The 143,771-nt window shown below is 44.4% G+C and overlaps 3 protein-coding genes and 1 pseudogene across 5 annotated transcripts; 2 read left to right on the forward strand and 2 right to left on the reverse strand.

The window, feature by feature from the left end:
• The first annotated feature begins 19,438 nt into the window (after positions 1–19,438).
• OPTN (optineurin) lies at positions 19,439–54,829 on the forward strand. Of its 2 annotated transcripts, none has more exons than XM_045029096.1 (14): positions 19,439–19,785; positions 23,678–23,854; positions 26,854–27,041; positions 29,811–29,981; positions 31,383–31,459; positions 32,543–32,674; positions 34,572–34,662; positions 36,165–36,280; positions 37,118–37,267; positions 40,035–40,128; positions 41,051–41,209; positions 41,981–42,111; positions 53,332–53,414; positions 53,724–54,829. In XM_045029096.1, exons 2-14 carry the CDS (start codon positions 23,689–23,691, stop codon positions 53,846–53,848), a joined length of 1,683 nt encoding a protein of 560 aa, XP_044885031.1. In that variant the 5' UTR covers positions 19,439–19,785; positions 23,678–23,688; the 3' UTR covers positions 53,849–54,829. The 2 variants fall into 2 exon arrangements, with proteins under 2 accessions (XP_044885031.1, XP_044885024.1); XM_045029089.1 differs by having other exon boundaries at positions 19,444–19,785; positions 32,540–32,674; positions 53,724–54,828.
• A 10,283-nt stretch (positions 54,830–65,112) lies between these two features.
• Positions 65,113–94,706, forward strand: MCM10 (minichromosome maintenance 10 replication initiation factor). 2 transcript variants are annotated; one of them, XM_045024927.1, is made up of 20 exons: positions 65,113–65,528; positions 68,711–68,765; positions 70,110–70,442; positions 72,279–72,383; positions 73,070–73,207; positions 73,777–73,951; positions 75,440–75,605; positions 77,025–77,192; positions 78,195–78,311; positions 79,789–79,988; positions 81,237–81,337; positions 82,407–82,517; positions 82,604–82,721; positions 83,194–83,413; positions 84,221–84,362; positions 86,672–86,790; positions 89,996–90,109; positions 91,012–91,157; positions 91,623–91,665; positions 93,505–94,706. In XM_045024927.1, the coding sequence occupies exons 2-20, from the start codon at positions 68,759–68,761 to the stop codon at positions 93,586–93,588; spliced, it is 2,607 nt and encodes an 868-aa protein (XP_044880862.1). In that variant the 5' UTR covers positions 65,113–65,528; positions 68,711–68,758; the 3' UTR covers positions 93,589–94,706. The 2 variants fall into 2 exon arrangements, with proteins under 2 accessions (XP_044880862.1, XP_044881678.1); XM_045025743.1 differs by lacking the exon at positions 65,113–65,528 and adding an exon at positions 66,060–66,135.
• Positions 94,707–105,161: 10,455 nt separating this feature from the next.
• On the reverse strand, positions 105,162–113,533 carry LOC123345340 (annotated as a pseudogene).
• Positions 113,534–119,049: 5,516 nt separating this feature from the next.
• Positions 119,050–129,878, reverse strand: UCMA (upper zone of growth plate and cartilage matrix associated). The gene is made up of 5 exons (XM_045002491.1): positions 129,744–129,878; positions 129,154–129,219; positions 128,937–129,032; positions 122,118–122,216; positions 119,050–119,480 (listed from the first exon to the last, which is right to left on the reverse strand). The coding sequence occupies exons 1-5, from the start codon at positions 129,799–129,801 to the stop codon at positions 119,383–119,385; spliced, it is 417 nt and encodes a 138-aa protein (XP_044858426.1). The 5' UTR covers positions 129,802–129,878; the 3' UTR covers positions 119,050–119,382.
• Positions 129,879–143,771: the final 13,893 nt, after the last annotated feature.

The raw sequence follows: 143,771 nt of genomic DNA on the forward strand, positions 1-143,771 counted from the left end.
CCTGATCAACCACAAAACCTTCAGGTTTAGCACCTCCACACTCTCAAACCATTCGTGAAATATCTACACAAGTTGCAACGGGTAACATGATTAAAATTACCTAACACTCCCTCCGCACTGCACATCTGTCCCATAGTTTGTTTTGGAGAGGACAGCCTGTTCTCAGACTGTTTTGCAGCTTTACAGTGGGATATTAAAGGATTGCTGCATTCCAGTCTAGAGGTGGCTGTGTTTCACCCAATATACACTGTAAAATTCTACTACCCTGATCGTGGTCATATCTGAGAACCTCCAGAAGTGCAGTAAGCAACGTGACTAGATTCTTTTTCCCTTTTTTCCCAATTTCTCTCAAAGTCAAAAATTATGTGAGAGTTGGTTTTGGTTTTCTAATTTACATTATGCGAGCTGTGCTACGTGTGTTTGCTACTGAAGACGAGATCAAAGGAGAGTGTCTGGCACTTGGAACAGAACATGGTGACGTTTGAGATGGTTCTTAAATCCTGTGGGAGATTGTTTCCCCAGCCTAAAGTTCTATGGGATCATTTTAAAGGAAAGGAGCTATATAAATAAATATGAGACTGCATTATTATTCACTTCTGCAGCTCTTTTTGTGAGAGCCATGACATCACAGCATGCTCTGACTGCTTTGCAGGGTTTTATAGGGGGGGTTAGTGTTGTTTATTGCATCTTAAATCTAGACCTCTCACTGCACTTATTTTTCAGCTATGTTAGCTCAAACTATGAGACTGATTAATCTGATTCTGAATTAGGGAAGTTTTGTATTCAGTTGGCTGACTGCTATTATCAATAAATTAATGCAAGAGTACTATTGATTTCTGCTCTCTGTGCCTGGTAACGAAAAACTGAACAGATATGCAAAGGAGCAAAGAAGAAGTAATGTCTAGTATCAAAGCCACTCATTTCAACATAGTCCAAGTTGACACTGAATTATTTTACCTTATTAATCTATGAAGTTTTATTCGGTCTTCACACATCTGTTCAACTTCCTCTGTTGCTTTAACTAAATACATTATTCTTCTTTGCTTCCTGCCCCTAAAATGTGTAGGGTTGCTGTGCCCCGTTATAATGGCCAGTGAGTTAAGGGATGTCTATATGTGTATAGTCTGTAATTCTATAAAGCTCCAGCACTCAGTACACTGGGTAAAAATTTTAAAAGCCTCTGTGTGACTTAGCAGCCTAAGTTCCATTTTCAAAAGTGACTTTTTTACCTATAAATACCATAGCTTTGACAGTGTCATAAAAGACACTGTATATATCAGTCGGTTATTGTTATAACATCTAGAGATGGGCCCAGATACTGTGGTGATGAGCGCTGTAGAAATGCTTATAAATAAAAGAAATCCCTAAATCCAAACCCCTGCTCAGAACTCTGCCAGGCATCAGTGAAGCTCCAATCCAGGTGTGGATTCGAGCTCCAGGACTGGGGCCCCTCTGCATAATGGGTCAAACCAAAATGGCAGATCCAGATCTCCCCAGGCTCTCAGGAAGTTCAGACCTGGTTTGGAACTTGTGATCTGGGCCTGTCTCCAGAATGGTAAGTTCTCTCATTAGGGTTGCCAGGCATCTGTTTCTTGAGCGGAACGCCCAGTTGAAAAGGGACCCTGGTGGCTCTGGTCGGCACTGCTGACCGGGCTGTTAAAAGTCCGGTCCATGGAGCAGTGGGGGTCCGGGGATAAAGGCAGGCTCCCTGCCTGCCCTAGCTCCACATGGCTTTTGGAAGAAGCTGCCAGATCCTTGTGGCCCCTAGATGCATGGGCGGCCAGGGAGGCTCCACACACTGCCCTCATGCCCACAGGCGCTGCCCCTGCAGCTTCCATTGGTCGCGGTTCCTGGCCAATGGGAGCTGTGGGGGCGGTTCCTGTGAGCGCAAAGGCAGCACGTGGAACCTCCCTGGCCTCCCGGGCACCTAAGCACCACAGGGACCTGGCAGCCACTTCTTGGGTATGTGCTGCCGGGACCACGCACTCCAACTCCCTGCCCCAGCCCAGAGCCCCCTCCTACACTCCAAAGCCCTCATTCCCGGTCCTACCCCAGAGCCTGGACCCCCAGCTGGAGCCGCACCCCCCCACACACTCTGAACCCCCTTGGCCCCAACCCAGAGCCCCCTCCTGCTCCCCAAAATCCCTCATCCCTGGCTCCACCCCAGAGCCTGCACCCCCAGCTGGAGCCCTCACCCCCCTCCTGCACCCCAACCCCCTGTCCCAGCCTGGTGAAAGTGAAAGAGGGTGGGACAGAGCAAGTGATGGAGGGAAGGGGATGGAATGAGCAGGGGTGGGGCCTCGGGGAAGGGACTAGACAGGGGGTGGGGCAGAGGTGTTTGGTTTTGTGCCATTAGAAAGTTGACAACCCTATCTCTCATGGGTGGTGAGTGGACCCCCCTTTCAGGGAGGCTAGCCCCCCCAGCCCCATCCCTTCTGCCCAAGGCCCTGTCCCCCGCCCAACAGCTCCAAGCCCCCCACTGCCCCTGCCCCTCCCCCCATGGCTGGAGGAGCCCTGGGTCAGCCTGAGCTGCCCCAGACACAACGGCTGGCCCAAGCCCCAGGCCAGACCCAGCCCCTGATTCCCTGAATGGGAACTGCAACTAGGGTTGCCAACTTTCTAATTCCAGAAAACTTAATGCTCCACCCCTTCCCAAGGCCCTGCCCCTCTGCTCACTCCATTCCCCTCCCTCCGTTAGGACCACACATTATCACAGCTGCAATGAGGCCATTAAAGGCCCACTCCTGAAGCCCAGATACAAATCCACAGTGCCCAACCACAGAAATGCACGCCTGTCCAGATACCTATATAAATAAATCTGTAGAAACTGACTCCCACACCTACATGCAGATACACACGTGTATTCATGTGTACACATCTAGCATGCGCTAACACATACTTCCACATGATTTATTATTACAATTGTTGTTTAGTGCTAGAGACCCCAACGAAGATCAGGGCTCCAGGGTGGTAGGTGCAGGACATACACATGACAAGAGTGAGTCTGCAACAAAGAGTTTATAATGTAGCTAGACAGAGGTGGGGAGAAATGTCTGATACATTGGCTCTTCTGCAATTACTAGTCAACAACATTCACTGTTTAATAATACATTTCTGTTAGAGTTCCCTTCTCTTTTAAAAACTTGTTATGAAATGAAAACACACATATTTTATGTCATCGATGCTTTTGTGGGCAAGCCAGCAAAAGGAGTAAAAACCAGACTTAGGCTGCAAATTTTATTCACACAGGGGCGAGATGGGAGTGCAGGGGGGTGGCATGGGGATGGGAGTGCAGGGGGGTGGCATGGGGAGTGATGCAGTGAGGGGGGTGGGGGTGCAGCCCCATTCCCAGCACTCGGAGACAGGGATACATACCTCCAACTCCTGGGTGCCGGTGATGAGGCAGCAGGGCACGTGGAGTCCGGGTAGATTACTGATGAACCCAGGAAGCTGAGTAGCACATACTGCCTCCTCAGCCACCCCAGAACCTTCCCGGCACACAATTATAAGCAAAAAACGTCTTCCGGCAGAAGCCCAGTCCTCGCAAACAACAAAAACTCACAACCTGGCGTCTGGCAGCGGTGGCTGCACCAGGGGACGCTACCCTCCCGTGGCCTATTACCCACCACCTATGGTTCTAATAAATACACTGTATGATCAGAAACGTGTCATTTCTCAAATCATTATTCCACAATGTAATACCATTAAACCGAAGCCTACATCACCCTGTGGAGCCTGGTCTCTCCCTGCAGGGTATGAGTGCGTCCCATTGAAGTTACTTACCACCTCTCCTTTTTATCTTCTCCCCACTGACTTCAAAGGAGGTGACGTATCCTGCAGGGGAGAACTAGGCACCCAGTGGAGAGAGGTGAAAAGATAGAAAGAGAAGGTGATAAAGAAAATAACAAGCAGAATAAGAATGATGGGGAAGAAGCTGTAAGCAGAGATGGACATCTTGGGTCCAATGCCGCTCGTGGTCACATCTGTGCAGCTCATCTGACTTCAGGTGAGTTTCACAGGTAGATATGACAACACGATTTGGATCCTTGTATAATATCCTCCAACAACCTGCATAAACGAAAGGAGTCAAACGGGGAGGACAAGGGAGTGGGGAAACGAGGAGAAGGAAATAACAAATAGTGTCTAAAGCTGACGGTCACACTTTATATTAAGGTTCATGTCCCAGGGTGGCTGGCCCTTCCAAAGGGAGATAGGTCTCAGTCCACTTATGGCACAGCTGATTTGCCTTGCCGGTGGTCATGTGACTAAATTGGGCTTCTAAGGCAATAGAGAAACAGAGGCCCATGGACAGCCAAAATGGGGAACTGCGGAGAGAAGCTGTCTCCTGCAGTGGTCCCACAGGAAGGGAGCTGTGGCTGAGTAGGAAGACCCAGCCAAAATTTTGTTTTCCTTTTAGGGAGAAGACAAAGAAGGCAGGCCAGACCTTATATCTTCTCCAGCTCTCAAGAGCAGGAAAGGACAGTACCCCAGAAGGAGAGGCAGTGCCCAGCTTAAGGCTGGGTAGAAGACTTTTCATGTTTGTTTTGGACCTTTGTGCTAATAAAACCAGAGCCCAAGAAGGGCTGTTACCAGATTTGTGAAAGCCTCTTTTTGCATTTATTAAAGAACCCAGAGGGGAAAAAGAGGCCTGGCTCTGCAAAGCCACTACTGGTCACAAGAGGGTGCACAAGAGGTGGCTGACTTTATTACAGTTCCATTTTTAAAAATGTTAATAACTGATTAGTAGGTGTTTTAATAAATTGTTAATTGATTTTTATAGAGTCCAACAGATCAATCGGTTGTGCATAACCATAGTTTATAATAATCTTGCTATAAGATTTTCCAGTGATGTTTATAATCATCTATAACACGTAGTACTCATGTCTAACATGGTTATTTCATCTATTAGTTATTTATTAACCTCTCATAAATAATTTATAAATTAAACTTTTATATAACCATGACCACTGTTATCCTCTAAAAGATAGAACTGGCGCAAGCTACTGAAAGAAGAAAACCAAAGTTGCAGAGAGAACTAGGAGGCTAATGGGGATGAGGGAAATAGCCACATACCCCATCTAGCATACTTGCAAACTCTTCCTATACTATATAAGGGCCAAGCTCGCGGGCTGCTGAACTCAGTAGGAGTGTATGGCACTCAACACCTTTCATGTTCAGATCTTTAGAGTGTTAGCAACCAATGAATTCCTCCTAATCCAGAGCCATTCTGAAGCCAAATACAGATTGATGACAGATTAGGAGGAGATATCTAAGAGATACGCCTCACTTCTAAGTGCAGCCACAGCCTATCCAGGGAACTAGTCAACTATGTCTTGAGAATCCTAATCTGAACTGCTCCAGACTATAAACAAGCAGACTGAATAATGTTAAACTTCCTCTTTCCCTACACTATGTAACCAAAGGGTTGATAGTTGGATATTGGCCCTCAGACTCTAAAAATAACTGGATCTACTTTTTATAAGCACCGATATAATTCCCATTAATGTCAAATTTAGTTTCCAAGGCCATAAGGGACTACAGTGATCATCTAGTTTGACCTCATGTATAACACAGAGAACTTCCACAAAATAATTCCTAGAGCAGATCTTCTGAAAAACCTTCAATCTTGATTTTAAAATTGCCAGTGATGGAGAATCCACGATGACCCTTAGTAAATTGTTCCAATGGTTAAATAACCCTCCTTGTTAAAAATGTACACCTTCTTTCTAGTCTGAATTTGTCTAGCTTCAACTTCCAATCTTTGGATAATGTTATACTTTTTCCTTGCTAGATTGAAGAGCCCATTATTAAATATTTGTTCCCCATGTAGGTATTTATAGACTGTAATCAAGTCACCTCTTAACAGTCTCTTTGTTAAGCTAAATAGATCGAGCTCTTTGAGTCTGTCATTATAAGGCATGTTTTCAAATCCTTTAATCACTATTGTGGCTCTTCTCTGAACTCTCTCCAACTTATCATCATCATTCTTGACTTGTGGACACCAGAACTGGATACAGTATTCCAGCAGCAGTTGCACCAGTGCCAAATACAGAGGTAAAATAACCTCTCTAACACCTACTTGAGATATCCCTGTTTAGACTCCCAAAGATTGTATTTGCCCTTTTGGCCACAGTGTTGCACTGGGAGCTCATGATCAGCTGATTATCCACCAGGACTCACAAATCTTTTTCAGAGTCACTGTTTCCCAGGGTAGAGTCCCGCATCATGTAAGTATGACCTATGTTCACATTTACATTTAGCCATATTAAAAAACATAGTGTTTGCTTGCAACCAGCTTATCAAGCGATCCAGATCATTCACCTGCACGTCCACCAATGTAATATACGCCATCATATGCCAGCAATGTCTCTCTGCTATGTACATCGGCCAAACTGGACAGTCCCTACGAAAAAGGATAAATGGACACAAATCAGACATTAGGAATGGCAATATACAAAAACCTGTAGGAGAACACTTCAATCTCCCTGGCCACACAATAGCAGATTTAAAGGTAGCCATCTTGCAGCAAAAAAACTTCAGGACCAGACTTCAAAGAGAAACTGCTGAGCTTCAGTTCATCTGCAAATTTGACACCATCTACATTTTTATATATATTTGAAAATGTAGAAAACATCAAAAAATATATAAATGATATTCTATTATTAACAGTGCAATTAATCACGCAATTAATCACGATTAATTTTTTTAATTGCATGATTAATCACAATTAATTTGTAATCACTTGACAGCCCTAATATATATGTATTTTTCATATATTATATATATATTATTTTTATGGTTGCCTTCACTTCCCCTCTAAATCTGTTTTTTTTTAAACCAATACCACCTCCTTTCCTGATTGTGGAATTATGGCTTTTTGGGCCACAAGTAAAGTGTTCTTAAATAATTTACAAGTATTATTCACTTTTTTAAATTAAATTCATCCTCCCAGCTGATTTGGCTCATTATTTTTTTCAGCTTTGTGAAGCTGGCCCCTTTAAAGCACCAAATTTATATATTACTTGTTTGGACTTTAGTCTGTTTGCTCATTAAATGTGATTGAGTCATGATCACTTGTACCTAAGTGACCATTAATTTTAATTATGTGCCCTGTGTAAAGAGGACAAAAGATCCCATAATGAATGTTTGTCATGGTCCCTAATATACCCTCTGGAACCCCATGTCATTAGAAACATTTAAACATTTTTTCTCTTAAATTAATGCACTGTAATGCTTAAGATTAAGAGCCCTGAAGGCTAAAGTTCTCTATGCACAGAATAGCCCAGGAGTGCTCCATTCTATGTATATGTAAATAGTTAGATAATGCCAGCAGATTTTGCTTAAGAACGTGTAGCATAGTTCCTGGGTTTTGTTGGGCCAATAAAACTTTTTGTTATTGTGCTCTATAAATGGCTACATATGTGCTACTCTTTACATGGAGATCTTAACTTCCAGACAGAAGTGATTTTCAGATCCCAGTTTTCCTACTTGAACCCCTAAATTAAGGTGATTGGTTCTGCATTAAGCACTCAGATTGGTACACAAGTACCTGAAAGAGATAAATGAGTGCCTGTTTGATCATTTGTATTCCAAATATGAAACTGGACAGCATTTGAAAATTAAGCCCATTGTCACAATTGACCCAGACTATATTAGAAATGGGGACTTAAAAATGTATGTCTCCAACATCCATTACTTCATCTCCTAAACTAAGCTGCCCCTTGATGCTTAAACAAGAATAGAAATCATTTCCATTATAATTAGATTAATCCTTCTTCCTGAGGACACAAAAAGAAATGCCCAGCTAGGCAGATATTTTATCTAATCTAATCTAGGCTAATTATTTTACCTTTTTTTTTTTAAAGAAACAAATATAAATTGAACTTTGTTGTTTATACAGGAAACTGGTGGCAATTGTACAAAGAGAAATAAGATTGATAATAATTTGCACCTCTGTAGCACTGAGGATCCCAAAGTGCCTTACAAGGATTAGCTAACTGAGCATTTGCCAAAGAATATCGATGAGTGAAGAAAGATCACAGAGGATTTTTAGCGGTCATAGTAACCTATATAAATGTATGGAAGATAAATTTAGGAGCATTGCATTTGCAATTCAAAAAACAAAAACAAAAAAAACCCCTTAGCTGTGGCCAATGCAAAATGAGTTCGGAAGGTATCAGTCTGGATCCTAATGGTAAGTGTCCATGTCACAAAATCCACCACCAAAGCTGGTACTCCAACTTTGTTGGAGTCCAGTTTGGATCTCCAGGACTGATGTACATAGAATCATAGTAATGTAGGACTGGAGGGGACCTCAGACGGTCATCAAGTGAGACAGGACCAAATAAACCTAGCCCGTCTCTGACAGGTGTTTGTGCAACCTATTCTTAAAAAACTGCAATGATGAGGATTGCACAACCTCCCTTGGAAGCCTATTCCAGATCTTAATTATCCTTATAGTTAGAAAGTGTTTCCTCATAGCTAACCTAAAACTTCTTTGCTGCAGTTTAAACCTATTATTTTTTCTCCAAATTACTTGTCTTCTTCGGTGGACAAGAACAATTAATCACCATGCTCTTTATAACAGCCCTTAACATATTTGAGGACTGTTATCAGGTCTCCCCTCAGTCTTCTTTTCTCAAGACTAAACATGCCCTGATTTTGTAACTATTCCTCATAGGTCAGGTTTTCTAAACCTTTTATCATTTTTGTTGTTTCTCCTTGTGGTGATTCCTATTCCAAGAGTGGGTCCCTACACACTTATGCCTAGAGGTGATCCCTAAAGAAGAGAGTTGAAGCACATTGATAGGACATTACAAATAGACTTACCCTGCCACAGCTCCTGCTACACTTCTTCAGAGTATAAATATCCAGGGGTGTCAATCTGGCAATTTTCTTCAGTGCTAACTTCACACGGAGAGACTCAAAACTGTAAAAAAAAAATTAAAAAGCACTTCTGCTGCCTAAGGGAAGTATGTGATCAAAGAGTTCTTTTAAAATGGTGTTAAAAATTAAAGTGTTAAGTTCACACTGATCCAAGAACGAGATAACAAGCTGGAGGCCTTTTATTTCTTAGCTGTATTTGTTGATAGTGTTAGATTCTAATCCCTGGTAGAGGTTTGTGAACCAAGCAGTGTTATCTTTAATTCAAATCTCAATGTATTTTTCATGGTATGTCTCAGGGGTCCATGCTTTAATGTGCTGAGAACTGCCCAGAAGTACTGAGCCCCCTCACTCCCAGAGAAAGCTTTCATAGAAAAATTCTAACTTCTGTATGGTTTCAGAGTAGCAGCCATGTTAGTCTGTATCCACAAAAAGAACAGAAGTACTTGTGGCACCTTAGAGACTAACAAATTTATCTGAGCATAAGCTAACTTCTGTATGTTTTGCTACCTTGAAGAAATAGTCTGGAAAATCTCCATTTTTCTTTCTTGCAGAGCCTATCGTTTCCAACGTGTGCCGTTCTCCACATGGGAAGGTAAAGGTAGTCTTTGTCCTGGTACTTGAACCTTGGATTTTTGCTCCAAAGGTGGTAGGGATTTAGGAATTTAACTCCAACAAAATTCATTGGGTGCCTAACTCTCTTAGGTTCCCTTTAAACTCCCAGCCATGATGTATAATGGAAGGCTGAAAGAATTGGGTTTGTTTAGTTTGGAAAAGAGAAGACTGAGAGGGGATATGATAGCAGTTTTCAGGTATCTAAAAGGGTGTCATAAAGGAGGAGGGAGAAAACTTGTTCATCTTAGCCTCTAAGAATAGAAGAAGAAGCAATGGGCTTAAACTGCAGCAAGGGAGGTTTAGGTTGGACATTAGGAAAAAGTTCCTAACTGTCAGGATGGTTAAACACTGGAATAAACTGCCTAGGGAGGTTGTGGAAGCTCCATCTCTGGAAATATTTAAGAGTAGGTTAGATAAATGTCTATCAGGGATGGTCTAGACAGTATTTGGTCCTGCCATGAGGGCAGGGGCCTGGACTCGATGACCTCTCGAGGTCCCTTCCAGTCCTAGAATCTATGAATCTAAGAATAATGTTATGCCTTCTAAGATAAGGTTAATCACATATTATGCTTCTGACCATAAATCAATCTCCACGCTGGTCAGGAAGGAATTTCTCCACCACCTGCACGTCAACATGGGCTATGGGAGCAGGGATTCATCTTCCTTTGTGTCATATGATGGTGGTAAAGAATCCCAGAGTTGTTTTCTTCTAACACTGAACAAGGAACATTAATAGCATAAAGGAAAAACTGTATTAGCCCTAAAGCCATGCTCTTACTCTCTCTCTCTCTCTCTCTGTTGCTATCTCTGCTTCACTGCGGTTTCTGCCTATATCTTTTCCCAACCCCACTCTTAGTCTTGCCTGGCTTCCTATTCCTTTTTTAAAGAAACAGTGCATGTATCCTCACACTCTGAAGCATCAACTAGTGGCCACTATCAAAGGCAAAATGCTGGACTTGATGGACAAATGTTCTGATCCAATATGGCAATTTCTTTATTCCTGCCCTTCCCACATTTCTCTGCCTCATGCTCCTGTACAGATGTCTCTTCATGTCTTCTTAATACATCCCTAAAATATCCCAACTTTTACCTGGTGATCTTCCCTAGCAAAAAGCAAACTACCCTCCTTCCCTCTTTAATATTAATTAATATTCATTCATTGATCTGTCTTTATTTTCATTACACCGCAGTATTTGGCAATAGTGCTACATTCCAAAAACTTCATTTTCTCCATCTGTTGCCTTCGGGGTCCAAATTTCACACTTAGACAGAGCAAAGATATGCCCTGATTTGTTTTTAAATATTTCCAGTATTGTCAAGCTGCTCTATTTGACCGATACTGTTGCAACTGACCTGAAAAGATCACTGGCACCATCTACAGGAGACATGCAAACATGAACATATTTTTAGTTTATTTTTAAATTTTATGCCCAACATGAAGTGTGCAGCAATGATGGCTCTTCGAGACATGTGTCCCTATGGGTGCTCCACTGTAGGTGTGCTTGTGTCCCTGCACTGCTGATTGGAGAATTTCAGTAGCAGTGTCCGCTAGCACCATATAAGTGCTGTGTCTCCCCTGCTGCACCACGAGGCTAATCAGTGCACGTGTGCTAAACGCCCTCGGTTCCTTCTCTACTGCAGAGTCATTAACAAGAACGCTGATGTAAAGGGGAGGAGGGTGGGTTGTGGAGCACCCATAGGTACACACATCTCAAAGAACCATCGTTACTGCACAAGGTAACTTCGTCGAGTAACATCCCTATGGGTGCTCCACTCTAGGTGACTCCTGAGCAGTATGCCTTCTGGACGGCTGGAACTTCGGAATCGTGTCAGTTACAGATGACAGCACTGTGGAGGCGAAGATGGCATCAGAGGCGGAGTCCCCAGTGATCGTATAAGGTTCTGCGAAAGGGTGGACTGACGCCCATGTCACCACTCTATAGATCTCTGAGATAGGGACATTCTTGAAGAAGGCGACGGATGAGGAGATTGACCTTGTGAAGTGTGTACAAATAGTATCTGCAAACTTGGTAACAGTGTCTGATGCAGTTCGAGACACACTTGGAGAGGGGGACTTCCTGAAAACCTTTGTTCTCTCCAGGTAGAAGGCTAGGGTTCTCCTGATATCAGTGTATAATACAGCCTCCCTGTTGTCTTTGTGAGGCTTGGGGTAGAAGGTTGGAAGATGCATCAATTGGTTCATGTGACATGGGGAGGTTACTTTAGGAAGGTATTTTGGATGTGGCCTGAGCATAACCTTGTCCCGAAAGAATACCGTGTTAGGGAAGATGTGCCATCAGAGCTGCTATTTATCCTATTCTCCTAGCTTAGGTAATCACTATCACGAAGGGCGTTTTCACTGAGAGGTATGTGAGTGAACAGGTGGCCATGGGTTAGAAGGGAGGCCTGGTCGGTCCAGCACTAGGTTGAGGTCCCATGTGGGAATAGGAAGTCGAGGTTGCGGGAAGAGGTTTACTATACCCTTGAGGAACCTTTGGGTTGTCGGGTGTGACAGCACTGAGTATTCCTCTACTGGTTGGTGGAAGGCTGTTATATCCACCAGGTGGATTCTGAGAGAGCTTAGAGGCAGCCCTGATCTTTTTAGGGCCAGTGCACAGTCTAAGATATGTGGAAGAGTCGCGGACGTAGGGGAAATTTGTTGGGAAGTACACCAAATCCGAAACCTGAAGCAATTTTTCAGGTAAGTATGTCGTGTCAAGGACTTTCTACTGTGTAATTATAATAGTACATCTTTCACCTCCTTCAAACAGGCGCTTTCTAGGTGTTTGAACCAAGGAGGAGCCATGCCTGGAGGTGGAGAAGCCCCAAGTTGGGATGTGGGTATGTCCTCTGTCCTGGGAGAGGAGGTACAGAGTGAGTGGGAGAGGGATCAGCAGGCACATCATGAGTGACACCTAAGGCTACCAGGTCTGTCTCGGCCAAGTAAGAGCGATCAGAACGACGTGTGCTCTGTCTCTTTTTATTTTCAGCGGGACCTTCAATAGTAGGGGAAAAGGAGGAAAGGCGTAAAGAAGGTCTGCGTCCCAGGGGAGGAGGAGAGCATCGTCCAGGGAGTGTTGTCCTATCCCTGTCTGGAGCAGTAGTGTGGACATTTCTTGTTCAGGTAATTGGCAAACAAGTCTGTGATTGGTGTCCCCTACTGCCTGAATAGATCATGAAGTACTGCTGGGTCTAGCTCCCACTTGTGGTCGTGTGGGAATTTGCAACAGATTGCTCACTATGGAGTTTTGTGTGCTGAGAGGTAGGCTGCTGGCAGCATGATGTCATGGGAGATACACCAGTTCCATAGGCACATCATCTCCATGCAGAGGGAGGGTGACCTGGCTCCCCCTTATCGTTTTATATAGTACATGCAGGCTACGTTGTCTGTTAGAACTCTTGTGTGTGATCCTTTGAGCAGTGGGAGGAAGCAGGTGCAAGCATTCCTGACCGCCCTTAGCTCTAGGACAAGGGTAGGCAACCTATGGCACAGGTGGCGAAGGCGGCACGCGAGCTGATTTTCAGTGGCACTCACACTGCCCGGGTCCTGGCCAGGGGACTCTGCATTTTAATTTAATTTTAAATGAAGCTTCTTAAACATTCTGAAACCTTATTTACTTTACATACAACAATACTTTAGTTATATAGTATAGACTTATAGAAAAAGACCTTCTAAAAAAGTTAAAATGTATTATTGGCACGCGAAACCTTAACTTAGAGTGAATAAATGAAGACTCGGCACACCACTTCTGAAAGGTTGCCGACCCCTGCTCTAGGAGGTTGATGTGAAGGAATATTTCCATGGGTGACTATTCGTCTTGTGTTGTAAGGCCATTTAGATGTGCACCCCACCTTATTGTTACCCGCACACTCTAGGGCACCTCATTCCTCAGGCTCAGGGCATAACCTACTGTGGGTTTATGGGGTCTTTTACCAGTGAAAGACCACACAGTAATATCCTTAGTCTCTATGTATTAACAATCATCAAAACAGAATGCATACGCTAAGCATACAATGCTCACCACTCCCAATAAAGCAGATTCACTTTTCCTGGTGGCTAGTCAGGATTGAGTCAACCGGGGATTCCAGCTTCTGCACGATATAGCTGGCAGAGTGTGGAGGTCTGGCAGCTCTGATCTTGTCCTGGAGTTGGTTCCAAAGAACTTCCTTTTGGACTCCAGTTTATATAGTGAAACTTGAGTCCTGCTTAGCTATACCTTAACCAAGCATTTTACTAAAATATTACAAAATAATTCTTTGATCAATCCTAACATATTGTGAAACAAATCTTTACCCAAAAAGACCCCACCACCTTAGTTGATTAAATCAGGGTTTTTCAAACTGGCAGTCGGGACCTCTCAGGGGGTTGTGAGGTTATTACATGGGAGGTCGCGAGCTGTCAGCCTCCACCCCAAATCCCGCTTTGCCTCCAGTATTTATAATGGTGTTAAATATATTTAAAAGTGTTTTTAATTTACAAGGCGGGGGGTGTTGCACTTAGAAGCTTGCTATGTGAACGGGGTCACCAGTACAAAAATTTGAGAACCACTGACCCTCATAGGGCCCTCGGTTGGAACTGAGCTCCCCTACCACTGCCCCTCAGCTGGGGAGGATGCTAACCCCTAGGCCACGTAGCCCACTGAGAAACCTACTAAAGGGGGTTTGGTTATTTGACAAAAAATTGAAAGTTTCCATGGACAGCAGACACTTTTGCTAAATTTCCTTTAGTCAAAAATCCAATTTTCCAACATAAAACAGATTTGACAGAAAATATTTGATCATCCCTAAACTGAGCCTGTCCTGTAAGGGGATTGATTAGTTCCTGCTCTCTATGGAAAGACCCTTATTGACTCTAATGAGCTTTGGATCACACCGTAAGTTCACTAAGTTTGCAATGTTCCTCTTCAACACAATACATCGTCTTGGGGCATTGGTATTCATTGGGGCATTCACCAACAGTTTTTTAGTCCATATCTAGCTTGGGTTTGGTATACATAAAGTTATCATCTGTTGGCTGTTCAGTGGCCTGCATGAAATGACCTCTGTGAAAATTGAAAAGTGCTGGTTCTGATCTATAAAGGAGAGAGAGAGAGAGAGCATGAGTGTGTGAGACCCTGTCATGGTTGGGACATGCAGTGGGGTTTGAGGTGGAGTTCCCTTGGCTTAGATATAAGTTTTGTAGATTTTAAGGCAAGTAGGGACGATTATGATCATATCATTTGACCTCCTGCATAACACTTGCCATAGCACTTCCAGGAATTAATTCTTGCTTCAGGTCCAACAGCTGTGGTTGAATTAGAGCATATCTTTTACAAAAACATCCAATCTTGATTTAAAGATTTCCAGTGATGGGAAATCCACCATGACCCTTGGTAAGTTGATCCAATGGTCAATTATCCTCACTGTTAAACATTTGCACTTTATTTGAATTTGTCTAGCTTCAGCTCCCAGTCATTGGATCTTGTTACACCCTTGTCTGCTAGCTTGAAGAGCCCTTTGTTATCAGATTTTTGTTCCCCATGTAGACAGATTCATAGACTTTAAGGTCAGAAGGGACCATCGTGATCATCTAATCTGACCTCCTGCACATCACAGAACCTCACCCACTCCTGAAATAGACCCCTAGCCTACTGAACTTCCCAAATCATGGTTTAAAGACTTAAAGTTACAGAGAATTCACCATTTATTACACTAGTTGAAATCTGCAAGTGACCTGTGCCCCATGCTGCAGAGGAAGGCGAACCCCCCTCAGCAATTGTTACTTACAGATGGTGATCAAGACACCCCTTAACCTTATCTTTGATAAACTAAATAGATCGAGTGCCTTGAATCTTTCACTATAAGTTGTATGTGCCAGTCCTTTAAGAGAATACAAGAGGGGGCTGGTTGCAAGACTTTCTCCATGATGGTCCCTTGACTTTGCAATTCACTTCCTAACTCAGTCTAAATGACCAAATTTGTTGACCTTTACAACCTGTTGCAAAGACCATCTGTTTGGGGAGGGCTGAGATTTGAATGGGATGGGGAGAATAGAGTTTTGCGGAGGCTGAGGTTGGGAAATTCCACTTTTGTGGACCAATTCCTCTTGTGTGGAGAAAAACTGTTGTCGTTGTAGATTGGATTTTGAATGATCTGCCAAAGGTGTTGTCGCATTGGTCACTGGCCCCTTTAAGAGGTAATACGTCCAGCTCCACCAGTGTCTCACTCAGATCTTCTCCCCAGGTGGGGAAGTTATTCCAGTCACATGACAGATCATATAGCTAAATCAGTCCAAGCCTAGGGATAAACAAGAACCATCCAGAGAGCCAAAGGAAGAAAACAGGCAGACAACTCAAAGAGAATGCCTACCTGGCCTTAGAAGGAGGGCTATGGACCCCTGAACCAAGGGTGGGAAGAGGTGCTCTGTGAAGCAGGGCTGGAAACTGGCTGCTGGGGAAGATGGCTCGAATCACAACACAGGCCCTGAGCAGGAGAGCTGTGGAAGCATTAGGAGTCCTGAACCAACAGGATGAAGGATTGAGATTGAGAGGCCAGAGAGTCTGAATTTTAAAAACATTTAATAAATAAGATCCCACAAGTATTCTGGTATGGAGAAAATTATTGAAAGACCCCTGAGGGAACTGAGGGCTGGGTGCTGGCAGGGCCACACTGTGCCACACGGGATTAGCTCTGGAACAGGCCCCTCTTACAGCCGCCTAGTGCCTGTGTTCCTCTTATATGCTGAAATAAAAATAAATAAGGTGAAGCTAAATTGCGCATGTGCCTTTGAAAATCCCCCTCAGAAAAGAGTGTTAGCAGAATGGGCTTTTACTGGAGTGTTGTTTATTAAATATATGGCCATTTCCCAGCTGCCCCTCTAACTTTTTCATTAGTTAGCAACTTCTTGTGAGTATCATGGCCCAAAGAGGTCTCAAGGATAGAGTTGAATGAGGAGAGTGGGGCCACCTTGGACTGGTATTCCAGGCCCAGGGGCAGCACAAAAGAAATGAAGTAGAAAGGCTGCTATCATTAATAGGGTTGCCAGGCATCCCGGTAGAAAAGGGACTTGGCAGCTCCGGTCAGCACTGCTGACCAGGCCGTTATAAGTCCAGCTGGCAGTGCAGCGGGGCTAAGGCAGGCTCCCTGCCTGCCCTAGTTCTGTGACTCCCAGAAGCAGCATGTCCTTGTGGCCCCTAGGCGCAGGGGCGTCAGGGGGCTCCGCACGCTGCCCCAAGCGCTGTCTCTGCAGCTCCCATTCGCTGGGAACTGCAGCCAATGGGAGCTATAGGGACTGTTGCCTGCGGGCAAGGGCAAGGCGCAGAGTACCCTGGCCGTCCCTGCACCTAGGGGCTGCAGGGACATACCAGCTGCTTCCGGGAGCCTCCTGAGGTAAGCACTGCCCAGCCAGAGCCCGCATCTCAACCCCCTGCCTCAGCCCTGAACCCCCTCCTGGACCCCAATCCCCTGCCCCAGGTCAAAATCCCTTCCTGCACCCCACACCCCTCATCCTTGACCCCACCCCAGAACCCACACCCCCAGGCAGAGCCCTCGCTTCCTTGCACCCCAACACTCTGCCCCAGCCCAGAGCCCCATCCCACACCCTGAAACCCTCATTTTTAGCCCACCCCAGAGCCCGCACTCCCTGCCCCAGCCTGAAGCCCTTCCCACACTCTGACCCCCTCCTGCACCCCCAGCCCAAGTCCTCACCCCTCCTTCACTCCAACCCCCTGCCCCAGCCCAGAGCTCCCTCCCACACTCTGAACCCCTCTGCCCCACCTCCCATCTGAGCCCCCTCCTAGATCCCAAACCCCTCATCCCCAGAGCCCACACCCCCAGCCAGAGCCATCACCCCCTCCCCCAGACTGGTCAAAATGAGGGAGTGAGCAAGAAAGCAAGCAACAGTAGGAGGGGGGATGGAGTGAACAGCGGTAGGGCCTCAGGGAAGGGGCAGAGCAGGGGTGTTCGATTTTCTGCAATTAGAAATTTGGCAACCCTAGTCATTAACATAGTGGATTATGGGTGCATAATTATTTAGTATAGGAGGGAGGGGTAGGGTCTAGATAGCTCTGTTGCAGCAGCCTGAATGCTGGGATCTCCTGACTTCTAATCCTAGTTCTGCTGCAATGTTCTTTGGAGGGGCACAATTACTCTGTTTCCCCAGCCACAAGATAGGGATAAATACACTATGTACCCTAGCTAACCCTTAGTTACTTAGTGCTTCATACCAGGGTTGAGTGGGTTAGTCGTTGCAAGGGGCCTTCCCCTCATTTGTCATGCCCTCACTGAAACCGAACAGAGTTCTGTAACATTGGTGGACTGAGGCCTCAGATGTCCTACAGATTCTGGATTTCAGCTGTTCATGGGAATGGGACTGTGAGTACCCCAAGTGAGGAGACTCTGATCTCCCCATGAAGGTAAACTCTTAGATATATTTGCATCTTCTCCCCCCTAACACATGTTGTAGCTGTTCCATTTTGTATGAATACTTAACTAATCATTAGGTCAGCAAGAGAGAGAGAATGACTCTAGGTTTGTCTACACAGCAACTAGACACCCGTGGCTGGCCCACGAAAGCTGACTTGGGCTCAGGCTATGGGGCTGTTTCATTGCTGTGTTACTCCTAGGGGAATTCTGTGCCAAAAAATTAAAAATTCTACACGCATTTTAAAAATTTGTGTATTTTATTTGTCAAAATAACATTATATAATCACACGTTTCAATTATTTTAGTAATTTATTTCAAAATACCTGTAAGCAACTAAGTCTATAACAATAGACACACAAACTAATTCCACCAGTAGTTAAAGAAACCACTATGATAACCCAGTTCCCGTTTCTCTGCCCCCTCTTCCCCTGAGTCCAGCCATGGGGCACCCCCCAGCCCAGACACCCCTCCCCACCAGAGCCCAGCTGCAGGGTGCCCTCCCCCCAGCCCAGACACCCACACCCCCTACCCCTGAGAGCCCAGGGATCCAGAGGGAAAAACAGACTGATGCTGGATCCAGCACTTGTGTAGAGATTCCTGCATGTCACCTCCTTCCTTCAGGGAATGCTGAGAACTGCAGTTGCCAGGGTACCTCCAGCTCATACACCCCCAGCAGTGTCTTCTATTTGTGAGCTGGGCTCAGCTGGGTCCAACTGCCCCCAGTGGTGGCCAGCAGCTCTGCAGCCCATTTTGAGCAGGGTGGGGGAGAGAAATTCTGCACACACATTAATTTCTGTGCAAATTCTGCATGCACAAAGGGGCACAATTCCCCACAGGGAGTACTGTGTAGACTTGACCAGTGGGACCCTCTCACCTTGTAGAGTCCTAGAGCTGGGCTCTAGCACAAACCAGGAAGCCTACACAGCAATGAAAGCAGCCCTGCAGCCCGAGTCAGTGGGTGTCTAGGTGCTGTGTAGAGATACATGCTGTAGCCTGCTGGCAGGGGTGCTGAGAGCCATTGAACCAGACTCTAAACCCTGTATATGATGGAAACCATTTCAAGCCAGGAGGTGTGGGAGCACCCCCAGCCCCCCTAGTTCCAGCCCCTACACCTGGTGGTTAAGAAACCCACCTGAGATGAGAGACCCAGGGTCCCCTCCCTCTGTTCCAACAGTTAATTATTTATCCAAAGGGGAAGAGCTTCACGAGGGGAGGAGAGCCTGACCCACAGCAAGAGACTGGGGGTGGGACGGAGGTAAAAGGGGTCTCCAATGGGAGCAGCCATTTCAAGGAGAATCAACCCACTCCTGTCTGGGCCATCCCTAGCTATTTTGGTGCCCTAAGCAGATCCCCCCGTGGGGTGGTTGTGTGGGGCCCCAGGCCTCTGTGGGCAGGAGTGGGCTGGCCCCAGGCCTCCGGGGAGGGCGAGAGGGAGTTGACCACTTCCTGTGAGAAAGGAGTGACCCGAGCCGAGGGCCTGGGGAAGAGCCGGAGAAGGGGCGGAGCAGCCTCAGGAGGGCCCCGACCCTTGTCCTTCAGCTGTCCCAGGGCAGGCCGCGGGCGGGGATTTCTCCCCGCGGGGGGGTTGCGAGGCGCCGGTTGGGGAAAGGGGCGGATCACGCCGCAGTTTGGCAGCCCGCAGCCGCCCTCCCCCGGGCCCTGAGCGCCACCTCGGGCTGGGGGCTCGGCGCCAAGGCGGGGCCCGGGAAAGTCCCCGGGAGGCGGCCGGCGTCACGGGAGTCAGCTGAGCGGGGCAGGGCGGCGAGCGAGGCCTTCACAACAAACCCGCCCCCGCAGCGAGGGGCGCCGCGCAGGACGGGCAGCGGGAGCGGAGCAAGGAGGCGGCAGCCGGCCGGGGGAAGCAGGTCGCGGGCTTGAGCTCAGGTGAGCTTCGCCCTCCGGGGCCTGGGGCGAGGGGAAGTAAAACCAAACCCCGCAGCGCGAGGGAGGGGAAAGGGCTGGCGCAGGTGCCGCTTCCAAACACCGACCGGCCGGTGGCACCGTGCCAATGCGGGGAGCCGGCCCCGAGCCCCAGGGAGAGCCCGGCTCTGCCCTCCTTGCCCCTGGGTCCCCCCGGAGGGCGAAGTACTCAGAGCCTGGGACCGTTTAGAGACCCTGCGAGCTGGGGCATGCCCAGCCTCCTCCTTGCTCATGGGTCCCCCCGGGCCAGAAGGGACCGTTGTGATCCTCTCCTCTGACCCCTTGTATACCACAGGCCAGAGAACTCCCCCCAAATATTTCCTGTTAGAATCGGACTATAGTGTGGCGTCTGTTTGTTTTAAACCACAGCCACTGCACAGGTGTTGACTGTCGCACAGTAAATAACCACCGCGACGTACACAATACGCCAAAAATCAAGTTCATCCCATTTCAAAACAAGCCAATCCCTAAGAACCCCAACACTTTATGTGACTAGATCCCTCCGGCGTGCAGTCTGGGACTATGGTGGGCCCGCAGTTCCCCCTGACTCTCTTTCCTGCTTGCCCCTCATTACCCCTGGTTGCCAGGAGCCGATCAAAAAAAAGCTACAAGCCAAAAACTAGTCACAAGCAACTCACAAGCCAATTAAGCCCAAAACAAGCCCAATTTCTGTGTTTATTTTTTTGTAGGTTTGACATGTCTGAGTCATTGTTGTATGTCACCCGTCCCCATCGTGCTTCAAAATAGACATTACTTCAAGAAATGATAGTACTGCAGAGTCATGGCTCAGAGCCCTGCAGGCTTAGAGATAAAAAAGGCACTGGGGGTTGTGGCCTTTCAATGGAGGCACCAGAAGAATCAGCAGTGTGTTTTGTGGGTTGCTCTGTACCTCTGTAAAGAGAACCTGGTAGCAGGTGGCTAGAGCTGGGAGGGGAGACATGAAAAACTGCATAGTTTAAAAGTGAGGCTGAAAGGCTAAATCTCGAAACAAGATCTCTCCCTGCTGTCATAAAGCTGTGACACTTAGGAATGCTGCTAAGAGATTGTTCTCTCCTAGCCTTGACCCATGTCAGGTAACTGGAGCTGTGGAATAAAAGTTAAAGGTCCCATGATAAGAGTCAGTGTCCAGAGATGACTTACATCCATCTCCATGTATTTAAAGAATAAATGATTTTTACCAAACTGAAGGGGTGTGAACTACGGCATTGCTAATTACTAAGGATTACGTTTTAGTCACAGGTATTTTTAGTAAAAGTCATGGACTTTCACAGCCTGTGATCTGTCCATGACTTATATTATATACCCCTAACTAAAACTTTGGCCAAGGGGGCTGTGGGTGCTGGGGGGGGCAGTGGGGTGCAGCCTGAGACCCCCACTGGTGTTGGAGGGGGCAGACAGCAGTGCATGACCTAGGATCCTTGCTGGTGCTGGGCAGGGGGGAGGGTTGGCGGGGCTGGCAGGCTCCCTACCCAGCTCCGCGCATCTCCCCGGAAGAAGCTGGCACGTTCCTGCAGCTCTTGGGTGGAGGGAAGGCCAGGGGGGCCTCCTGCGTGCTGCCTCCACCATGAGCTCTGGCTCCGCAGCTCCCATTGGCCGGGAGCCTCAGCCAGTGAGAGCTGCGGGGGCAGTGCGCAGAGCCCGCTGGCCCTTCTGCCTAGGAGCTGAAGGGATGTGCCAGATGCTTCCGGGGAGCCCCCCCCCCAATCCCCTGCTCCAGCTCCTACCCAAACTGCTGCTACGGGGAGGGGCACAATGGCCTGAGACTGCCCCAGCAGTGGTCGGTGTGACTGGCGCAGGGGCTACTTGATCTGCTCTGGCAGCCCTGGAGCCAGCCACACCAGCCGCTACAGAGGTCACCGTGATCTCCGTAACAGACAGGCAGCCTTACTAATGACATACCTCTTCGTGCCCGCCCCTTTACATGACCTCAAGGTTTTGGTTTCATGGCCACCCTTCCCCTGGATGAGAAGAAATAATTGAGATTCTCACTGGAACCTGTTGGTAGAACTGTTCATGTTACCTGTTGAAACCAGCACTTACAGCTCCTTACAGACCAGGGACAAGAAACTGGAGGCCTGATTTTTCTCTTCCTTTTTGCTTTTGACACCCGTGTCACTCCATTGGAGTGACACCAGTGTGGTGAATTAAAGATTTGGGCCATATGACTCAAACCTGTACCATGACTGTGGAGAGCAGAAACAAATGGTGTTTTTTGCTGAGCAGCTTGCAGCTATTTCTGTTCTGGGGGTTTCCATGTGAACAATTTCTTATAAATGTGTTATTTGCTTATCCCATTTGTTTGTTTGTTTATGTATTATAATTAATAATACACGTTAAATATGGATAGTGCCAAAGCTTTGTATGGGGCTTTACAGAGTTGAAGGCCAGGTCCCTGCACTGAAGAACTTAAAATCTGTATTGGACAAAGCAAATAAAGGTAATCAACAAAGAAAAGAATTAGGAAAGGGAAGGATAAAAGAGCAGATACTATTTATTGTAAACAAATCCTAAGCTGTCACTTTTTAAAATTGAGAATGTTTTGGAGCATCATAAGTTTCATTAATTTTGTTCTGATTATGGAGTTAGCTCTAAAATCCCTCCCTCCCTTACAATTAACTTGTGTAGTGAGAGTGAGTCGTGCACCGGGCTAGGACTTAGACCGAGTTTGGCAGCGCTGGATTCAATACCCTACTCTGATGCTGGTTTGCTGAGTGACCCTGAGCAAGTCCCTTCCCTGGGTCTCCCCCCATCTAAAATTGGGATGATGATACTGGCCTCCTTTGTAAAGAGCTTTGAGTTCTACAGGTGAAAAGTGCTGTATAAGAAAAGGGCAGTATCTGTCCCTGGCAATAGAATTACAGCTACAGGACCACATTCCTTAGTATTTGGTTTTCTGATTTCAATAATTATGTATTGCATGCCAGCACCACTTTCACCGGGCTGTCTGTCTCTTGAGCTTGGCCTCTGTGGCAACCATCAAATGCTTGGTGGTGCTCCTAATGGAATACAAATAAATACACTATAAATTATAACATACCAGCCTCTTAACATCCAAATGCCCAGAAACTTAAGAGAAGGCCTGGTTTAAGAAGGGGTAGAAAGGGACAGGTAGATTAGATAATGTAAGGCCATCTGTGGTTGTTCTAGAAATACCTTTCTGGTGTATGGAGGGAAAGAAAACTTTAAAGTATTTTTCTTAAACATTACATGAATATATTGTCTCATATTATAGAATTAGAATTTATAATCACTATTCCATGATGAGATATCTTTGAGATACATTATATCTTAATTAAAATTATCTTTAGGTTTTTTTCTCAAAAAGGATTTTATCAAAAAATCAGTTTTTGTGTTTTAAAAAAAAAAGATTTTAATTTTTTTTTAAAAAAAAATCATTGATTTTTATCCACCCTGATGTGCTCACAGTAGATTGTGTATTGCTGAGGAGATGTGCTGCAGAGTTCTGTATGAAGGCTCAGCATTGTAGATGAATCTCTTGAACAAAATGTGGATGAAACAGTCAAGTGCTCCCTGGTTTCAAATCAAAGCCATGTGCAACTTGTAGGGGTTTGCCCCAAAGTGATGATACAAGCCCACGTTTGCTGAATGGTTAATGAGTTTCGGCTGAGTGTTATGTGAATAAACTAAATAGCGAAAGGCTCACACAGATCTTTTGGGGTTTTATGGGGTATAGTCTGTTGTGGTAAGCTCAGTAGCAACACTCCTTTGTCATGGCAGGGCAGAACGATCTAGTGGTGTATCCATGGTATGTCTCGGTGGTGGCTAGCTACTGGATTTTCTTGGTATGCAACTTTGCAGCAGGAAATTAAATTTCTCTTTGTTAATCTTATTATAGTCACTGCAGTGATGTCCAGCAAGCCGCTAAGGCGTCCTGCTGAAAATGGTGAATGTCACAAGAGTGAAACGGGAAATGGACCCCACAATCTGGCATCTCCTACGCTTGGCACGTTTACACCAGAAGAGATGGTGCAGCAGATGAAAGAGCTGATTACAGAGAACAATGAATTAAAAGGTGAATGAGAACCTGCCTTGAAATGTAGAGGCTAGATTCTCCATGGTCTTGTACTGTGCCAAGTGGGTTTAAATACACTATCACAGGGGTAGGCAACCTATGGCACGCGTGCCGAAGGCAGCACACAAGCTGATTTTCAGTGGCACTCACAGTGCCCGGGTCCTGGCCGCTGGTCCGGGGGGCTCTGCATTTTAATTTAATTTTAAATGAAGTTTCTTAAACATTTTAAAAACCTTATTTACTTTACTTACAACAATAGTTTAGTTATATATTATAGACTTTTAGAAAGAGATCTTCTAAAAACGTTAAAATGTATTACCGGCACGTGAAACCTTAAATTAGAGTGAATAAATGAAGACTCGGCACACCACTTCTGAAAGGTTGCTGACCCCTGCACTATCAAATACAAATTCCCCACCCAATCACAGTGGCGTGGTAACATTTTACCACACTTGCTTGCACTATGCATAGGTGTAAAGGTGTAAGGCAATACAGAATCTCCCTCGGGCTATATGGTAATATTTAAGATGATCTTATGAAATTGAATCTGTATGGAAGAATAAGGGGAAACAACCAGATTGAAGTATAACTTGGTTTCTTGAGAATTATAGAAATAGTTAGTATAGGTTTGCAAAATTAGTATGAAAACTTACCAGACCGGGCACAAAATCTGTTTGGCTATGATGATTGATACAAAAACAAATAACATTTCCTCATCAAGGAAACAAATGTATTTGCCCTGGTCAAATAAGTGTTTTTTCCCTCCTCAAGGCTGGGTTAGTATGACCATGGCCAGAGAGTTCCATGAGCCATTAGGCTTTTAAAGTTTATTTTTCAAAACATCATTCTGTATTTAAAATGTAGATTATTAATAATTCTTATAGCACTAATCATGCATTACTAATTACATGGGTTACAAAAAGGGATACATTTCAGAGACTTAAATCAATACAATACACAGGAATTATGCTGAGATAAAATAAGAAAGCTCTCTTTGACAGCTCTTAGGGCAAATGGAAAGCTAGAGCAACATATATAATTCATCAGAGGTTAAAAAATGAAGACCTGGTATCTGTACACACATACCATTTGTCTAGCATCTTGTAAGATGCCATCTCTGTAGACGCAACATCACTAATACTGCTCATTAATTGTTAAAACATATATTGATGCTTTTCCCAATTTGAGTACCACCTTTTTAGCTGTAACAGCTCTTATTTCTACAGCCGTCAGAGATTTCTAGAGTCATTAGGTCCTCTAGGATGTAAAGCCAAGGGTATCTTTCATGGTCTGGGAAGCAGTGTGTAAAATAACTTTATTAATATCTTTTCAATACCATGCTTGGCAGTCCAATACCATATGAAGTAAAGTTTCAGGACCAAACTTTCAGCTCATGTAAACTGGTGTAGCTCCATTGTCTTCAGTGGATTTATACCAGAAGAAGAAATAGTCCTCTGTTATATTACAGCTCTGGCACGCTTTACTGTTGGAAGCTAAAGAAAAGTACATTGTGTTTGAAATCCAGTAACCCTGAAAGAAATTAGTCTTTAAAGTGGCTCTGACATGAAATATTTTAATTCAGTGTTCCCCAACCTTTTCGTCTGGCAGGCGCCAGACAAAGGACTGTGGCGGTGGTCGAACATCCGCTGAAATGCTGCCGAATTTTGGCGGCGACGCCTCTCGATGATGTTGCTTGTCGGCGGCAAGCGATGTCATCAAGAGGTGTCGCTGCTGAATTTCAGCGGCATTTCGGCGGATGCTCGACCGATGGCCAGGACGTGGGCACAGTTAGATGCCCCCGCGGGTGCCATGGCACCCGCGTGCATCGCGTTGGGGACCCCTGTTTTAATTGATCTGTTGGAGCCCTTTGTAATTGTGTATCCTCACAAATTCATGACGTTTATAAAAGTCTTCTCGCCAAGGGAAAAAATGACTATATACAGGGCAGCAATGAGGGTGTTTACTTTGTGTGTTTAACAGCACTTTGTGTCTAATCAAACAGGAAAATAATATAGCTAACCACTTTCAGCCATAGTAAGAATCAGTATAATGTGTAACACTTTCAGACAGAGATGTGACTTTCAAATTGACAGCATGTCTTTAAATTCAGTGACTTTTTTTTTTGTGGATGTTAGAATGTATGATCCCTGGATGAGTCTGACATTTTGTGTAATGTCCCTAAAGCTCTTTAATTTCCTTTGGCTAGATCGCTTTTTATTTAAATAAGGATCAGCATTGGCCTCTACATGTTGTTCTCACTGAAGTCAATGGAAATTGCATGGGTATCTGAGCGCATAATTGGATCCTAAAGTATCTTGGGTTTTGAATATTTAGACTGCATTTTTGTAAACATGTAGCCAGGATTTTTCCGGTGAGGCTCAAGAGTATGGTCTGATTCTCCCCTACCTGTACCTTGTATAGTCATTTGACAATCACAAGATGCAAGGTAGTGGAGAAGCAAGTCACGCCTTACTTGTAAATGGTGATCTAATGGTAACCCAAGAGATTCAGAGACCACGGACAGGTAATTTAGTGTTATGGCAATATTATTTCTTTAGAGGGCCCCAAACAAGATCAGCACCTCATTGTACTAGATACAACAAACCTATAGTAAGAGAGTCCTTATCACAGATAGCTGACCATCTAAATAAAAATACTCTGCTCTTCCGTGCAGAACATTGTCACTGGGCTGGCTCACTTTCCTGTTTCTCTGGCAAAGGATTAGTATCTGTTCATATGTTAAGTATCAGAGGGGTAGCCGTGTTAGTCTGGTTCTGTAGAAGCAGCAAAGAATCCTGTGGCACCTTATAGACTAACAGACGTTTTGCAGCATGAGCTTTCGTGGGTGAATACCCACTTCTTCGGATGCAAGCCCTTCTTGCATCCGAAGAAGTGGGTATTCACCCACGAAAGCTCATGCTGCAAAACGTCTGTTAGTCTATAAGGTGCCACAGGATTCTTTGCTGCTTGTTCATATGTTGTTTCTGAACACTCTCTAGAAGCCATGAAGATACATAACCAAGCTATGAAGGATCGGTATGAGGAGCTTTCTGTATGGCGAGAGAAACAGAAGGAAGAGCGGGAGTTTTACGAGTCCAAGTTCAAAGAAGCTAAACATTACTTGCAAGCCAAGTGCCTTGAAAATGAAGAGCTGCAGAAACAACTTCAAAGCTTAAAAGAGAAAGAGGTAGGGTCTGAAATGGTAAATAAAACGTGGCCAATCAACTTTTTATTTTTTAATGGGAGGAGCATTCATATCACTTTGTTACACTGTATTTTTTAACGTTTTTCCATTTTTTGGTTTGTTTTTACTTTAGAGGGATTGTATCATAATGGAAATCATTGGCCTGATTATTTTCCGAAGGTAACCGACTTCCAGGAGACTTGAGAAATCAGGCTACAGCTGAGAGAATTAAAACTGAACTTCGGACATCTCATTCACTTTTCATTCTCTGTTCTGTTTAGTCATGTTTCTCTTTTGGTTTCTCTTTTGGGTTTGTTTCCTAGTTAGTTTTTTCCTTCTCAGGCACTAGTTTAGTGCTCTTCTGTTTGGGCTTCCAGTGTTACAGGGGGAAGTGTAAATGCAAAAAACAAACAAAACAAAAACACCAGAAACCCTTCCCACTATTTCCATCTAACTTTTTTTTAAGTCATAAAAATACTTTTGTTCATGTTGGGCCAAATACATCCCTGGTCTGCAGTACCTATATTTTGAGTCAATCTAAACTGCCTGTCTGCATCCCTCTAAGTAATGGGAAAAGTTGCTTTGTAACTGAGTGGTTTGAAACAGGGTAGGAGGCGCCTTAAGTAGGAATATTTTTGCCCCTTCCCTACATACAACAAATACTAAAAAGCAAATAGGGGGCCCTCTTGAGCTGCTCAGGGCCCTAAGCAATAGCTTGGTCTGCTTATGCTTAGCGCCAGCTCTGCTCCCTGAGGTAGCCATCTAATAGCATGGCAACATTGACCTGCATGTATCCTCATGTAGGAGGCCTATATGAAAGAAACCTGTTTAAGGTTTGTACCTGGGATATGTATGTGGAGATATATTTGCACCTTCAGGTGTAGAACATTTATTTAAAATTCATACTTCAGGGTTTAAACTAACTATTAGGGATTAGGATGAGATCTTCATTGTGGCAGATTATCGCACATCTGCCTATTAAGGGATTTCTTGCACCTTCCTTTGAAGCATCTAGTGCTAGCCAATGTTGCAGGATACTGGTTGTTTATTATTATTATTTATTAGTTTGTATTAGATGAACTACAAATCTGGTAGTTCTCATGTTCATTCAAATTCAAGGCTGTCATCTCACTGGCATTCAAAGTATGATGTCCATAAATTCACTCTGTCGCCTGTTTGCCCCCTGAAATATGCTTTTCTGCATTTGGCTGGTGGGCAGGACTCTCTATCTATCGTCCAACCCCAAAGGAGTGGGGTGTGTGGGAAATGGGGGGGAAGAGAGAAATCACTATAGGTAGAACAGAGGAGAATGATCAAATCAGAAAAGAACAAACATCCTGTAAAAAGAATATGAGCACCTTTTAGACAGAAAACACGGAGCGGGAGTTAGGACTCTGGTCTAACATGGGGTCTAAGATTCTGATCCTGCAATGTTTCAGGGTAGCAGCCGTGTTAGTCTGTATCCACAAAAAGAACAGGAGTACTTGTGGCACCTTGGAGACTAACAAATTTATTTCAGCATAAGCTTTCGTGAGCTACAGCTCACTTCTTTGGATGCATAGAATGGAACATGCAGACAGGAGATATTTATACATACAGAGAACATGAAAAGGTGGAAGTATGCATACCAACAGGAAGAGTCTAATCAATTGAGATGAGCTATCATCAGCAGGAGGAAAAAAAAAACTTTTGAAGTGATAATTGAGATGACCCATAGAAGGTGTGAGGAGAACTTAACATAGGGAAATAGATTCAATTAGTGTAATGATCCTGCAATGAATTCTGCATAGGCAGAAGTTATTGGGGGGCCCTTGGCAGGCCCAGGAGTTTGTCAGTCTAGACCTTGATGAGCTCTAAGGGAGAAAAAACTGTTCATTTTTTAATTCATAGTATGTTAAACTAGTTTCTCAAAAGCTCTCTTTAAAGTGATGCTGTCAGATCAGACTTTGCGCCAAATTAATTTTTTTGCAAAGCCTACCACAGAGAGAGAATGGTGGTGACCTAGGCAAGGACACATATTACTGTTTGTGATTTTTCTCTTCAGAGAGAGAACGTGAAACAGTCCCTTATTTAAGATGAACTTTATTTAATAAACTCCTCAGTGCCACTTTGAATCCTATGTTTTTACTTCAGCCTTCCCGAACTCATAGTAGAAAAAGAAGTGAGGAAGAAGGTTGTACACAGGAGAGGGAATAGTTACAAGTCCAAGGAGAGACTGGTGAGGATTGGGGAACAGGGCCCAGAGTGCTGGAGTCAATGATGGGGAATGAGGAATGAAGAGATAAAGGATTTAGAGTCTACCTATTTACATGGCCCCAACACTGTATTGTCCAAGTATTTAAAATAGTCCTGTCAGCACTATGGAATTTACTGTATTGAAGGACCTGATGAAAGCACATTCTTGCAATGTAGATAGGGGAGAACTGAGTTTGATGAGCTTGAGTCTCCTCTTGCTTACACCAGCAGCTCCGCTGACTTGAGTGGAGTTACTCCTGGTTTACAGCAGTGTTGATGAGGAGAATCAGGTGCATGTTTCTAAACTGGGTTCCAGCCTTTCAGGAGGTGGTTGCATCATTTGATAACTTAGTTTAATGCAGTTTGATCAAAGCAAATTTAAATAGTTTATTCACTGACTTTTTCTAGGCATACCTAACGGTGGTCAGGGTGTTTGGGATGCTGTTGTGTTGTCTTTGCCTCAGCACTTCTGCTTGAGTAGTTTTTTGGATTTCTGTTTGGTTGGCTAATATGGTATGTATTTTGCATCTTTCCCAGGAGAACTGCACAGTTCCTAGGGAGGAAATGACCCAGGAAACAAAGCAGCTGAAGACACAGTTGCTGCGGCTTCAGGCTGAGAAGGCAGATCTGCTTGCCATCGTTTCAGAACTACAGCTCAAACTCAGTGTCCCTTCGACAGAGGACTCTTTTGTTGAGATCAGAATGAGTGTAAGTTATTGGGAACAAACCATTAACAGCACCATATTTTTGCTATCAAGAAGTATTGGCCTATTGCAGGAAGAGTACAGAAAGCACAATCTGAAAAGTCTTTGTGGTTAAGACAGGATATTTTCGAGGGCAAATTTCTGTGTGATCTGTGAGGGATGTAGCAGTGCAGTTTCCTGTAATAGTAATGGTAAATGCACAGCTCAGTCCCTGTGCAATGTGTTGAAAAGACAATATGCCACTTTGAGAGGGGGACTAGCAACCCCAACCATAATAGCAGAAACACAGGTTGCACAGACGATATACCCTAGCATGAGTGAATAACATACTGTTCTTTTGAGTAGTTAACTTTATGCTGGGGATTATTCTTTAAAGGGATTTTTGTCTCCCTTCTCCTATAGTAATGAGGGCCCTTATGCGTGTGTGAGTGAGGGCTGGAGAACTAAATGGCATTTCTGTTCTCCATTCTCTCCTGTTCAGTCTGTTTCCTGCACACTACACTGACTCCACTCCAGGGAGATGCCTGGAGCAGGCATTGCATGCCATAGGTTCGCTTTTGTGCTGTATTTAGTTCAGGGGAAACTTGTATGTGTGGGTTTTTTTTTTTCTCCTAGTGGCAAGGAAAGGGTTCCATTTTCTGTTGACAGAAATCAGAGATGCTGTCAAACTCAGCTTAGCTCAAATTTTAGATATTCAAAAGTTCTGTGCCGTAACTGTGCTAAAGACAGAGAGAACTACTTTTACCATCACCATTGAATCTGTGGAAGCTTCTTCATGGACAAAATCAATCGTTTCTTGATCATTTTTATGGTAATGGATCCATGTCTGGAAGGGCAATCGCTGCATGAGGCTGAAGGGGTTTAATTCACCCTCACTCACTGAGGTTCTAGAGTTGCTGGGGAAGCTTCAAGCTGCGAGCTTCACTTATGCCCCATTATGGCTACAAAATTCAGTCAGGAAGGCATTGGATTCTACATTGGCAGAGAAAAATTATTCCTTATCGGAGGGCAGGTTGTTGGCTTCCCACAAATGAGTGGTTGTTAGACCTATAGTGGAAGTCATCTCTGATATTGATGAGCATGTCAATTGCCTGATCTCTGATTTTTTTGTTGTTGTTGTTAGGGGAAAAAATTAATGGCAAAAGATTGCAGGGGGAAGGTATGGCTTCCCTACTGTCCTTCTCATTTGATCTGTATGACAGGGTGGCCAGAGTACATGTTAAATATTAACTTTTAAAATTTCCAAATGTGAGATTTATTCCCTGGAATCTTGTGTAGTTGTATTGTCATGCTGTGATTCTTCCTGACCTTTCTCTTACTGAAAAAGTAAATGAAATAAAAGCAGATTCCAAGTTGTTGCTAGCCAGTGTAATATCAACGCTAATGTTATTTTTATCCCCAACAGGAGGGAGAATCAAATGCAGCTTTAAAAGAAAATCAGGATGTTAATAGCCAAAGGACCAACAACGCAGCTGCCTACATGTATGTGGAGTCTGGGGCTGTTTCAAGCTTGATATTTTATTATTATTTTTTTTAAACCAAAATCACAGAATGTAGTCCTTAAGACTCCTCTCACAATTCTGTCTTCACATGAACTCTTATCCCTGAGGCTTTTTTCTTTGCTGAACTTCTACTTCTTCATAGGTTTAGGCAGCTGATACTATTAAAGTTTCCATTTTGGATGCTGTCCAATTTAGTAGGAAGGACTGGCTTAGATAATCCCATGTGACATGCTAGCTACATTTCCGTAGCACGTAATATGATACCTATACATCCTATCTCAAAATTTAGGGAGTATGAACATAGTGAATAGCCAGACACACACTCCCCACGCCACAAGGAGTGGAAGGTTGTGTCATATCACAGGAAAGTTAATTTCCCTATTACTTGTATTGAGGTCTCAAATTTGATGTCATGAACTAATGTGTTTTCCACTAGCATAATCTGACATAAAAAAGCACTTTAAGGGGGTGAAATACTACAGGGTTTTTTGGCTCAGAAATAAGGCAATTTTAATGAAAATGTCATTTTTCTGGGATTTTGGGGCAGGGGGAATTGTTTTGTAGAGAGATGTGAAATTTTGCATGTTTAATTGGAAAAGCTATTTTGTGAAGACATCCACCATGAAAAGCAACACTTTGGTTCCACAAAATGACCCATAATATATTTGTGACTATTTTAAATGTCAGATTTCTGTTTTTGCATAGACCTATTCAGTTAAGTGGTTAAATACATCCTCCCTCTTGTTGTTCGCTGTTTTTGAAGTGGTGCTCGAAGCAAGACCTGCACTCATGGTCATGGAGCCAGATCTTGAGGATCATGGGCTGCCACTATTTTAGCCTTTTGGCAAGACTCATTTTCTGGATGTCCAACTTGAGACATCCTAATGGGGCCTGACTTTCAGAGGGCTGGTTCTCAACAATTTCTGATTCCTATAAGGTGTCTTAAGTTGGGCACCCAGAATCACTAGTCACTTCTGAAAATCTTGGCATCCAGCTAGGCGAATGGTGGACTGTAAAATTAATTTGTAATCACCTGTACTAATAGCATGTTTGATCATAGAAGGAGCAGATCTGTGGATGAACCAAAGAATTTGGAATCTGAAGAGCTTACTGTTAGCCAACTTCTTTGTTGCCTTAGAAATGAGACTCAGATGAGGGAGACCCTTGAAAAGGAACTTCAAGAACACAAGGAGAGGTATATAATAGATGGTAACAAATATTTTGAATTGCAACCATTATCCATCAGAGCCATTTTAGCCAAAGCTACCAAACCCGTGGGTAGACCAAGGACAAGCTAAAATGTCAATATGATGTTGACAGTAGTATATGGGCTGTAGTACATGCAGCTGTGCGTTGACCAACATTTATCTCATAATGACTCCTTTATTGTAGCCGTGGAAGGGGTAAATCACAGGTTCTCTTCTTCTATCTCCTGTTCTCTTAATTCTCTTAGCACACAGCAGTTCAGGATCCTTTTCCCATTGCCCCCTCTGGGCTTGCAGCTTCCCAAAATTGAAGTGAAATGGTATGATGGATATTTGAGAACATTTTACCTCCTGAATTGCTCACACACTGTTCTCTGCAGTTTTCCAATGAAATATATAAAATAGAATATCAGTGTTGGAAGGGACCTCAGGCAGTCATCTGGTCCAACCCCCTGCTCAAAGCAGGACCAATCCCCAGACAGATTTTTGCCCCAGATCCCCCTCAAGGACTGAACTCACAACCCTGGGTTTAGTAGATCAATGCTCAAACCACTGAGCTATCCCTCCCCTCATGGTGTGATGTCCTTTCTATTGGACCTTGGGCATGTCAAATTTTATATAGTGGGAATAAAAATAGTTACTTCACAAGACTTTAATTCTTTAATGTTTGGGACTCTGATACTTCCTTTTCGAAAGCTCCCTAGAATGCCTAAAATAAATTTAATTCCAGATACCTAAAATGAATGTCCCAGATGAAATTGCATAAGCTCAATCACATTGGTGTAAATTGGAAGTAACTGTTCAAGTTAATGAAATTTCACTGGTGTGAGTAGAAGCTGCTCCACAATTACCATTTTGCAAGGACAGTGTGAGATCTGTTCAGAGTAGACACTATACCAGTGCAAATCAGTCACATAATTGTTCTAAACAGCCTTCCTAGAAGTGATAACAAGCTTATCATTTGGCTATTGGCCATGTCTACACTGCAATTAAACACTATGCAGTTAAACACCTCCAGCCTGAGCCCAAGTGGCTACACTGCAATTAAACAGCTCCATGGCCAGAGCCCCTCAAGCTGACATGGGCAAGCTGAGGATGTTTAATAGCAGAGTAGACATATCCTCAGGGTATGTCTACACTGCAGTTTAAGTTGTTTTTTGTAGTGTTGGCAGGCGTACCCATGCTGGCTTTAATCTGGCTAGCCAGGTAACAATAGAAGTGAAGACGTAGTCATCACAGGTTTCTGCATAGGCTGACTGCCCCAGTAAAAGCCTGCCTGGGACACTATGTATTCAGGTTGTTAACCCACACTAGAGTCCATGCTGCTATATTAGTATGGATATACCTACCCACAATATAATTGCACCTTAATTTGTAGTGTAGATGTATTCTCAAAAAAGTGTGAAATTCTCTTTACCATTTGAAAACCTCAAAGGAAAAAATGGATTCAGAATTAATATTTCTGATCGTATTCCCAACTTGTAAGAGACGCAAGGGACAGATGCATCCATACCCGTAGAAAAAGATTTTTAGAAAGTAGCTTTCATTTGTACTGTGGCATGATCACTATGAACGATGATCACTACAGCTGAATCCCACTTTATTCCTGTACCATGAAAATAAACTTGTATGTCTTTCTATATAAAATGAAGTAAGGGCAAAGTATGTGGGAGAATCCAAAAAAAAATTAGCTTTTGGACATATCTTCATATTTCAATGTGTGCTTTTTTTTTTTTAATTCTGACTCCTATGGGAAATGTTAATGTTAGAGTAATATATACAGCAATAGCATATGGTATCTGAATGTTCCTACTTTTTTTAAAATGCTCATTATCTCATACTGAATGTGTGTTGAAACTATCATCATTGGCTTCTTACGTTTCTCAGGCTATCAAAGCTGGAGAAGGAAGTGGCTGATTATCTGGAGAGTGGAACTCAAACAGAATGGGCAGAAGAAGAGGATGAAAGTGCAAAGACAGTATGTACCAGTCATCTGGGGGACACGATTTTGAGCAACTACAAAGAACTTGTTGGGGCAGGTAGGATTAGTGTTAATGATACAGGTGTCCAGCCCTTTGGCTGCACCTGAGGACCATTGGGCAAAGCTCAAGAAGAAGATACAAAGGTGAACTCCATGCTCCCCTGATCCTGGCCTGGTTCTCCTGAAGGTTGTTCTAAATTACACAAACTACCAATAGCCCCAAGAGACAGTTATAGCAGCCTGGAATCAGTGGGACATAGTGGAGTCCCACTCATGCCCAACTATCTTGACCATGCTGTCAAGTGGGAGCCAATAAAGAACAAAGTAGTAAGCTCGCAGTAGCTGGCAGTTGTATTTTGCATAAGCTGGTTTCTCTGTTGCTCGAATGTTTAGCCACAAGTACAGTGAATTATAGTAATCAAGTCTGAAGGTGATAAACGCATGGATTATTGGGGCTAGATCTTCAAGGAAGAAGGGGTAGAGGATTGTAGCAGCTGAAGGTGGAAGAAGCTGGTGGTGTGTTTGTGTATGTTGGGGGGGAGGGGTTGCTGCCACAAACCACTTGAAGGGTAGGGGAGTCCCAGCCACTGATACCCACCATCCCCTAAATGACCAGGTAGTATCCCAGCCAAACTACCTCTCCATACCAGTCTGATGAACAGGGTGGGAGATGCCCCAGCAAATTTCTTCAAGTATTTTCCTCTTCTGATCACTTCAGTCTTGCCTGGGTTCAGATTGAGTCAGATACCCTTAATTCAGAGGTAGGCATTGTGACATATTTATGACTGTGTTGGCTGTATCTGTGAAAACATGAAGTGTACAGCTGGGTTTCCTCAATGTATTGTTGGCAGCAGAGCTTATGTTGTTTCACCAACTCTCCAAGCAGCTTCTCACCAATGCAGATGTTGTAGGGGGCCAGGAGAGTAGGGTGGATCTTTTGGAGACCATGCAGGTGAGAGCCCTTGGGGATCAGGAGCAGTTGCCATCACCACTGAGTCTGGGGTGAGAGGGAAGACTTCAGGTGTTGCAGTGCTGTACCATCTACTTCAGCTATGTCATGTAGGCGGGTCAGCAGCTGCTTGGAGATGGTCTTTGTCCATTGTTAGGAGGAGAGTTGTTTTAAGTGCCACTAGGGTTGTGGCTGTGCTGTCCTCTGGTCTTGAAGTTTTCAGGAAGATGAGAGGTCACCTGATGCTGGAGTTTGCCTGTCATTACTTTCCTGTTTGGAGACAGGTGATGGTTGGAGAGGTAGTCTGCAGCCATTTTCCCAACAATTTTAAAGAAGTTTGGGGTGCCCAAAATTGCAGTTCTGCTTTCTTTAGGAATGCTCAGTAATTGCAAGATCTTTATATTAATCTCACAGTGGAGCAGAGTTTTCTGGTGCTGAATGATTTGTGCTGTTCTCTTTAGAAAGAGAATGGTGGTTACCTGATACAGGTGTCTAGTTTGTTTACAATTTTCAAATCTTGAATTGTCTGAGTATAATTTCCTTCTAACAGGTTGGTAGTGAAATAGAAACCCTGAACCTGCAGGTCTCATCCCTCTTCAAAGAGCTTCAGGAGGCCCATGCTAAATTAAAAGAAGCTGAGCTGATCCAGAAGAGGCTTCAAGAAAAGTAAGGCTCAGAAAAGGAAATGTTCTGCTGATGATAATCTTAATGTTCATAACCCCTTCCGTCTGGGGAGTTTAACAAGCTCTACAAACACTAACTGGTGCTTTCAGATCTACTTATGAAAAGCACTATATTAAAGCTAAGTATGGTTATTGATTAAGCCTTGTGGTACTTCTGAGAAATGGGTATGTATTAATCTCATTTTACAGGTCAGGAAACGGGGCCCAGATATCCAAAAGTATTTAGGCACCTGACTACTATTTATTTCTGTGGGAGTTAGGTGCCTAAAGTACCTTTGAGGATCTAGTCCTCAGTGGCTTTCACAAGATTTGAGATGCCACCACGAGTCAAGCAGAGTTAGCAATAGACCTCAGGAATCCTGATTTACAGACTGAGGATTTAATCCTTCCTGATGTGAAAGGGCATTTTAAAATAAATGAAATCCCTTGAAGGAAGAGATTTGCAATCTTAAGAAAAGCAGTTAAGGGCCCAATTTGCACCATTATTCACATGAGTTCTTAGCACACTTGAAAATCAGGCCACTTAATTAGGTGCATTTTAAAAAAAAGTAAGAGCCTCACTTCAGGCACCCATTTTTTTAAAAACTTTTAGCCACGATTCCCATCTTTTTGAGAGCATATAACCTAAGGAAAAGGATATGGTTCAGTCCCTTTATTTTCTTACGGTTATGCATTGGGTTTTTTCTTCAGTCTCATGAACTAAGCTTTGGAGGTAAATATTAATCATAAATATAGGTTCTCTTTGTATGATACCCATCATGATGACTTTGATCAAGAAAGGGAGATAGGAAAGATAACCACTCTCCTTCCTTTTTGTCAGGTGTCAGATACTTGAAAGAAAAAACTCCGCTACTTCAGCAGATTTGGATGAGAGGCAGCAGCTCCTATATACCATTAAAAAGCTAGAGCTTCAGGTGGAGAGCATGCAGTCAGAGCTCAAACTGGAACAAGCCAAAACAAAGGAAGAAAAGTGAGTGTGACAAGATTTTGTACTTTACCATAGAGTCTCCTCACCTGACCTCTACATATCTTTGTAATGCGTCCAAGGAGTAACTGAATCTCAGATGTGACTGTGTGTGCACATTCTCCCCCCCACCACCACCCCCGTTAAATTGAGCTTGTAGAGATTAATCTGAACTGGAACACTGGATCCAGATAGCCTCAGTTTATCAAAGTTGACCATTCAAACCTCTCTCTACAATAGGCCCAAAGTGGATCTTCACATCCAAAGAGCCCCAACCTTTGCGGAAGTCCCAGCTCTAACCTCTGACTTGTGCTGTTCTCTAGCTGTATACAGTTGTACTTTGCCGGCTCAGGGACATGTTGGTGATCTAAACAGATCCCTGCCTTCAGATATTGGGTACATTAACTTACTGTGTCCAGCCTGAGGACAGAAACACAAACTGGCTTCCCATGTTGGCTTTTTCCTTACAAAAGGTGAAGAGATAGATACTTTGCCTAGCCTGTTACTGTATTTTACTAAATTCTTCCTATGGAGCTGCACAGACATACCCACAATGCATTTTTGAAAGACTGCACTTGGTTAGTTACCCATATGCCGTCCCCAGAGTGTAGCATGGGGCCCATCTCCAAGTCAGCAGGAATTTCTGCAGGTTGGTAGTTTTGTCTAGCAGCCAGTTAGTAATTTCACTTGCCTGGACTAAGTTTAACTCCCCAGGTTGCTACACAATAGCATTTTCTTCACTTGGCTTACAAAAGAAAATGGAAACTCAATTGAATTATTTTTAAGGATAAATCTGAGGAACCTTCCCTCTGATGGTTACATCCAAATGATGGCTACATGTGACCAGCCATAGAACTGAACTACTCCAGTCTGACAGACATAGATGCAAATTTTAGGATAGGCTGTGAGGGGCCTTGAAAATCAAGACAAGCAGTTTATGCTCGCAGATACTGAGCAATGTCTACCAGGCATTTCAGTACCAAGGCAGATCAAGTGGATTATAATAGGCTCTTGTGAGCAGTTCCCTAATTTGTCACTTCCTTGGACCCAAGAGCCGCAATCAGTTATATGCAGGGCTTGAACACAGTTATGTTAAGGAAAGGCTTGGGAACTGAGCATTACTCTGGTGGGAACAAGACCGTACCCTGGATACTCTCAAATGTTTGTAGACATGTTCACATTGTTACTGGAAGCTCTCTGGTCATGAGCACAGTGCTCCAGAGCAGTGGTTCTCAACCTGTGGGTTAGAACCCCAAAGTGGGTCACAACCCCATTTTAATGGGGTCACCACAACTGGCATTAGACTTGCTGGGGCCTGGGGCTAAAGCCCAAACCCCATCACCCTGGGGCCAAAGCTGACGACTGAGGGCTTCAGACCTAAGTGGCAGGGCTCCGGTTACAGGCCCCCTGCCTGGGCTGAAGCCCCAGGCTTTGCTCCCTCCCAGCTTGGGCCAGCAGGACGCAGGCTTTGGCATTGCCCTCCCCTCCAGGGTAGCAGGGGCTAGGGCAGGCTCAGGCTTTGGTCCTTTCCTGGGGTCACGTAGTAATTTTTGTTGTCCAAAGGGGGTGCAATAAAGTTTGAGAACCCCTGCTCTAGAGGAAGCAACCCAAATGGCCCAGATGGCATCAGGAGAATGGATGAAGTCTCATACGCTCTAAGGTCAGAAGGGACCATCATGATCATCTAGTCTGACCTCCTGCACATTGCAGGCCACAGAACCTCACCCACCCACTCCTGTAGTAGACCCCTAAACTCTGGCTGAGTTACTGAAGTCCTCAAATCATGGCTTAAAGACTTCAAGTTATAGAGAATCCACCATTTACACTAGTTTAAACCTATGAGTGACCCAGGCCTCATGCTGCAGAGGAAGGCAAAAAAACAAGCTGCTCAGAAAGAGTGAGAAGAGGGCATGGGAAACACAAATGCCTCCAAACTCTGCTGGGGTCAGTGTTTTGGTAAGAAGCGCCACAAATAATAATCATAAAAGAATTAAAAGCTGTTAAGAAGCACTACTTCAAAAGCTTAGCTCAGTCCATTTTATTTAATGAAGAGATGTTAAAGAGGTGACTGGTCCATGGTCTATAAGCACCTACCTGGATAGTATATGGCAATTTTAACAGAAAAAAGCATAATGAGATTGAATGGCTGGAAGCTGAAGATAGACAAAGTCTGACTGGAAATAAGGGACAAATTTTTAACAATGAGGGTAAGTCACCACTGGGGCAGTTTACCTAGGGACATGGTGAATTCTCCTTGACTTGAAATCTTCAAGTCCAGACGAGCTATCTTTTCAAAATATATGCTGTATCTCTCACAGAAGCTATGGGCTTGGTGCTGAAATTATTGGGTGAGATTTTTTGGCCTGTACTGCAGGAGGCCTGATTTAAGTGATTGGAATGGCCCCTTCTGGACTCGAAATCTGTAAAAAGACCAGCACCAGAGACTTTGATAGAGGGTATGGTGAGGGGTAGAAGGCTACATTTTATCATCAGACTGAAACACCATTTGTAAGTTGTTAGAGGGTTTTGTGGTTTTTTTGTTTTGTTTTTATTTTCCTGTAAAAGTAAAAAGTCAGACTGGAGAAAATTCTGATAGTTGATAGTCCTTCAGCTTTCTGGATTCTGGATTGGCGTGTCTTAAACTCTGGGGATTTGCAAGTTTGAAGGGGAGGAGTGATGAAAAATGCTAAAGTAGGAGCCAGAGAAACAATTTAACAAAATGGAAGATGATAGAAGGAGCATTTCAGATGTAATTTTTTTCCCCCTTAAACAGGGCAAAATTTTCTGACTTGCAGCATACGTACAGCAAGCTTCTCCCTGAACTCAGTGATGCAATGAAAACCATTGAAGAACTAAAAAGCAACGAGGTAAACTGGTTATGAAGAGAAATTGCAATGAGTTTTAGGGGAGAGAAATGAATGTGGATTGTAACACTATTGTGGCCAACGACTTCATGATTTTTCAGCTCTACCATACACCATAGCCACATAGATTTCATGGTCATTAGTAAGGACAGACCTTGACATCTCCTGCTCCAAAAACACAAACGCCACCTCAACTAAAGATGAACCACATCTCTGCTGTGTTAGTGCTGATCATAGAATATCAGGATTGGAAGGGACCTCAGGAGGTCATCTAGTCCAACACCCTGCTCAAAGCAGGACCAATCCCCAGACACATTTTTACCCCAGTTCCCTAAATGGCCCCCTCAAGGATTGAACTCTCAACCTTGGGTTTAGCAGGCCAATGCTCAAACCACTGAGCTATCCCTCTGATATCCTCTGTAGGCTGCAAGCTATGGCAATGTGACACAATTGCATACATTTCAGCAATTCTTAGTCTATCCCAATTTAAGAGCCAGAAGTTAAGCATCTAAATGTTAGTGTAATCTTAAGAAAGTAAGTCTTTGGAGCAGGGATCATCTTTTTAGTTGTTTTTTTACAGTGCCTCGCACAGTCAGGTCCCAATATATGACTGGGGCTCCTGGAATACATATAATAAAGTACAATACATGTTGCAGTAGCGGGAAGAATAAGGTTAATTAAGCCTTTGCTTTGAACTTGGTTGCTTTTCCCAGTACTTTTAACAGAGACCTTACTCTTCAGTTTAAAAAAAAAAAAAAGGAAGATCTCCTTCATAGACTGCATAAAGAGATTCCTTTTGGGCTTGACACAGTGGGGACTGGTGGGAACTGTATATCTGGGAGCTGGAAGTAGCCTTGAGCTAACGGATCTTTTTTTGGGGGGTGGGGAGGGAGATCAGGCCATTTAAATGAATTCTTCCTTGCAGTTGGCGAGAGTGGATAAGGCGGTGGTAGAGGACCTGAATAAAAAGCTAGAGCTGGCGGAGAGAGCTTTGGCTACAAAACAGCTACAAATGGATGCAATGAAGCAGACCATTGCTAAGCAGGAGGAAGACCTTGAAACCATGGCTGTCCTCCGAGCTCAGGTACGGGGTGCCCTTCAGAAAAGTCAGGGAGGCTTGGATAGCTCTCCTTCCTTCCCACTGTTCAGAAATTGGAAGAAAAACCCCAATGGCTTGAGCAATTGCTCTGAATAATTTAAAACAGACTTACAAGAGTCCAGATATATAATTATCTTTTTGAGTTTCCCCTACAGATCCTTGTAGACTCTGTACTTCTGTGAATTCCCAGATACCATTGACCTTAATGGATGGGATTTCTGGGAACTAAATGAGTCTGGAACGTGACACAATTTCGCACCACCAATAAAAAGTTTGGTAGCTGATATAGAACAAAAATATTCTATTTTCAATTGGCTCCCTTAATGTTAGAGTGGTGGATTTAGTCAAATTAAATGAGGTAATGGGTGTAAAGTGTGAATAGGAAGAAGGCTGGTCTTGAACTGGAACTCTGGAGTTCTGGGACCAATTTCTGGCTCTGCTAGAGATTTTCTGTTTGACCTTGGACAAATCACCTGCTCACTGTCTTTGCATCAATCCTGCCTGTAAAATGGAGATGATGATGCCTGATTTCTCCCAGCCTTTCTTTGCTATTAGGTCTTGGACTATGTCTTCCCATGTGTATATACATCTTTGAGCACAACGCAGGCACTGATTTTGGTTGGGGCTTATAAGGGTTATTGCAATACAAATAACATACTGGTTGGCTGTGTTGGCAAATGGGATTAATTTGTACACTGATAGTTAGATCTGCTCTAAATAGTAAATGCTGAACATGATTTTATTTTTTCTGGCCAGATGGAGGTTTATTGTTCTGACTTCCATGCTGAGAGAGAAGCAAGAGAGAAGATACATGAGGAAAAAGAACAGTTGGCTGTACAGCTGACATACCTGCTACAAGAGAAACATACTCTTGAAAATCTTGGCAGGTGAGAAACTGATTAAGGGAAATTCCAAACATGTTTCTGACCTAATTGTCTGGATCGTCTTGTTGTCTCTTATGTTGGGGAGCTGGCTAGGGACTCGTTAAAATCAACATTGGCTTTAATGAGTGTTTGAAGCCACAACACACCTGTGCTCATCAATAAGTTAAAAAAACAAACAACAAAAAAGCTCTAGGAGCCAGAGACTTGGCTCTATAGTGAACTAGCTGATTTAAGCAAGAAATTAGCCAGATGACAGAACAGTGAGCATGTGTGCGAGATTGATCCAAAGAACTCAAAGCACCAAAATTATTTAAGCCATATGACACCCCCCTGTGAATTATGAAAGTATTCTACTTACTTGAGAGATACAGTTGATTTCAGTGGGGCCAGAATTTCACCTAAGGACTCTCTCTCTATAAATTGGCTTCATCTGAAACCCCATTTATTCAAATTTTTCAGGTCTCTTCTAAAAACTAAGTCAATAGATATAAACAGAAAGGTCTTCACTGAGTTACATAAGAACGGCCATACTGGGTCAGACCAAAGGTCCATCCAGCCCAGTATCCTATCCTCTGACAGTGGCCAATGCCCCAGAGGGAAAGAATAGGCAATCATCAAGTGATCCATTCCCTGTAGACTCCTGTTCTTCCTCTTAGGTTAACTTCTCTAAGAGGAGAAAGCCAAATTGATATCTAAGCTTTTATTTTATGATGGTAATAATAATTTGTACTTGCATCATAAGATTGAAATTTGGCCCAGACACAGGAATAAACAATTTGGATAAGTAAGCCCAATATAAGTTAAATTCCCCCTGTGCTTTCATTTGAATAGTTTTTTCTTTCATTTCTGTCCTAAACTATAATACTGGTTATTCTGTGATTACTGGTACTGTGCTGCTCCCAAGAGACAGGTGCAGATCAGTCAGGGGTGGAGTGATATCTGGGTATATATAGTCTATGAAGTATAGTTTTTAAATACACCATAATAGAGGCTCAAACTAAATGTATACCCCAAATTAAAAAACAAAAAAACAAAAAAACAGAGGACCAAAAAAATGCCACTATGGCTAAAAAAGCAGAGTGAAAGAGGTGGTTAGAGGCAAAAAGGCATCCTTTAAAAATTGGAAGTTGAATCCTACTGAAGAAATTAGGAAGGAGCATAAACTCTGGCAAGTAGAGTGTAAAAGTATAATTAGGCAAGCCAAAAAAAAGTTTGAAGAGCAATTGGCAAAAGACAAAAAAATAGTATGCTGTTAGTTTTTAGAAGTACATCAGAAGCAGGAAGCCTACCAAACAATCAGTGGGGCCACTGGACAATAGAGGTGCTAGAGGAAGACAGGGCCATTGCAGAAAAGCTAAATACATTCTTTGCATCTGCCTTCACTGCAGGGAATGTGAGGGAGATTCCCATACCTGAGCTATTCTTTTTAGGCCACAAATCTGAGGAACTGTCCTAGGTTGAGGTGTTGATAGAGGAAGTTTTTGAAACAAATTGATAAGTTAAAAAGTAATAAGTCACTAGGACCAGATGGTATTCACCCAAGAGTTCTGAAGGAACTCAAATGTGAAATTGCAAAACTACTAACTGCAATATGTAATTTATCACTTAAATCAGCTTCTGTACCAGATGCCTGGAGGATAGCTAATGTAATGCCGATTATTAAAAAGGCTCCAAAGGGGATCCTGGCAATTACAGGCTGGTAAGCCGAACTTCAATGCCAGGCAAATTGTTCTTTACTGTAGTTTCAATCAGAATGATGACACATAAATGAACACTATTTGGTGGGGGAAGAGTCAATGTGGCATTTGTAAAGGGAAATCATGCCTCACCAATCTACTAAAACTCTTTGAGGGGATCAACAAACGTGGACAAGGGTGATCCAGTGACTGCAGAGTGCTTGGATTTTCAGAAAGCCTTTGACAAGGTGCATTATCAAAGGCTCATAAGCAAAACAGTTGGGGATAAGCAGGAAGGTCCTCTCATGGGACAGTAACTAATTAAGCGATAGGAAGCAAAGACTAGGAGTAAATGGTCAGTTTTCAGAATGGAGAGAGGTAAGTAGTGGTGTCCCCCAAAGATCTGTACTGGGACCATGTAATGGGGTTGCACTTACCTCTTATGAGCACCCCCTGGCCAAGTGCATGTGCCTGGACACACACTCTCTACCTGTTTGTGGTGAGCCTTGGATGACTCAGCCCTCTGGCCAAGTCATACACTGTCTGTGAGATAAAAGCAAAGCAAACCCATTTCAGGGTACAAGTCCAGCTCTGTAATGTGTGTGTCTGTCCCTGCTCTGAAATCGACCAGTGCCCCAGGGCTGCTTCCCTGGAGGCAATGTCTTCGCCCTCCTAGGCCTTTCGAGCCACAACTCTCCAGCTGGGCCGCTGCAGTTCAGTTCCCGTCTTGGGGGTGCCTCAATGTCCAGGCTCCTCCCCCCCTGTGGCTTGCAGGAGGTTGTGGGGGGACCCAGGCCCACCCACTACTGCAGGTTCCAGCCCAGGGACCCTGTAGATAGCAGCTGTCTGCTGTGTCCCTTTATTTAAGTTACGCTGCTGCTCTAATTCCCAGAGCCGCTTCCCCGTGGCCCTGTGTTGTCTTCACCCTTACCTCAGGCCCTTGTCCTGATGGAGTTCTCACAACCAGCTCAGGGCTCCTTCTTGCTCTCCCCGGCTTCTGGCAGCACTATCTCGTCCGAGGTCCTGCAGCTCCCTTAGCCAGCCCACACACCATCCATGCTTCCCAACTCCAAGAAGGAGGGATAGCTCAGTGGTTTGAGCATTGGCCTACTAAACCATGGGTTGTGAGCTCAATCCTTGAGGGGGCCATTTAGGGATCTGGGGCAAAAATGTGTCTGGGGATTGGCCTTGCTTTGAGCAGGAGGTTGGACTAGATGACCTCCTGAGGTCCCTTCCAACCTTGATATCCTGTGACAAGGAACTGAACTCGCTCTTGCTCTGCAGCTCTTCTTGTACTGACCTGCTGGATCCGGATTGGCTGCTTCTCTCACAGCCACCCTAGGTAGCTTGGAGGACCTCTCTGTTGCCCTTTGCTGGGGCAGGCTGTAGCAGGGGGTCTCAGGGCCTAGTCCACCCCCTCACACACCTCCCCTTTCAGACAAGATTGAAGTGGTGCTCTTGCAGGTAATGTCTCTGCTTACCCAGCCTTTTGCCCTAGTTTCATAGGGTATTTACTCTCTCCAACCTTTCTGTCTGAAGAGTTCCTTTGCCTGTACCCCCATTTGTCATGGTTCTCCTTCCCTGGCCTCTCTTATCCAGGGAGCGTTAGTAGTCCTTGCCCTGGTTTCTCAGGGTTTCCCTGCCAGGCCTCTCTGCCTGGAGAGATTTGGCAGTCTCTCACCCCAGTGGATCAGGGTCTTCTCCCTCAATCCTTTCTACTTCTAGAGCTATTTACTTTCTGCCCTGGTTGCTCAAGGTCTTCCCTCCCAGGCCTGTCTACCTGGAGAGCTTTTATAATCTCTGCCCCTTTTGGTCAGGGTTCCCTCCCAGGCCTCTCTGCGTGGAGAGGTTTTCCAGATCAGGCTCCTTCCTTAAGTAGCTCTGTGACACACCTATCAATTATGCCCTGCTTCTTCAGGGTACTTCTCTCCCAGGCCTTTCTCCCTGGAGAGCTAGTAATGGTAATCTCTGCCCTGATGCCTCAGGGTTTCTCTCCTAGGCCTCTCTACCTGGAGAGCTTTTAACAATTCCTTGCCCCAGTTAGTCAGGGTTCCTCTCAGACCTCTTTGGAGAGGTTTTCATTGCTCAGGCTCCCTGGGAGCTCCTTTTATTCTGTGCCAACCTATCTCAAAGGTGGGCTCGACCAAAGTTACCCGTTAGGCATATTCTTTAGCCAAGGGGGAACTTCTTGCTTGGCTGACTCTAGGAAGTTAACCAGGTCCTTAGCAATACCCCTGTCTTCCTCAGATAAATATGAAGTGACCACAGCCTGGGGTCCCTCTTTTTGTAGGTACTCATACGGTGAATATAACCTTTCATATTCAGTGGCATGTCATAATTTACCACATGCAGGGCATTCAAATCGTCAAAGCCTTTTATCGCCTCTGGGGTGGTTAACAGAGCTGGGTTTTCCCCTGAAATAAACTCCCTTACTGTGGCCTCCTGATTTGGAGAGGAGTTCTTCCGGATGCATCTGCTTGTACGTGCTTCTGAGTTAAGGATCTCTCTATTCAGGTTCAGGTTTCCAAAGACCAGGGACTGTACTGTTTTGCCCACTGCTTTCAATACCTGGCTTAGCAACACCCACTTTGTTCTTTCCATACCCACACTATTGTATGAATGACATCCAGCATGTTAGGACCACTTTTACCTTCCTTTTTCCTCTGAGAAGTGCTTCTCTTTTTAGCAGAGATCTGCTTGTGGCCTTGCTCTGCCACCACTTCAAGATTCTGGGGTTTTATAGCCAGAGTCAGGCAGCTCTCCGCTTCAGTGAGAAGCTGTATATCTCTGTCCAAGCCACCTTCCTTCTGTAGTGACCTCAGACTACATAATTCCAGCTCTTTCTCCTTAGCCAAGTTGCACTTTGATCCTGGCTGGACCTTGAGCAGGTTCTGGAGCCTAGTCAGCTCCTTTTGCAGCAGAAAGCACTGCTGTTCCCCCATCTCCTTCTCCACTCTGAGGTGGGTCAGCTCTTGCTCCCATTTTACTGATTAAAACCACCTCCGTTCTGTTCCCTGAATCTGGGTCTCATAAGCCTTCAACCTGTTATTTAGTTCATGTCAGAGAGCATTCATCTGGTTTGGCAGGTTGTAGGGGCGCCTGGTGCCCAACCAAGAGTCCTGGCTATCAGTTGTTCTCTGAGCTCCCAGGTCCTGTGAAACAGGTTTCCCTTTGTCTGACACCTCTCGTCAGGGAACCCCGCTGTCTGCTCACTGGGCTCTTCTCCACCAGAGTAATGTCAGGGCCCTGGTCCTGCCTCAGTTCCTGCGAGACGTTAGGTACATTTCCCCATGTTCTGTTCCCTCATGACAGAGACTGGGTCTTGCCTTCAGCAAAAGGGCTGTTCAAACCCCACGACTGCTTTCTCATTTCTGTCCTGTGGGCCTCAATCCTGCTTCTTTGTCTAGCCCAGCTTTGCCAATTATGGGGAGGCCTGGGTCTATGATAGTGCTAGTACTGCCTTCCTGAGTTAGAGTTTTTCTCGGGGCAGTGCCTTCTTATGTGACCCATTTCCCCGTAATGGAAACCAGTTGTCCCTGGGGTAGCCTTCCAAGCCCTAAACTGAGTCCTGATGATCCTCCTGTTCCGCCTTCACTACAGCCTGAGCCTCAGCCATTTGTGGCCAGGTGTCTTGGTCAGCCTGGCCTTCACTGGTCTCGATGGCTCTCATGGCAACTGGTCTTGTTTTACAAGCCATGGTTGTATCAGGGTAAACCCATCTCACCTTCCCCTACTTGTCCATAGTACCTGCAGCTGCATGGTGGGGTCTTCCCACTCTTTCCTTTGCGGCATCTGCGGTGGCTGGGCCTGGCTGTCATGGCTGCCAAGCTCCCTGCCACGCCTGAGACTGGTGGTCCTGGAGTTGCTGCTATTAAAGTCCCTCCAGGGTTTTGCCATGCTGCTGCTGGGCAGCTTGCTGGGACTTTGCAGTTCCTGCAGTCTGCCGCTGCTGGCCGAGAGCTCTTATCTGCGCTTCCATGATCCCGTTGTGTGCAGGGGCTGGTCTGAATAAATCAGTGTAACAGGGTTGCACTCACCTCTCACGAGAACCCCCTGACCAAGTATGTGTGCCTGCACTCTCTCTCTCTACCTGCTTTTGGTGGGCCCTTGCTGACTCAGCCCTCTATCCAACTCATATACAGTCCATCTGTGAGATAAAAGCAAAGCAAATCCCTTTTGGGGTCCAAGTCCAACAGGGGTCTCTCTGAGTGTCCTCTGTAAAGTCTCTCAGTTTGTCCCCACTCCAGAATAGAGCGCGCCCCAGAGCACCTTCCCAGGAGGCAATGTCTTCACACACACCCCAGGGCCTTTCCAGCCACAAGTCTCCAGCTGGGCCACTGTAGTTCAGTTCCCCCCTTTTGGGAGTGCCTCAGTGTCCAGGCCACTCCCACCTGGGGTCTTATGGGGACTTGGGAGGGACCCAGGGCCCGCCCACTACTCGGGGTCCCAGCCCAGGGACCCTGTAGATAGCAGCTGTCTGCTGTGTCCCTTTATCTAAGTGGCACTGCTGCTCTGATTCCCTGGGCCACTTCCCCACAGCCCTGCGCCATCTTCACCCTTACTTCAGAGTCTTGTCCTGATGGAGTCCCCGCAACCAGCTCAGGACTCCTCGCTCTCCCTGGCTTCTGGCAGCACTACTTCATCCAAGGTTCTGCAGCTCCCTCAGCCAGCCACACACCATCCATGCTTCTCCAGTTCTAGCAAGGAACTGAACTTGCTCTTCCCTGCAGCTCTTCTTATACTGACCTGCTGGGCCCTGATTGGCTGCTCCCCACACAGCCACTCTAGGCAGCTTGGAGGACCTCTCTTCTGCCCTTTTCTCGGGCAGAGTGTGGCAGGGCCACAAGGCCTCCAGCAGAGAGCCTCAGGGCCTAGTCCACCCCGTCACAGACCAGTACTGTCAACATTCACAAATGATCTGGGAAAAGGTGTGTGAACAGTGAGGTGGCAAAGTTTGCAGACGATACAAAATTACTCAAGATAGTTAAGTCCAAAGCAGACTGCAAAGAGTTACAAAGGTATCTCACAAAACTGGTGACTAGGCAACAAAATGGCAAATGAAATTCAATGTTGATCAATGCAAAGTAATGTAGATTGGCAAACATAATCCCAACTATACATACAAAATGATGGGATCTAAATTAGCTGTTACCACTCAAGAAAGAGATCTTGGAATCATTGTGGCTAGCTCTCTGAAAATATCTACTCAATGTGCAGCAGCAGTCAAAAAAGCTAACTGAATGTTAGTAAACATTAGGAAAGGTATAGATGAGAAGACAGTAAATATGATAATGTCACTAAATAAATCCATGCTACGCCCACACCTTGAAGGCTCTGTGCAGTTCTGGTTGCTCCATCTCAAAAAAGATATAGTAAAATTGGAAAAAGTACAGAGAAGGGTCATAAAAATGATTAGGGGTATGGAACAGCTTCCTTATAAGAAGAGATTTAAAAGACTGGGACTGTTCAGCTTGGAAAAGAGATGTCTAAGGGGGGGATATGATAGAAGTCTATAAAATCATGAATGGTGTGGAGAAAATGAATAGAGAAGTGTTATTTACTCTTTCACATAGCACAAGAACCAGGGATCACCTGATGAAATTAATAGGCAGGTTTAAACAAAAGGAAGTACTGCTTCATACAACACACAATCAACCTATGGAATTTGTTTCCAGGGGATGTTGTGAAGGCCACACTATAATTGGATTAAAAAAAGAATTAGATAAATTAATGGAGGATGGGTCATCAATGGCTATTAGCCAAGATGGTCAGAGACACAACCCCATGCTCTGGATGTCCCTAAATCTCTGATTGCCAGAATCTGGGAGTGGACGATGGGATGGATCACTCGATAAATTGCCCCGTTCTGTTCATTTTCTTCTGAGGTATCTGGCATTAGCCTCTGTCAGAAGACCGGATATTGGGCTAGATGAACCCTTGATCTGACCCATTGAGGCCATTCTTATGTTTTTATGCAGTGAGATCTTTGGGATTCCAGTTTTTATTCAAATCTAACAATAAAAAAATGTAAAACATTGTTATTGATAAGTTGGGTTGTCGAGTAATCGCAGGTAACTCATGTGATTAACAAAAAAATTAATTACGATGTTAAAAAATCACAATTAATCGCAGTTTTAATCGCACCTTTAAGCAAAAGAATACCAATTGAAATGTATTAAATATTTTTGGATGTTTTTCTACATTTTTATATATATCGTATTCTGTGTTGTAATTGAAATCAAAGTGTATATTATTTTTATTACAAATATTTGCACTGTAAAAATGATAAAAGAAATAGTATTTTTCAGTTCACCTCGTACAAGTACTGTAGTGCAATCTCTTTGTCCTCAAATTGCAACTTATAAATGTAGGTTGGTTGGTTTTTTTGCTACGTAACAGCACTCAAAAACAAAACAATGTAAAACTTCAGAGCCTACAAGTCCACTCAGTCCTACTTCTTGTTCAGCCAATCGCTAAGACAAACAAGTTTGTTTACATTTACAGGGGATAATGCAGCCGCCTTCTTATTTACAATGTCGCCAGAAAGTGAGAACAGGCATTTGCATGGCACTTTTGTAGCTGGCATTGTAAGGTATTTACGTGCCAGATATGCTAAACATTCATATCTCTCTTCATCCTTCGGCCACCATTCCAGAGCACATGCTTCCATGTTGATGATGCTCGTTAAAAACGTGTTAATTAAATTTGTGATTGAACTCTGTGGGATAGAATTGTATGTCCCCTGCTCTGTTTTACCCACCTTCTGCCATATATTTCATGTTGTAACATTCTTGGATGATGACCCAGCACATGTTGTTCATTTGAAGAATACTTCCAATGCAGATTTCACAAAACACAAAGAAGGTGCCAATGTGAGTTTTCTAAAGATAGCTACAGCACTCGACCCAAGGTTTAAGAATCTGAAGTGCCTTCCAAAATCTGAGCGGGACGAGGTGTGGAGCATGCTTTCAGAAGTCTTAAAAGAGCAACACTCCGCTGCAGAAACTACAGAACCCGAACCACCGAAAAAGAAAATCAACCTTCTGCTGGTGGCATCTGACTCAGATAATGAAAATGAACATGTCGGGCCAGATTGCTTTGGATGGTTATTGAGCAGAACCCGTCACCAGCATGGACGCAAGTCCCCTGGAATAGTGGTTGAAGCATGAAGGGACATATGAATCTTTAGTGCATCTGGCACGTAAATATCTTGCGATGCCGGCTACAACAGTGCCATGAGAACGCTTGTTCTCACTTTCAGGTGACATTGTAAACAAGAAGCATTATCTCCTGCAAATGTAAACAAACTTGTTTGTCTGAGCGATGGACTGAACAAGAAGTAGGACTGTGTGGACTTACAGGCTCTACAATTTTACATTGTTTTATTTTTGAATGCAGTTTTTTTTACATAATTCTACATTTGTAAGTTCAACTTTCACGATAAAAAGATTGCACTACAGTACTTGTATCAGGTGAATTGAAAAATATTATTTCTTTTGGTTTTTACAGTGCAAATACTTGTAATAAAAATATAAAGCGAGCACTGTACATTTTGTATTCTGTGATGTAATTGAAATCAGTATATTTGAAAATGTAGAAAATATCCAAAAATATTTAAATAAATGGTATTATATTATTGTTTAACAGTGCAATTAATCGCAATCAATTTTTTAATCGCTTGATAGCCCTGTTGATAAGTTATACATGCATTTGACAGTATCTGTGTTGGCAATACAATCAAAGAGAGATGAAAATTTGAAACCAAATTCTCTCTGCAAACATTTCATGTAATTGCAGTCTGCTGTGTTCAGAACACTGAAGACAAATAGACATAAGAATGTTTTAGACATTAAGGCCAGAAGGAACCATCATCATCTAGTTTGACCTCCTGTACATCATAGGACACAGAACCTCACCCCCACTCCCTACTTCAGTAATTCAGCCAGAGACTACAGGCCTATTTCAGAAGTCCTCAAATCTTGATTTAAAGACTTCAAGTTAGAGAATCCACCATTTACTCTAGTTCAAACCAGCAAGTGACCTGTGACCAACGCTGCAGAGGAAGGCAAAAAAACCCAGAGTTTCTGCCAATCCGACCTTGGGGGAATTCCTTCCTGACCCCAAATATGGCAATTATTTAGACACTGAGCATATGGGCATATGGTGGGCAAGCTTCACCATCCAGACACCTAGGAAAGAATTCTCTGTAGTAACTCAGTCCTCCCCATGTAGTGTCCCATCTCTGGCTATTGGAGATATTTGCTAATAGCAGTCATGGATTGGTCATGTGACATTGTAAGCAATCTCATCATAGCAGCCCCTCCATAAACTAAGTCTTTTTGCCCCCACTGTTCCCCTTGGAAGGCTGTTCCAGAACTTCAGTCCTCTGAGAGATAGAAACCTTTGTCTAATATCAAGCCTAAACTTATTGCTGGCCAATTTATATCCATTTATTCTTGTGCCAAGATTGGACCTTAACTTAAACAACTCCTCTCCCTCCCTGGTGTTTATCCCTCATATGTATTTAGAGAGCAGTCGTATCTTGTCTCATCCTTTGGTTAGGCTGAACAAGTCAAGGTCCATAAGTCTTCTCTCATAAGATTCCCCTGATCATGCTAGTAGCCCTTCTGCACCTGTTCCAGTTTGAATTCATCTTTCTTCAACATGAGACCAGAATTTTACATAGTATTTCAGATGAGGTATCACCAGTGGCCAGGTCCAATGTTACTAATGCTTCCCTATCACTACTGGAAATACCTCACCTGAGGCATCCTAGGATTGCATGAGCCTTTTTCATGGCCACATCACATTAGTGGCTCATAGTCATCCTGTGATAGACCTTGGTGCATTGGTTGTTTTCTTCCTCTGTTGTTTACAATTTATAAGTCCCCAATTTATAGCAGAAATGCGTGTTAGTCCCTAAGTGAATGACCTTGCACTTTTCACTGTTGCATTTCACCCTATTTCTATTACTCCTGTTTTCAAAGTCATCCAAATCTCCTTATATGATGATCTGGTCCTCTCCCTATTGACGCTACCTCCCAGCTTTGTTCCCCTGCAGACTTTACTAGTACACTTCCACTTTTTGTGCCAGGCCATTAATTAAAATATAAAATAAGATTTGTCCCAAGACAGATCCTTCACTGGTAACCTCCCTCCAGCCTGGCAGTTCATCTTTCAGCATAACCGATTGTAGTCTCCCCATTTCCTTACCCACCTTTCAATTCACATATTAATCCCCATCTTCTCCAAGACATGTAGCCCAAAATATTTTCCTGTATAACTTTGTCTTTTAACACTTACAATTGTGCATTAAATGATTTGAGTCCTTAGAATGTTCCAAAGGACAGAGTTCTCAGCACTCGTCCCAGGGCAGAAGCTTCTGTGTTGATGCCATACTACTTTAAAATTCTTCCCTTCAGCAGTTCGTATCAAACAATCCTTCTGCTTTCCCTATTGTTTGAGGTTAGACTAGATTTCTCTTCCTACCAGGCTTTGTGCGTGTGCTTGAAAATGAGCACCCTCTTAACTTCTTTAATCTCTGCAGAAGCTCTTTGGTGGAAATGCAGAGTCGTCACGGAGCCAGAGCATCAGTGGATCAAGATCATTCACCTCATCTTGTACAAAGAGGTAAATTAATAGACGATAATTGTTATGGGATCAAATCCTGGGCCTGGCCCTGCTGTCCCCAGTATAAGCCAGCTTCGCATTGCTGCCAGGCCAGTCAAGTGGCACAATACTGAGCACTCTCAGGACTGCTCTGTCTTAGCCCAGCAGCCTGCAGGGCCTTTTTGTAACTGAAGATAGGCCAGCAATTGCAACCCCCTAGCTACAGTCCACAGAGCTATCAATCTGGCATCTTTTGCCAGCACTAAATTCACATTTTCACAGAAGAGTGACAATCTAGTTTAACATAGTTTTAATTCTCTTTCTCTGCAGGAAGTGATCCTCAGGACTGGCGACAGCAGCAGAGGAATATTCCAGTACATTCCTGTCCCAAATGTGGAGAAATTCTACCTGACATGGACACGCTTCAGATCCACGTTATGGACTGTATCATCTGAATGCTGATCTCCAACTCTTCATAAATGGAAATTTTCACCTGCCAAGCAAATGCATTCTTTCCCTCTAGAATAGGACCTGATCCTACTCACTGTGAAGTTTTACAGGGTTATTTTCCACTGATTTCATTGACAACAGAGCAACACCACTTTTTTTTTTTTTTAAGCATTTCCACTTGCTTTAGGGAAGAGAGAATTTTCATCTTGTAAAATGAGTTGCTAATTTACGGAACTCCACATATATCTGCTGCAGTGGAATCTTTAATCATCCTCTAACAAGAAGCTCTACTTCTCATAGTTTATGATCACTCAGCAGAGAATGATTCACTGTATCTGGCTGAATTAATGCAGTCAAAGGAGAAAAGATAGATACAGCTGATCAGTTTATATATGAGAGATGAAGTAGGTACAGGCTTAATCAGGAAGCTAACTCATGTTTGAGAAGCTTTTAATAAAATGGAATAGTTTTGTATTCATTACACACTTGAAAAGAATCCTGCTCTTGCGCTGAATAGCAGTTTTATTGAATTCCCTGCAACCAGGCTAATCTCATGTTAGATTCTTGATACAGTAGTTTGTGTACTCTCTGCTTTAACCAGATGTGGGCAAAGTGTAAGATTAAACTGGTTGGGTCTGAAATATGTAGCTGCTGCTATATTAAAGTCATTTGGTTTTATAGAACAATTCACAATTTAAAGAAGCTGTCTTTACTCCTCTCAATTGTAATAAATTCACCTGAACTTGTACAGTAGATCTCAAAATATTTTGCTGGAAACGGGTATGGTGGATGTAACTTAATCATTTAGGAGAGTTAATTGAGTTTCATGTTTACGAGACAAAAATAAATCTGTTGCAAAACACAAGAACCGACTTTGCAACTTGTGCATATTTTAGATCGGGGTCGGTAGCCTTTCAGAAGTGGTGTGTTGTCTTAATTTATTCACTCTAATTTAAGGTTTTGTGTGCTAGTAATGCATTTTAAAGTGTTTAGAAGGTCTCTTTCTATAAGTCTATAATATATAACTAAACTATTGTATGTAAAGTAAATATGGTTTATAAAATGTTTAAGAAGCTTCATTTAAAATTAAATTAAAATGCAGAGCCCCTCTGGACTGGTGGCCAGGACCCGGTGTGAGTGCCACTGAAAATCAGCTCATGTGCCGCCTTTGGCACTCCTGTAATAGGTTGCCTACCCATTTTAGATCTTCATTATATTCTGGATTGGCTTTTCGTCCATATGTATTTCCAGTAGGAAACTGTGTTGGATTAGGTCTTTTGATGCTTTCAGAGATGCGTGCATGTATTCTTTGCTTGTATAATACCAAATCTAAAAACAATCACCATCTTCCTCGGCATTGTGGTGGGATTCCAGCTCAGCTCCTCAGTCGGCTGCTTTTGTTGAATTACCATTGAAATCTAGAATGCAAAATCTACTGTGACAGCAAAAAAAGAAAGGAAAAAAAGCAGCAGGATCATACATCAAATAATGTGAAGGACTACTGGAATGAGGATTGTAATCGGGGAAAAAATGGAAATTATATTGAGCTTGATCCTGTACTCATTATTCAGATGAAAGTCCCACTGACTTCAAATGGGATTTCTCCCCAAGTAAGAACTGCAGGATTAGAGCCCTGTCTGGACAGCTGATCGAATTGTTAAATCTATTGCTATAAACTACCAGTCCCCAAACTTGGACCATATTTGGTAAATGAGCACCAATGATAAACATGCATGCAATGCAAAAGGAATGTAATTTGTTTGCAAACAGTTGATATCCCATAGTTTTGAATTTTGGGTATGAGGAATTGGCAGAGATGGGAGGCCAAAAGATTGTTGCGGAATCGATGCAGGTACATGGAAAAACTTTGAACACCCACAGTGAGGTCTGCCACGCCCCATCCTCTTGCTATTTATGTAAAAGAGGTGTTAATTTATTGCTTGCATTCAGCCACTATGAATGACAGATCCCTAGCCCCTATTGGAATGGCTCTGGCTTGGTTCATTACATTGTGTGTAGAGTTCTGCGCGGATACAACATTTGTATCCACATCTGATCCACAAACATGGTCCACAGATATAAAGCAGAGATCTGCAGATTTGCAGGGCTCTATTTGTGTGAATGTTCCAGATATATGTTGCTTGAAATTGGTGGGCTGCACAAAATCATATTTCCAGTTCCAGACATCAGTAAGACAGGACACTAATGATCTCTCACAGTGATAGCTAAATTAAATCCATGCTACAAAATGCAGGTATCATTGATGGCTAATGGGGGCGCTGTGGTTTGCCCTTATTTTTGAGGTTGACCATTATGTAATAACCATAAATATTCCAGTCCATTACTGCTCACATTAGTATTGTTCAGTAGTATTAAAGCTTATGTCCTTGTTAGCTGCTGTCATTAGAAAGACTGACTTCAAGGTGCTGAACTTCTGTTGCAGTCAGTGGAAGCTGTGAATACTTTGACCTATGAAAAATCAAGCACACAGGAACATGTACTGTAGTAGGATGACATGCCATCCAGTAGAGAAGGCAGTACTCCTACACCAATGTGAGGAACAATGTGCAAGCAAAGCATATTTTTTTATAACTGATACTTTGCACTTGGTGTACGTTTTCATCAAAGGATCCTCAGGATACTTTACCAATACTGAGGCCAAGTCTACACTACAAAGTTTTTCTGACGCAAGTTACATCGGCTTACAGGTGCCACAGTTAGTATATTGTAGAAGCAGCAAAGAATCCTGTGGCACCTTATAGACTAACAGACGTTTTGCAGCATGAGCTTTCGTGGGTGAATACCCACTTCTTCGGATGCAAGTGGGTATTCTTGCATCCGAAGTGTCTTGCATCCGAAGAAGTGGGTATTCACCCACGAAAGCTCATGCTGCAAAACGTCTGTTAGTCTATAAGGTGCCACAGGATTCTTTGCTGCTTCTACAGAACCAGACTAACACGGCTACCCCTCTGATAGTTAGTATATTGCTTGTCATATGCATACTTGGCTCCTTCTGTTGGCGCAGCACTTATTCACCAGAAGTGCATGTGTCAATGCACAGTGTGGTGCACCATGGGTTGGTATCCCATTGTGCAACCCCCCATCATTCAGCGTGCTGTCTTTTGGGTAGTTTTGGCAATGCGTGGTGTGGCGGGGCAGAAATGACTTGTGCAGTGGTGACTGGAAGCAAGGGGTCTCATAATGTACTTCATCTCGTAATATTATCTCTATCCCATAATTGTCATGCCTATTTTCAATTTCCCACAAACCCATGTGGGACTTGTCCCTGTCTACAGGCTCAGATAGGAGTATGGAGACTGCATAGCTCAGCATTATTGTCATAAGTGTTGCAAGCATAGGACGCATTGTCCTCCAGTATTCACAGAGCCTCAACAGGAATCATGGGGAACATAATTTCCTAGTGGTCAGTTTGCTATGGGACATAGAACCAACTCAAGGTTGTAGGTGACATGCACAGAGCAGCTGCAAATGGTGAAGTGCCACTTCTAGGCCCAAGAAATGAGCACTGACTGATGGGATCATATTGCAATGCAGATTTGGGAAGATGAGCAGTGGCCACAGAACTTTCGTATGCACAAGGCCATATTCTCAGATCTGTGCGCTGAGCTCCCTCAGCCAGCCCACACACCAGCCATGTTTCTCCAGTTCCAAGAAGGAGGGATAGCTCAGTGGTTTGAGCATTGGCCTGCTAAACCCAGGGTTGTGAGTTCAATCCTTGAGGGGGCCATTTAGGGATTGGGGGCAAAAATCTGTCTGGGGATTGGTCCTGCTTTGAACGGGGGGTTGGACTACATGACCTCCTGAGGTCTCTTCCAACATTGAGATTCTAAGAATTACTTTGTGTCTGTTTTGCAAATGAGGAAACCCAGGCACTAAGCAATTTAAGTAATGCTTCCAGCTGCATTCAAAAGTCATTACTAGAACACAGGACACTTGGCTCTCAATCCCTTTGTTTGGTAGCCAAAGACTATGTTACTTCACTCATATTTCCTCCATAAATTCAGATTATTCTATTGTTGACCAAAATGTCTCTGAAGGATCATCATAAGCTTGGCCATAACCTTCTCCAAGAATTGCTAGTGCCTTTGGCAGATGCAGATTCTGATGACTTTTGAATTAGTTCTCTGTGACAGTGGGACTTATGGTCTTCCTTCCTTGTACCCAATTTTATTGTGGTAGCTCTACAGTTGTTAGAGATTCTGCATTGATAGCAAATTTTTTGAAGTACTGTCATTCAGCCTTCTGATAGAATCTTAATGGAGCTGATTTAATAAAAGGAGCATTAATCATATCTGGAACATAGAAAATCAGTGCAAAAGGCCATAGTGAGAATTACCTATTCAACAATCAACCCAATGATGACAATTTTTAAGTGGTTTGAGTTAAGTTGAGAGCTCGGTGTGGAGTGCTTCTGCAACATTTCTCCAGCAAATGTCAGCCATGTCTACACAGCAGCAGCATAACTATGGGGCTGTAGTTGTGCTGCTGTAGCACTATAGTGTAGATGCTTCCTGCATTGATGGAAAGGGTTTTTCCATCAAGGTAGCTGATCTACCTTTCCAAGAGGTGGAAGCTAGGCTGGTAGGTACCTAGCTATGTGTTCATTGGCAATTAGGTCATCTTAACTAAGTTGCAAACAAACAGTCCAACAACCAACTCAGCGATGGACAAATTGTACCACTCACCAAGTCCTGTTACCTTCAAGTAGAGTCTGCAGCTATGCCCTCTGTTAACTGTGTCTGTTTGCTGCTCTTCTCTGAAACAGTTACCCCAAGTTTCTATATTTGAATTACTCCCTGTTTGAGCTAGTTTAGCTAGAGTGACAGGCTAAATTTGAATTACAAAATCCTATCTGTAGAATGTAAGAATGGCCATACTGGGTCAGACCAAAGGTCCATCTAGCCCAGTATCCTGTCTCCCGACGGTGGCCAATGCCAGGCCCCCAGAGGGAATGCACAGAACAGGTAATCAAGTGATCCATCCCCTATTGCCCATTCCCAGCTTTTGGCAAACACCACAGTTTTCTCCAGGCTGATTGTGAGGCCAAACAATTTTGATGCTTCAGCGAAGTGATCGACAATGCACTGGAGATCTCCCTCTGTGTGTGCTAGGAGGGCACAGTCATCCGCAAAGAATGCTTCTCTTATTAGTAGTTCTGTTACTTTTGTTTTTGCTTTAAGCCTTGTAAGATTGAAGACTGAGCTGTCATGTCTGTATCTGATGTATATGCCTCTGTTGAGCCCCATCTGTAGCATGGTTGAGAACTTGAGTGTAGAAGCGATTGAACAGTACAGGGGCAAGGACACAGCCTTGTTTGACTCCATTTGAAATGGGAAAGGAGTCAGTGACCTTGCATTCCCTCATGAAATAAACAAATGATCTTTACCAGTTTTGGTGGGCAACCAAGTTTGCTGAGGATCATCCATAATCCTTCTCTATCCAATGCTTTTGTCAGATTGATGAAAACATTGAACAGATTAATGTTTTGTTCAATACATTTTTCTTGTATTTCCCTGATACTGAAAATCATATCTATGGTGCTACGACTAGGTCTGAATCCACACTGAGTCTCAGGTAGATTGACTTCTGAGATAGATTAAATCAGTCAGTTCAGGAGGACATGAGCAAAGATTTTTCCAGCGACAGATAGGAGAAATATCCCTCAGTAGTTATTGCAGACCATTTTCCTGCCTTTATTTTTAAATAAAGGAATAATTGTGGCATCTTTAAAGTCTTATGGCATTTCTTCACTCTCCCAGATGTTAGAGAGGATCTTCTGAAGTGTTGTTACCACTTTTGGGCCCACAGATTTATATATTTCTGCCAGTATTCCATCTCTGCCCAAGAACTTTCCTGAGCGCATCAAACTGATTGCCTTTTCTATTTCTTCAAGTGAGGGTCGTGAGTCAGGATGGTGCTGAATAGGCTTTTGAGGTATCTGGTTAATAGTAGTTGTTTCAGTTGAGGATGGTGTGTTCATTAGTTGGCTGAAATGTTCAGCCCATCTCTGTTCCATGTCATGTTTGTCTTTGATGACTGTCTTGCCATCAACCATCATGAGCGAACCTGTGCCCACCTTTAAACGTCCATAGACTAGCTTCAAGGAATCAAAGAACTTCTTTGTTTCATTTGTTTCTGCATACATTTGAGTGTCTTCTGCTACCTTCTCCTAACATTTATCTTGTATCAAGCGTAGTAGTCTTTGTGCTTTGCTTTGCAGGTGTTTAAATCTCCCTCTTTGAGGTAGACTCTCTTTGAGGTAGACTGCCGGATTTGGAAAGCCTCATTTTTTTTCTTTCAAGGGTACTCTGATTTCATCATTTTCATTAAACCAGTCACGGTGAGCCCTTTTCTTCCATCCAAGGACATCGGTTGCAGTTTTTTGTACTACGCTCTGAATTCCTCCCATGAGACAGGGTTATCACCAAGGTTGATTTCTACTGCACTTTGTAGCTTGTCTTGATAGGATGCATGGTTTAGTTTAACAATATCAGGAGACGTCTTGGGTTTTTTTTGGGCATTTCAGGCTTGTGGATATAATGTGTAGATTCAGTATTGACCTAATCATTCTATGATCCGTCTAATATTCTGCCCACGCATGGCTCTGGTGATCCTTACGTCCCTTATATCACATAGTCGGACAATGATGTAATCTACTAGATGCCATTGTTTGGATATGGGCTGCATCCTGTAGTTTTATATTTGTCTGCCTGTCTGAAGATGGTATTTGTAATTGTCAGGCTATGTTCTGCACACTTGCTTAGGAGTAGGAGACCATTTTCGTTCATTTTTTCCAATGCTATTTTTTCCAATGACACCTTGTCAGTTGCTGTTATCTTTACCTTCGCTTGCATTGAAATTTTCTAGGATGATTAGTTTGTCACTTTGTGGTGTTGACTTTATGAGAGAATCGAGATCAAAGTAGAACCGTTCCTTAGCATCATCAGGGTTTGTTAAGGTGGGCGCATATGCACTGATGATGGTAGCAAATCACGACTTATTTAGTGGTAACTGGAGTTTCGTGAGTCTTCCGTTAATGCCTATTGGAAAGTCTTCAAGACATTGCAAGAGTTTGGTCTTGATGGCAATTCCCACTCCATGGATTCTATCTTCGTGTGTTTTTTTTCCCTTCCAGACAGTTCTGTAATAATGCTCTCGTCTTCCAATCTAGTTTCACTGAGTGCTGCAATGTCAATGTCATACCGGTGTAGCTCTTTTGAAAGAAGAGCTGGTCTTCTTTCAGATTGAGAGGTATCGTCTTTGTCTATCATAGTCCTGATGTTCCAAGCAGCAGTCTTTAGTGCTTTTTTAGTTATCTTTGGTTTCAACCACGTTGAGGATGATCCACCAGCCGCAGTAAACTGGCCAGATTTAATTTGGGCAGGCAATGTTTGAGGCACCTTTTCTAGCCCCTGCTCTTACAAAGGGAGGGTAGTGCAATCCTAAAAAGGGCTGCTCTGTCACCTGGGGTGTTGCCGAGCTTCCCTGCTGCCTCTGGATCAGGGATGGGCGACCAATGTCCCAGGCTGCCTGCGTGCAGACTTGTGGCTACAACTGCCAGGAATCATCTTCACCTGTCACTTTGCCACTCCCCCCTCGCCACAGGACTTTTGAAGAGAGATGTGCATGAATGACGTGTGTGTGAAGTTGATTAAAATGGGAGAGTCATTGCACTGGGACAATCCCATTCTCTCAGCTGCTGAAGCTTGGCCCCATGGCACAAAGGCTGTTACAACTGGAGACTTCTTTAGCTTCAGTGGATAGCCAGGACTTCTGTAGTGCCCCATCATGACTTTCACCTTCCACAATACGTTGCTGCACTGCTTTTCAAGCCGTTGGACCAAGATATGGTCTCTTCCGCCTTGGCTACCAGAACAGTCTTTGTATGCTTGGCAGGGCAATCCCTAAATCACCGTCAGTTTCCACACTTCCGGTTACCCAAACCTGGTTTAGCCCACCTGCCGAGGCAGTTTACCGGGTGTGGCCGCTGTCGCATACTTACAGCTACTTGGAGCCACAGGCGAGAGCTGGGTGTACAGTGAGGACCAAAGAGGAAAAGAACCACTCCAGGAGTACGGCAGTTCGAATCACTCAAAGGTACTACCTCTCCCATACACCCCATTCTGTTCCTTACTGGTAGTTTCAACCAGTTTGTCTAGTACTGAAGTCAGGATTACTGGCCTGTAATTGCTGGGATCCCCCCTGGAGCCATTTTTAAAAATTGGCATCACATTAACTAGCCTCCAGTCATTTGGTACAGAAAGTGTACCAGAAGTTCCTTCAGAACTCTTGGGTGAATACCATTTGGTCCTAGTGACTTATTACTGTTTAATGTATCAATTTGTTCCAGAACCTCCTCTAACGACACCTCAATCTGTCTTTGTGCAGCAGAACTGCAGTGGTTCTTCTTCTGGTGGACTGAAAGGTGGACATTTGGTGACATAATCTGAACTACCATTTTTGCCACAATGTATTGCTTTTCAGGAAAATGTTGAAACAAACACACTCACAAGTGGAAAGTGAAGTATGTAGCCACACTCATTTGTGTGTTTTGTGCATGGACGAGTCCTTGGGGTTATCAACCTTGGATTATTAGGAGCATTGTCCATTTGTAAGAAGCATGATCCTGTCCAATATAGATAGGGTTGCCAGGCATCTGGTTTTTGACTGGAATGCCCGGTTGAAAAGGGACCCTGGGGCTGTTAAAAGTCCGGTCGGTGGAGCAGCAGGGCTAAGGCAGGCTCCCTGCCTGCCCTGGCTCCCCGTGGCTCCCAGAAGCGGCCACCATGTCAGTCTCTTATGCACAGGGGTGGCCAGGGAGGCTCCATGCACTACCCCTACGCTGAGCGCTGGCTTCACAGCTCCATTGACCGTGAACCGCGGCCAATCGTTGCTGCAGGGGCGGCACCTGTAGACACAGGCAGCGCGCACCACACGCAGCTGCCTGGTCACCCCTGTGCCTAAGAGCCAGATATGGCAGCCGCTTCCAGGAGCCGTGCAGAGCCAGGGCAAGCAGGGAGTCTGCCTTAGCCCTGCTGTGCCACCAACTGGGAACCACCTCAGGTAAGTGCCACCCAGCTGCAGCCTGCACCCCCAGCCCCCTACTCCAGGTAGGAATCCCCTCACGCACCCTAACTCCCTCCCAGAGCTCGCACCCCAACCTCCCGCCCCAGCCCTGAGCCCCCTTCTGATCCTGCACCCCCTCCCACACCCCAAACCCCTGCCCTGGCCCTGAGTCCCCTCCCGTGCACAAACTCCCTCCTAAAGCCCTCCCACACCCCAATCCCATCCCTGAGCCCCTTCCTGCACCCAAACTCCTTCCTGGATCCTGCACCTCCCACCCCCTCCCATACCCCAACCCTCTCCCCAGCCCTACCCTAAGCCCACACCTGCACTCTGAACCCCTCAGCCCTGGCCCCACCTCAGAGCCTGCACCCTCAGCTGGAGCCCTCACCCCCTCCCACACCCCAACACCCAGCCTGGAGCCCAGAGCCCACCTGCAACCATAACCCCTCATTTCTGGTCCCACTCTGGAACCCACACCCCCAGCCAGAGCCCTCACCCCCTCCCACACCCCTGCCCCAGCCCAGTGAGTGAGGATGGGGGACAGCGAGCGACGGAGGGAAGGGGGATGGAGTGAGTGGGGGCGGGGTCTTGGAGAAGGGGTGGAACAAGGGTAGGGCCTCCGGGAAGGAGCAGGGTAGGGAGTGGGGCAAGGATGTTTTGTGCAAGGGAGAAATTGACTAAGGCCCCAAACTTACACACATTCATTGGCACTATTCATATGTGTGTTTGCAGGATCATGCCTGAGTATACATGGGAAATGTTGAAACAGACTGCACAAAAAATTTCTGGAAAATTCACAATGCAAGCAAATTAGAAAATGAGATTTTTTTTCCATTCATTTCAATTACAATAATCCCTCGGTGCTACTTTAAATAGGCACAATGTAATTAATAGAATCATAGAATCATAGAATCTCAGGGTTGGAAGGGACCTCAGGAGGTCATCTAGTCCAACCCCCTGCTCAAAGCAGGACCAAACCCAACTAAATCATCCCAGCCAGGGCTTTGTCAAGCCTGACCTTAAAAACCTCTAAGGAAGGAGATTCCACTACCTCCCTAGGTAACCCATTCCAGTGCTTCACCACCCTACTAGTGAAAAAGTTTTTCCTAATATCCAACCTAAACCTCCCCCTCTGCAACTTGAGACCATTACTCCTTGTTCTGTCATCTTCTACCACTGAGAACAGTCTAGATCCATCCTCTTTGGAACCCCCTTTCAGGTAGTTGAAAGCAGCTATCAAATCCCCCCTCATTCTTCTCTTCTGCAGACTAAACAATCCCAGTTCCCTCAGCCTCTCCTCATAAGTCATGTGCTCCAGCCCCCTAATCATTTTTGTTACCCTCCGCTGGACTCTCTCCAATTTATCCACATCCTTCTTGTAGTGTGGGGCCCAAAACTGGACACAGTACTCCAAATGAGGCCTCACCAGTGCTGAGTAGAGGGGGATGATCACATCCCTTGATCTGCTGGAAATGCCCCTACTTATACAACCCAAAATGCCATTAGCCTTCTTGGCAACAAGGGCACACTGTTGACTCATATTCAGCTTTTCGTCCACCGTAACCCCTAGGTCTTTTTCTGCAGAACTGCTACCCAGCCATTCGGTCCCTAGTCTGTAGCAGTGCATGGGATTCTTCCGTCCTAAGTGCAGGACTCTGCACTTGTCCTTGTTGAACCTCATCATATTTCTTTTGGCCCAATCCTCTAATTTGTCTAAATTATCTCCCTTGGAATTACAGTTGAAGCATAGCAAACTGCTGCTGGCTGGCTTGCAGCTGAGCTGAGCTGGGTTCCAAAAATTTTACGGAGTTGGGGAATGCTGACATAGGTGGATGTAGGGCAGGGGTTTAGGCCAGGTGCCATACAGCTCCTCAAGGGCAGGGGGTATCGTACGGGGGTGTCAAGCAGTTTTCTATTGGGGCACAGAGGTTGGTGTACTAGAGGGCCATGCAGCTGCCCTGGGGGCATGGTGACGTATTGAGATGCTGCAGCACGCCACTGGGCATGGGTTTGATATACATGCGGGCTGTCCCACTGCAGTAGGGTAAGTGTGGCAACCAATATGGCAGCCCTTCTGCGTGGCACCACTGCTAACTAACACTTTGTGACGCGGGGCAGTCTCTAGGGTGACCTATTGGTGTGATGTCATCACCCTGCTTTCTGTGACATCGGCAGGCAGTTTCCCATGACATCATCATTAAGGTCAGCGGCTAGTGTTTTTTGCCCTGGGAGGTTGCGCCAAGGCTTTCAGGCGGAAGAACGGGGAGTTCAAGACAAGCATTTAAGAACCATTAGTACCAAAGCGCCACCCTCGAGCAGCATGCATGCCTACCCCTAAGCAAGATGGCACCACTGGCTTCACAACGCTACTCTACCATCCACGGGACTGAGCCGCCCGTAATAAAGATGGCGCAGATCGCACGGGTTGCTATTCTGCGGGCCAGAGACTACGCATGCGCAGCACTCCAGCTTCTGTCCCAGGGCCGGGGACGCGGCTGCCGAGGAAATTGCGCCTGCGTGTGACCCGAAAGGCGAGGGGGCGGGGCCTAGTTAGAATTTTGGCGGGTGACCCGGCTGAGGAGAGCGGAGCTGGGTGCGGTAAGTGCGGGGGCTGCCCGGAGCAGGGGGATCGGGGGCCGTTGGGGGGGGGGGAGATCGCGGGGTTCGGGGATCCGTGGGAGTCCCGGGGCGGACGGGGGTCGCCGGCGCGGGGTCCCAGCTGGGATCTCTGAGGGGCGAGAGGGGGAGTCCCCTGGGACACGGGGTCTGTGCTGCGGGGAGGGGTCCCAGGTGGGGAAGGATCGGGGGTCGCGTAGGGGGAGGGATCCGCTTGTCCTCTCAGGGGGAGGGCAAGGGGGGGTCGCTGAGGGAGGAGTCCCGGGTGGGGCAGGATCGGGGCAGTCAGGGGTCGGAGGGGGCTCCAGGAGGAGAGGAGATCAGGGTTGGGGATTCCCTGGGTGGGAGAAGGGGGTTGGGGATCCCTGGGAAGGGGGTGGGGGAGTCCAGTGGGGGACAGGTTCTGTGCTGGGGGATGTGGGGTCGCGGTGCGAGGGTGGCTCTGGCGGTGCCCAGGGAAGGGAAGATGCTGGGGGAAGAGTCACGGATAGTTCTGGGAGGAGTCTCTGTCTGAATGCTCATGAGGCTGTGAAGTGGGCGTGGCTCCACTAATTAGCTGCCTGGACCCTGGAGAAGATGCACGTGTAAGGTGAGGTGGTGGCCTTGGGGGAAACAGGAGGTAGGTGGGAGGGGGCAGTTGGGTGAGAAGAGGGGGTGGGGGGAATTTGGGACGTGCAGGGCCAGAGAAAGAGGTGACTTTCCCCAGCTCCAGGGGTGCGGCTGCCAGGTAGAGAAGGCCAGTCTTCCCAGCCACAGCTCAGGGACTGCCGCAGCGGGGAAGAGAGGGAGAGACCCCCCCTCCTTCCCAGCCCCAGCTTGGGGGCTGTCGCGGCGGGGGGAGGGCACATCCATCGCATTAGAAAGATAAGACTACTGATATTAAAACATGAGTGGTGCGCTTTTATTTGTAGAACAAAAAAGTTAATAATAAAGGTTTTTTTATGTAGTGCTTTTATTCAAAGCACTTTACCATAGTTAGCTAACGGTACAAACAACATTTGGAAAGATTATTAAGTGGTCTGCAGAGACCCTCAGCAATTTTCAAGGGGTTCGTGGGGGGAAAAAAAAAAGTTTGAGAACCACTACATATTTAGCAGCCTATTATGTTTAAGACCTGAGGCTTGAGGGGGTATCCCTTCCAAAACTCTTGTTTGCATTAAGTGTTAGAGCTCTGGGTATTTTGTATCCATATAAATGTTTAATTCCTTTTAAATCATACTAAATTCATCTGAAGAGATCTTTGAAAGTTATAATTTCAAGTGTTTATAATTCCCTTTCCTGTGCTACACCAAAAACATTCACCTACCTGTGTGATAGTAATAGTGTGTCGGCCACCGTAGTCTCTAAGCATTATTAAGGCTATGTTTTAGTCACAGGTATTTTTAGTAAAAGTCACGGACAGGTCATGGGCAATGAACAAAAATTCACGGCCTGTGACCTGTCCATGACTTTTACTAAAAGTACTAATGAATAAAACTTGAGGGGGGGCTGCCCAGCGGTGAAAATTCCACCCCCCTGAGAGATGTACATATACCTACCTAACCCCAGGTGTAGACAACACTAGGTTGATGGAAAAAAATTTACATCGACCCTTCTCAGGGAGGTGAATTGAGTACCTACACTGGCGGACATAGGGAGTGTCTACACTGAAGTGCAACATAATCACACATCTTTGTGTGTGTATAAGAAACTATGCTACTTGATTTTAGTAGCTCTTGTTCTTCCTTCTCCCACTCTGTTTTTGCTGTCCCTTGTATGTTATCTTCTGACTTCAGGAGTTAAACTCTTTGGGGCCTGGGTCCATATCTGTTTTAAGCACACTTTTGGGTGTTGCACACCATTTTGTTTATCCACTTGACTCTTTAGTGCGGACCAAATGATGTTTTCCCCATTAAATAAACTTTCCAGATTTTTGTTTGTTGATCTCTAAAGCAGTGTTCAATGTCTGAAGAAATCTGCTTGTCCACTAACCTATAATAAGCGGTAGGAGAAACTGAGTTCTTACCATGCACCACCACTTATTTTCTGTCTAATTAATAATAATATCAAAGTTTGGTACTCCAGATTTCTAGTGAAGTGTCCATCTGTTCAAATCATCATATACTGAAATAAAAACAGGTCCATCTATTTTAATAACTGTGTTGAAAGAAGCATGAGAAACCTAGAAAAAAGAGACAGATTTTTAAGAGTGATAGTGATTAACCATGAGAACAACTATCAAAGGAAGTGGTGAATTCTCCATCTCTTGAAGTTTTCAAATCAACATTGGATGCCTTTCTGGAAGATACTCTGTAATCAAACACCAATTATTCGGTTCAATAGAGGAGTAACTGAATGAAACTCTATGGGTTGTATTACACAGGAGGTCCAAATAGGAGAGCCATTGGTCCCTTCAGGCCTTAAAAGCTATGAATCTATGAATGTGGTTGGGTGGTTTGTTTTTTAAATAAGGAACCTAACGTTCTGTTACTGCAAAGAGCTCAGCATGGAGCCTAATTGACTTCAGTTGTCGACCTTGGGCCTGCATGTAGCTCACGGCAAGATCAGAATCTAAATGCAGAAAAATGAAATGCAACATTGTAGAGATCTTAAACCGAAATTAGAATTGACAAAAATAAGACGAGACACAAAAAGTAAGCATAGTGAATAGAGGAACTGGGAGAAGAAACACTTGCTAAAGGGAGGTGGGTATGGTTTGTAAGTTACTTCTGAGTTACTTTGGTATAAATGTGAGCCCATAATTCAGTGTCTAAAAAGTCACTGTGTATCCCTACAATAAGAAACCAATGTGTGCCTAGTTTATGGACCAAGAAATCATATGTACATGCAAAGTAGAGGAGATAAAGCTCCCCATGCTAAGGGAGGCTGTGTTGTCTAATGGTTAAGTCGTGGGATTGGATTCTCATCCCTGCTCTGCCATTAATTTGCTATGTAATGGTATAAAAGTGTAAATTATTTCAGTTTGAAGCTTTGAGAGCATTATTATCATCTGTATGTAGGGGCTTGGTGAAATAATGAAGTGGCCAAGACAGCGACCATTGCAGTTTTAAATAGTTAAATACATTAAGAAATCTGTGATAATTTGTGTTCCTAGTTTATGCATTGAATCCTTGTTTTATTTGTTGTGCAAGTTAACAATATTGCTGCTTTTCTCTCCCTAACAGGTGAGATTCTTCCTTTGGGGACTCTGCTGAAGCAGTCCTGTTGAAATCATGGATGGTGAGATCTGCAGTTTTCCTTCCCCCAGCCTTTCCTTTTGCATCTAGGGCCAATAAATGAGTGTAGTGAATGAGTTCAGAGAACATGGTTGTAAACTGCATTTAACTAGTGTAAAATTAAATCACAGTAATTGTTAATTAGCAGATGCTTTTGAGGTCCAGAGACTAAGGCTATGTCTACCCTTGCACTTTTGTCGTTAAAACATTTTTCGGTCAGGGTGTGGAAAAAACACACCCCTGACTGACAAAAGTTTCACCAACAAAAGTGCTGGTGTGGACAGTGCTATGTTGGCGGGAGACACTCTCCCACCAACATAGCAACTGCCACTCTCTTCCGCCAGCATAGAGCGGCTGCACAGGAGACTTTACTGCTGTAAGGTCTGTAGTGTAGACTTATTCTAAATCCCCTACCAATCTATACAAAATGCCTCTATCAAAATCCTCTTCAATTGAGCTGCTTTGGCACATCTTCAGTATCAAAGGCTAAATCACACAATTGTTCTTTCCTCTGAATTTCATCTCCCCTCAGCCTGTTTCGTTCCTCTCTCTCTACTCATGTTTCTTTATTGCCTGGTCCCTTCTGGCCCTGCACATATTTCCTTGGTGCTTGATTCCCTTCTTCCACAGACATGCTGCCCAGCTGCTTGGTCCCCATGCTCTCCTGAATATGCTCCCCTTCTCCTTTGATCCCATTGATATTTCCCGCTGATGACTGGCACTTCCACCTCCACTATTGGCTCTGATCCCTTTGGACAGCTCCTGTTTCTACTTTTTCAGACCTCCAGACTCTTCTTTTTAATGAGGCTGCCAACAAGGACATGCTAGCAAGTGCGGCCTGCCAGCTTTCTGGACCACAGTTTGGAAGCCTGTTCAATAAACCAAAAATTAATCTAGAACCAAAATAATAGAGAGCATACCTAACAAGCTGTAGAAATCTCCTGTCGTTCCCTGTGTTTCGGCCTGCCGCTCCAATCTACCTTTCTTGATCAACATAGCTGACAATTTCTGCTCCTTGCTTCATTGTTTCCCATGTAATTTTTTTTATACATAGCGAATTTTAAAGAAATAGTGTCTCAGACACATTGTTTTACGTTAGACGAAGAGATTGGAAGCGATTGGAAGCGATTCTGTATTCTATTGTTGTCTTCCTTTTTCCAACAGCAGTTTCGCTTGGGGCTAACTTACAGTTTTATTAAAAAAAAAAAATCAGTGCTCTGATTACAACTAATTAGCGATCGACTTTTCTTTGTAATTAGATGTGATTGCAATATCTTGGGCACATATTACATTGCAGTTTTCCTTTAATTGGGCTGTGGTGACTCTTGGTTTGATTGGTTTGTTCCAGGTGATGATGACTTGGAGCTGTTGGCCTCCCTGTTAGATGAGAATGAGGCAGCTGAGGACGGGAATACTCCTGAAGAGACCACAGCTCACTCAGATGAGGCTGGAGAACCAGATGAGTATGATGAGCTCTTTGACGCAGAGGATGATGCATCCTACACCGAGGAGGTTGATGCTGAGGAGAGTGCAGCCAGTGAGCAGAAGGAAAATGCATCTGCGTTGTTTGGAGATGTGGATGACCTGACAGAAGAGGAGGAAGAGGAAGAAACTGTACAGGAAATACCCTGTTCTCCAGCTCTCAATCAGGAGAAGGAGAAAAACAATCAAGATTTGCAAGGTTTGCTAAACAGCAATTTTTGTCTGATTTGTCATGCCCTTCAAGCTCATGACCTTCAAATATATATCGTCTCTTTACAAGCTGTGGTGATCACTAGAGAGCTGATTGGGGCATACCAGAGGGCTCACGGGATTGGTTAGGGATATAGAGCCCTTCTTCTCAAGGTCTCCAGTTCAACTCCAGCCCTGTTGGGAAGTGGTTGAAAGCTCTCATGAGCTTTTGACTAAGTGCCCTGGGTTAAGTAAGCATATTGGGTTTAGTCCAGTTTTAAATGTCCACATGGCAAAATTTACCATCCCAAATGCCACCTTTGTCAACAGATCTGGAGAAAGGGGTAAACAGTGAGGTGGCAAAGTTTGCAGATGATACTAAACTACTCAAGATAGTTAAGACCAAAGCAGATTGTGAAGAACTTCAAAAAGATCTCACAAAACTAAGTGATTGGGCAACAAAATGGCAAATGAAATTTAATGTGGATAAATGTAAAGTAATGCACATTGGAAAAAATAACCCCAACTATACATACAACATGATGGGGGCTAATTTAGCTACAACAAGTCAGGAAAAAGATCTTGGAGTTATCGTGGATAGTTCTCTGAAGATGTCCATGCAGTGTGCAGAGGCGGTCAAAAAAGCAAACAGGATGTTAGGAATCATTAAAAAGGGGATAGAGAATAAGACTGAGAATATATTATTGCCCTTATATAAATCCATGGTACGCCCACATCTCGAATACTGTGTACAGATGTGGTCTCCTCACCTCAAAAAAGATATTCTAGCACTAGAAAAGGTTCAGAAAAGAGCAACTAAAATGATTAGGGGTTTAGAGAGGGTCCCATATGAGGAAAGATTAAAGAGACTAGGACTCTTCAGTTTGGAAAAGAGAAGACTAAGGGGGGACATGATAGAGGTATATAAAATCATGAGTGATGTTGAGAAAGTGGATAAGGAAAAGTTATTTACTTATTCCCATAATACAAGAACTAGGGGTCACCAAATGAAATTAATAGGCAGCAGGTTTAAAACAAATAAAAGGAAGTTCTTCTTCACGCAGCGCACAGTCAACTTGTGGAACTCCTTACCTGAGGAGGTTGTGAAGGCTAGGACTATAACAATGTTTAAAAGGGGACTGGATAAATTCATGGTGGCTAAGTCCATAAATGGCTATTAGCCAGGATGGGTAAGAATGGTGTCCCTAGCCTCTGTTCGTCAGAGGATGGAGATGGATGGCAGGAGAGAGATCACTTGATCGTTGCCTTTTAGGTTCACTCCCTCAGGGGCACCTGGCATTGGCCACTGTCGGTAGACAGATACTGGGCTAGATGGACCTTTGGTCTGACCCGGTACGGCCTTTCTTATGTTATGTTCTTATGAGAGACCAAGGACTGAATGAGCCATGGAGACTGAACTACCCCCTCAACCCTACAGATGGTTCTGGTTAGGGTTGAGGTACATTAGCACACCAATACAGGGAAGCTTATGTGACAACTTGTACCTGTTCTATGGATAAAGAGTTCTTCACCCTCTGAGGCTGTCACTCTGGCACCTTTCACCAGTACAAAACAAATCACCTAAGTAGTGTTGATTGTATGAAGAAACACCTTTGTTAAAGAAAAATTCAGCTCCGGGGGGCTGTTGGGAAAGTCTGTGCTCCCTATGAGTCTTACAGAACTTGAGCTTTCTTTATATCATGGCTTCAGCCTTTTTTTCCTCTCTTCCCTTAGAATCACTTCTAAATTCCCATGATTTAGTAAAGCCACTATGATTCCAGTAACCTTATAAATCTTAATTTATGCTGGTTTCCTGCTAGCTTCATTATTTTTTTTTCTCTCCTAGACGAACTGAGGAAATTGCAAGAGCAGATGAAGTTGTTACAGGAGCAGTTACAAATGACTGCAATTGGGCAGCCATCCAGCTCAGGCCCTCAGAAGAAAACCCTTGGTAACTAGGTTAATTAAACACATTTCTCATGTCTCTGCCTCCAAACTTGTATTTATAGTCAAGTCTTGCAGACAACTAGGTGTCTAGGCAAAAGGTGTCAACTAGTAGGAGGGGGACAGCCCAGTTGAGAGAACACAGGCCTGGGTTCTATTCCTTGCTGCTACAAATTTCTTGTGTCACCTGGGGCGAGTCACTAAATCACTGACCCTCAGTTTCCCCATCTGTAAAATGGGGATGATACTCTGGAGGGTGTTGTACTGACTCGTGCATAAAGCTCTTTGAAGGCACTACATTGGAGCCCATTGGTAGGCAGTGGTACATTTCATACAACATACAGATCAGATTGCTTTGTGGTGTTACTGTGAGTGATACAGCTGTGTGGTGAATGTGGTAGGGAAGAGGGTCATATTTGGGGCTAGCAATGTGTGTTACCAGAGCTCCAGCTTAATACAGCTCAATGGTTCATTTGCACCTGTTGTCTTGAGTCACTGGAGGATGAGTGCCTGGTTTCTACCCAGCTGTTACATTTCAAATGCAGTCTTCAGGAGTTGGCAGCTATATGGAAAGGTTTCCACATTGATTCCTGTATTTAAATTTATACAAGAATGTGTTTAGTTTGGAGCAGTTATTAGAATTTGTGTCCGGCCAATGAGGTCTCATTAATATTCTTTGTTTTTGTTGATCAGGTAAATCGCCATGTATTCCCTTCAAGGAAAGGAAAACTCCAAAACTCCAGGAGTCACCATGTTTCTCTGCTCAGCTCAACAGCCCTGCTTTATCGATAACTAAACTGGGAGCCCAGAAACCAAAACATTCACCATCAGGTATAGTTCTTAGTAACTAGGTTCTGGTGCAGTTAAGCTGCCTTAGCGCTACGCTGCTGTCTGGTAAATATTAGTTTGGGCTCTCGTCTGAGAATATGAAAGTTACACTGTAGATCTGAGGCACTGGCTTAGTCTCTTAAAGGAAATCGCATTACTTGAGTCATTTACAAGTGAACAAGAGCTAGTCCTTGAAATTCCACTACAGGGAACAATCCTGTACCGAGGAGGCAGGGCTGACTAGCTGAATAAGTTTTTTTTCCATCGCTAACGTGGGTAATATGGTCTAGATTGGTGTCCCTTCTTAAGTTTAAGTTGCTGCTGTTGTCAGTAGCTACCGGTATGGTGTCGCCAACTTCTGTGAGCAGCGCCTGCTTCCTGCTCACAGCCCAGCTTTTGCTTAGCAATGCCTGGAAATACTTTGGTTCAGGCTTCAGGCCTCAGACTGGGCTTCTGACACAAGAGTTTGTTTCAGGGCCTCATCTTACTACAGCTGTATTTTATAACTGAGAATATTGTTTTTCATTCTTTATGCAGATTTTCCTTCTTTTCCCCCCCCCTGTTATTTACAGAGAATAAGAATCCTCTTCCAAGGCCAATATCAAGTTCATCATTTCAGCCTCTCAGATCTACTCCTGGGAACAGGCCCAAAATGGCCACCAGAGACCGGACTCCCCAAGTGCAAGGGAGTTCCAGCAAGACTGATCAGCCAGTCTCTGTGGAAACCTTCTCTGGGCTCAGATTAAGGTCAGTGACCTAAAGCTGTTCTGGGTATCAAGGGAAAATTTTTAAATAACGGGAGAGATGTGATCCTTCCAATGGACTGTCCCAAAGGTGCTTCCTACGTCAAATGCATTGTGAATGCGGATCTTGGGCTGTCAGATCAGGGTGAAATTTTTGGTTGGCTGTATTTTATAAATAGCTTTCCAATCCCAGAATGAATATTCTCTGATCAGTGTGGAATGTTAATAATCTAGCAGCAGCACTGGTCGATAGTTCATTAATTAGACAGCAACATCTCTGCTGGCTTATTTACCATTTTTGTCCTCTTCTACAGATGCTAACAATGCTGTTCTCACCTAGAGTCCATCTTTAACAATGTAGCAGTCATTTTATTAGACAGTGTGCTTAGAACTGCTTCTGTCACAATGTGTTCAGAGCTGGTGGGGAGGCAAGGGAGACATGATGGAGCCTGCTCCTGCTCCAATCAAAACAAATGGGTGTCTTGCTATGGACTTCAAAGTGAGCAGAAGGGGGCCCTCAGGAGCTGACCCCATATTCCCAATACTTGTTGTGACCACAAAAGGTCTCTTATTACTTGAAATGGCTTTCCTCATTGGAAAGAGCGGTGAATTTCCAACCCGCACTCATGCTTGGGCAGCAATATTGTTCAGTCCTTGCTGAAATAAATAGAATTAACCACAGATACTAGTTTAACTTGCTGTGTTGGTATTTGGACACAACTAAATACGTCAGCAGCCTTCAAATATTTGTATATGTTTAACACCAGTAACTGACAGGAATTGTTTCAGGTGATCTAAGGTTATATAGCTAGGAGGAATGGAATGAAATCAGGTGCAGAACATACTTTTCATGGACTTCTATTAGCCTGTGGAGTGATCTGCCAGGGGGGATGCTGGGTTCTTTAAGAACAGAGCACTACATACTACCCTCCCAAGAACAGTCCTGCAATGATGGTGGTTGGGGATGGGATAGATGGTCTAATACAGGGGTCCCCAACCCCCGGTCCACGGCCTCTTAGAAACCGGGCCGCGAACCGACCCAGTGGAGCTTCCGCAGGCATGCCTGCGGGAGGTCCAGCTGAGCCGCGGGACGAGCGCTCCCTCCGCAGTCGTGCCTGCGGGAGGTCCGCTGCTCCCGGGGCTCAGCTGGAGCTTCCGCGGGCACGCCTGCGGAAGCTCCACTGGAGCCGGTGGACCTCCCGCAGGCGTGCCTGCGGAAGCTCCAGCTGAGCCCCGAGAGCAGCAGACCTCCCGCAGGCACGACTGCGGAGGGAGCGCTCGTCCCGCGGCTCAGCTGGACCTCCCGCAGGCACGCCTGCGGAGGGTCCGGCAAACGAAACCGGTCCCTGGACCTAAAAAGGTTGGGGACCCCTGGTCTAATAGGTCTCTTGCTGTAAGTTCATGAATATAAAAGCTATTGTACATGTTTTTAGTAATCCCCTGTATCGGTGCTAATGTTAGTGGTCTCTATATGCCCTATTTCTTCATGTAGAAAACCCCGTGTGTCATCAGTGGAACTAGACAGGAAAATGGCTGGACGGAAGCTGATCAGACTGTCTCAACTGCAAGGCAAACTGGCTGGGGGGAATCTGGAGGAAACAGACTGGGTAACATTTGGAGTCATAATAAAGAAAATCACCCCTCAGAGCTCAAATAACGTAAGCAGTTTTATTCTATTCTCATGAGGGTATTTTCACTGACAGGCTAATTAGATTTTGCAAATATTGTCAGCCGACTCCACATTCTTGTTTTAATTAAAACAAGCTAGTATATTAAATTTGAATATTCTAGGTACTCTAGGTTAATTCAGTGCTGCTAGTGTCAGCTGTCATATGAGAACTGGATGTATGGCATAAGATTGTCATCTACAGAATGCTATATAAATCTGCTCATTCTGTTATGGTACATGCATTCTGTAGGATTATTTCATCTTTATTATGACTTACATTGTTATGAACTGCTAAATTCACTAGCTTTGGCCCCCAGAAGAGCAGCTACCTCTATGAAAGCAGAAGTCACAATATTAAATAGCACCAAAAAAATAAAACCAAACTTCATTTTCATTCTTTTTGCTCCAAATTTCAATCACTTGGTCCTGCAGTCCCAAAAGGTGAGTTGATGTGCTAGCTCATGAAATCATGAGATAGAAAAGATCTGTTAGGTCACTTAGTTGTTTTCCCTTCCAATGAAGGATAGTTGCGTATTGTTAGGCTTGGCAGAATTAAATTTTTATTATTTATAATTTTGACAGGTATCAATGTTTATTTTTAAGCATTTTTTTTTCAATTTTTACCCATTTAAATTTTCACAGTTGCAGGAAATTATGGAGGGGACAAGCAATAACGATTTAATGACAGTAGATGTTGAGATTCAAAAAGTTAAAGGGTTATAACTGTTAAAAAAACAAATTGTCAACATCCCATGTCAAAATATACAAAGTGCATAGCCATAAATCAAACTCAAATAAGTTTTCAAACAAAATTTTTCTTTCTTTGCATATTTGTAAATTTCAGTTATCATCATTGGAAATATTTTTTGTTGGTTTGTGTGTAAGGTGAAATAGATGTTTGTTGACATTTACCAATTAAAACTCCAATCCTTCCAAGCCTACCTATTTTACACTTACTAGGGCTTTGTTCAATCTTGTTCTAAAAGTGCCAAGTCATGGGGCTTCTACCAGTTCCCTTGTGATCATACTACAGGCTAATATTTTGTCCAGCAGAAGTTTAATGGTTAGACACAGGTGTGGGTTCTAGATCCAACTAGGTGGTCTTAGGCAAAACTGCCTCAATTTAATCATCTGCAAAATGGGGTTAACAGGTACTGTACAGGGTTATGGATTAACGAGAGTCTGTGCAAAGTGCTGTATAGCTATTAAGTACTGGTAACAGGAGCAAGAACAGCGGTCACAATTACCTTTGTAAGTAAATAATGTTGCCACAGTATTCCCTGGCCTATGTTAAGTATAGAGAACAAAGGCAAAATAGTAACGAGTTTCGTGCAGGTTGCTGTAAGCCTGGGCAATATCAGTGGTTTTCTTATTAAGATCTTAAAGGGAAAACCAATGTCTGTTCCAGGGCAAAACTTTCAGTATCTGGCGGCTGAACGACCTGCGTGATCTGAACAGCTGTGTCTCATTGTTTTTGTTTGGTGATGTCCACAAAGAACACTGGAAGACAGACCAAGGCATGGTCATCGGGCTGCTCAATGCTAATCCCATGAAACCTAAAGAAGGCTCGGATGAGGTAACAATGGGGTTTTTTTCCTCTTGGACTCATAATTTTATTTGGGCTGTCGCTGGGAAATGTTTCAAAACACTTTGCCCAACTGATGATGTAATTCACAGTGCCCTCAGAAGGAAAAGTGCTTGGAAATTCATATCCCACCCTGCAATGCATTCTATAAAATACCTCCAGCCTTACCACAGCTCCTTGTCTTGTTTCCCTGGAACCCTGAGCATATAAAGCTGGAATTTCCTTTTCCTCACTTGACAATAAACAGATTATGTCGAGAGGGTCTCTCATTTTTCTCCTTTCCTTTTTCCCAATTTGAGCAGAAGGCTAGGAATTTTTACCCCCTTTTCCATTAGGGCCACTGTTTTTTCAGTCATTCTCCCTGTACATGATTTATGGGCATATAGTGGTATTTGACCCCTTGTCACGATGACTGCCAATCAGCTTCTGAGGAAGGCCAGCACACCCCTTCTGGTACAGGTGCACTGTGGTGGACAGTGGGCTAGCCTGAACCCTCAGTGTACAGTAGTCTAGCCTGATACAAATCTTTCAATTCAAGTGAACTGTAAAAGGTGCTAACTTCCAGTACTGACATCTGAAGCCCTCTGTCTATCCACAGAATGCATACAGCATGGTCCGTAGCAATGCAGCCTAGTCATACCAGTATAGCTAGGCTCTGTTCCAAGGATGACCATGTTCAGGGCTGAGCAGGTATTTGGTCTCCATGCCTGTTCGGTCTTTGGCTTCTCTGTGGAGACTGCCAGCAGCCGGGCCATTTGATGGTGGCTTTTGTCCTGCGAACACACATTCTCTAGAAATTAGGACTGAGGCCATCTACTGGCTTTGCTGTCCCGTGGTAAATTACATTTGGTCACTACCAACCAAGACAGGAGCTGAACCAATGATCTGGGGATCAAAGGCTCTGTTTCATTACCATCATTTGACCCATCCAACCCTTCTCCAGAAATCTGTTTATTGAGCCTTGGGTTTACTCTTTGTGCTGTTTCTTTTTAGATGTGTTTGTCTGTTGATCATCCCCAGAAGATCTTACTTTTGGGTGAAGCTCTGGACCTGGGAACCTGCAAAGCTAGGAAGAAGAATGGTGACCCATGTACCCAGATTGTTAACCTGGTATGTATCTGTTAGTCTCTAGGCTGTCATTGAGTTGTTACTGTTGTGGGTCACTGATGAAGGAAAATCTGGCTGGTGCCTTTGAGCCTATGCTCTGATTCTGTGCATTATTATTGGATCATAATGTATAACTAACGTGTGTGTATCATTAGTTGTGTCAATGGGCCTGCAAGTGCGCTGCAGGTGGCTTGCCTCAGTTTACCCATCTTTCAGGGCTCTCTCAATCAAATTGCTAAAACTCTTCTCAAGTCCAGAAACGCACCTCCCCATTAAAAGTGGGAAGGTCAAGAAGGAGGAAATGAAATCTTAATCTAATCTAAATATTCTTTGGTCATATGCTATGTTAAGATGTCAGCTTTGACATCTCTGCAAGGGACCCTATGCGAGTGCATCCCCTCTGATAATCTTTGGCTTCAGGTCTACCCAGATATATACACAAGCAAATGCATCTTGAAAACTGTTCCCATGTGACTAAGACTCAGTACATGCTCACAACTCTGACATCAAGACCATATATCAAGAGTATAGTGTTGTAAAGAAGGGAGGGTTCGGGTGTGAGGAATATTCTAGTTTCCACTGGTGTCTGAGTTGGTGGTAGTTCATCCAGGCTGAGAGATCAGACAGATGTGGGGATGAGAAGAGAGGGGAATCGTCCGAGTAAGAGCAGAGCCAAGCACCCACAGGTAGGTGTAGAAGGAAAAGAGTACAGACTCAGTACAGAACCTTGAAGGATACCAGCAGAATGGGGGAGGATTGGAAGTGGAGTAGAAGCATTTGGAGATGGAGGAGGACAGCAATTGTATAAGACGTTTGCAACAACATTGGAACGTGCTTACACATCAGCACATGGAGACATGGGTGTGCAGTATCCTAAACCGCAACTGCATCAATAAACATCTAGTGCCAGCAATAACGAGCCATGGGGAAGACATTTCCTGGCAGCTAAACTGGCTGGAGGAGGTGACTGGTTGTTGGCTAACAGGCACAATATGCCTGATCTGGAGGTTATTGCTACTGGAAACCCTGTACATAGAACTATATAGAGAATAATGTTGTTTCAGTTTTGATGGAAAGTTAACACCATGGGTGGAGGGTGCTGTTCACAGACAGACTAGGACAATCACTGATTTTAATCTCTATTCTTTCCTGGATTTATATTGAAACATGTCTTTTTTAAATGGCTGTAGGAAACATCTCATTTGAGATTGAGCTATTCTAACAGGGAATATGTAAGACATTAGTGTGTGGGATCTTGTCTCCCTCTAGTGACTGGTCCCTGCACTATAACAGCCTTCAACCCACATAGGTAGAGGCCTGTGTGTGTGCTGGTCACATACAGTACTTGCTGGTGACTCATGATGTCTGTACAAGCACAGCTTAGTTACAAAAAGATGTTGTTGTTTTTCTCAGGGGAAATGTTATCTATCAATCTCCAGTTAGTCTTCAATAACAGAGCTGCCTTATTTCTTTCCTTCAGAATGACTGTGAATATTGCCAGTACCACGTACAATCCCAGTACAAGAGGCTCAGCTCGAAGCGGGCAGATTTACAGTCTAGCTTCTCCAGTGGCCGTGCTCCAAAAAGGATAGCTCGCAAAAATCCCAGCTTGAAGGAGAGGCTCTGTCAGGATGGGTTTTACTATGGAGGTGTTTCTTCAGCAGCCTATGCAGCCTCAATGTAAGAGAAACTGCTTAATTTCCTTGCAGCCTTTGGTTCTTTGTCAGAATTCCCTTCCTAACTACGTATAAGTGTGTCTGAAGTTACCTTTAAAGAGACCGGCATTCCTTTGGGTTAACTAAATGAACCAAACAGGAATCAAACTGCTCTGAGCCACACCACATTTGGCAGGGAGCCTGCCTGGCCACCCACGGTAAGCAGAGGCAGTGCTTGGATGGAAAACATCTTCCTATCCTTTAGGTGGTGTTGGTGAGTTGGTATGTGATATGCTTTCCTCAAAAGCCTTACCACAACAATACTGCACTGTGAGGCTGAGGGTGCTGTGCTGCTCTCTTTCAAAGGAGGGATAAAGCTTGAGTCCTGAGCATTTAGGTCATTAAAGATTCCTGGGCATTTTTTTAACCTCTGTGTCCTGGCCAAATGCTATCTTGGGTAATTACATTCTGATGACATATCCCTGGATCTTGTGTCTTTCACTTCCTAACCTAAATGATAAGATGTTGCTGTGTGTTATTGAATAGCTACTGCCTTGTACCTGGGAGTGGTGGACGAAGTGAGCTGTATGTATCTGTAAAAAGCAACAAAGTCCTGTGGCACCTTATAGACTAACAGACGTATTGGAGCCTAAGCTTTCGTGGGTGAATACCCACTTCGTCAGACGCATGAGCAGCTTATGCTCCAATACTTCTGTTAGTCTGTAAGGTGCCACAGGATTCTTCGTTGCTTTTTACAGATCCAGACTAACACGGCTACCCCTCTGATGTATGTATCTGGTTGCTACTTCACGTGAATTCTGAGACTTAACTGGACCCTTTCTAAATCCCAGTGAAGTCAGCAGTGGAAAGACTCCCATTGACTTGAGTGGAAGCTGGATCATGTCCAATACTTGCAAATCACTTAGGATTCTCCTAACAATGCTACCTGATTACCTCATTAAATGACATGTGTGGCTGTATGTAGCAACCTCTCCTGTCTTTTTCTGGAGCTAATATTAGCCAGATTTTATCAAAGTCTCTGTGTCTCCTTAATACTCAGAAGTGTATGTCTAAATCGAGACAGAAATAGAAAACCCAAGTCTTTGAGATACAAAAGATTACAGCACAATGTCCCTACTTGTGATGGAAGCACCTGCTCAGAGTGAATGATGGGTAATTGGAGCATTTTGGGAGTTGCTGAGCTGAGACTCAAACTCCAGTACTGCTCCTCACCCTTTATTGCTTCACGTCTTGTGGGTTTTTGTCTCTGTAGTGCAGCAGCTGCAGCCCCTAAGAAGAAGATACAAACCACTCTCACGAATCTGGTGGTAAAAGGAACCGACGTGATTGTACAGGAAACTAGAGAGAAAATAGGTAACTTTCTTTTTTCCCATCACATGCTTTCTGCCTGCTGTGTGACATGTCTGTGGAGCCCATGATGTGTGAGCTAGTTTAGAGCCTCTGGGAAATTCTGTAGTTACAAAAATGGCCAGTCTGAATTCACTTCCCCAAATGATCGAAACTCCTCCCTTGGTATCACAGCTGCAGGGAAAAAGCTGCCCAGAGATTGTCCAGCTCTCTTCTGAGTATCTCTCCCATTTATTATATAACCTCCCGCATGCACATAACTCTGGGATAGAAAATTTACTGGCCAAAGTCTGGAACTTGCTCCATCGAGTCCTTGGCCAGCATGGAAAAGTTACTGCTAGACTGAGGGAGCAGTGGTAGTTCTAAGATCTCCAGTTGTGAATCACTAGGCTGAAAACAAATGACTTGAACCATTGGAAATAGGGTGTTCATGATTTCTGGGGACATTGAGTATACCCCGAAGAGAGGCATTCTGGGGCAGTCCCAGCACAGTCCTGGGAGGTGGGGACCTCAGAGTTCTAATCCTGGCTCTGAGACACTTCTTCCATGATATTGAGCAAGTCACTTAACCTCTCTGCCGCTGTTTTCCTTTCTGTACATAGGATAGTCCTTGTTGGGCTGCCCAGGGGAGAGAGGAAGGCTGGTCTAGTGGTTAGGACACTAGTGTGGGACTTGGGAGACTTGGTTCAATTGCTTGCTCCGGTTGGTGTCTTTCTTTGTGATTCTGGACAAGTCACTTAGTATCCCTCTGCTTCAATTCCCCCTTTGTAAAACAGGGATAATAGCACGTCCCTACCTCCCAGGGGTGTTGTGAGGATAAATACATTAAAGATAGTGAAGTGCTCAGATACTAGAGTAATGGGCCCATCTAAGTACCAAAATTGAACAGGTGGGATTTTGGGAAGCTAATTTGTGACCTCTGTTAAAATGAGAGTAATATGTGAGCACTGAATATTATGTTTCATAGCAATTCTCTTGTTAGAAATGTCTGATGCATTAAGTGTGAGTGCTGAAGCCAGACCTACATTTCCCTTCCTGGTTCTGAGTCTGTTGGGTTTTTTGTGCGCTGCTCCAGGTATGGCGAAGAGACCCATGCCGTGTACTGATGAGTTCAAAGAATTGTTGGCAATGCCAACCTTTGGAGCACGAAACCTCTGCAAACACTTGGCCAAAGCAGATGCAGCAGGTATGTCCAGGTACTCCCATAACACTCCCCTTTGCAGAGCCTTGGCTCATTCCTTGCAAGTCTCAGTGTCTGTATATTTATTTCAGATGCTCGAGGGAAGCAAGGATCTGCTTTCCAGTCTATCTCCGCTTCAGCATTGCTCAAACAACAGAAGCAGCAAATGCTGGAGGCCAGAAAAAAGCGATCAGAAGATATACAGAGGAGGTAAAACTCTCTGCAGCATCTGCTGATGTTTTACAGGCAGACTGTCCTGTAGGGTGGGAGGGTTTAAAGTTTTATAAAACCTAATCTAACCAGGAATATCATGAGGCTTATTTCAATGAACAGCCATACGCCCCAGCATTGTGCCTGAGAACCAGAAAGGATAAAGCAGGGAGAGTGGGAACTATGATTCCTGGGACCTGCCTACTCTGTGACTGACTTACCTACCTCAGAGAGTTGCGCTGAGCCTTAATGTTTGCAAAGTGATTTGAGCTCTGATTAAAAGGAAACTGAGCGGCCTAACTGCACTGTGCAACTGGGTGACATGCAGAATGCTTTAATAACAATACAGGCAAGGCATCTTTCATTGAACAATGGCTTACAACATGTGTTCTAAAGTCAATTGTACTATTTCGAGCTTTTTGATTTGCCAGGATGACCCATGACTATACTTCAGTATTTTTTCCTCTTTTAGGTTTCTTCAGAATACAACAAAAACCAATAGCCCAGCTTTACCATCCTCCTCAGGGCTCCGCTCTCCAACCCCAGGGGCTGAATTTCCCAAAGCTGCAAAAATGTCAACCCCTCAAGCACCCAGGCTGGGGATAGGCTTCACTGAGGGCGATGACATCCTCTTCTTTGATGATTCTCCACCTCCAGTACCAAAATTGAATGGCTTAGCAGAAGCTAAAAAGGTAACAATCCCTTTGAACGGTTGGACTTTGAGCTCCTGACATGGGTCATGTTGCAACATGCAGCCTTGACTTCCGAGATCAACCTGTTAAGCACTGTTGTGCCCCACTGTAAGCTTCTGATTCCTATTAGCTGTTAGTTTCCAAGGCACATGCTACTAGTATGTCTTTTTGTAAGTATTCAAAGTGGTAGGATATCTGCTAAAGAAACTCTCTATTAGCCAGGATGGGTAAGGAATGGTGTCCCTAGCCTGTTTGTCAGAGGATGGAGATGAATGGCAGGAGAGAGATCACCTGTTAGATTCACTACCTCTGGGGCACCTGGCATTGGCCACTGTCGGTAGACAGGATACTGGGCTGGATGGACCTTTGATCTGACCCAGTATGGCCGTTCTTATGTTCTTATCTGCAAGTTTCTTTTAGTGCCCAGTTATTAGAGTGATTTATACAGAAATCTCCAGGGATGTTTCCTTGCTGCTTTGAAAATGCAATTTTCTTTGTTCTAGCTCCTCTCTATCTTGTGCAGCATCTTCGTCTGGATCTCAGACATGTAGCCCAGTAACATGCCAATGAGAATTGTCAGCCTCATTTTACAGATTGGGAAACTGAGTCAGAGGTTGGGAGATTTGGCAAAGGCTCCACCACTAGGAAATGGCAGAGTTGGGATTAGAATTTGGTTGGGATGCCCATGCTCAGTCTAGAACACCTTATTGCCTCTTCCAGTTGACATTTTCCCATCTGCCTTGGAATTAGGAATATGTGACCTTGGATACGTGTGTTCAACGTTAACATTTAGTTCCCATTTTCTAGTTGGCTGCTATAAACAAATTGCGAGCAAAAGGCCAAATCCTCAATAAAACCAACCCAAACAGTGTTAAACGGAAACGATCTGATCTTGCCGATGTTCTGGAGATCACGGAGAGAGTTGAGAAAAACATCCCCTCATCACAAGGTATGAAAGCACGGAACTGACTTTAAAAAGTGAGTGTGTTGTACACACTACCCTCCAAGTATCACCAGGTGCCTTATGACTGACTATGCTCAGCTCAGCAGCTGCTGCTGAATTACTTTTGTAACTAGAATCGCACACTGGGTCAAAGAGATTTGGAACTAAAACAGATTTTAAACCTGATTTTAAAAGGCCTAATTCCATGATGGATCTGGTGACAAAGGTTGAGTATCCTGCTGCTATGGAGACAGACCCTGAAAGCTCTAGGCTTCAATAGCTCCAGCCTCGTATATTCATCGTCTATGGCTCCCATCACCATAGTACCTTAGCACCTCCCAAACATTCATGAATTTATCCTCCCAGTACCTTCCCGAGGGAGGGAAGTCTGACTCAGTTTCACAGATAGGGAACTGAGACTAAAGGGCTTGCCCAATATCATGCAATCTAAATAATAATAAAGCAGCAAATAACTGGGCTTCTGTATAAAAGCAGTGCTCTTCTGAGTTCAGTTTGCTCATTTTGCATTATGTGGAACAGTAGCTCAGTGATTTCCCTTTTTATCTAATAGTGGAAATTCCACTCGGAGTGGACTACTAAAATAGATATCAATTGTTTTGTTGCATTATAAAATGTATCTGAAATGGTATTGGATCACTACCTTTAAATACTCAGCATTCTGTTAGATTTAATCTGTCAGAGATCATGCCCAGAATTTTTTAAAAAATTAAAAATAGGATGAGTGTTATTGGATTTTCTTCTGTTGGAAGGAATAGAAACACAAAATTTGTAATTCTGGTTTTAAATCTTTAACTTAGTCATGATCTCTAGTTGTGATTTTTTTTTTTTAAATGTGTATTAAGTTACTAAGTGCTCCTGGATCATATATGATGCAAGAGCTGAGAGCACTGTAGAAACATCAACATATTTATTCATGAACATATCAAGTATGTTGCAATCGTTGGCTGGAAGATGTTCTAGCAGAGCAAAGCATTGTATAATGCCTCACAGTCGTCCTCGTTTCCCTGAAGTGCGCACTGCTCCATTTGTCACAATGGAGTGTTAACTCTGAAATCAAGAGATGACAATTTAGGCTGGGAATTCCAATTGTGCCCAACTGACGTAGGAGCAGGAGTCCCACAGACTCTGAGAGGCTTCTTTTCCTAAATCTCCTAATCCCATCCTATAACGTCATCCTTAGTTTTCAGAGTTAACAATCCGTCATGATGAATGGGGTATGCACAAGTCTCTTTGAAAGGCAAAGGGAATTGTGCTCCTAAGTCAGTTAGGTATTGTTGAAAATCTCACTTGTAAATGTCACTATTGCTGACTACTTTGCTGCTGTTCATTTTAGCAGAAATACTTCCTGCTGCTTTACTTACCCCACAGCACTTCCCCTGGCTTCTTCAGTATCGTGTGTGTGTGTGTGTAAGGCTGCCGAAATCTTCAGCTTACTCCCCACTCTCCCCAAACAACTTCCCCAATGCTGCTGGCTGTCAGCAGTGCAGCATATTGCAAACGTGGGCTTATCATAAACTGACTATCCCAATAGGTAACAAGCGCTTTGCTATCCTGATTGACCCTCATAGTTAATTGGTTACAAGCCTCTTCATTTTAATGAGGCTGCTGCAGAATTTCTAGTCTGCTGCGCCAATGTTCTGCAGAATCCAGGGATAATACTGCAGAATTTGGGTCCGGCTTGGTACAGAATACACTGAGCTTTGATCCTACTCGGGCAAGGAGCCTCACTCTGTGTGTACAATACCTGCTGTTCTAGGCCTGTTTTCCTCCCATTACCTCAAGGTTTTATAGTATTTGTAATTGTACACAAATTGCATACTTGGCTAAATCTCATCAAGGAAAGTGATTTAGTGGCTACAGTGTGAGAGTGATTCCTAGCTTTTCCTTCCGGCTCTGCTACTGACTTGCTGTGTGAATTCTGGTAAGTCACTTAACCCTTTGGTTGAGTTTTCCCCTCTGTCTGATGGGAATAATACCAACCTCATAAGTGTTGAGGCTTAACTGTTTGTAAGGTGCTTTGAGATCCGCAGAAGAGGAAGCTGACATTGTTAGTAGCATTTTATTTTCTCTTGTGATCGGATTGGAATTTGGCCTAAGATCTGCAGCTACTGCACTAATTACACACCCTATTCTCATTCACTTCTCCTTTACAAAATGTTATTTCATACAACTTGAGCCATCGCTTCCAGTGCTTGTTGTTTGTAAAGTACAAAAGGATGGTTATGCGTAGAAAGCAGAGCATGATTTTAAACTGACCCCGTGGCATAAACTGCAAACCTGTCTTGTTTCTCTAGCTGCTGATGAACTAGAACCTGCCCAAAAGAAACGCCGAGAACAGCTGGCATATCTGGAGTCTGAAGAGTTCCAGAAAATCCTGAATGCCAAGTCCAAGCATGTGGGCGTCCTTAAGGAGGTAAGTGCTTTGTACATATACTTGCAATGAGAGTTAAAGTTCAGGGTCATTACAAATAATTAGACACTCTAACGTCCAAACCTAGGTGAGGGGTACATGAGCTTTTACAAAATCTACATTGAATAGAAATGTTTCCACAATTTAAAAAAATTCCAGTGAAATCTGTTTGTTTGAACTTCCACATTCCCTTGTAGACACTGCAGCATTGTGTGAATATTACTCCTGGGGGAATCCTGCGCCACTGCACAATGCAGAATGTGTGCAGAAATTAATGTTCTGCCCAGAATTTTCTCCCCGCCCCACCCCCTACAGAAATGGACTGCAGAGCTGCTGGCTGCCACTAGGGGCTGCTCAACCCGGCAGAGCCCAGCTCAGGTGCCAGGGGGACAGGGAGGGAGCTGGAGGAATCCCAGCAGCTGCAGTTCCTGGCTGAAGGAAGGAGGCCATGGGTAGGAAATGACCCAGCGTCAGGTTATTTCTCCCTCTGGATCCCTGGGCTCTTGGGGGAGGGATTGCAAGTGTCTGGGCTGGGACTGGGCTCTGGGGGAGAAGGGGTGCAAATGTCTGGGCTGGGGGCTGCCCTGCAGCTGGGCTCTGGAGGGTAGTGGGTGAGGGTGTCGGAGCTGGGGGTGGACCCTGTGGCTGGGCTCCGTGGCAGAGGAGGTGCAAGTGTCTGGGCGCGGGGGGGAGGAGGGCATTGCTCGGCTCTGGGGAAGGAGCGGGGTGGGTGTCTGGGCTGGGGGCCTGTGGCTGGGTTCTGGGGGCAACGGGGTGTGAGTGTCTGGGCTGGAGGACGTGCCCTGCGACTGGGCTCTTGGGGGTAGGGGATGAGGGTGTCTGGGAGGGTGCTCGCAGCTTGGCTCTGGGAGGAGGGGGGTGCGAGTGTCTGGACTCGGGGTGGGGGTTGCAGCTGGGTGTTGGGGGGAGGGGGTGCAAGTGTCTGGGCTCTGGGGGCTGCCCCGTGGCTGTGCACGGGGGGAGGGTAGGGGGTACAGGTGTCTGGGCTCTGGGGGCTGCCCCGTGGCTGGGCTCTGGGGGGGAGGGGATGCAGGTGTCTTGGCTGGGGGGGTACCCCGCAGCTGGGCTCTGGTGGAGGGTGTGTGGGTGTCTGGTCCCTCGGCTGGGCTCTGGAGGGGAGGGGGCAGAGAAACAGGAACTAGGTTGTCATAGGAGTTTCTTTAACTCTCTGTTCCTAGGGGAATGATTTTTTGTGTCTGACATAGCTGTCGACAGGTTTTTTGAAATAAATTACCAAAATAATTGAAACTGGTGTGATTATATTGTGTTATTTTGACAAATAAATTTGTTGAATTTTAAAATATAGTGTGCAGAATTTTTAATATTTTGGTGCAGAATTCCCCCAGGAGTATAATATATGAAAGCTAGGAGGTAAAACGGACTAGTCTAGCATCATTGTTCAAGCTGCATGAGGTGCAAAAAGCCAATGAAAACACAGTGCTGGTTGCAATTATGTGATTCTCTGGTGTGGCTGACAAGGCTTTTGAGAGCCCAGGCTGACTTCTCATAGCTCCAAATTCTGCTCTGCTGCTGGTGTAAATCTGGAATATTTGCGCTGAACTTTGGGTCTCCACTGCGGCTGTGTCTCCACTGCGGCTGGAGCTGTAACTTCCAGCTCAGGTAGACATTCCCCCGCAAGTTTTGCTCGAGTTAGCATGCTAAAAATAGCAGGGTAGCGGTGGCGGGATGGGCTTGCCACCCCGCAGACAGTCCTGTCTGAGACCCTAAGTGTGTACTCGAGCAGCTGGCCCATGCCATGGTGGCTGCACTGCTATGTTTATAGCGCTGACTTGATCAAAGCTAGTGCCTACGCTGGAAATTACACTGCTGGCAGCAGCGTAGATTTACCCTGAGAGGAGGATTTGACCTACTCCCTGTCATTTTACTGCTAAACTGATCAAATTTGATCTGAAGTCAGAGCCAGAGACTTGAAACACCAAAGACTGACTAGTTCCTGGTACGAGGGCATTTACACCTTGTCAGCCTCGGTGCCTGTTTCCCTTTACTCACTCTTCTGCAGTTAGCTGCCATCTAGCACCCTGTCTGTCCCCACCTGCCTGACGTGCACTCTGTACTAACAGAACATCCTCTTCCTCCAGCCTGGCTCGCTCTCCACCCACGCTCCATCCATGTGGCCGCCATCTCTCCCTTTCTATAAACCATAAGGGGATTGAGGTTTCTCTGGAATCTACTTCTCCCCTGTGCACAACTGAGAGTGCCAGTTGTCAGCACCAGGAGCCCCAGTCATGGGATAGGACCCCATTGCGCTAGATGCTGGACAAACAGATCAACAAGACAGTCCCTGTCCCAAAGAGCTTATAATCTAAGCAGTTGTTTTATAGCAGGCCAGCTATTGCAAATATTAATATCTAGGGAGTCGCTTTGCTCTCCAGAAAATGGACACATGCCTATTTCAATCCACTTCTGTGTTGTAACCATGGCTGCGGGCCTTTGAATAAAATGTGGGCAATGGTACAGGCGATCCAGTAGATGGCGCTCTTTCATCTGAGTCAGTATCATAGAATCATAGAAGATTAGGGTTGGAAGAGACCTCAGGAGGTCAGCTAGTCCAACCCACTGCTCAAAACAGGACCAACACCAACTAAATCATCCCAGCCAGGGCTTTGTCAAGCCTGGCCTTAAAAACTCTAAGGATGGAGATTCCACCACCTCCCTAGGTAACAGTACCGTAAAAACTCCCCAGGATGGTGTGAGGGGCACTGTGCGGCTTGAGATGAGATGTGTAAACCTAAGATACTAATCAGTAAAGATCTCACGGCACTCTTCATAAGAGTCTGAATGCTGACTATGGTGGCCTGGGCAAATCCCAGTTCAGGTCATCCTGCATGCCTCCCTGCACTTTACACTTCAGTACAGAAGCGAGTACTGTACCCAAGTTGTGTGTTAGCTCTTAAACAGCATCTGAGATCTACCTGGGAGATGGCTGCATTTCAGCAGTGGGTGAAGTGCAGCATGTGCATTATATACTGTACTTTTTCAAACAAGGAGCGCACACGAAATGGATTATTCGGAGCGTCTGAACATTCATCTGTCTTTCAGAGATTTCAGTCTCTCCGGGGCAGTATGTAGCCATCCTGGCCAACCCACTAGATGTAGAACTGCTTGCACTGTTTCTAGGTGTGCTGTTTGCATATCAGACGACAGTGCCTCTCTTGTGCTCTGGCAGGCTGAGGCTGAGCTGCAGGAACTCTACTTTGAACCTCTGGTGAAAAAAGAACAACTGGAAGAGAAGATGAAGAACATTAAAGAAGTGAAGTGTCGGGTTGTGACGTGTAAAACGGTGAGTGACCCTGGAGCAGGCAGGTGCATGGAGCACGCAGACTGGTTTGAACTGGATTTGAGTGAGGAGTCCAGCTGCTATCTCTGCTGAAGCCTGGATTGGTGATTAGCAAGAAAACCACTTGATCCTTATGAACGTTCCTGATTATACCAGCTGGAGCCGTGAGTGATATTGAGGTAGTTAGAGCTTTGGTGAAATAGCACAGACTTTGGTATTGCAGTTGAGATTTCCAGAAGCAAAGTTAAGTGCCCCTTTGTGTGCTAATGGGTTCCCAGCACATAAGTCACGCTGGGGAAGAGCTGCTTCCCAGCAACTGATTACCAGGTTGTTTCACTTAGATCAGACTTCTTGATAGTCTCCCATAATTCTTGCCAGTCTGACTTTGTACTGGACTCGGGAGTATTCTAGGACTGGGTGAAGAATGAGCTCAGGTGCCTTGGAACATAGCAAAAGGCATCCTAACGACAAGATTCTTTAATCTGCATTTCAGTGGCTCCATTTGGAAGGCAGAGGTGGTGTTTTACCATCATTTAAAATGCCATGGGGCAGGGGGAAGTTTCTTCCTGCCTGAATAGTTTGAACCGCTGACATACTTTCACTGCTATCTGTCTATAGCTGCACAGAAGGTTATCTGTACTCTGCACTTAGCAGGGAATTGGGCCAAACGTGACAAAAGGTGGTAGTGAAGAAGGGAAAGGGGCAGAATGGGAAGGGTTTGGAGGCAGTGATCTTATCAAGTGGCCATTCTCTTTGGGCATGCAAGAACGGGGGGTGGGGCACATCCTGCTGATCCTGAATGAACACTCTTCTCCTTGGACCGCAGAATAACACTTCTTTCACTTATAGTGTCTCTGCTTCTCTCATAGTGTTCGTTCTCTCTCTCTCTCTCTCTCTCCTTGCAGTGTAAATACACCTATTTCAAGCTCCTAGAGACGTGTGTGAAGGAGAATCATGAATACCACTGGCATGATGGTGTCAAGCGATTCTTCAAGTGTCCCTGTGGAAACAGAGCCTTATCTCTTGACAGGCTACCGAAAAAGCCCTGCAGGTAGGAGGGGCTCCCTGCAATATGTTGACAGGTTCAGTTGCACCAACCAATAATCTGAGGATGCTTTATCCCAGTAACATTAACATGTGCTAATGCCCAAACTGTCACTCCCTGCTGATAAGCATTATGGGAGGGATTTGTGTTAGCTAGAGATCCTCTGTACAGGGCACCAAACTAACCCCAAATCTACATTACAAATTTATATCAGCATAACTACATCGCTCAGGGGTGTGAAAAATCTACAACTCTGAGCAATGCAGTTATCCCCACCCAACCTCCCGGTGTAGACAGCACTATGGGGGCGGGACAGCTTCTCCCACCGACATAGCTCCCGCCTCTTGTGGAGGTGGATTAACTATGCTGACGGGAGACTCTCCTGTCGGCGTAGTAGCGTTTTCATTAAATAGCGACAGCTGCACCGCTGTACATGAAGAGAAGCCCTAACTCTCCATCTTCCTCTTTCAGCACCTGTGGCCTCTTCAAATGGGAACGCGATGGAATGCTCAAGGTAAGCCTGGGCCAACGCTTTCTGTTGCACAGTGTAAATCGGGCTGCTTTTGTTAGCAGGTTTTCCCAAGCTTTGCTTTGGCACTAATATGAGCTGTCTAAGAACGGGACAGCTTCTCTGTTTAAAAAATAGCCAGGGCCCAGACCACCACACGCTACGGTAAGATGTAAACCCTTCCACTCCTCCTGAAGTATCTGTAGTGCAATGATGTGGAGACTGACTTGTCCATATGTTGAATGGTAGAAGGCCTGTGCCATCACTGTACGCCGCCTTTTGGCCAGGTGCGGTGCTGCAGATGTGCCCAGCCTTACTTTCTCCAATTGGCGTCAGTAAATTCACGGGTGAGGGGAAGCCAAACACAAACTAACCAAATGGAAGGAGCATTTGTAACAGCAGATCATACGGCCTACCTCAGGTTGCTGGCTCAGAGCTCCCAAACTGCAAGTCCACAAAGCCGTCTCTGAGCCTGGTCAGGCTGGTCTCCTGGACCCCGAGAGAGAGCACGACCCACCCATTGCAGCCTACAATGCTTCTAGTCCCCTCGCCCTGGTTCAGCTTCCTTATGCTGTTTAAAGAGGCCAGCCCTAGGGAAAGCCCCCTTGATCACAGCCAGGCTGTTTTGGTTGTGCGCTCCTGCCTGTCCCTTAAAGGGGGTAGTACATTCCACGTAAACATTAATGCAAATTTACAACGACAGCTTTGTTTTTCCACGATGTACCTTTAAACCAGTGGTTTTCAACCTTTAGTCATTTGCGGACCCCTAAAACATTTTGAACGGAGGTACAGGTCCCTTTGGAAATTCAACCTGTGGTCCACAGACTCCTAACACAGAAATCTTAGACTGAAAACCAACTGAACAGAATTCAGTTACAAATGTTGCATGTGCTCAGCACGGCATTTGACATGTCAGAAAGGGCACTAAACTGTGGGCTTCTATGGTAACGACAACACTTCCAGGTTTTGACCTGTAGATGGGGTATTCATGTACAGTACTTCTGATTGATCCGAAAAATGGAATGCCTTTTCTGGGATCTGAGACTTTATTTTCGTAGTCACCTTTCATATGGATCCCTTAGACATAGTCTGCGGACCCCCAGGGATCCATGGACCATAGGTTGAAAACCACTGACTTAGACCAACAGAAGCCAGGGAATTCCAGGCTCAGATGGCTGTCCTGTTCTGGAAGGGTCACTGACAGTTTAAAAATGATACTGTTGTAAACATAAAATATATTGCTGCCTTGCTTAGAAATAACACTTTAGATTTTTAGATACTTAAGATTTTTCTGTTTTAACATTTCACTGTGCAAGCTGTTTTGGAGAAATGTAAGAAGGGAACAGTTCTGATAGTGAAAACAGACTGGTCAGTTTCACTTTTGTGTGTCACAGCCAGTTTCTAGTCAATTTCATTTTCCAAATTCATTTTTTCATGAACTAACATGGTGATGTTGTGTTTGGGTTGAAAAAGCAGAGAGAATGTTAACTAGACGGTTTCCCTTCAACTCACACAGTTTTCACTAGGCTTTGTAGTGTGCATGTGTAAAATCCTGGTATGGAACTACCAAACCTCCACTTTTATGCCTCAGAATTGTACGTTTCTGTATTTTTTGCCATACTTAGTTTCTTTGCTTTTTGTTGTGTAGGTTCCTTATTTTAACTGGCATGGTGGGAGGTTGCGTTTGCAGGATTGTCTGTAGGAACTCTTGAAACATTGTTATCTACATAAATCATAAAAATCATACTTATTCAGATAATTTAGCCCACTCATGACTCTTTTGATGATATATTGCAGCTGACTTAGCTTGGATTTAAATCTTCCTTTGTATGTTAATATTTCTAGGAGAAGAAAGGTCCGAAGATTGGTGGAGAAACGCTTTTACCAAGAGGGGAAGAGCAACCCAAATTTCTTAGTAGCCTTAAGTAATCCACCAGTGATTTTCACAACATACCCCTCAATTTTTGTCTCCGAATGAATCAGTTGTTTATCATAAAGCAACTGGGTGCTGGGTTTTGCAACAAACAAGCAGGACAATCGATTTCTTGGGACAAGGTCTGTCCTCCAGTGTACGGATTGGAATGTCCAGCGTTGAACTTTTTAAACTGATTGAAGAAACCTCATGTGAATTTCTTGTTCGTGCCCCATTATTAGGAACGTGCTGTTCACATTATTTAATTTAGGGAAGAGACATCTAGTATCATGGAATCTGAACCAAGAAGTGCTTTCCTCTGGATCCTGAAGTGTGTATAGAACATTTCATTAGAACTACCCCACCAGACTCGTAAGATGTAAACAATTATGATCTTGGAGGGACCTTTGAAACAGTCTGCAAGTACTTGTAGCATGTCTGTGGTTCATATAGTGGTCCATCATGGGGAACACATCCATCATGGTGTCTTAATTCAGCTATTCCAGTCCTAGGATGTATTACGTCACATTGTTACAGGGTGCATAAGCAGCAGCATATAGAAGGTTTAATTTATAGAGGTAATGATGTAGCATGACACTTTCCATTGTTTCCAGAAATCCACAGGGCAAATTTCAAGCTGTTTGTGTGAGTTCTTAATGTGTAAAGTTTTCAAAAGTGCCTGAGTGGCATAGGCACTTGACTTTCATCTAAGCTATTAAGGTGCTTTTGAAAGTGGCACCCCCGCCTTCCACCACATGCATCTAGGCTGCCCGGAGTCGACTGATAACATGTTATCTTTACAACTGCACACCCAGAATGTGCCACTTATAAAATGGTAAATTTTAAATTCTTTTAATGAATCAGCCAATATTTTGTCAGTGGCTTTAATGAGCAGACAAATAACAGATTATTTTAAATAGCTTTTAACCCTTTTTCTAGCCTTTTAATATTTTTAATGGATACAAATACCACAGTCTTTAGGACCCCCTAGGGCCTGAATGTGTGAAGCAGCCATTTGTGGGATATGATCTGCTTCGCACTGAGCTGCGTGAGCTCCCCAGTGCCAGGTCTCCTGCAGAGTTTCCCTAGAAGTACTGGCTGTGTTTGGCAAATGTTACCCTATTTGACAGTCAAACCTCCTGGTTTGTGGCATCAGGGTCTGTCAGGTTCCTAAAACCATGAATATATTTGTAGACGTTCAGACCAAACTCCCAGAGACAACATAAGGTTTGGTTTACACTTAAAAGATATGTCAGCATAACTACGTTGGTCAGGGGTCCAAAAAAACCATTCCCAGACCAACAGCTGTGTCGATAAACCCCCTAGTGCTGATGCAGCTATGTTAAAGGTAGAGTGCTTCTGTCTATGTAGCTGCTGCTGTTCGGGGAGGTGGTGTTCCTTCACCAACAGAAAATCTGTTGATGTAAAAGCTGCATCTACGCTAGGGAGCTATCCTGACATATCTATGCCAACATAGGCTCTGTCATGTAAACATACCCTAACGTGTCCAGTGGACTTCTAGGTTGAAAGCTCTCGTATTACCCTTTTTTGCACAAGATATGCAGATGAGGAGTAAGTAACTTGAATTATAAAGACTTATCTGTACACTCTGCAACAATTAGCGTCCCCAGTTGTTGCTGTCGCCTTCAGTCTTGCCCATCCTATGAGGTTCAGAATCATTGCCTTTAATCCACTGTGTGGAACAGCTGACAAGCGGGGACTGCCATTTATTGACGATTGTAAATATTTAATTGTGACACTTCGGTGTCTCTCGGAATCTTTGTAAATACATTGCACAATAAAGAGCTCCAGGGGTTTAAATGTTACGGTTTGTATTGCAATAAATGATAATTCCTGAAGAGCTTTTGTTTTTTGATCAATTCTTTTAGGCAGGTTGGCAGACACAAAGAGCTAAAGTACTTGGTTTACCCAAGTACATACTTGACTGGTGACTGAGAGGAACTGGCTCGCAGTCTCTGGCCCTAATTGCTAGACAACATTCTCTCTTTCAGGCCTGGGCTTAAAATTTAGGTTGACGTAGCTGTGAGCTCCGGCATGTGACAAATTCACACCTCTGAGTGCCGTAACTATGCCAACCTCGTCCCCGATGTAGATATAGCTATGTCAGCAGACGAATGCTTCCATCAGCCTAGCTAATACTGCTCTGGGATGTGGACTTCCTACATCAGCGACAAGCCCCATGTGTAGACATGGCCTCAGACTGGTAGGAGTTCACTGCCTATGCACAAAATCTATCACTACAGAAATTAACACTAGGCCATGATCTACAAATGTAGATCTGCCTAGCTGTGTTGCTCGGGGGTATGAAAAATTCACATTCCTGAATCCCGTAGTTAAGCCAACCTAACCCCTGGTGTAGACGTGACTAGTCAATGCAAGAATTCTTCTGTTGATCTAGCTACTGCCGGTCGGGGAGGTGCATTACCTACAGTGATGGAAAAACCCTGTCCATTACAGCACCCAATAGTGTAGACATGCCCAGATTCATTAATACCTTCCCTCAGTGTACAGCTAGGGAACTGGAAAGAGGTCCAGGCTTTCATTCTTCAACTAAGGTAAAGCCCTGAAGGAAGAAGAGTTGTCTTTGCAAAAATTGTTTCTAATTAAATTCCAAAACCAGAATGCATTTGCACTGGGCTTCCGATGTTAAAGAGCTTCTCTGGCTTGTCCTTTAAATTCCATCAGTAAGGTTGTGATGTGTCATTCCATATTCTTTATGAAAATATGCATATGATATGACTGGCATAACTGAGATATACTTTATGCAAGATGGCTCATGTGAGAGATCATTGGAAAGGTTATGATTTACTAAATGCGATTATCCTGTTTGTATGCATGTATCATTTCTGTATCTGAAATTAGGAATATTGACCATCTGTATTTCAACTATGCTACTTTGGGTGATGCCTACTGCTGACACTTCAGGCACAACAATGGAAAAGCCAGACAGGGCGGATGGCCCATCAGCGAGGACAATGGACTGTGAAAAGCTCAGCCTTCCTGTGGATGCTCCATTCTGCCACTGACTCATGGACCCTGGGGTTCCACAGAGTCAAGTGGTCTTGTCACCTGGTAGTAAAACATTACCTGGGACTTCTCATAACTTTCCACTGTAAGGGTAGGGGGGTCAAGTTTGGGAAACAAAGGATTCCTGCCTTATGTAAATCCTATTTAAGGGGAGGAAGGCAATCAGGATCCCTCTCCATGGCCTGTCTGCCCGAGGGAAACACTGCAGGCAAGGGGGGAGTCCAGATTGAGACAGGGGTCTAGTCTGAAAAGGAATGTAACTGGAACGCTGAACCACAGAAGCTTTGCAAACTGCCTGCAACAATATCTAGGGTGAGAAATACTATTTGTAACCAATTTCTTGAGTAAATCTAGCTTAGTTTGCGTGTTGGATTTCATTGGTTTAGTAATCTGCTTTGTTCTGTTCGTTCCTCCTTTTACCGCTTAAAATCTGCCCTTTAGAGTTGTTAATATTTGTTTATTATTAAACCCAGTTTCTGTAATTTCTGACTAGGAGGGCAAGACGTGTGCACACTTCTCTCCACATGGAGGGAGGGGGCAAATTTCATATAATTTTAGGTTTGTACTCCAAGGGGGGAGGGTGGACGTTCAGTTTAAGATACAACTACTAGCTATTTCAGGACTGAAAGTAAATCGACTTGACATGTTTGGAGAGAAATACAAACCTTTAAAAGGTGTCAAGTACATCACAAAAGCAGGAAAATTCCAAGTCCGGACATGAGAAGATGCTCTATTTGCCAGAGCAAGTAGCATAGTTGTGTGGCAAGCCCCTTAAGCTGAATCTTCTCAGAGCGGATCTCTGTCTCTCTGCGCAGCTGGCTGTGGGCCTGCCTGTGTACTTGGCTGGAAAAGGTGAGGAGCCTAGCCCAGCAAGACCAGGTAAAAGGGGACACAGGCTAGCAGAAGTCGGCCTCGGTGGTGTCCCAGCACACCAGGTATCATCCCAGGGCATCCAGCCTGTCACAAAGGTGTCTGTACTCTTGGGGAAACAGAATTTCTTCTCCAAACTTCTAGGGTTGCTATCACCATGGTAGGCACATACCTAGGTAGGACTGTTTTAAGAGAGCCAAGAAATGAAATATCTCAGACAGGAGCATTTCATTTCCTCAGTGGTGCTCAGAGCACTAATGTTAATTCCCCATGTACAAATGTTAGGGATGTGGCACAGTGCCATGCTTAGCCTGCGGAAGCAATGGACGAGGCGGGGGGAGGGAAGGATCAGGAGGTCTTAGGCACTGGTTTCAGGGTTTGGGTGATAACATCCCATGTCTCAAAGAAGGGCATCCGACAAGAGGTGCCCTAGAGTCCCAGGACTAGAACCAGTGACTAGACTCTGCCTAGATCCAGTTGACTTGGAAGCATGTGGGACCCAGCAACTGGGTCCACTCACAACAGGCCATCCACTGGGTTAGTGGGTTGGTTTGTAACAACCCCAATCCTGCAATCCTTTGTGGCTGCAAAGGATTGTGGGTCACAGCAAGAAATGACAACTGTCAATTTGGTCTGGGTGAGAAAGGGGTTAGAAAACCTTGTTCTAGTGGAGTGAGTGGAGCCTGGCAGGCATGAAATCCTTGATTCTAATTCACCTTGCTATGTGGCCGAGTCTAAGACACTTAACCTCTGTCTTCCCCTCTCTATGGAGGATAACATACCTCAATCATAGAGGTGTGGTAGGGATTCATTCACGGGAAGGAATTTTCCTCCAGGGTAGATTGGCAGTGGCCCTGGAGGTTTTTCGCCTTCCTCCGAAGCATGGGGCAGGGGTCGCTTGCTTAAGGAGTGGGTGGATCGGCTTATGTGGCCTGCATCTTGCAGGAGGTCAGACGAGATGATCATAATGGTCCCTTCTGATCTTGAATTCTATGATTCTATGATTAATATCTGCAGGCACAGAGATTTCTTTGTTGGACCCTGTTATCAGATATTCAACTGATAAGTCCTGTTAAATCAGCTCGGTAATAATTATAAACATTCATCTAGTGGTATCCTTCAGGGTAAAAGTACTAAGACTCCCATTGACTTCAATGGCCTTTGGATCAGGCCCTAAATGATCTGCGCCAAAAGGGGTAAGAAATGTTTGCTTTTTTTTTTTTTTTTGCAACAGAGTTACACTGTTGACTCATATTTAGCTTGTGATCCACTATGACCCCCCAGATCCCTTTCCGCAGTGCTCCTTCCAAGGCAGCCATTTCTCATTTTGTATGTGTGCAACTGATTGTTCCTTCCTTGTTTTTGTCCTTACTGAATTTCATCCTATTTACTTCAGACTCATTTCTACAGTTTGTCCAGATCAATTTGAATTTTCATCCTATCCTCCAAAGCACTTGCTACCTCTCCCAGCTTGGTATCATCCACAAAACTTTAGAAGTGTACTCTCTATGCCATTATCTAAATCATTGATAACGATATTGAAGAGAACTGGATCCAGAACTGATCCCCGCGGGACCCCCACTCAATATACCCTTCCAGCTTGAGTGTGAACCACGGATGATTACTCTCTGGGAATGGTTTTCCAACCAGTTATGCACCCACCTTATAATAGATTAATCTAGGTTGTATTTCCTTAGTTTGTTTATGAGAAGGTCATGCGAGACAGTATCAAAAGCCTTACTAAAGTCAAGATATGCCACATCTACCGCTTCCTCCTATCCACATGGCTTGTTACCCTGTCAAAGAAAGCTAGGAAATGTTTACCTGGCCATGGGATTGTTTCTTTTTTTTCCAGATGCAAACTGCCAAGTATGCATATCAAAAGGCATGGGAGCAGTTCAAGCCCTTTTATAATACCTCATATCTAATCAAAATGAGCTAAACATTTCTTCCCTTCAAACTTCATCTCACTAGTTGAAAAGAAAAACCTGCGTTGCTAAAATGAATCTTCTTACCTTGCCCTTTACAAATGCTTTGAAAAAAATGAAACCTTTCACATTTTAACTTTCTGCTGCAATCAGTTCGGTCTCATTAACTATTCTAGTCAAATGAACAGTATCTCATTTTAGTGCTTGGCTAAGGTGGTTTTAGTGATTCATTTCAGTGCAAGGGCTGGAAGGCAGCTCTTTTCACCTGTTTGCAGGTTGGTACCCACACAAAACTTTCCTGAAATTGTGCTACTGGAGTCATTTTCTTTATTTTAAAAGCAGGTGCTGGTTTCCACACAAAGGTGGGTGTGGTGGAGGAATGCCCTGGAAAATGCAGTAATACTTGTGCATTGGTATGTAATCACTGCACTAACAGTGGAGCAGCAAGTGGCAGTCACGCTGTGTAAACATGCAATGCCGGATTGCTACCTGTCAGTGGGAAGTCATTTTGGAGTGGGAAATGCCACTGTGGGGGCAGTTGTCATGCAAGTGTGTAGGGCCATTAATCATCTCCTGCTATGCAGGACTGTGACGCTTGGCAATGTGTAGGATCTAGTGGATGGCTTTGCAGCTATGGGGTTCCCGAACTGTGGTGGAGAAACAGACATTATGCACATCCCTGTTTTGGCCCCAGAACACCTTGCCACAGAGTGCATCAACAAAAAGGGCTAATTTCCCAAAATTTCTTGTCTCTTCCCCCACCTATGCTGAAGGCAACAAGAATGCTGGAGCTGAGGAGACTGGTCTCCAGGCTAACAGGGAGATCCTGTGTATGAAAGACTATAACCAACTTGCAGTATCCAGTGGGGTGAGTAAAACTGCTTAGTCTAGATATTGCCTACGGTTGAGAATTTAGACTGCATGCTTATCTTTTATTTTCTTTTGGTAACTACTCTGATTTTTGCATGTCACTTATAATCACTTAAAACCTATCTTTTGTAATCAATAAACTTATTCTTGTGTCTATTCTTACCACTGAGTTTGACTGAAGTGCTTGGTAAATCTGCTCAGGTTTCAAAGGCGTGTCCACTTTCCATTGATGAAGCGGTGAACCAATTAATAAACGCACATTGCTCAAGAAAGGGTCCTGAGCAGTGCAAGATGGTATATTCTGGTGGTATGAGGTTGGGAGCTGGGGGGCTTTGGCTGGTCTCTTTCTGTGTGTGATTGGTGAGTGGCTGTGGGGGCATTCATGCAATCTAGCTGGGTGTGGGGCTCCACATATGGTTGTGATGAGTGGTGACAGCACCTGGAGGGGTTTGCTGCTTGTCACCAGTAAGATATTATGAGGGACAATCCAGATTAGTGAGTTAAAGGAGCAAAGTGTTCCCACAGTCCAGGTTGCACCCCGGGGTTCCCATCACACCTCAGACTGAATACAGTTAGATCATGATCACTGGTCCTTAGGCAGCCACCAACTTCCAGTCCCGTGATTAATGCATCTTTATCCATCATAATGAAGTGCAAAATGTGATAACTTCTGTGTTAGAAAATAATCTGCAATTTTTAGAAACTCTGATGTTTTACTATCGGCTGTATGAGACCTCCAGCAGTTGTCTCTCAACATGATGTCCCCCATAAGAACAGTTTTCTCTCCAGAGTACAGAAAGGTCTTGAAAGAGTAACTCATCCTGTTCTCTGGTTTGAGTCGGTCATCTGTAACAGACCCCACCACAGTATCCCCTCCAGGGCTTTGTTAGCACATTGTCCATATGCATTTGAGTTCCTGTGGCTCTGAGTTATCAGTTTTTAAACAGGTAATGGGCTGTTTAATGTAGACTGTCAAACCCCTTTTGCCCAAGCTTTCCTTCTTGACTAGGGTAGGGGGATTTTTAACATTCCGATTGTGACAGGTTGTACCCCGGGGTGCAGTCTGGGAGCCGTTGGAACAGCTGTGCCCCCTAACAATTCAGCTGGCTTGGCCACTCTCACACTGCTCTGCTGATGACACACAGCCAGCCTCCCAGGCCCTCTTATCACCCAACATGACACCAGATGGCGCCACACACCCAACGGAGTCACTTTCATGCTTTACCTAAGCCACTCATGGACTGGCAATGGAGGCCTCAGCCAATTTCCCAGCTCCCCAGCCTTACACCTTTACTGGAGTATAAGCCCAGAATTATGCCGTCTTGCACGGCACAGGGATCTGTACGGTGCAAGCTCATTAATTAATCGGCTTTCCCCTTGATGTGGGGAGGATATGCCCCAAGCCTGTGTTAACTGAGCTGATATTTTCCAAACACTTCACTCAAAAACCCACTGGTTACCATAAAACATAAAACAAGTTTATTAACTACAGAAAGATGCATTTTAAGTGATTATAAGTTATAACAGATCAAAGCAGGTTACCTAGGAAATAAAACAAAATCGCAAACTAAGACTTATACAAACTAGATAGGGTTTGAATCAGCAATAGCTCACACTCACTGATGCTAGAAGCCGACTTACAGATTATTGAGGCCCAGGCTGCATTTGCTGTGCAGCCTGGGTTCCCCTCCCCCATTCCAAGTCCTTTGTCTTCCCAAGGTTCTTTCAGGTGTTGAGTTGTGGGGAAGTGAAGACAAGTTATGATGTCAATCCCCATCTTTTATAGATTCTTCCAGCTTGCTCGAAAGCCCGTAATATGACATGAGGTGTCCAGTCTCCATTGGCCAAACATTCTCCATTGCCTACACGCTCCCTCTGAGGAAACTTGCTTATACGGAGTTCCTGTGTTAGTGGATTCTTCCCTCGATGGGTCTTGATGACAGAAGTTAACACTGTCTGGCTACTCCATTGTTGTACCTGGAAGGCTGCTTTTGGGTGTTTCCTGCCTCACATCATACCTTAGTAACTTACACATAGCAAGGTTTCATAACTTCACATGCAATGATAACACATTCAGTTCAACGAAATATTGATGTTTAGCAGATCAAGACTTTTAGACTGATACCTCACAAGGCATGCTTTGTACAAAACATATCATAATTATATAACAGTGGTGGACTGGCATTCAACCCCCCTGCTTAGCAAGTGCAGTTCAGTTGACGGTAACCAGCACTTAATTTGTAATGAAAGAGGTGCTGGAGCTGACGCAATTAGATGCCAGAGCTCAAGTAAGTTTTTTACTTTCATAACTGATGTGGTAAACCCAGAGCTCCTGCGGCTATGAACTGCCAAGCCTAGATATGCTGGGCTCAGCCCTGATAAGCCCCAGAACAAACTAAGCACTGAGTGTGACTCCCTTCAATAAGGACAGGCTACGCACAGTTCTGCTGCCCTTTACTCATACAATAAGGATAACAACATTTTATTACCCGCGTGTTACTTTTTGCTATGACCTTTTGAGATCATGTTGAGATCAGAAGTTAAGCAGGACTGGGTAAGAGCAGTATTTGGATGGAAGCCCTGGTAAGAAGAACCTAAGGTGCTACAATCCTGATGGAAGTGGTGGTGGGTCAGCAGATGACCTTTCCTCTGAGTCTGTAAGAAGCTGAAAAATCTTTGCATTATGTTCAGAATAAGATTGTGCTTCTGAAGTTGTTGTCTCTTAAATAAGACTTAAAATGGACCAACTGTAGCTGAGTAGGAGCGTTTGCCCAAATAAAAATTTGTTGAAAACACGAAGTTTATCACAGTCTGCTTACCCTGTCGTTTCAATAGAACTAGATACTGTCCACTTCTTATCCAAAAAGGTACTGTATTGTTAAACAGTTGTGGGGTTTCAAAGGTCTTGCCTTTCAGTAGTGGGTGAAATAATTCCTATATTTGTTACTAGTTATTATTCAGATTATAGTAGTTCCTACATGCACTGAACAAGACAAAGGTCCCTTAGTTGTAGGTAGTTTACAAACACTTAGGCAGACAGAATCCCTTCCTCACAATCTAAAAATAACACAAGACCTAACAAATAAATATAACAATAAATAGGCTGGAACGGAGGAGAGAAAAGGTAATAAAGCCACTCGATAACATAGACCAATGTTGTGATAATACTTTCTATAGCATTTTGGGTTCCCTCTGGATGAAAGAAACTATGTATATTCTCTCTTCTAGTTTTCCTCAGTGTGAAAATCCCCTGTAAGGATTAGTTATCCTAGAACGTTTTATCCCATTTTTGTTTTTAAGATAATGAAATGAACTAATAGTATTTGCAAACAATCAATTCAATTTTCCTCATGCCCCAGGGGATGCTGTAAGATCTGTAAGTACATTAAGTATAGAGCTGAGCAAATGAGTGATCAAAAGATTTTAACCTCTTTTTCTCTTCATAAATTGTCTCTGAACAGCTCATGATTTTCTGAAATGTATTCATTATTCAGTCAGTAATGTCTGCAAGTGATTCTTGATTCATAGATTGTGCTGGAGTATTGTATCTGATATGGAAAAATAGAGCTGTGTTGGTTAGGTTTTATTGAGCACATAAGTCAGTTAGTGTGATGCTTTTCCCTTCAGCTCTTAGGCCTATTTTAGCTAACATATATAAAAGTCTAGTATAGACAAAGTCCACTGCCCTTAACACATGCTAAATTGGTCGAAAGAGCTGAGCCAAATATGGAATTTCTGTCCCCTGTGAAATTACAAGATTTCAAAATTTGATTTAGTCCCAAATCAAGATAAAATGTCAAAATGTTTTTATGAAACAAAATATTCCAGAATATTTCATTTCAACCATATTGAAACAGTTTGTTTCAACTTTTATGTTAATAAGTCAAAACAGTTAAGTCAAAATGAAGTGTATTGACTTAGTCTTTAGCAACAAACTGTTCTGACCATATCCAAACTTTAAGAAAATTTCAAAGCAATCATTACATTCCTGTGATATGTTTCCATTTTGTAAAATTAGCTTTTTCCGATGGAAATGGCTCCTGAAAATTTTCTATCAGTTCTAGTGGTTTGAGAACTGCTGAGTTAAAGACCAGGCTAAACTCGATCAATTTAGCATATGTGGAATTTATGCACCTTGTCTACACTAGACTTTTGAAATGTGGTAACTAATATGTGCAATCATCCCGCCTTAAATCCTCCTCCGGACAAGACCTTAGAGTCATGTGTTCTTGTAAATACTTGCAATTATGAATTTGAAATAAGTTGTCTGAAAGTATTCTCCAATATTGCTTTTTACAATTTTCTGTTTCCATTTCTTTGAATAAAATGATTCACTAAAATATTTATGGTCAGCAAACACAACAGGGATATAAACATACTAAAACAAATTTGTTAAAAAATCCATCTGAAATGAATATGCATTGAAATTGCATACAGTAGTCACCCAGTTTAGTTAGATGGGCTCAAAGCTTCTTTTCTGAAGGTGGCAATCTCTCTTAAAAATGTCAGCCCCATTCTAAATGTAGCAAACCCTTCCGCGGTGCTTTAAAGAGAGAATTAGACATTTGTGGCATTATTCTACTCTCACTTCAGGTCCGTCTTACACACTGACTTTAAGGGAGTTACCCTTGTTTTCCATTGGTGTAAGTGAGAGGAAAACTGGCTCACAAATTCTGTAATTAAGTAAATATTTTAATGCACCACTTAAGAATTTTGCTGCAGAATTAAATACATTTTCAAACACTGGATAGACAAGGGGAAAACTGCAACAGAATTAGATCAGAGTCAACAAAATCTAAACTTGGATCTGAAATCTATGATAATATTTTAGAGAGATTATTAAACATCCATAAAATTATCAGAGCATTTTACTCTTATTCATTTTGTTGGAACATCAGACTCCATAATTTGAAAAAGTTTCCTACTGTCCGGAACCATTGAGTCCTGTTCATTCCAGAGCCATGAATCAGCAGGGGATGGAAGAATACTATGCTGCCCTTCTCCATAATGAGGTGAACCCTATTCAGAGATTCCATAGTACACCTTATGAACACCACCCTAGAAACAAACAGAAACTGAATTTACTTCATGGGAGAACTAGCATCCATAAAACTGCTGCCGCATCTCAGCTTTGGAAAACTCTGCACTATTCCATTTCAGGTCTTCGTTTGATTGACACTGGAGTTGACGTTTACTAACCAGGCTGGCAGCTGAGTGGTAGATCCTATGTATTGCATGTGGTGCTTTGAACACATCCAGGGAGGAGGATGACATTATATGAAAGAGACTTTGTGCACAAGGTATTGAAAGCTCAAGAATGAAAGTAAGATTCCATATGAAAATATTCTTAAACCACATTGGATCAAAATCTCCAAACCGTCATCTCAAGGCAGGAGGAAACATTGAGTGAGCTCATTGCTCACTGCTGTTAAAGCATCTCTTAGGCCATGCTGTGAGAGTTCGCTTGGCAGAGGCACTCAAACTAGAATCCCTTTCATTAGAAAGAAGCGGGGGCTGCTGGCTGAGCATTTTCCAGGAGGGACTTTGGGCAGTAGAACAAGCTTCCCTCCATGGATCCAAAATAATCTGTTGACCCCTATATAGCAAGGAGAGCTTTGGATGGGCAACACTCCTGGGTTTTCCCTATAAATAAATAAATGAATGACTTACAGTTGGGCTTTGAGCACATAACCGGAACCAGAGCAAAAACTTTCTCTAACTCCCTGGGGCTGAGACTTAGATTCTTTAGACACACTGAATACAAACAAATTCTCAAAATAAAACAATTTAGGGACAGCCCGACTGGATCAGATCCAAGGTTCATCTAGTCCAGTATCCTGCCTCTGACAGTGACCAGAACCAGATCCTTCAGAGGAAAGCATAAGAGCTTTCTTCCCTGGACAGGAAAGGTTGGGTGACAGAGGATGGATCACATGATGACTGCCTGTTCTGTTCATTCCCTCTGGGGCACCTGGCATTGGCCACTGTTGGAAGACAGGATACTGGGCTAGATGGACCTTTGGTCTGAGCCAGTATGGCCGTTCTTATGTTTTTATGTTCTTAAGGTTTTGGCTAACAACAGTGAAGGATTTGCACAACTCATCTCCAACTTTGTTATGAATAAAAAGAAAACCAACCTCCAAAAAACAAGACCTCATTTAATTTTACATGCAGTTTCTATTCCCACTTGCAATTTTACCTGCCATTCAGGGTATTGGTGCTCTTTCAGGAAACCCTAATGTGTTCCTGGCAACGCACTCAAACAGCCATTGCTGCCATCTACGTGCTCCATGGCAGTCCAGGCGCACATGAAGCATTCTGCCGGCCTGATGGGGAAGTACTGTGAATCCTGAGGCAGGGGATGGCGAGCACTCCTAAGCAGGTCAGTCTTACCACTATATGAAAGTTTCTTACTGTTCACATCATGAACTTTTGACCAGCTCTAATATTTACACAAGTCTCAGAGATTTCAAGGCCCGAGTAGACCATTATGATCAGCTAGTTTGACCTTTTGCATAACACAGGCCATAGAATTTCATACAGTAATTCCTGCCCCAAGCCCATATATTATAGTTGAGCTACAGCATAATTTTTAGAAAGACATCCAATCTTGATCAAGTAATCATGAGGCTTCAGTTTTCCCAAAACATCCTTGCAAAAAAAAAAAAATTATTCACATGGAAAAAAAAAAAGATTGTAAACACTGAACAAGCTGTGAAGCTAATTCCAATCAGAATTTACCAAATTTGCAGAAAACTTCTTTTCACTTTCTCCCAGCTTGGCCTGTCATTATAAACATTTCATCTTTTAAAACAATTCCCCCTGAAAACAGTTTATGATTTAGATATAAAGCGTTTACTCTCCTATTTGCAAGCCTAACATTGTACCATTGCCTGATAGCCAAAAAGTAGAACATCACCAGCCTGTTTTCATTGCCCGAGCTGTACGAAATACAAAACACAAATACATAGAATAAAAAGTAAATTAGATGCTCAAATTTATTTCACTTTTAACAAACTAGCACATTAATAACATCACGCTTTACAGAAGGACATTTGCTTGATTTTCTCACCGCTGTGTGCAAAATTGCACATTTAACCAGTGCACACTATCACCAATTGGAGATTGACTTAATAAACTTAGAAAATATGGCCATTTACTTTTAACTTGATAGTGACCTTTTATACAGAACTAAAAGGCTTTTCCCCTCCTGAAACATCTCCTTACCAGAATCTGGAGGTTTATTTATCAGCATTGCATGCAGTGCCATGATCATAGAATCATAGAATCTCAGGGTTGGAAGGGACCTCAGGAGGTCATCTAGACCAACCCCCTGCTCAAAGCAGGACCAAACCCAACTAAATCATCCCAGCCAGGGCTTTGTCAATCTTGACCTTAAAAACCAAATGATGTTTGGTCCTGAGAAGCACTCAACATATTTTAGGATCTATGGGAAAAAAATGTTTTAAAAATCAGGAAGTCACTGTTGTAACATCCACTGAATCCAGTGAAAACGGATTATCTCTTATAGTATCTACTGCTTTGAAAATGGCTTAGAGATTTTAACTATAATATTTAAGCATCTTATATCAGGTTAGAGTGATGTCAGCACTAGAAGATGTTACACATTTGTTGGTAATTTTCTAAAGTTGCCCCCAAGACTTATCCTTACACATGCTTAAACTTAAACCCCCGAGGAGTGCCATTGCCTACCGTGGAATTACTTGTGAGAGTAAAATGAAGCATGGGAATAAGCATTTGCAGGGTTGGAGCCTTTGCCCATAAAGTATATACGGTCTACTAAAGCAACATCACCCATACTGTAACTAGCAACACAAGTCCAGCCTGATTACACAGAAAGGGGTAAGGAAATGCAGACAACAAGGAGAAAGTGAATGAAGTGGCAGACCAGTTTAGACTCAGGCTAGATTAATTCGAGCTCCATGGGACGGAGCTGTTTTTCGGTTGTGTATCTGTGCAGCGCCCGGTGCAGTGGAACTCTGGGGTATGATTGGAACCCTTAGGTTCCTATGGCAGTACAAATAAACAAATACAGAAATAACAATACATTCAAGGTCTCCTCCTTGAGCCTAATCCCAACAGCTGCCCATGCTCAGACACTAGCTGTGTTTTAGGGATTCCACCACTCGGCAGGCACTCACATTTCCCTTGAAGTACTCCCTGGGTTTGTCTTTACAGGCTTGTATTGGCGGGTGGGTTTTTACAGTACTACATTGGTATTTTTATTGTGTTTATTAATTGTTATTCAGTGCCCCAACCACCTCAGAAACGGGCTACTTCATCAATAAGCTTATTAACTAACCTATAACAGTGCTTTCATTCAAAGTTGCTTCCCTTCTGCATTGAAGGATTAGCCAGCAAACTCAGCATGACATGTCACTCGTATTTCTCCCTGAGATTCTTTCCATGGTCAGGTAAGACATGGCTAATATTAGTGTGACCATGTAGCTTGCTATAATTAATGTCATGTGAGTGCTTGTCTTGAAGGCTGTTTATAAACTGGGTGTAAAATTTGCTCAGGACTGTCACAGAGCAGAATGAAGCAAGAAAACCCTGGCTGGGATTTTCAAATGGGCATATGGGATTTACAGGCCCAAATCGCATTTAATTTAATTGGGAGTCAGGTGCCTAAATCCTTTATGCTCCTTTAAAAATTGCATCCTACAATACCAGCCATTCTTGGGATCTCAACTCTCCTAGTATTTACCAGAACTAAGCTGTTTTAGCAATTTACCATCCAATTAGATCAGGTCTAGTCCCACGGGTATTGTGCAGTTCCTTCAGTTGTTCCTTCAGCTGTGACTCAGATAATGCACTCGATCCCAGGAAGTACTTGTGCTGTTTCTAACCCTTCACTAGTGATGTCACTGGGGGAGCCAACTGCAGCAGCCACTGACTTTGGAATGACAATGATTTTCCTCCTTTTTCTGCGCCTGGCCCCAGACGATGTGCGGGCACATGTGTGCGATTTCTCACTCCCACAGCTTTCCCCAGCACAACAGATCTAGCTGCAAAGGGTGCTGTCGGGAGGCTCATGCTCAAATCAGAGCCCTCCACTCTTCCTTCCCTACCCACTGCAATATAGTGGGATGGATGGACCTTTCAGCACCGTTCTCCCACCACTTAGAGCTCTCCTTTAATAATGTTGTGTACTGAAGTATTTGCTGCAGGCTATTTACTTGTACTTGCTTGTTACTTACTTGCAGTATTAAAAATCCCACATTTCAGCTAGACCAATAATGAACATCAGGTGTCCAGTTACAATCCAGTTGATATGGCATTGAAGGATGAAATAAGTAAATAATGCTACCACAACAGTGCAGCATACAGCACTCGTTTATCCATTCTGCATTTCCCTATACATTCCACATCCGTTCTCTTTAGCAGTGTGAGATGACTTGCTGAGAGTGCAGAACAGCTGTAGGGTATGTCTTGACGGAAAAAAGGGTATGTTCTTCAAATGTGTTTGTTCAATCAAGTGGCTTTTCCATCACCTTATATTCTGTTAAGATGCAGGCTAACATTATAGGGTTCAAAAAAAGGACTATAAATTCATGGAGGATAGGTCCATCAGTGGCTATTAGCCAGGATGGGCAGGGATGGTTTTCAGCAGTTGGACAAAAAAAAAATTTCCTGCCAAACAAACCAATTTTCAGGTTTCCTACAAAAAGCCAGGTTTTTTTTGAGGACGGCAGACACTTAGAGAAAAAGTTGTGTTTTCTCCAAAAAGTAATTTTCCTTTGAAATGAAGCTTTGATATATTTTTTTCAATCAGCCCCAGTTAACCTGCATCCCATTCCTAGCAAGGCTTTTCAGTGGTGTTCAGCTAATTCAGTTGAGCTAATATGACTGGAAATACATATCCTCAAGATGGGGCCTTTCAGCCACAAGGCATCATCTCTCTTTTCGGAACTCCTGGTACACAGGATCCTAGGAAAGATGAGTGTTAAATAGTAGTACACATCCCCATGCACTTTGTAAACTGCACAATGTCTGCGAGTGAACTGCAGTAAAATCCAGTTAGTTACTTTGAGAACTCACATATGTGGATTCCTTTCTCTGAAAACTAATGCTTCCTAGTAACTAGTCATTTTAAACATATATGCCAACAGTTATTTGTAAAACCAAACCCCACCAGAATGTTGGGTTTTTTGACCTGAGCCAAGGACCAGTATCTGAAGCGCTCTTCATTTTCCTGGAAATTCTGAATTTTAATAACCAATTTTTCATCTAGAATGTTGTTTGATTTAGCGGTGTCCCAATCTCTCGATAACATCAGTCTATCTTGCACCTTTGTTGCAGATCTTTATAAGCTCAGTTCTGAAGGGTGGAGGAGAAGAAGAAAACACATTAAAACCATTTTAGTTTTCAGGCATTGCCACCTCACTATTTTAAAACATATTACCCCAGATTCTCTGCCTTGGCAGTTTTGTGTTGCCAGAAACAGGTGGAAAGCTGCCCTAACTGGGTAGCAAAGGATGTTCCCTGACACAGGGGACACCTCAACTGTGGTGCAGCCAGTAACTTTAGGTAGGCGTGTTGAGCATAAGAACGGCCATACTGGTCAGAGCAATGGTCCATGTAGCCCCGTATCCAGTCTTCCAACAGTGGCCAGTGCCAAGTGCTTCAGAGGGAATGAACAGGACAAGACAATTATCAAGTGATTCATCCTCTGTTGTCCTCTCCAAGCTTCTGGCAGCCAGCGGCTAGGGACACGCAGAGCATAGGGTTGCATCCCTGACCATCTTGGCTAATAGCCATTGATGGACCTGGCAAGGCAAGGTAGCATGCCAGGGACATGAGGATGTGAAAGATGTATGGCACTCACAGCACTCTGCCCTTTCCTCAGCCAGTGCGTAACTTAGAGCAGCTAAGGCCTTGGGTGGCCCAGGATTAGATGAGCAGAGGGTGGCTCAGAGACAGCTTTCTTCCCTTACTCGCAGAGCAGAGGAGAAAAGCAGGGGGCCGATAACCTGGGCCATTTGGGTGTCTCAGCTGCTTTATACAGTTCACCCTTGGCAGAGCTGAGGACCTGGCCCACTTTCTTTCTGTTATTTAATTGAAGCAATAAGTCCTTGATTACTGAGATGCTTCTGTCTTGTGACAATCCAGGACAGTCCAAATTAGTTGTGGTCTGAAAGAATCTGATTGTGTTGCTGCAGCTTATCACTGTGTACCTGAAGCGATCAATGTCTTCCTCAGAAACCAGACTCTTAACCATAATGTAACCATTTTCCTCACAAAAGCACCTCTCTTCTAGGGTCAGAAGATCATTCTCCAGGCTGCAACTGTGAGGGGAATAAAAAAATCTGCAGGGAACTCATTTAGGCAAGTGATCTGAACAGAATGGTCTCAGCAGTTAAAGGAAGAGAATGGAGTTCATTTAAATATAGACAGAATGTCAGCAGTTAATGTTACTAAATCTCCGTAACTTGATACTAGGCCCATTGGAGAATCTTCTGTGAGGTTCAGCCAAAAGAGGGATGATGCCATGGAATGGCTGAGCCTGCCTTGTGCACAGTTGGGAGAAGATTCTTGTGCAAAGTCGTTTCCTTGGGCAGATCTTGGAAGGATGATGGGCCCGTGAGTTCAGAGCTATGGACTTGCATGTTTGCAAGATTGTGTTCTAAGTGCCAGATTGTCAAAGGAGTCTAAACATGCAGGTAGCCCCTTAGTGGGATTTTCAAAAGCACCTAAGCAGGTTATGTGCCTAACTGCCATTGAGTTAGGGGATTCCTCCCTAAGTCTCCTGTTCCTTGTCCCCTAACTGCCCCCTCCTGAGACCCCTCCCACCCTAACTCCCCCCCTAGGATCCTACCCACTACCTGTCCCCTGACAGCCCCAACCCTTATCCACACCCCTGCCCCCAGACAGCCCCCTGGGACTCCCACTCCGCATCCAACTGTGTGAGAAGTTGTTGTGACCTTGTGTTAGATAAGTATGGAATGTAGACTAGAGTGTAAATAGAGGTGAGAAAAATAAGATACCAGGATGACCTATGTATAAATAAAATGCAGCTGTTGCTTATTATTGTATGTAATCAAAGGTATAAATGCTGCTGTAAATGTTTACCTGGAGAGAGACCTGCCTAGGTGGGGGAAACCCTGTGTCCTCGTGCATTCTCTCCCTCTATGCAATTGCTAGAGAATAAAGTATCTGACTTGCTGCACCCAACAAGAGTGAGAACTCTGTTTTTCTCTGACAAAATTCACCCCTAAGTGAGCCATGACTTTTCACTAGTTTAAACCTGATCTGTTTTACTTATTTAAAATGATCCCACTGCTGCGAGATGTGCACCTCTTGTCAGTGGAGACGCGTATTATTATACCATCTTCCCCTCCACCATTCCCTCCCTGCAGCTTGTTACTCCCATGCAGTGTGTGTTACAATTACATTGAGGTTGGAAGCTCTTTGGAGCAGAGACCACCTCTTCCTAGGACTTCGGCGAAGTGCCTCGTTTAGTTTGGAACCCTACAAAATAACAATGATAATGGCTGGAGACTGGAGCATTTGATAGTTCTAGGAAGCAAAATTGAGCGCAGAGGGTATAGGAAGTGCACAGAGCCAAATAACCTTCCCCAAAATAACTCACCTGAAGGGGCAAACTGTGTGGAGATAGTTTGTGGGAAAGGTGCCAGTCCCAGGGGATGATAGAGGAGCGTAGGTATTTCTTGGGCACCCACGTCACGCTCAGCACGGTACAGATTTATAGGAAGACACAGTCGCTGCCCCAAGGGCTCTATTATCTGTACAGAAAAGTCCTGTAGAATTTAATCAGCATGAAACTTATAGGATTCTATAGATATTGAATAAAGTTCAGTAAAAATTACTCCAAAACCCAATAGACGTCCTGGTTTAAACATTCTCTAGAACGGTTTTGAGTCCAGGACTTTCCCATAAGGGAGGCAGTGCCGTCCAGTGGCTAGGACATGGCTGGGAGTCAGCAGGTCTGAGCACTAACAAGCCTAACCTTGCTTTATAAAGAGCTTTGAGAGCTACAGAGAAAAAGCACCAAAAAGATGCTAGGTATTATGATTAGTAAAAAAATAAATAAACCACAGAGACACACCATCTGTGAAGCCAACGGGGTCAGTGTGTCCTCCCCACCCACCTGACACGACAGTCAGCGAGAAAATCCTCAACCCAACCTGCAGATTTAAAATACACTTTCCCCCATTCAGCACTGGACGCAGGTCCACAGCACAGACTTACAAAGGGACGACATTGCTCCGTGGGAGGGATACACAAGGACCAGAAGGGGGAGAGATTGTTGCTGAGTCCAGAGCTGCCCAGACCCGCCCCTTCTCCCCAAGCCCCCGGCCTTGCTCCGCCCATTCCCCACAAGGCCCAGCCCCCGCACTACCCCTTCTCCCCCGCCCCCATGCTCTCGCAGCCGCTTTCTCCGAGGCCCGCTCCTGCGCTGCTGCTTCCTCACAAGACCCTGACCCCTCTTGCTCCTCTCCGCCCCTGCCTCCTCACTCGCTTCCATGGCCAGTAAAAAGTGGGAGGGCCTAACCTGCCTACTTTTAAAAGTCACTTGTCTGTACTGATGCCTTGTGATGTCTTACTTCCCTACCTCAGTGCCAACTGTTAGGCGCTCCATGTGAAGAACTGCACACAAGATTTTACCGGCACCGCACAACAATAACAACTTTTATGGGTCCCACAAAATGCAGGAAGTAGCCTACATTCTTGACCACCGTCTGCTGTCACCTTGTCTACTAGCTTACAGTTCACAGAGCTACATCCATCTCTAGTAACACCAACTGCCCAGCTCCTGCCACTGTATCCTTCAATCGCCCATTAATGCAAATAGGAATGGCCATAGACAAGCAAAAACATTGTTCATTCCATGCAGAATGTTATCTCCTGCTAATGGCTGAAATAAATAAATAAAAAAGCCCTACAATTTGTCTGAAACTAATCATAATTTCAGTATGGTAGTGTCATAAACTAAAGAGGATTACAATGTGGCTGAAGTTGCTTTGTTTCTCATGTGGGCGTTACATGACTTTAAGGGGTGTCAAGGAAGGTTTCCTCCAGCTACTTTTCCTATCTAGGTATTAATTATTATTATCCAGACAATGGTTGCATATACATTTTTCTACATATACAACACCCCCTGTAGTAGAAGGAGAGAACCTGGAGCACAGGGCCTGGTGCAAGACCTGAGGCCGGAACCAACGGTCCAGTGAGCGCTGCTAAAACACTGGCACTACTAGGTACAGGATAGCCATGTAAACTCATTCCCGAGAGATGGTACAGGAACACACCAACCCCGAGGAAGACAAAGATGGGAAGATAGAATGATGGATGGGGAATGTTTTGTTAAAACGAGCAGGTACACGGGTTGGTAACTAACCACGTCAGGAGTGTAATACGTAACTGGTTTGTACCAATGTATAAAAGAGAAATCATCGGATGGGGCACCTTTGTCCAGCCTAGGGGGCAGCAGAAAGTCCCGCTGCTGATTGAGCTGAGTCCATTGTGATGCACCCACATATGTTAATGTACCTGTCACCAGGGAGCCAGGGTGCTAGTACCGTGCTTTGTCGATAATAAACCTGGCAGAGCGCCTTCGTCACCGAACCAAGTCTGTGAAAGTTCTAGGTAGTACTAGTGAGGTCTGCTGAACCAACTATCTACGCAGAGCTAGGAAAGCATACGGCGAGAACACAGACACACGCCAAGTGACAACATCCCTTGAAGTATATAGACTGAATTCTGCTCATTAATTCCAAAGGAATGATAATGGGTTAACACAGAGCAGAATTTGGCCTTGTGATTGTTTGAAGGTAGTAGGGAAAATACAACATTTAAGGGAAAACACAGGGCTATAAATTCAGGCACTGGGCTCAAATTAAGCTGCAGAAAATGAAAAAAAAAAGCCCCCCCCAATAATTATAATAATAATCCTGTCAGTGAGATGTATCAGACTATGGAATAGTCTCCCAAAAGAAGTAATGGAGCCTTATTGTTTGAAACATTTAAAACTAGATTTGGCAAAGCCTTAGATAATGTACTTCTCTTAATTAACTACATTAATTAACAAAACCAGTGTATGATCGGAGGCCATTTCAGCAGGGACATTGGAACAGCAGCAGCCATCAGCCAAGCAGCAGAAAGTCACCGCCTCACAGTCTATCTAAATTCCATTCAAACAATGTAACATTGTGCTGTTAAGAAGGTGTTCCTGTCCTAATAACACCCACCACCACCGAATAAAGACAGTGATCTTAAGATCGTTTAAAGAAAACGTTGACAGCCTTGTGTCTGGCAAGGAATCACGTAGCGACAATTGGGGTTGTTAAATCTCTGCTTCTTTATTGGTTTGCCTTTATGAGCCCTCCTTCTCTATTATATGCACGGTTTGGAGGTCCCAAAGAAAGTTCTTTTGGCACCAATGACAAGACACAGCCCGAGATCAGAAATGCCAGACCTCAACACCCTGCCAACTATATTGTGCAGGTGCTGGAGTCCCCAGATGACCTGATCCTGGCTGACCACCAGGAAAAGTTCATCTGCCTTATTGTGAGTGGGGAGCGTTGTATCCTTAGCATGTGCATTCTGTCCTGGTAACTGTTAATAAACAGAGGTTCAGGATATTACTCTGTAAGGCTTTTTCACCGCTAAAAGGTCCCGTAAGCCCACAGAAGGTTGTGCCCTGAGCCCAAGGTAGGGGTAAGAGGATGCCTAAAGTACCTGTGTTATGCCTTGAGCCCGAGGAACTGGGTAAAGGTGGATGCCCTAGAGCAGTGGTCCCCAATGTGGTGCCCACAGGTGCCATGGCACCCGCCGGGGCATTTATGTGAGCCTGCCCTAGTACCCAGCAGGGGAGAGAAGCCACGGCCCTGCGCCTGCTGGGGACAGAGAACTCCAGGGCCCACTGGCTGCGGGCGCCAGTGTTCTCTGTCCCTGGCAGGCGCGGGGCTGCAGCTTTGAAGCTGGAGAGAAGCCACGGCCCCAGCCCTGCTGGAGCCAGAGAACTCTGGGGCTGCAGGCACCGGCATTCTCTGTCCCTGACAGGTGCGGGGCTGCGGCTTCTCTCCGGCTTCTCCGGGTCTGCAGGCTCTGGGCGCTGGTGTTCTCTGTCCCTGGCAGGCACCAGGCCGCAGCTTAAACCAGAGAGAAACTATGGCCCCGCACCTGCCGGGGACAGAGAACGCCGGGGCTGCAGGCTTCATTCTAGGTTAAAGTCAGAATAATAAATATATTTGGACCAGCAGTTCAACAATGTTTAACTTTTTAAAAATAAATAAGATGAAAACTGTTTATGATATTTATTTTGTAAAAACTCCTTAATTTTTCTTACAGGTAGAAAAAAAGAGCAAATTCACGTGGTAAGATGAAAGAGTAATTGCTGAATAATTTAATTAATACCTTTTACATGTAAAATCACCCTTTTTATCTTATGGATTCATAGATTATGTATATTAAATATGATGTATTTTGTATTATTTAATGTACAAATACAAAATAAGCCTTGAAAAATTGTTGGCGCCCACCACACTCTTCTGAAAACATGAATGTGCTGCTGGCCACAAAAAGGTTGGGGACCACTGCTCTAGAGCGTGTGGGTAACACCAGCAGCTTCTCACATAAGCCTTACAGTCCTCAAATGAGTGAGCAGAGTGGTAATGCAAGCGCTGATGGATCACCGGGGATGCTTTACTGACATCAGTGTTGGCTGTCGGGGGTGTGTGTGTGCATGATACTTATCTCTTTACAAATACAGGATTGTTCAGAAAGCTGCAAGCAGGGACCTTCTTTCCCAACTGGTGGATTACGATTGGCAATGTTGAAATGCCAGGAGAGATCCTGGGGGATCTTGCCCCCTTATTCTCCTCATGAAGCCGTACACCAGCCACCTCAAGAGCACCAAGGAGCGGTTCAGCTACAGGCTTAGCAGGCGGGAGTGCTGTAATAGTAACATATACAAGTCTGCTTCCTGCCTTCATAAGCTGGCCAAGCATTGTGAAAGCTGTGCCCTAATTTTGTCAACCATTTTTCATTTCATGCAATGTTGTGATCACGTGATAATTGATCTAACATGAATTAACGGTCCCATTCCAGTTCCCAGTGGCTGAAGCCACACTCCATAACCTACTCCTATTAATAGCCCCCCCACCCGATCAGTCTCAACTGAAGGAAACTGAATTACATCTGATCCCTGCAAGTGATCCTGACTCATCACATTTACCCTACATTGGCAGCCAAGGGTTTTACAGATCTCTGAGTAGAGAGCTCCAGGTGCCTTTCCTGGTTCAGTGCATTTGGAAAAGAAAGTAACTAGCTCTTAGCACTAGCATTTCTGCAGGGATTTCCCTTTTTGGTTAATAGCAGGATAATTAGCCAAAGCTTCCAATGGTGCTGTGCTTCGATTTGCAAGCTAGCAACATAGTTGTTTGATCTTCCCCATTATGAGATATTACATTTTAAAAATGTGTCCCCTCTGCCTGCCCTTGGTTCTCCACAAAGATATTATTGTGCTGGGGCATCTTTCCATGTGATCCCTGTGTTCTCCTTTCCTCATTCCTACAAGAATTGCTGGTTTGAGAAGGTTTCCCCGTGAGAGAAATTGTCTCTCCATGCCTCCTGCCCATGAACAACTGCCACAGGCTCTGATTAATTTTGCCCCAGTTAACAGAGCTTCTGTATACAGATAAGAACATAAGAACGGCTATACTGGGTCAGACTAATAGTCCATCTAGCCAGTATCCTGTCTTCTGACAGTGCCCAATGCCAGGTGCTTCAGAGGGAATTACCAGAACAGGTAATCATCAAGCTATCCAACCTGTTGCCCGTTTCCAGCCAGGGGTGCTGGAACAATTTTTATAGTGGGGGTTCTGCTGAGAGCCATTGAACCAAACTGTAAACCCTGTATATGATGGAACCACTTCAAGCCAGGGGGTGTGGCAGCACCCCCAGCACCCCTAGTTCCAGTACCTATGTTCCCAGCTTCTAGCAAACAGGCTAGGGTCACCATCCCTGCCCATTCTGGCTAATAGCCATTGATGGGCCTATCCTCCAGATGGAAGATCCCTAGTGTGATCCTAGCTTGTACTAGAATCATGGTGGAGCACTATTTCACGAGGAGGGTGATCAAGCACTGGAATGGGTTACCTAGGGAGGTGGTGGAATCTCTATTCTTAGAGGTTTTTAAGGCCCGACTTGACAAAGTTGGCTTGATTTAGGTGGTGTTGGTCCTGCTTTGAGCAGGGTATTGGACTAGATGACCTCCTGAGGTCCCTTCCAACCCTGATATTCTATGATTCTATGGAGCTACGTTTATTGATAAACAGCTATTATAGAAAGTGAAGATAGTTATTTAATGGCTGGTTAGAAAAGGAATAATGTAGAGGAAACATTTCTACTGTGTAAATGCAAGTCTAAGGATAGTTTCAAACTCTCTTCTTATTAGTTTTCCTGCATATAACTTACATCACTAGCTGCTTATGCATCTTGAAGGGACTGATGATAGTTAAAAAGGAAGTTATGCTCTTTCAAACAGACAGAATTTCCATTATTTATAAGATTAGTAAAGAGGAGTAATATTGAGTGATATTGCAGAAGCTAACACTACTGTTTAATTAAAAGCTATTAGAATGTTAATACAGTTCCTTTTTTTAAACTTAAAGTAAAACATTACAGAGACCCTGGGATTACAGCAAACATAGCTTTTCTTTTCAGTGATTCCCAAGATATAATGATTTAAAAAAAAAACCCATTCTTATCTGTTTACATGGGACAAATTCTGAACAGCCTAAACTATCCTGATTTATACGTGTCTCAAGGATCTAATTCTGTCTGCATTGTTCCACCTTTGTGTTTTAAATCCAGATTTTGTCACACATACGAGCACCTCAAAATACAAAGCAAAGCAGCATCCCATGAGAAGCTCTATCCATTAAAACAGAGTCAATGCAAATAATATAGGAGGAGGGCTTGGTGGAGTAGATTGCACAGTGGGATCCATGACATGGCCAAGACTTTGGAAATGTGGTTGCTTCTTTGGTGTCCTGTGAACGGCTTAGTCAGCAAATATTTAACTTTTTTAGTTCACGCTTCTCACATCTAGATGTGGTGACGGTTGTACATGTAAGACGGGTAGAGACCGTCGTAGTGATATTGACGCCATTGCTCGATCTGTTCCCGGCTTCTCTCCTGCTGCTCTGTAAATGGAGGCGGGAGGGGAAAGAACAAGAGACAATGTGAACGGCGATTCATTTTCTGACAGCCAACTAATCTAATGCCAATCCAGCACTGAAATGGTGGCAAGGACTGTTGGCTCTCAAATCTCCAACTGTGCATCCCTGTCTGTCAAGCTCTGTGCAACATATCAAGGGAGGCTGTGGGGTAGTTTAGGCCCAATATGCTTCCCCAAAGACCGAGGGTTTGAATGTAGGCGTTTGGCCCCATTGTAAGGACAGCTGTCACTTGCAATGTTCAGCTCTGAATCCTCGTTTTGTGACTCGGGTCCACCTCTGATCTGGGAGCTTTCCTCAGCCCCATCTTTCAGTTGGGGTTTTAAAAAAACAAAAACAAATGTCAATGCAAATCTTGGTCAAAAGCACGAACTTGCACCTATTTTCATGATACATCCAGGTGATGTGGCACTCACACAGTTTGGTGGTGGGTGCCGGTGCCAGTATAGGACCCTAGAGAGATTTTTGCAGGATTTCCTTGCAAACCACAAGCCTGCTCAGTTTTCTTGAAACAGGGTCTAGGTTTGCTCAGAAATTTAGTGTTCATGAACATTAGCAAACCTTTCAACTTGCAGAGTTTCTAGACTAACAAAAAAAAAAAAGAGGTAAATCACATGGGCCTCTGGGTTTTGTTGTGAATATTTTGCACAGTATGACCCTCTTCCTACCTCCAAGGTATACTGGATCCAGGCTTACTATTTCAGGTTGATCTATCTAGGTACCTACCTGCCCCATCACTACAGTATCTTTGTATTAACCTTGCAAACACACAATTAATGGGAGGGTTTTAATGTTCACGATGAGTGATCTTGGGGAAGTGGCGAAAGGTTGCCTTACATTTTATTTATTTCGATGTATGTTCATCAAATCATTCTCGAATTATTCATTAACCCTTTAGGTGCTGGTCCACCATAGGCCATGGTGCCACCATATATGCTACTGAAGTCACTGGAATGATCCTTGCTGGCACATTTGATAGCACAGCAGGATGCATCATCTTGGCGATGCTTTGACCGTTGGGCTCTAGACGAAGTAAGTTACTCTGAATGTCATACAATGGTGTCACTCACATTTGCCAACTGGGCTTTGAGTGTTCCAGGTACATCCCCCGTATGTCTGGATCACACGGCTGCATGAAGTCCAGATTAACTATCTGATGGATAAAGAATGCTCAAGCTATTGTCAAGTTAGCCTGCACCTGCTGTGCTGCTGAATGTAACAGGTGTGTGCTGATCACCCATTAACAAGTATAAATTCTGGACTTCACATAAACTTTGGATAGGTGCATCTTAATATCCACACTCTAAGTACTTATTTGGTTGGACAATGCCGGTGTTCTAAGGTTAATTTCAGTAGTATGGCACAGCCCACAGAAGCACAGTGTGTCCAGCACCAGGGCTAGCAGGTAAAGGATAAAAATGGCCATCAGGTTTTTAGGCTTAAGGCTACATTTAATTTCCTAAGGGCAGGTCTACACTATGGGGTTAAGTTGACCTAAGTTACGCAACTCCAGCTACGTGAATACCATAGCTGGAGTCAACGTAGCTTAGGTCAACTTATTGTGGTGTCTACACCATGCTGGGTCGATGGTAGAAACTCTCCCATTGACTTACCTTATGCTTCTCATTCCGGTGGAGTAGCAGAGTCGACAGGAGAGTGATTGGCGATCGATTGAGCGAGTCGTCCAAGACCTGCTAAATCGACCCCTGGTGGATCGATTGCCACAGCATCGATCCACGGTAAGTGGAGACAAGCCCTCAAAGGCACAAATATAGACATTCTCCAAAGCACCATTTTAAAACAGTGTGGATAGAGCACTGGACTGGGACTCGGGAGACCTGGAGTCTATTCCTAGCTGTGCTACTGGCCTGCTAGGTGGCCTTGAGCAAGTCAGATGGAAGTGTTACCATGCAGGATGCAAAGCCCAATTGAAACCAGAGGGGTTTCAGATATGTGGGATGTGGAATGCCCCCAAATGATGGCCTCCAGGTACAGTGTTTGGCATGGAGGAGTTGCTGCTCACATTGGTTAGCAGTGACTTTATAAGAGTGGTCGGCTGGCTAGAATGTGTGGAAGCAGTGAGGAAATGCAATCCAAGAGACATTCTCCATTCCTAAATTCCCATCCCAGTAAACGGAAGCCTCATTCCAGCAGCCCCTTTTCATCTTAAGGCAATAAATAAAACCTCATGGAATAGGCTTTCGCAGTGGCAGTGACAGTGAAGAGACTCCACAGAATCACTCCTAGGAAATGCAAACCTAGAATCCCATTATATAGTCCTATCTAGAATTAGAGCATCACCAGTAGGTGGGGATATAAATCATATGGTACAGAACAGAATATTGAGCCTGTGGGAATGAACGATATGAAACGTCTGTAGAATTTGGCAAGAGTTGCTCTCTCGAGCAAAGAGTTTGATTGCAAGATCTTTGGGGCAGGGGCTGTCATTTATTATATGTTTGTACAGCACCTAGCGTAACAGGGCCCAACCTCATTGTGGCCTTTAGGTGCTGCTACCATATCAATGTTAAATAACAGTGATAATAATAATATCCTGCCAGCCTCCATCTAAAGTTTCACAATTTGTTGTTTTGCTGTTCTTACCTTTACGTTCTTCCTTCACAAAATTCTCAAACTCATTCCTTTGCTCTTCAAAGTACTCCCTCCTTTGCTCATCAGCAATCAGCATTTGCCGGGTCTCCGCTGCATAAGAGATGTTTATCGTATTAGCAGCAAAAAAATCTTAACACGCCAGAGCATAACTTTTGTCCTCAAAACCCAATGAATCAGATTAGCCTTGTATAGCAGCACCTGTATCCTGGGCTTTCACTGGAGGCTTAGTTGCTAAAATCCTTGTTTACAGCAGGCTAAGAACTAGACAATCTGTATTTCATCATCCCATTGTGCAGTACAATGAAACAATACATGCAATGATGCTGGTAGAGAAATTGCTAGCTCCTGTGTTATGCCTTTTAAATTCCATAGGTAAAACACAGGTTGTTCTAATTTAGTTTAGTGGATTGTAGTTATCATATTTGTCCAATGATTTAAAACCCTGTGATAAATGTCTACTAGTTAAAACTTCCTAATTAAAAGTTCCCAATGAAAATGAAATCTTATGACATTGTAATAATACCCCAAAGCCAGCCAATGTCAAAATGCATACCATGTTTGTTGAAAAGTTGCTACGTTTTCAAATAGAGAGGAGCCCAAATTGAAGCCTCTGATACAGTCAACCTTTAATTTCAGGCTGTGGATTGGAATCAAATCCTTGATTCAGAACCTGATTGTGTTTTGGGATTGTGTTCCCAATCTTTGACCATGCTCTGTGCCCTTTCAGCTGTTCCAAAAGGGGGACAGAGAGCTGGCTTAAACAGCTGGCTGGAGAACTGCCCTTGCACAGGGGAATTCCAGGGTGGCAAAGATGGGATAGCAGGCTCCTCCTCTCATGGCATAGTCATCTCCTCTTCTCTGGGGCATGTTGGGGCAGGAGGTGGTATGGCAAGAGTGCCTTGTGCTCCCGCAATCCTGGTTGACCGAATAGCTCCTAGGGGGCTATAAACAGCCAGCATAATTTAGAGTAGCCTTCAAGTCTCTCTAAATTGCACTGGAGGCCAAACTGTCCCCAAGACTGGTGAGGCTGCAAGATGACCTAATACCCTTCTGTCTCTACCTTTTGGATCTTTGGATACAGCCCCAGATGGTGGAAATCTTGTGTGACTTTCTTCAGTCACACTATTTCTGCCCAAGCTGGCAGAAAGTGAACAGGAAAAGCTAATTTTGTGAGATTTCTGCCATTTTGGGTTGAAATCTCATTAAAACAGCTAGGAAGATGACATCATCTAGCCCTGGTCTGGTCATTTGCACCTTGCTTGGTGATAATTTAGAGTCCAATCTTAGAAGGTGTAGGTCTCTGCCAGAAGATGAATTTTTCTAGAAAGTGAGTTTTAGTTGGAATTTGATAAGATTTTTGGCAAGGTATTTTGGTAGGAGATGCAATTGTTGTGCATATCCTCAAGATGCTTGTACTTCATCTGTTTCTTATGTCCATGTGCTTATACATATTTCTTACATCATTTTCTTTCCCTCTATTTCTTACATCACTCTTTCTCTCTCTCTCTCCTTTTACCTGTTGGCTTGCCTGGAAATGCAAAGTAAATAACCAGTTTCTATTTACAGCCATTCTTAAAATAAGGCTTTATAAATTAAGGTCTTGCTCAGTGGATGGGCAGACCTAGATAGAGTAACTTTGGTTTAGGGACCCAGGAGAATTTTTACTAGCTAGTTTGTTGAATCAATTCCCAAAGAGTTCAAGTGTTTTTTCAGGCAATAAGCAACATGAACAAGATAAAAGCTCCCACCACAGACCACGCATTTCCCCTGTACTAGTGCTTTGCTGCAGAGGTAGCAACCCACACTTGTGACAAGGAAGGTTGAACTCTCAAGAACCAAGCCAGTCCTGTCCCACCCTATTATCAAATAGGATGTAACCAAGGAAAAGGCTCTCAGACAATTGAATAAATCTCATTGTACGCATGGGACTGGGAACCGAACTGAGAGAATCCTGAAGAATGTTATTGGATAACTGAGGGTGCAAGCCAAAGGAGCTTGTTTGAACGACAACGGAGGTGGCTAATCCTGCCCCTTCCAAAGATTGCTTGAGTCAATATTGTCTAGGAGAGATTTGGGGAAGGAACACTTGAAAACAAGTGGAAAGCAAGCACTGTGACCACTTTATAGAAAGCCTTTGCCATACACTTGTATGGTTCCTAGTGTAATGCTGACAGACCCTGGTCGTCGGTGGGCGGGATCAAACCATGGACCTCTGGAGCTTAGTGCATGAGCCTCGACCACATGAGCTAAAAGCCAACGGGCTGTTAGCTCAGGCTGTAAAGCAGACTTGTTTTATCTCTCTCTTTAAGTGGTCTCGGTGCCACTAGATGGGACAGAACACCACACCCAAGAGGTGTGTGGGTTACACTAGCACAATGGGGCGCCACCTTGGGGGCAATGTAAATGTTAAATACTGATAATCAAGACTAATCCTATAAATAAATGAAACTGTTTGTATTGATGGCCCTACGTGTCATTAGTTGAAAGACTATAGGTATTCAAATAGAGAAGGTCCAACAGGTCTCCTTGGCCAATGCAAAAAGAGCATGAAAGAACAATATTCCAGTCCATTGCTTCAGAGGCAGAGCAAAGTGAATTTCAGATGAGTAGAAAGAAGTGAGGGATGGAAGTGCAGGGATTTAATCCAGGAAGCAAACTTGAGGAGGTGGAAAATTAGTGCTTTTCCTTGAGATAAAATAAGCAGGAGGAATTCACGCAAAAGAGCAGAGCTAAGTTCCGTATCGTGCTAGACTTGGCATCAATGAAAGACAATTGCAATTAGCTCATTTTCTTTGGGTTTGTTTAAGGTATAGATATTGATAATAGGTATTAAATCAATTCCCATGTGTAGGTATTTTTAAAAGTAGCTGAATACCTGAAAGTTCAGAAACCTGCTTTGTGACATTGGAAAAGAGATGAATGTAAGAATAGCTTTGAGAAAGTGGAATATAAATATATTGGCTTGAAAGAAGAAGGTAACATAACCACTGATTAAAGAACTGTAGGAAGTAGATGAGAATGGCTGAGGAAAATGGAAGGGAACAAGTATTGAGTTAATCTTCTGTTCCAAGATCTATCGTAGTTCTGGATGAGGTATTGACCCCAAGGTAGAGCACTGCACAATTAGTTATATTTGGAAGGTGTTGCACCTTCCTCTGAAACATCCAGTAATATTGGCCACTGTTGGAGACAGATGGGCCTGTGGTCTGCTCCAGTCTGCCAACTACTTAAGGTCTCATGTTTCCGGACTCGACCTAGAATAAACAGTATTTTACGTTCTCCTTCTCATTGGCATCACTTTGAATGTGTACCAATGCTGGGGTACAGATCTTTGCTTGTTGGGGGAAGGAGAAAACTGCCCTTACATTTAGCATATGATCATCTATGTTGGTACTCAGACTCAGTTCAGATGTGGTCTGATTAGACTGGAAGTTTAGCAGTCTTCAGTTGGGTTTCAGGTTGGGTTTGGGCAACTGGAAATATCCTTATTTCAGGACAGTGCTGGAGAGGCACAGGCTCCTTGCATTTTTTTTTTATGATGAGTGATAGGAAAAAAACTTGATGGGTCAAATTCCTCTTTCACCTACAGCGACATAAATCCAGTGTAACACCACTCAGAGTAACTGAAAGAAAAACATGGGCCAGTGCCTCTTTCTAAAACATCAGGCTACAGAATAAGGAAGATGTACTATAAGCTTCCCGAATGTGCCTCAGTTCTGATCTGCCATGGACATTGCCAGTCAGATCCAGAACATCAGGACATCTCCAAGGTATAATTTTCTGTTCATGCTAAATATTCCCAGAGGATTAGGACAAAAAGCACCATGCTCCTCTTAACTCATAACATAAGGATGTGATCGGAATTGTGCACTGATGAAAGGCTGGTAATGTAACCAACTGTGCCATCTGATGCTAGTGTTGGGCAAGAATGAGTTCATCCAAACTATCTTGAGTGGGAGGAAATTGTTCTGGTTCGCATCAGCCAAAGCCTGGCTGTATCTCTATCTGGATGCAACCCTTTATAGAATAAACCAGTACTTGTTTGACGGAGGGTGACTAACCTATTTTTCTGCCATGGTTCAGACACTTCTACATCATTTACTAGCAAAGGAAGTGCCTGACAGTTAGCCCTCTGTGTTACAGGACACAAATATCATGAAACTGTTTAATTTATTAAGCACTTTATTGCCAAGCACCTAATCCCAGCTAAAGGTCCCCATCACCAGATCACTAATGCATGGAAGGATGGATGGAAATGGAGGTTCTTGGTTAAACTGGATTAAACAGAAAGGATGTACAATGACTCTGTGGACTCTGGCTAGACTTTGTGAGGGACGGAGTTCTACAGATCAGACCCTACCACTACGAAGCTCTGGATCTCAGCCTGATCCCAGGTTGAACATCAGGAGGCTGACCCTGGACAATCCTGCTGCTCAGTTATTTGATGGAACATCATCCACAAGTAATGACCATATAATCTGCACGCCTGTGCATATTTAATAAAACTAATGGGGCCAAATTTTACTCTGAATCACAGCAGTGTAAACCCATTCACTTCAGTGGAATTGTGTATTGGAATAGTGACTTTCACTGGGTTTACCCTAATGCAAATGAGAATACATTCTGACCCAATGGCTTTATTAAATGTCTGGGAAAATAGGTTACATGGTGTCATGGGGTTGGGACTCACCACCGCAGCACCTCCCGCTGGTTACCTCCGGAATTAGCTCAGTGCATGGGGAGCACCCTCTGCTGGTGGTGTCCTGTCCATCGTCTGTTCCTTGCTGGTGTCTGGACCCGCGTTGCTCCCTGTTCAGCGGCGTCCTCTTCAGGACGCTTCCCTCCGGCAGTGCTCCCTAGTCCATCCTCACCCCCTTCCGGGGGGGGGAGGGGGACGGGTAGCAACAGTCTGTGCACTGGCCTCAGTAGGCAACCACAACCTCCAAAGTCTAGCCCCTTGTCTCAAGGGCCGGTTGCAGTTTGTTTCAGCCACCCTACTGCATGGCCAGGTGCAGTACAAGGGAGAAGGGGGGGGGGAATCCAGGCCCGCCCACTACTCTGGATCCCAACCCAGGGACCCTTTAGGGGCAGCCTCCCTGCCCTCCTTCTCTCCCCTTGTCCATTTGTCCCTGGGCCACTTCCCATCTGGCCCCACATATCCTCTAAGCCCTTTCTATCAGGGCCTGCAGTCTGGCAGGTATTGGGCCCTACTATGCTCCCCTTAAGCCTGCCCAGCACTGCTCTGTCTGAGGTGCTGGTCTCCTGCTCTGGAGACAGACATTACCCCCATGAAGGTCTGGGACAGACTGCCTGCTGCGCTTCTGGGCAGCCTTTATATAGGCCCATGCTGAGCCCTGATTGGCTGTCTCCAATCTCGGCCCTGATTGGATCTCAGTAAGCCCTTTCCTGATTGGCTGCTGACCTGCGCAGCCTCTCTGGCCTACTTTAGCCCCCTCTCACATGGGAGTGGGGCAGCCGCCCCACCACACATGGTATATTGCTTCTGGACAATAACCCATCAAGTAACTGAGATCAGCAATGGAATGGCAGAAGGTTAATCGTGCTCACTTTATATAACCCTAAAAAATTGCACCTCATTAAAATATTACATTATCGGTTACCTCACTGCAAGTATTGTTTTTATAGACTCTGTTGTAACATACCTGTAATGTTAGAAGGAACACACACTATCCTCCTCCTCCTATATGTTTATTACCCAATTACATGGACACTACCTGGTAATTACAATGTAATTAAATAGTCAACGGTTAACATACTATTATATAGTAAATACATGATATTTGTGCCCTGTATTTTAAAGTGTTACCAGTTAAATCAGCCCTCCCTTGCACTTTAACTGAGCTAATTTTCAGATTATTACTGAAAGGTTAACATCACTCCCAATAACCTAGCAGAAGTTTTGCTGAATCAGAGGATAGATAAATTCACTGACTTGGGACTGTTATCCTCTTCAGTGCTTCAGCAAACAAGCCATGTGAATTCAGTTATGTTTTCCATCCCATGTGGAAATAAAACGGTGTTGTGAAAGCCAGGTGCATATTACTTAATGCTACATTTGCAAATGTTTTCCAAGAAGAGCTGAAAACATTCATTCAGCACCGGGCCTGAAACCTGCTTGTTATTTACCAGCTTTCATAAGATGACAGTGTGAAAGGAGCTGAGGAGAGGAACTAAATAGGCCCCTATATTCACTTCACCGTGCTGTCCTGCACCTCCTACAACAGCCTGCTGAGCTCGGCCTGCCCTGCTATATGTCTCAGCCCTTTTGAAAACCAAGGAATTGGCATCCACTTCAGTTCTATTAGCCAATTTCAAGAGATTTTGTAGATGAAAAATATTTCATTTTCCAAAGTTACCTCTTGCCTCATTTAAAAAGATGCCAATGAACAACCCTCATTTTGGAGAATTAGGTAACAACCGATCCCTCACACCCACCCAGAAATGATTCTATATGCCCTAAATCTTCCAGACTGAAAGTCTATAACGTTCATTTTTTGTCCTTCTCCCATATTATTTTTATTCAATTCATAAAAATTACATTTCCATCCACTCTCGCTCACACACTAATCCCTGTGGCTGTCCCCCCCCCCCAATTGCTCTTTGTAGGTACATTCCATAATTTAAAATGTAGATAATTGTTCTAATCCAAAAGAAACAACAACAACTTTGATCAGTGAATAAATCCTTGTAGAGAGTAGCAGGCAACTTAGGACTGTCTCAAGGGAAGCGGGAGATGAAAGAGGGGCAAAGAAAACACAGCTTTCCATAAACATTCCTGAACAGCCTCACCATTGAGCTCATCTCTGGATTTGGTGGCTCGCTTGCCACGCTTTTTGAAGAAGTTAGAGGCATCCGATTCTTGTATAAAAATCTTCTTTTTCACACCTGAAAGCAAAGAAAGAGGACTCAATCAGCCATGGATAGTAAATAGGGGCATCAATGTACATTTGAAATCCATGGGAGCAACTTTTCTCCTCTCCCTCCTAAAATTTGCAGCTCCACTTACTTTCCTTGTCCTCTTCCCCAGCTGCCTTCCTGGTGCCCACAGCAGCGCTGTCGCTTTCCTCAAGAACTGGATGACAACAGCACAAACATAGTATTGAGTTCAGTGAAGAAATGCAGCATCCCACAGCAAAAACCTCAAGCAGATGTTGAAAGCTGCTACATGCTAAAACCCTAAAAATCCTGCAGTCCAATAACAACCTGCCTGGGAAATTCACTTTTACACAGCAAGAGCAACAGTACAATCAGCAGCTATGTAGATATATATATTTTTGTGTTCCCCGTTTTTATTTTTGTAGAAAATCATAAAAATAGCAATTAACAAGACCTATAAGGACATTTAGTCCAGTTTATCCCATTATATTAAAAAAATTGTCTGTGTATTCTTAGTGTAACTTGATGCCTTAATCCTGTAGAGATTGTACTAGATTACAGTGGATTAGATTAGATTCTCACATACTCTCATGCTCATTTGACTAGCAATGTGGAAAATGACAGTGTTCTTATGTTACCCCAATGACACGAGTTCAGATTTCTATCGTTCCTTCCTGAAATTCTGTTTCCTGCTAGCATTGTTATTTGGATCATACATACCAACCAAGAGCACAAAAGTTGCAAGGCAAGAGAGAAAAAGGATTTCTTTCCAGTTCATCTTTGTTGCGCTCCGGTCGACTCCTCAGAAAAATAGGGAATATCACAAGAAGTTTCTTGAGATCTGCTTGCAAATTCCTCCTGTTAGCTGGAAAAGGAAGCAGGGAGCTGGGATGTCGGGGAGGAGGGGCACTGGGTAGCACTTCAGCAGGCTGCTCCTTGCCAGACTAAAGGAGGTTTCAGGCAATTTGAAAACATCGATATAAGATATATGCCTGTGGTCATCAGCATTTTGATGGAAGTCAGAGTTACAAACTGACAGGCAGTTGGGATGGCCTGGCTGGGAGATGACTATTATAAGCAAAAGATTATACAGCATATTATTTTTGGTCATCTATTGTATATAGTTTAAAGTGCAATTAAACTCTGGGGAAAAAAAACCCTTTGTACTCGGAAGATCTGCTCTCTGCCTGTATCAGAGTCAAATCTAGTGAGTTTAGTGACTATCCGAAGTTTTTAGTGCTTTTTAAACTTCCGTTAACCCTCCAGAGTCAGCACAGCTAAGAAAGGAGCCTGATTCTATTGCTGCTAGTGCATTACTAGCAGAATGGTTTACTGTGTTCATTCATTTACACCTGTGCAAGTGCCATTGAAGGCAATGCGACTGCACAGGTGTCACTGAGGACATAAACATTAGGGTCTGAATTCTCAGATGCACAAATGCCCCTTCACATAGCACTGGCAGCATAAAAGGGCCTTAAAATTGGTGTACAAAACATAGTGTCTGGAATTCTATCCCTCTGAGCTTCTGGAAAGCCATTAAGTATGTGCCCAGAGCTGGGAATATGTAGCAGCAGCACAGTCAAACCTTGTTTATCTTAACAGCATGTGGAATATAAAAATAATGTGGATAAGGTGGAGGAGTTTGGCTACTTAATGAGTATGGTATCAGATGAAAGCTCATGCTCCAATATGTCTGCTAGTCTATAAGGTGCCATAGGACTCTTTGCTCCTGATGAGTATGATGCAGGTCAAGAGACATGACTTCATTTTAAATAAGAGGAATTTTTGGACAACTGTGGCTCAGGTAACCAAAGCTTTAGTGTAACACCTTGTCTGACGTTTGGATGGATGTTTGAATTGCCTGACTTCTTGAAGAACTCCAAAAGAACCTGAATATTGCCTAGGGCTACTTTTGAGCTTCTTATATTATCATTTTGCAGGACACTCATCTGTGGAAATGGCTTTCAGAAACTTACATTCTGGAAATAAGACTAACAGGTTTTAAGGCCAGTAGGAACCGTTACAATCATCTCTTGCATAGCACAAGCCATAGAATGTCACCCAGTGATTTCTGCATCAAGTCCAACAACTTTAGGCTAAGCTTCAGCATATCTCTTAGGATGACATCCAGTCTTGACTTACAGACTTCAAGCAGTGGAGAATCTATCACATCGCTTGTTGGCTTATTCCAATGGGTAAGTACCCTCACTTTTAAATATGTACACCTCATTTCCAGGTTGAATTTGTCTAGCTTTGGCTTCCAGACATTGGATCTTGTTATACTTTTGTCTGCTAGATGAAAGCGCCCGCTAGTAACAAATATCTATACTTTCTGCTATATCAGTACAGGGCCGCCCAGGGTGGGGGCAAGAGGGGTAATTTGCCCTGGGCCCTGCAGGGGCCCCCATGAGAGTTTTTCGGGGCCCCTGGAGCAGGGTCCTTCACTCGCTCTGGGGGCCCCGGAAAACTCTCGCAGGTCCCAGGCCCCCGGAGCTTCTTCCGCTCCCGGTCTTTGCCGGCGGAGGGTCCTTCCGCTCTGGGGTGGAAGGACCCCCCGCCGGCGAATTACTGCCGAAGCGGGACCCGCCGCCGAAGTGCAGCTGGGTCTTCAGCGGTAATTCGTCGGCGGGGGGGGTTCTTCCGTTCCGGGACCTGCCGCCGAAGTGCCCCGAAGACCCGCGGCGGGGGCCCCCCCCCACCGAATTACCCCCGAAGACCCGGCTGCACTTCAGCGGCGAATCCCACTTCAGCGGTATTTCGGCTGCAGGGGGGCCCCTGCCGCAGGTCTTCAGGGCACTTCGGCGGTGGGTCCCGGAACGGAAGGACCCCTCGCTGCCGAAGACCCCAGGCCCCCGGAATCCTCTGGGCGGCCCCGTATCAGTATATAAATGTGTGTGCATTACAGAGAAATTGTAAACTCAAGAAAATTAATTATAGGAAGGTAGAGGGGAAAACTGCAACATGAATTAAAGTCAAGAAAGATAGAAATTCAGTTGGTGGCATCAGTTCACATTGCCTGTTATATCAGAAGGGGGCACAGAAACAACCTGAGTGAAGGGAAAGGGGTGTTTTACATAGAAAAGGGGGTGATCTCGCTCTTTCAGTGATGAATATTGAGAGGCAAAGATTCACATGCTGGACTGGACATTCCAAGGGTCAGAAAAATTGTGTTGGCAGTACTCAGGTAATGGAATATACATGAGGGTTTGAAAATAAACAATGTGAATGCTAGAGCTGTGCACTTGGCTTCGTAGCCTGAGAATTCAGTGAATGTGTGGTTTGTATTCTGAATTCCCTGCAGGCCTTGACATTTTGGCACAAGTTGGGTGTCACACTTCTTATGTACAGTATGTGAAATGGGTAAGTCACCAGACCTGTCTGGATCCTGGATCCCGTCTGCTTTTATTAATGATGAATTACCCACCATAAAAAATAAAAGCAAATATTAGCTTTGTGTTTCCTCAATTAAAATGATGTACTTATTAGCCACTTAAACAATTAATCATATAGAATTATTCCATCGGGACATGTTGGTGGAAACACAATAGCACACGGCACAATTTGCCACATTGGATCACACAAAGCCCAGCATCCTGATTCCAGTAGTGGCCAATACCTGAAGAAGATGAAAAGAGCCAACAATGGAGGCTTGCAAAGTATGGAAATTCTATTCTCCCACTTCAAAGCATGAGATTTGATTAAACTTCTTATTTCATAAAAGAAGTGAGACTAATGAACACAAAGTTAGCCACACAAAGTGGGTAATATCTTCATATCTGTGTGACTCAAAAGCTTGTCTCTGTCATCAACAGAAGCTCATCCAGTAAAGATATTACCTCACCCGCCTTGTCTTTTCTATATCCTGGGACTGACATGGCTACAACTACACTACATAAAGTTAACAAGTTCTTTTTTTTCCTCCTGCTGCAGGGTTGGGCCGCTGCCGGGGTCAACAGCTGGATGAGAGTCTTTCAAGGAAAACCCAGGATACTGGAGGAAGTATTGCTGGTGGTTCATCAGTAGCTGGCACCCTTCCAGCCGACTACTGATCCAACATAGCAGCAGTAGGTTCTATGCTGCTGAAGGTACTTTAGGCTTCTGGTTGCATTATTAAATGAAGGTCTTGAATATTTGTGATCCTGAACTATTCCATGGTATTTTTTGCAACAATAAGGAATATTAACCCAGGTTTTTTTCCCACACACTCAGATAAAATGGTGATAAAATACCTGGACAAACAGATTAGATTAAATTAATTACATTCTATTTACATAAAGTCCTCCTATAATTTCAGTATTCTTCTTCACCCCTTGAACAGCTGTTGCATCATGCACCAGAGGTGGCTTCCTTTCATTGGTGGGTGTGGTGAATCCTATATTATAGAGGTTGCTTGTCTGTGACCTTTGTTACAAAGGATGAAAACCATCTTCTGTGATAACTTGCTGTTTGCACATGCTCATAATTTTTGAAGTAACTTTTAGGGATAAAATTTTCCATTCTTGCTCTCTGCATAAAGGGGAATTTTCTTGGAAAATTCAAGCTAAATTCTCTCTCTTTCTTGTTCAGCACACATGAAAAAAATATTTAACAAAGAAAACTTTTTGTTAACATGATTACAGAAGAAATGGTTGAGGCTTGAAACTTGACCAGGACATAATCCAACTAATGAGGCTGAGGTATAAGATATGATTTTATCTAATTTAACAAATGTATGCAGTTGCAGTATTGCCAATCCCAAGTGCCAACCCACACAAATATTGAAATTGGCTTAAAAATAATGATTTTTTAAAAAAATGCTTTTTTTTTTTGCTTTTAGGGTTTGGGGCCTTTAGGGTGCACTACAGTCATGTTTTCAAGCTTTTCTCCATAACCATGAGGGGCTAGAAGCTTCCTTGAAAGCTGAGATTCTTGTGCAATTACAGGACTCCAGGAGCTGGGATTTAAGACCACCACCAAATATCATGAGATTCAAAATAAAATCATAACACAGATTATAACCATTTGAAACAAAGAGTAATAATTCAGCACAATACGGAACTGAATTCTATAGAGGCACACTCAGAAAACAAATCCTAAACTTGGTGCCCAGCCCAAGTTGGGCTGGGTGCTAGGCAGATGTGCATGGGAAAAGAATCCTGTGCTGTTGTGTAAAGGTATGGGTTGTCCCCATACACCCCCTTGGACCCCAGTGTGGTGGTGCAGATATGCTCTACCTTAATTTCCTCTGATTGGGGCAGCAATACATTTTCTATAACAGCCCAAGGCAAGGAGAAGCCAACATATCGTAACAAAATAGCACATCCCTGTTTCATAAAGCTTCAGAGCAGAGGAAATTACAATAAACCATTCATGAGGAGCTTGATTTACTGCTCCTGAATTTAAAGGCTACAAAACCAAGACTGAGTCAGTTTAGGCTGGTCTCTTGTGGGGGGATCCATGAAGGGATTTAGGCATTGCAATTGCTGAGCATGACACCACCTAACTTTTAGGCACCTAGAAAATCCAGGAACAACCTTGCAATCCACCAGGCCAAGTTACACACCTTGGCTCCTTATACAGTGAATGGGGAGAGAATGGCGCCTGAGAATGGGCTCCACAGCAGCCGGCTTGCAAAGCGGGGAGCAATGGGAGGTGCTGACCGGAGGGTTCTGTGCTGAGCCCCACCCCTCTCCCGGTGACAGACCCTTATCCCTGCTGCCCATTCACCAACAGACAACGCTTTGGCGCCGAAGGGGTTCCTTGCGGCAACGAGTTAGGCACCTGCCTCGTTCCACACAGAGGAGGTGGAGGGATGGTGGGGCCGTTCCCCTTGTACTTTTAGCTCAGTGGTTAGAGCAGGCCAGCCAACAGCAATTCTGGGCCCCAGGGCAGAACAGTCAATGGGCCCCCGAGCTGCTGGCTCTTCCACATGCCCGCCCGGCTGCCTTCGCCGTCACCCGTACCACCCTGCCCACGCCTAGGAGCATTGGCACCGACTTCCAGCATAGGCGCTCGATCCCCCCACTCCATCCTAGGCCCCTTCCCCCAATCCTGTTCTGCCCCCGCCCCCAAGGGCGTCCCATATACAACTGGTGCCTCCCCATAGTGTGGGGGGGACGATCTAAAGGGCAGGTCACGTGTCCCACCCCTGCCAGCCTAGGGCCACCGCGCGCTACCCACCTCATGTTACCTGCACGGGGGGGAGCACTTTGTTCTCCTGCTGCGCCTGCCCTCCCCCCGCAGCACGTTCTGCTGCTCTCCCTGGCGGGCAGGAGCCCAGGTGGGGAGCAGGAGGGAGCCGGCCCCACCCAGTCGCTGCTCTGCAGCCCGGCCCGGCAGCTGCCTGGGAGAGCCAGGCTGGGGAGGAGGTGGCTTCCGCGCCCCACCCAGCTCGGCGCTGGGGACCCCGACACCTGAGCCCGGGCAGGGAGCGGGGACGAGCTGATGGGCAGGGGTTCACGGGGAGTCATAGTAGAACCAAAAGTGGGACTTAGGCACTTAAACCCTAAGTCTGGGGTTTAGCCCCTAAATCCTTTTGTAGCTCTCACCTCTAAAGCCTGAGAGAGAAAATAGCTCCCACAGGCTTCTCCCTTGCTCAGCTGCCTGGTTAAATAGCCCAGCCACCCTAAGGCTTCCTTGATTATGCCCCAGGCTGTCCCAGCTGTATGCTCTAGCCTGTCCCTCAAAGGGGTAGTTCACTCCTTCATATATGGTCTGGTCTGATTAGCTTCTACTGACCTTTATGTGCCCCTCCCCCCGACCCCTCAATAACCCTGCAGCAGGGAGGACTAGCAAATCCATGTAACCCCTGCTTCACCATGTGAATACTGCATGGGAGGTCCCATGGGGGAGTGGAGGGCTGTTCTTGTTGTGATTCCTCCAAAAAAACCCTCCACTTTCACAGCAGAGCCACACCATTTCCTCTGCCTGGGCACCCTCTGCTGCCAGGAGGCAGGGGACCAGAAGAGCCCCTGAAACAACCATGCACTGTCGGAGATGCGTTACTAATATTTTAACAGGAGCCTCCCACAAAGGTTTCCTCTTCACCGGTGGTAAACCCATGGAGTGGGGCCCATGTACTCAAAGGGGAGAGGAGAGGGAACGGGAAACCTATTCATGCACTTTCCTATTTAAACAGGAACCTTTTCCCCTAACCACAACCACAATCAGGGAAGAGGGCAAGAACACTTGGCAAACACACTTAAGTACTGAGGGCAGGTGTTTTGACAAACATTCCGACTAACCAGGTCCCTCTGATTCTCAGCTGTGTCCCAGGACTATGTCTACCTTTCCAGGAGATCATCTCTTCCCCCCTCCCCACACTCGCGCCATTCTCCGCTTCCTCTGCATAGGCATTTGCAGTGGCTGCTGCCTTGGCAGGCTTCAGGGAGAGAGCCAGGCCAAGGAAAGGCTTGTATCTCCTGCTTCAACCCTTAGTGAGTGTCTCTTGTTGGGAAGCTTAGGTGGCTCTAAGGGCAGAGAGCTGTTTCCCTCCTGGCCCACGCTGAGGTATCACCGCTGTCCCCCTTTCCCAGGCAGCAAAGGGGCAGGCAGGATTGAAGATGCTGGCTCTGCTGGGTAAGACGCAGCCCAGGCTGGGAGGGGTCACCTCTGTCCTCTTTCTCCAGGCAGGAAAGAAGGCGAGCAGGATTGGAAAAGACATGGCTCTGGGGCAGGCAACTCCCGCTCCCCCATCTCTGGGAGGTGAGTAATGGCAGAAGGGCAGAGGACCAGATGGAAGATAGTGCCTGAATCCCTAGAGTCCACACCTCATCCCCTTTCACTTCCCCGCAGGGTACAAATGGAGGGCACCAGACACAGCATGGACACTGCTGAGTCTGGACAGTGCATAAGGGGCCTTCAGGGTCAGCTCTGTCCTCATGCTGCCTCCTCTATAACAGCCTCCTTTCCTTCCAGCAGATACCTACTCATATCCCAGGCTGACAGCCATCTGGGGGCTTATGTGGATCCCTTGAACTAGAGAGGAGTAGAGCATCTGGAGAGCCCATCCTTGAGTGCCAAGCCAGAACCTTCCTTGAAAGACCCAGAAGGGGCTCATATGCTGGATGGGAGACATAAGCCCACCACTCCCTCACTCAAAAGGGAATTCTTTCTTCGGAGGGGAGGAAGGCTGCAGTGGATTAAAATAGTAAAATATATTAAAGAAGAAGAAGGAGGGGGAGGGGGAAACCCACCAGAGGAGTGACACTTTCCAGCACAGTCTGGACCAGCGCTACAGAAGGATGAGACACACTTTGCCAGTGGGCGTCACAGATATTTGCTGACAGCGGAGGAATGGTCAGACTCAGGAATCTTGGGTTCCATTTGAAGTTCGGGAATATTCCCTAGTGGACACAGACTTCTGCCCATTGTCCCACCACCCCTGCTTCACCCCCTCCTGCCCTTCCAACCTGTCCCTGTCAAATCCTGTCTCTTTCCCACCCCAGTTCTTATCACCGTCCCATTCTCCTTTTCGATCGAGTCCTCTTTAAGCCAGGAGCTCGAATGCCAGACCCCTGTGAAAGCAGAGGGGGTGGGGACAAGTGTCCCAGCCAGAAGGTGTGGACTCTCCCTAAGAGTCCCCGGTCTGGTTTAACCTGTTCCTCCTCACTGTTCAAAGCAGAACTAAATAGCCTTCTCTAGGAGCCTCTTTGTTATTTTAAATGCCAAATAAGAGCTGAAATCACTCATGGTGGGACTGTGTTTCTTCCCAGCCTGCAAAGAGCTGAAAATTACTGAGACTGATGTGCAGAGGTTACAGCAGAGCAGCAGCAGAAGGTAACTGATAGTCATCCAGTGAATGAGTGGCTGACGAGGCAACGAGCAGCTGGCGAGGAACCACGGCTGGTGGGATGGCCAGTGGAGAGGAACCACGGCTGACAAGGCGGCCAGGCACTGAGGAACTGTGGCTGGTGAGGCAGCCAGCAGAGAGGAACCACGGCTAGTGGGGTGGCCAGGCAGCGAGGAACCACAGCTCAGTGCTCAGATGGCGCCTTCTTCCCTAGGAGGGAGATGAACTCACACAGATGCACCTCTGAACCCTAGGTCCTCACTGACCAAGAACAACCACTGTGAGTGGGGTGTGGTGAGGGAGCAGAGAGGGGCACAGAAAAGGAACTTTTGGTTGCAGAACTCAAGAACATGAGGAAGAAAACACTGCTCCACGCACTCTGAGGTGGGTGTCCTGCTCACAGTTTTATGATTATGAATCCTGCTTGTGACATTTTCCCTAATTAATATTGTGTGACGTCCCTCCTTTCATTAAAAGTTTCTTTTCTACACTCAGACTCTGTGCTTGCGAGTGGGGAAGTGGTGTGCCCAGGGTGGTGTGTAATTTTCCCAGGTTACTGGGTGGAGGCTTGAGCCGGTCCTGTATTGTATTGTTGAAAAAGAACCCCTAGATATTGAACCCAGCCCTGCTTCCTGCTGGCTCCACCTGGCAGAGGGGTTACACATACAATAATAAAACATACCTCCTTTGGAATGTCCACATTTAAAGGATGATTCTGCTTCCCACACTTGAGGCACAATGCTATGAAAATCCCATTGTGCTGGAGCCGTGTGAAGAACAGGAATATTTATCCATGTTTATCTGAAAATTTCCTTTGAGTAATAAGGTCCACAGATATGAGTCACCCTGCAGACAAGTGGTTCCCAACCAGGTTTACATGTAACCCTCTGGGTACACAGAGGTCTTCAAGGGGTACATCAACTCATCGAGATATTTGCCTAGTTTTACAACAAGCTACATAAAAAGCACCAGCCAAGTCAGTACAAACTAAAATTTCATAACACAATGACGATTATACTGTTCTATATACTATATTAGGAGTTCTCAAACTGTGGGCGAGTGTTAGACTTGCTGGGACCCAGGGCAGAAAGCCAAAGCCCGAGTTTTTAAGTGAGGTGAATCTTAGGGTACTCAGACAAATCAGACTCCTGAAAGGGATATGGTAGTCTGGAAAGGTTTGTCTGCAACCACTGCTGCAGACAAATGGATCACTCAGAATAGAGCTGAAAATTGACAATGAAGAATTTGGGTTTGTTGTGGGAGTTTCCTATACTCTACCACAGACTTCCTGTGTGAGCTTGGGCAAGTCACTTGGTCTGTCTGTGCCTCAGTTTCCCATCAGTGAAATGGAGATAATAGCACTTCCCTACCGCACAGGGCTGTTGTCAGGATAAGTATGTTAAGGATCATGAAGTGCTCATACATGCCCTTATTTCCATTGACTTCACCTTGAACTGTGGGTGCTCAGCACTTCTGAAAACCAGGCGCAAGGTGTTCCAGGTTGATGCCCAAAATCAGTCAGCACTTTTGGCTTTCATGGCTGCCCATGGTCACACAGGAAGCCTGGGGCAGATATAGGATTAGAAGTTAGAACCCATGATGCCTCCATACTTCCAATTCTGTGCCTTAGGCACAGGTGTATTTCTTCTGCCCTACCAATATATGACTGTTTATATTGCTCAATGTATGCCATGACTTAACACAGGATGTGCAGCAAGGGCAAATTAATGTTTTTGTGGGAGCTTCAACTTTCACATTTCTTGAGAGTTTGGGTTGTAAACCCCACACTCAATACTGCAATAATGCAGGATATCATTTTATTCAGTCATTTAATAAAGCTTGTAAAGACTTCAGGAACGATCTGATCTAGTATCTTTCATCCAATGTAGGTTCATTATTACTACCACTAAATCCAGCCACAGAATTTTTCTCCATGACCTTCAGATGAAGCCAATGGTTAAATACACTCACAATTAACAATCCATGCCTTATTGCTAGTCTGAATTAGTTCCGCTTCAACTTCCAGCCATTGGATTGTGTTATACCGTTCTCTGCTAGATTGCAGAACTCAAATTAAATATTTGTTCCCTATGTATGTACTTATAGCCTGTAATCAAGCCAGGTTTTAACCTTCTTTTTGTTAAGCCAAATAGATTGAGGTCCTTGAGTCTGTCATTATAAAATAAGCTTTCTAATCCTTTAATCATTTTTATGGCTCTTCTCTGAATCCTCTCCAATTAATCAACAATTGTCTGGACTTGTGAGCACCAGGATTGTACATAGTATTTCAGCAGCAGTTGCACCAGTGCCAATACAGAGGTAAAATAACCTCTCGACTCCTACTTGACATTTCCCTGTTCACACATCCCAGGATTGCGTGAGCTCCCAGTGTGACACTGGCCAAAAGAACTACTGTTATGCTGATTATCCACCATAGCCCCCAAATCTCATTCAAGGTCACTACTTCCCAGGATAGAGGCTCCCGTTCTGTAAGTATGGCCTACATTCTTTGTTCCTAGACATATACATTACATTTAGCTGTATTAAAATGCATATTGTTTGCTTGTGCCCAGTTAACATAATGTCCCAACACACACACACATATCATATTAATACCATGCACATAATACCTATTAAGGTGGTGTATACTCTGCCTAACATATGTATTGGCTAACATACTATACCTCTAAGAAAATCCTGCTCACTTTACTCATGCCAGTAGTGCCAGTGAATTCATGGAAGTTCTGTCTACTAAAGTTTTGCAGGATTGGGCGTAAAATGGGTTAAAAGTTGCTGAGAGTCCACAGACTATTGGTGAATGGGCAGCTTGACACTTTGAAAGAAAGAGAGCGAGGGCAGCTCAAAGCTGTCCCTTTGGGCTAGATCGGGGTGGCCAACCTGTGGCTCTTCAGAAGTTAATATGCGGCTCCTTGTATAGGCACCGACTCTGGGGCTGGAGCTACAGGTGCCAACTTTCCAATGTGCCGAGGGTGCTCACTGCTCAACCTCTGGCTCTGCCATAGGCCCTGCCCCCACTCCACCCCTTCCTGTCCCCTCCCCTGCCCTCACTCCTCCCCCTCCCCCCAAGAGCTTCCTGTGCACCATGAAACAGCTGATCAGGTGGTGCAGGGAGGGAGGGGGAGGTGCTGATCAGCAAAGCTGCTGATGGGTGGGAGGTGGGCGAGGAGGGAGCTGATGAGGGACTGCTGATATATTACTGTGGCTCTTAGGCAATGTACATTGGTAAATTCTGTCTCCTTCTCAGGCTCAGATTGGCCACCCCTGGGCTAGATCCACAAAGGGGACTTAAACTCATGTTGCAACGCCTAACTCCTGCCACCTAGTGCCATCCATACCCCTGAGTAAATACCCAGGCTCCCTATACAATGCACAGGGAGAGTTAGTCACCTAAGAGTGAGATTCACAGAAGCCAGCAAGCTGAGTTGGGAGTCACCTAAACTAGCCAACAGGAAATGCTGAGGCAAGGGGTGTGGTCTATGCCCCATCCCTCAAAGAGAGTTAGGCATCTAACCCTAACCCTAACCGCTGCAAGTTTGTAAGTGTAGCCAAGCCCTAACTTGGGGCTGCTGGGGGTGCCTCTCTCTGTTCAGGACTCACAGCTGTGAGCCCTCTGCTGGAGGTAGGTATCTAAACCCTTTCTCAAAAAATATGAGACAGTGCCTGCTGTTAGCCCAGTGATTAGAGTACTTACCGGGCTGTGCTAGACCTAGGTTCAGATCCCTCTTCTACCTGATGTGGAGTAGGGATTTGACCCTAGGTCTCAGGCGAGTGCCCTAAGCACAGGGCTACGAGATATTTGGGTGCGGGGTCGCTGTCTCTCCTGTTGAATCTGTTCCCCTTTGCATATATAAATCATTAGGCCACAGAAAACACAAGCTGGATTCCATAGTCCTCTGGTAAGGGCATTCAACTGGGATGTGGGAGAGCCAAGTACAAGTTCCCCTTCCACTGACTATTTATACAAAATTGGGAGAAAGGAGTTGATACATGGGTGTTGCATTGTCAAAAAGGCCAGCCAATCTAAATATTCTAAGAGTAACCATTCTCATTGCCCTTCTTTGAACCTTGACCATATCATCCCTCTGGCTCTCATTAAATCAGGTAACAGTAACCAAAAACAACAATGCATGCCAGATGAGGGAGTTTAATATTAGGTATATATCATGTCACTAAGATTGTCCATATGACGTTCTTTCCCCTTTATGCGTGTACCCATGCACCCTATTTGCTTTCTTTACTGCTGCAGCACACTAGGCAGGTTAGTTAAATTATACCTGTCAGCTCCTTAAGAATCTGTTTTACATGCCCCACTTTCAAACCCAATCCATTACAGTAGTGTTGTACCTGCTGCCCTACATTTCAGATTGTTGTAAGATGCTCCTTTATGTAGCTGGATAGCATTCTCCATCCCAAACAGAGGCACATTGTCACCACCTAAACCAAAGGCACATGAGAGCAGAGCGGTTTCGCTGGCTATTGTTTGATGAGAGAAACAGTAGAAAGGACAGAGAAGGAAGTATCAGATGTAGCAACAGAAGCATTAGTAGCATGACCTTGAGAAAAAGCTAAATGATAGAGCTTTTGGGCAGAGTGCTGGAGTGGAAGAGGCTTGGAGTTGCGAGCAAAAGGTCTTGATGCTGTAAGCAAAGTAACTATTTTCTGTTTGATCTCTCCTGTGTTCAGGGAAAGAGGACTTTGTACACTCTAAAAATAAACAGGGTTGCATCAAAGACAGCTGACTTCATCATCAATTTATCCTCCTAATGGAATCAATCTGCAGGGCCACAAACTTTAGTTAACTGCTCCAGGTCAAAAAAGGGGAACTAACAATAATATTTTTGGAGAAGAGAAACAAATTTCCTTTTCAATTGGCTGTTGCATAGTTTTTTGCCCCATTATCATTTCCTGTTGTATTGAAATAATCCATCCAGTCACAGCAGATTTTGCATCTGTTACTAGCCCTCAAAAACCTGCTGTTAGAATGCAAGTTACTTTGTACCCCTAAGCTTGGAACTGGTCATTAATCTGCTGTTTGTGGAAGTAAACTGATTGCATGAACCTTTTGTTTTGTTGCTTGGCAAAGCTTCTCATTAAAAAAAGCATCAATGGGGGAAAGTGTGCATAGCCTCTTTCATTACACAGTGAGCTGTCTTTAGCAGTTCAGACTCTATCGGGTGAAATATACAACAGTCTATTGGGGACAGTCTGTTTTCAACTCAGTATTTATTTACTTATATTTAATATGTAATCTGTAAATAAATGGTATGGCCTAACCTCTTAACACTGATGCCATTGCACTGAAGCCAATGCATCAGTTATAGCGTAACTGAGAGAATTTGGCCTTGTAACTTTACTGAGAACCCGAAATGGGATTGCATCCAAACTCCATATCTCAACATCCCCAGCCCTTGGCATAGTTTTGATCTGCCTATAATGACCTGAACCAAAGCCTGTGATCTGAACAATTCAAGCCATTGGGAACTTCAGCTCCAAACTTTGTGGTTTGGGCTCATTATCTACTGAGAACTAACAAACAATCTTATTTTGTTGTAACCCTTCTGACAGTCAGAGTTGGCAGCAACAAGGGCCAGGTTCAGTATCTAGGGGTTCCTTTTCAACAATACAACACAAAACCGACTTGAGCCCCCACCCAGTGACCTGGGACAATTACACACCACCCCCAGGCACCTCTGAGAGACAATACTTCCCCTCTTGCAAGCACAGAGTCTGAGTGTAGCAAAAAAAAATTAATAAAAGGCGGGAAGTAACTTTGCATTAATTTGGGAAAACACAGCAAACAGGGTTCATAAACATAAATCATGAGCAAAAGACCCACCCTCAACTAAGTTGGACAGTGTCCTTTTCCCCTCAGGTTCTGAAATCCAGCAACCCAAAAATCCCTTTAATGTGCCCGTCCCTTCTCTGTACCCCACTCACAGCTGCTGTCCTGGGTCAGT

The sequence above is a fragment of the Mauremys mutica genome, chromosome 1 (genome assembly GCF_020497125.1).
Source record: "Mauremys mutica isolate MM-2020 ecotype Southern chromosome 1, ASM2049712v1, whole genome shotgun sequence".
NCBI classification, from domain to species: Eukaryota; Metazoa; Chordata; order Testudines; family Geoemydidae; genus Mauremys; species Mauremys mutica.

Excerpts from the sequence above, each read along its gene's own strand:
- OPTN (XM_045029089.1), top strand. The coding sequence starts at position 23,689 with ATGTCCAGCAAGCCGCTAAGGCGTCCTGCTGAAAATGGTGAATGTCAC. Across the intron at positions 32,675-34,571 it reads CTTCAAGAACACAAGGAGAG|GCTATCAAAGCTGGAGAAGG; the intron begins GTATATAATAGA and ends TACGTTTCTCAG. Across the intron at positions 41,210-41,980 it reads TGGCTGTCCTCCGAGCTCAG|ATGGAGGTTTATTGTTCTGA; the intron begins GTACGGGGTGCC and ends TTTTCTGGCCAG.
- MCM10 (XM_045024927.1), top strand. Across the intron at positions 78,312-79,788 it reads GTACCCAGATTGTTAACCTG|AATGACTGTGAATATTGCCA; the intron begins GTATGTATCTGT and ends TCTTTCCTTCAG. Across the intron at positions 90,110-91,011 it reads GGGTTGTGACGTGTAAAACG|TGTAAATACACCTATTTCAA; the intron begins GTGAGTGACCCT and ends CTCTCCTTGCAG.
- UCMA (XM_045002491.1), bottom strand. The coding sequence starts at position 129,801 with ATGAACTGGAAAGAAATCCTTTTTCTCTCTTGCCTTGCAACTTTTGTG. Across the intron at positions 129,220-129,743 it reads AACTTTTGTGCTCTTGGTTG|TTCTTGAGGAAAGCGACAGC; the intron begins GTATGTATGATC and ends GTTGTCATCCAG. Across the intron at positions 122,217-128,936 it reads ATCCAGAGATGAGCTCAATG|CGGAGACCCGGCAAATGCTG; the intron begins GTGAGGCTGTTC and ends TCTCTTATGCAG.